General features: G+C 33.4%; 16 protein-coding genes across 18 annotated transcripts; 10 read left to right on the top strand and 6 right to left on the bottom strand.

Moving 5' to 3' along the window:
• The first annotated feature begins 3,011 nt into the window (after nt 1-3,011).
• On the top strand, nt 3,012-5,745 carry LOC112421222 (uncharacterized). The gene is made up of 3 exons (XM_039832952.1): nt 3,012-3,276; nt 4,024-4,105; nt 4,498-5,745. Exon 3 carries the CDS (start codon nt 4,697-4,699, stop codon nt 5,318-5,320), a length of 624 nt encoding a protein of 207 aa, XP_039688886.1. The 5' UTR covers nt 3,012-3,276; nt 4,024-4,105; nt 4,498-4,696; the 3' UTR covers nt 5,321-5,745.
• A 9,020-nt stretch (nt 5,746-14,765) lies between these two features.
• LOC25491874 (PLAT domain-containing protein 3) lies at nt 14,766-15,554 on the top strand. The gene is made up of 2 exons (XM_013599919.1): nt 14,766-14,837; nt 15,129-15,554. Exons 1-2 carry the CDS (start codon nt 14,766-14,768, stop codon nt 15,552-15,554), a joined length of 498 nt encoding a protein of 165 aa, XP_013455373.1.
• Nucleotides 15,555-18,485: 2,931 nt separating this feature from the next.
• On the top strand, nt 18,486-19,290 carry LOC112420780 (uncharacterized). Its single transcript, XM_024780464.2, has 2 exons — nt 18,486-18,693; nt 18,802-19,290. The coding sequence occupies exons 1-2, from the start codon at nt 18,564-18,566 to the stop codon at nt 19,278-19,280; spliced, it is 609 nt and encodes a 202-aa protein (XP_024636232.2). The 5' UTR covers nt 18,486-18,563; the 3' UTR covers nt 19,281-19,290.
• Nucleotides 19,291-25,167: 5,877 nt separating this feature from the next.
• LOC25491876 (GDSL esterase/lipase At5g22810) lies at nt 25,168-27,361 on the top strand. Its single transcript, XM_013599921.3, has 5 exons — nt 25,168-25,492; nt 25,694-25,824; nt 25,924-26,130; nt 26,588-26,843; nt 26,955-27,361. Exons 1-5 carry the CDS (start codon nt 25,249-25,251, stop codon nt 27,149-27,151), a joined length of 1,035 nt encoding a protein of 344 aa, XP_013455375.2. The 5' UTR covers nt 25,168-25,248; the 3' UTR covers nt 27,152-27,361.
• A 12,932-nt stretch (nt 27,362-40,293) lies between these two features.
• LOC25491878 (splicing factor-like protein 1) lies at nt 40,294-44,548 on the top strand. The gene is made up of 2 exons (XM_013599923.3): nt 40,294-42,738; nt 44,110-44,548. The coding sequence occupies exon 1, from the start codon at nt 40,397-40,399 to the stop codon at nt 42,698-42,700; it is 2,304 nt and encodes a 767-aa protein (XP_013455377.1). The 5' UTR covers nt 40,294-40,396; the 3' UTR covers nt 42,701-42,738; nt 44,110-44,548.
• LOC112421039 (uncharacterized) lies at nt 44,184-48,563 on the bottom strand. Its single transcript, XM_039832637.1, has 3 exons — nt 47,762-48,563; nt 46,905-47,010; nt 44,184-44,262 (listed from the first exon to the last, which is right to left on the bottom strand). The coding sequence occupies exons 1-3, from the start codon at nt 48,561-48,563 to the stop codon at nt 44,184-44,186; spliced, it is 987 nt and encodes a 328-aa protein (XP_039688571.1).
• A 498-nt stretch (nt 48,564-49,061) lies between these two features.
• On the bottom strand, nt 49,062-49,421 carry LOC25491879 (uncharacterized). The gene has a single exon (XM_039832638.1). The coding sequence runs from the start codon at nt 49,419-49,421 to the stop codon at nt 49,062-49,064; it is 360 nt and encodes a 119-aa protein (XP_039688572.1).
• Nucleotides 49,422-49,457: 36 nt separating this feature from the next.
• On the bottom strand, nt 49,458-49,976 carry LOC120579895 (glutathione S-transferase T3-like). Its single transcript, XM_039832639.1, has one exon. The coding sequence runs from the start codon at nt 49,974-49,976 to the stop codon at nt 49,458-49,460; it is 519 nt and encodes a 172-aa protein (XP_039688573.1).
• A 2,102-nt stretch (nt 49,977-52,078) lies between these two features.
• Nucleotides 52,079-54,995, bottom strand: LOC25491880 (uncharacterized). The gene is made up of 3 exons (XM_013599925.3): nt 54,864-54,995; nt 54,028-54,655; nt 52,079-53,754 (listed from the first exon to the last, which is right to left on the bottom strand). The coding sequence occupies exons 2-3, from the start codon at nt 54,623-54,625 to the stop codon at nt 52,484-52,486; spliced, it is 1,869 nt and encodes a 622-aa protein (XP_013455379.1). The 5' UTR covers nt 54,626-54,655; nt 54,864-54,995; the 3' UTR covers nt 52,079-52,483.
• A 1,298-nt stretch (nt 54,996-56,293) lies between these two features.
• Nucleotides 56,294-60,251, top strand: LOC25491881 (uncharacterized). Its single transcript, XM_013599926.3, has 9 exons — nt 56,294-56,452; nt 56,543-56,589; nt 56,688-56,745; nt 58,056-58,095; nt 58,477-58,691; nt 58,779-58,839; nt 59,153-59,244; nt 59,339-59,566; nt 59,792-60,251. The coding sequence occupies exons 1-9, from the start codon at nt 56,417-56,419 to the stop codon at nt 59,945-59,947; spliced, it is 933 nt and encodes a 310-aa protein (XP_013455380.1). The 5' UTR covers nt 56,294-56,416; the 3' UTR covers nt 59,948-60,251.
• Nucleotides 60,252-60,440: 189 nt separating this feature from the next.
• On the bottom strand, nt 60,441-63,752 carry LOC25491882 (uncharacterized). Its single transcript, XM_013599927.3, has 4 exons — nt 63,319-63,752; nt 61,997-62,213; nt 61,148-61,241; nt 60,441-60,869 (listed from the first exon to the last, which is right to left on the bottom strand). The coding sequence occupies exons 1-4, from the start codon at nt 63,573-63,575 to the stop codon at nt 60,613-60,615; spliced, it is 825 nt and encodes a 274-aa protein (XP_013455381.1). The 5' UTR covers nt 63,576-63,752; the 3' UTR covers nt 60,441-60,612.
• Nucleotides 63,753-70,533: 6,781 nt separating this feature from the next.
• On the top strand, nt 70,534-72,054 carry LOC25491884 (probable BOI-related E3 ubiquitin-protein ligase 3). Its single transcript, XM_013599929.1, has 2 exons — nt 70,534-70,680; nt 71,563-72,054. Exons 1-2 carry the CDS (start codon nt 70,534-70,536, stop codon nt 72,052-72,054), a joined length of 639 nt encoding a protein of 212 aa, XP_013455383.1.
• Nucleotides 72,055-75,782: 3,728 nt separating this feature from the next.
• Nucleotides 75,783-81,456, top strand: LOC25491885 (uncharacterized). Of its 3 annotated transcripts, none has more exons than XM_039833857.1 (14): nt 75,783-76,084; nt 76,172-76,305; nt 77,166-77,315; nt 77,707-77,818; nt 77,949-78,252; nt 78,685-78,898; nt 79,059-79,148; nt 79,402-79,657; nt 79,818-79,936; nt 80,354-80,452; nt 80,539-80,583; nt 80,686-80,796; nt 80,915-81,005; nt 81,111-81,456. In XM_039833857.1, exons 1-14 carry the CDS (start codon nt 75,853-75,855, stop codon nt 81,185-81,187), a joined length of 2,034 nt encoding a protein of 677 aa, XP_039689791.1. In that variant the 5' UTR covers nt 75,783-75,852; the 3' UTR covers nt 81,188-81,456. The 3 variants fall into 3 exon arrangements, with proteins under 3 accessions (XP_039689791.1, XP_013455384.1, XP_024637274.1); XM_013599930.3 differs by having other exon boundaries at nt 75,784-76,084; nt 80,536-80,583; XM_024781506.2 differs by lacking the exon at nt 75,783-76,084 and having other exon boundaries at nt 77,156-77,315; nt 80,536-80,583.
• Nucleotides 81,457-82,605: 1,149 nt separating this feature from the next.
• LOC112421099 (leucine-rich repeat receptor-like protein kinase TDR) lies at nt 82,606-85,956 on the bottom strand. Its single transcript, XM_024781333.2, has 2 exons — nt 83,330-85,956; nt 82,606-83,042 (listed from the first exon to the last, which is right to left on the bottom strand). The coding sequence occupies exons 1-2, from the start codon at nt 85,929-85,931 to the stop codon at nt 82,606-82,608; spliced, it is 3,039 nt and encodes a 1,012-aa protein (XP_024637101.2). The 5' UTR covers nt 85,932-85,956.
• A 4,859-nt stretch (nt 85,957-90,815) lies between these two features.
• Nucleotides 90,816-92,464, top strand: LOC112420781 (uncharacterized). The gene is made up of 2 exons (XM_024780466.1): nt 90,816-91,982; nt 92,087-92,464. Exons 1-2 carry the CDS (start codon nt 90,816-90,818, stop codon nt 92,462-92,464), a joined length of 1,545 nt encoding a protein of 514 aa, XP_024636234.1.
• A 24,880-nt stretch (nt 92,465-117,344) lies between these two features.
• On the top strand, nt 117,345-129,745 carry LOC25491890 (protein RFT1 homolog). The gene is made up of 16 exons (XM_013599935.3): nt 117,345-117,891; nt 118,064-118,130; nt 118,752-118,831; nt 119,099-119,193; nt 120,789-120,949; nt 121,128-121,279; nt 122,179-122,297; nt 123,461-123,624; nt 123,787-123,861; nt 124,257-124,328; nt 125,294-125,431; nt 127,797-127,952; nt 128,878-128,930; nt 129,019-129,197; nt 129,304-129,388; nt 129,471-129,745. The coding sequence occupies exons 2-15, from the start codon at nt 118,082-118,084 to the stop codon at nt 129,362-129,364; spliced, it is 1,554 nt and encodes a 517-aa protein (XP_013455389.1). The 5' UTR covers nt 117,345-117,891; nt 118,064-118,081; the 3' UTR covers nt 129,365-129,388; nt 129,471-129,745.
• Nucleotides 129,746-144,179: the final 14,434 nt, after the last annotated feature.

Here is a 144,179-nt window from a genome sequence, read left to right on the forward strand (position 1 = left end):
CTAAATCGAGCTTCGATTTGACAGCTTCCCAACCTTCAGGAACTATGTTGTACAGCCTATTGAATCTTTCTTTTGAACTAAAACTTTGACCCAAGATCCTTCAAAAAAATATGTTTTCCTTCCATCTGCCGCTTGCTTACTCAGCCCACTAGAAAATCAATTTCTGGGACTGCTTTCATATCCACTTTCAAATTTCAATACCACATATATTTGCACCAATTTGACTTACGTCTCCCGCTCCCACCTCTAAACTCTTCCGAGTGTCTTTGTTTGAGGACTTGAGCACCTTCAACCATAAACCTTTTTTTTCAACTCTCTACCTCCATCACCACTTCTCCTCCAATGTGAGATATGTTGTGGCATGGTAAGTGTGAAGTTAGTTAAAAGTTCCACATTGCTTGAAAAAGTGAAAGTTGAACAAAGTATATGATATATCACGTAGAGTTCAAATATCATTGATTCTCTCTTATTAGATATGAATTCTTGCAACACAACCCACTTATTATAAATCAATAATTTGGCTAGCATTAGTTAATAATTTGGTACACGTTGAAACCTTGATGTTGAACGGTGGATTTGGATTCTCTCCATTGACAATTTTCTCAAGTTTTCTCCATTTTCAATTACACGGTTAAAATGAAACAACCACTTTTCTTTTATAATTTTTTTTTTGTCAGGTAGCCTAGTAGCTAGAATTCACCTTATAAGGTTAATAAGTGGGATGTCCGGGTTCGAACCCCGATCCCTACATATAATAATGCATTGTCATACCAATTGAGATAAGCTTAATAGACCTTTTCTTTTATAATTTAATGGTGATTAAATAGTTTTCAATCACCACCATTAAAAGGCACCTCACCATAAACTACCATTACTTTAACAATTTAAATTCTAACTTCTTAACTTTAAACATTCTAATTTAAGTAATTATTATTTTAAAAAATCAAACGGTTCAACTATCAATGCATTTAATACACATATTTTCATAAAAACATTCTATTTATAGGCTATAAAAAGTGTACTGAAACCAAGTTGTTTGGGCTCTAGTGGCAATGAGCTCCTTCCAAGGACGTACCTGGAGAATACCGAGTTCGATTCCCATGGGGAACAATGTTTGGCCAGTGCGCATACCTCTACGCATGAACCAGATTAGTCGTTTACCTTTGGTGGGTCGGAAACCGGTGCGAAACCCAAAAAAAAATAATTCCCGTTTTATTTTTATTCCTTTAATTAATTAACAAAATATAAACAAAAGTGTTCAAATTGATCTTCACAAAGTACACTGTTAATTAAATCTTGGCTAAAATATGGTTTTGGTCCCTGCAAATATGTCTCGTTTTGGTTTTAGTCCCTGTAAATGATTTTTTGTTGTTTTTGGTCCCTGCAAATATATCTCGTTTTGGTTTTCGTCTCTGGCCCCACTTTTGTGATGATTTGCACACGTGGTACATGATGACCGAACCCATTTATTAGAAAAATAGTCCCTGCAAAATCTTTTGATTTTTAAAAAGGTCCCTGCAAAATATTTTACTTTTGAAAATAGCCCCTCCAGGGACTATTTTCAAAAACAAAATATTTTGCAGGGATCAAAAACAACAAAAAAAAATTACAAGGACTAAAACCAAAACGAGGTATATTTGCAGGGACCAAAACCATATTTTAGCCTAAAATCTTATTACTTTAATTTAATCATTGTATCATTCTAATTTTTTTTTTTTGAAAATTAGGTGAGTAAGATCTTGTGCAAGAGCACAAAGAACAAGAACTTGTGCATGAACACAAGGAACAAATGATTTGATTTGCAGTTTAAAATTAATTAGACCCAACAATATTATTAATTAGTTCTTAATCAGTAGGATATCGAAAATCTCTCTTAAGATTTAAGATAGATTTCATAATCCCACTAACTAACAACAAATACAAAATATTCATTGGTGAAGATATTCCTATTCATATAAACACATATTCAAATAAATATTTGTCAAGTGTGGGACTGATAACACCAACCTTCATTTTTCAACCACACAAATCACTACCGGCTAAAATAGAGAACATGTTCTACAAGCCAGCCACTCATAATAGGAACAAAGTCTACATGAGATCTTATCAAAAAAACCATATCCATGCGATGACCGATAAATTTGACGATAAAAAATATAAGTAATTTATTTACTGACAATATAATATATTTCCAGTGCAAATATTACACACTACATATATACTTTATATTATTTGAAAATACAAACAAATTAATACAACTATAATATACACACACATTCAACAAAAACTACAGAATATTACTGATAAATTTATAGTTTAACTTTGTTGTCAAATAAAACTTTACATACTAAATTTACATTAAATTTATGCTGACTTATATGTCAAATTAGAAACTTAAATTTTCAATAACTTTGTGTGGAGTCCAAGTATGCTCCATTTACATCTTGCTCCATTTAGTCCATTTAGAATCTTGGGTGAGAGACATGTGGCAAAAAAAGATTCAAGGATTGAGATTTAAATCTCTCTCGTATCCCCACCCACTTCCTATCTCACTACTAGAAAAAGCTGAAATACCGACGGAATTTAGAGACGGAATTAGATTTGTCTCTATCAGAGACGGAATTGGAGACGGTAAAAAGGAGCAGGAGACGAAAATTATAATTTATTTTTTTGTTACGGTTTTAGAGACGGAAATTTCCGTCTCAACGATTTTCCGTCTTTAAATCCGTCTTTGTGTCAGTCTCCAAATGGTTAACTAGTCATTAAAATAGTCAAACTTTTAGCAGAGACGGAAATCTCGGAATATTTCCGTCTCTGAATTCCGTCTCTGACGAATTTTTCATTTTTCCAACCAAATTATTTCGATAGCCGCCCACTTTTTTTGAAGGAGCCCGCCCAGCATAACTTTGGTATGCTTTTTTTATTTTTTATTTAATATTTAATAATATAATATAATAATAATATAAGATAATAATAATTCACAAAAAAAAAAACTTCACTTCCTACTTTTACTTTCACGTTCTTCTCTGTTCTTCCCTTTTCTCTTTGATTGTTCTCACCTCCATGTTTCTTCCTTCCAACAGCTCACCCTCCATCAATTCTTCTTATTCTTAATTTCAAACCCTGTTATCAACAACCCCAATTCATCCTTCTCCTCAATTACCAATAGTTCACTTCCATCAATTTCTCTTATTCCCAATTTCAAACCCTAATTCCAATTTTGGGTTACAAAGACAAACCAAATACTAATTGGAGATTCTTTGTAAAAAATATTAGGTAATTTAATGTTTATCAATTTCAATTTTTTTTTTCTTCATGTTTTTTGTTGCTAAATTTCTTATGTGAATTAGAAAATACTGGTATCTAAATTGGAGTTGTGAAACCCAATTGCTAAATTAGTGTTGTGAAAATAATTGAGGTTTTTTTTTTGGTTAAAAAAAAAATTGGGTTTACACGTGAGTAAAAAATTGGTGAGAAAGTTTCTAAAATCTTAATTTTTTTTTCATGTGTATTTTGATTATTTTTAAGGTTTATTAATTGGATTTATATTGTTGAGTTCATTAGATGATACCCTAAGATTCTTCAACATTTTCTTTAAAGTTGTTTGAACGAAAGTATACTGTATGTACAAAATCTCAGAATGATTGCATTCAATTGTTTCATTTTCTCAAATTATTATTGATGTCAACGTGTTTTCTTAAATTATTATCGGCGTCAACGTGTTAGTGTTGTATCGTGTCTGTGTTGTACAGGGTAATGGTGTTATGGGATCAAGGCTTCTCCCCGTTTCATGTGTTTTATGTCATTTTAGTTTCTTAGATACTCTGTTCAAAAAAAGAATTGTAATGTTTTTCCTATGTGAATTTCAGTTTATTCATAATTCCTTTACTTTGTGGTAATTTTACAACTTCATGTTTTCATAGATTCTGTAAAAATCAACGAAGGTCTGTAAAAATTGTATTAGATATTTCTGTTTGGTTATGTTCATAGATTCTAAATACATGTTGTTTTCTTCTATTTCAGAGATTTGATTTCCAATTACACAAAATCTATAGAGGAGCTTGTCAGATCTGAGCCATCGGAGCCTGTCGTTCTTTTCAGACAGGTAATGAACCTTAAATGAGATTTTATTTGTTATTAGATTGCAACTTCCATGTTTTACTGGATGTGGATTACCTGATTTTCACCTTAAAATTAAGATGAAACCAAATGCTAATCATCTTAGACAGAACCATTGTTTTATGAAAGCTGGAAATTATCTACTAAGTATTATGATCCTATTTACTACCTCTTTTTTTTTTTTTTTGACAGTTTTATGTTTTTGATTTTTGTTATTAATTAGCACTAAATATTTTGTTCTGTTCGTATTGAACTTTTGAATGTGAATGCTTTTCTATTTTATTTTATTGTATCCCCTAGCTATTATCAATATGAGAAATAAAAACACATAAATCTATTAACTATTATAACTAACATGCTACCAATTTTTCAATATAGAATGGAGATTCCTGAACATCGCAAGTGGATGGATAATAGGATGCGTCCTGATAATAGTAGAGTTACAGATGAGTTTTTGGCCGGGGTTTGTGAGTTTGTTGAGTTTGCTTGTGCACAAGATGATTTCAAAAAAGTAGGAAAGTTGAGATGCCCATGTAAAATATGCAAGTGTAGAAAGCCTTAGTCAGTTGACGATGTCATGAAACATCTTTGTATGAAGGGGTTTAAGGAGGATTACTATTACTGGAGTAGCCACGGTGAACAAAGGCCTTCGGTTATGCCAGTGGTTTCAAACAACTCCTATTATGGAAGCATTGGGATACGGGAAGACTTCAATAACTTTGAGCAAATGGTAATGGATGCAGCGGGACCATCTCTTGGTTATTATCTTGAGCAAGAAGAGTTTGCTTGTCCAGAACAAATAAGGGAGGATCCTGACCCACAAGCAGAAAGTTTTTTTAAGATGTTGAAAGCTGCACAAGCTCCCTTGTATAACGGTTGTGAAAGTTATTCAGAACTGTCAGCTGCAATACAAGCATTAAGTATAAAGTCTGACTTCAATAACTCACATAATTGCTTTAATAAATGGGTAGAGTTTATGGGGAAAGCATTGCCAAATGACAATCGAATGCCTAAAAACTACTATCGTGCAAAGAAATCGATGGAAAAGCTTGGATTGGGTTGCATAAAGATTCATTGCTGCCCAAATGGTTGTATGATTTACTACTATCCGGAAGATAAGAATCTCCGTAATTGTAAAAATGCGGCGAAAACCGTTACAAAAGTGTCACTAGAAATGGTAAGATTAGAGATGTTCCTTTAAAAAAGATGTGGTATTTCCCTATTATCCCAAGGCTTCAAAGACTATATTCCTCAATGCAAACTGCAAGCCAAATGAGGTGGCATCATGATGTTACAAGAGACGATCAGAGACGGAAAATGAAATTCTGTCTCTACAGTGTTTAGAGACGACGAAAACAACGACAGACCCTGTTCCGTCTCTGATTCCGTCTCTAAGACGTATAGAGACAGATTTTTTTCATTTTAGAGACGGATATTGCCCGTCTCTATTCCCAATTTTTTTAGTAGTGTCTCCCGTATCCACTTCCTCTTATCTCTTGCTTCTCTCACCGTCGTCCAACACCTCCATAGCTCCCGTCCGTCCATCGCTCCCCACCGATCTCACTACCGTCACATACCACCATTGAAGTTCATCTAGTTGGTTTTTTCAATTGATTTCATCTCGTTGATTTTTATTTTCTTTTATCAAACAATAAAAAAATAAAGAATAAAGGAATTTTTTTCTATAATTGGTTGTTTGCATCTTTAAGTTGAAGCATGTTGTAGCAGTTGAGTCAATTGTTCTAAGTTTCTTTTTTCAGTTGAAACAATATCGGTGATTGACTGATTCAAAACCATATTATTGAGTCTTGAGTGAACGGCGGCGCACTTGAGATGGATGGCGACGCAATCGGTGGATTCGACGGTGATGAATTTAGAGAGGTAGAGTTTGTGACAATGGAAGCTGAGAAGAGAGAACACCTATATGAAGTTTAATTGGTTTTTTTATTAAAAATAAATGTTTTATTTATTTTTAAATCTGAACCATTGAATCTATTTTTGCCACATGTTTTTCATCCGAATTCTAAATGGACTAAATGGAGCAAGATGTAAATGGAGAATACATGGACTCCTTTTTGTGACATGTACTTCAAATTAATTAATTTTCAATTCAATTTAAAACAATATTTTTTATTAAATTTTTATAAGTATGTCAGGTATGTATCTCTTAAGATTGAGAGCTCTCTAAAAGATATTTCCCGTAACTATATGTGATTAATTAATAAATTTTTTTTATTTGATTGTTGGGTTTAGTGAATTTGAAATTAGTGATCATAGACTATTCTTGCTGCACACTCTTCTTGGCCATTTGCGCATCCTACCTTCCCGTGATAAGAGTGCGTCTTCAAGTTTCCCCAGTTCTTTAATTTGTAGTTTAAAATTCATTAGACCCAACAATAAAAAAATATATTATTCATTAGTTCTTAATCAATGAGATATCATAAATCTCTCTTGAGGTTTTAATGTCACGAGCATAATCTCTCTTATCTACATATTTCTTCGAGATAAGTACATATTTGACCATCACATACCACATTCATAAGACTATGTTATTATTAGAAATTTAGAAAATTATAGATTAGGAGTTAGTTAGTTAGCTACTGATTAGTCATCCTATATAAATGCAACATGGTATCATAACACACATGGAATGATTACTAATTTCTTTGAACAGATGAACTCTGATTTTGTGTTGGTTGAAAGCACACTTTCAGAAAAAACAACAAATTAAGAAAAACTAACTAATGGAAAAGCTTCATAACACTTCAAGTAACATAAATATGTCAAAAGCCACCTTGTTTAGGCTCTGAATTGGTCTCACCAATTCCAACTTTTTTCATGAAACTTTGACTTTGGAATTTACGATTTTGGGTGGTTTTTATTGAGTTTTTGAGTGTTTTTAGTTTGTTGGTAGTGTTTAGAAGCTTTGGGTTGAAGAAGAATGAAGTTTTATGGTGGTTTGAAGATTTTGGGTTTTTTTGTGAAAATGGTGATTTCTCTAACTCTCAAATTCGGCCCCCTCTCTACTGAGTTTGTTGGGTACTTATAGAGGAAGTAACTTGGTCACCAAGAGTGAAAAATTAGGTTACGTGGGGAGTAAGAAAGGGTAGTTTGAAATTTTTGCAAAAATTAGTTTTTTGTGACTTTTTTAGATGATTTTTGGTCATTAGTGTTGAGGTGTGTTAAAATGTTGAGGTGAAGATGGTTCTAGATGCCCAAAATGTGGACAAGGAATCAAATAAGAGTGAAATGTGCATTTTGGGTGAATTTGTCAAAGTTAGTTTTTATTTTTTATTTTTGAAATAGTTTGAATTTTGAGATATAGAAAACATAATTGGTGTAAAGTTGTGATTTTTGTGGTTGGGAATGATAGAGAAATGAAATGAATCAAAGTTGGAGTTTTGGGTTTGATGAAATTGAGTTTTCTTGAGAATGAAATAACAAAATAAAAATGTAAAAAAACTATAAAAAAAAAAAAAATGAAGTCAACTTGTAAAACAAGTAACTAAAAGGGAAAAATACTCATGGAAATGCATTTGGTGTAAAACAAATGTTTGCTGACTTTTTTTTGTAAAAATTTTGAAAAACAAGAAGAAAATTTTTAGGTCAAGTTGTGTGAATAACAAACTTTCAATACTCACTCACTCTCCAATCCATAACAAACCCTAAACCACCATAACCAACTTCATCTTCTTTATAGAAACCCTAAAACTGTGATTGCTTGTGTATGAAGAAATCTAAGTTGCGCTAATAGACCCAACAATAAAAAAATCTATCATTAATTAATTCTTAATTACAAAACTATCGGAAATATCTCTTAAATGAAAGGGGCTCAAGTTTAGTTTAAGAGAAACAAGTCAAACAACCAATATGTTTGTAATTAAAGAACAAACAAACAACATTAACTAGTGATGATTTTCCACATTTATAAACATATTTTCAAATGACATTTTATCCGATGTGGGACTCATAACATCAACCCTCATTTTTCTATCGCAACTATCTTATACATCCTATTGAATCTTTCTTCTGAACTAAACTTTAAAAAACAAATATGTTTTCCTCCCACCTGCTTGCTTAGCCCACTAGAAACAAATATGTTTTCTTCCACATTCTTAAGACTACGTTATAATTTGATGTAATCATTTTGTGTGACCTTTTCATATTTTGTATATGTACCATTGGCCTTCATTTTCTATTCCCATTTTCCTATTTCATCTGATTCTCTCAATTTATGCTCAGTTTCCATCAATGTTGTTATGCTCAGTTTCGATCAATGTTCTTATTCATCGGTTCGTTTTCATCATGCTCCATTTCCCCAAATTTCTTCTCGATTCTGAAAATATTGTGAAAGATGCTCCATGCTTGATTTTGCTTTATATGTTTTTCAAAATCCAAGGGTTAAACTGTTCAAGAGCAATTACTATTGATGATTTTGGATATTTGGCTCGATTTCAGTCCCGATCACCTATAATATTCAACTCTATGAAGCAGTGGTTCTTGAAGTCTACAATCATAATCGTTCTTCTGTTTTTTGTCCATGATGTGTTACTCGTATTCATCATACGAATCTTGATTTGCATCTGGTTTTGTTTTCCATGACTAATTCTTGTATTGCGTTGGATCCCATTCTGATCGGAATCACTTTGATTTGTCACAAATTTTTCATTATCGTCTTCGATATACGTACTTTGAGTTTTGGGTCATCTTCTTATTTGAGTAACTATCATTTTGATCCTGAAAAATAAAGAAAAGACCTTGCTAGTATGATAATAATTCATGAGTATCCTCCACTTTCAATAGTTGATCATTTGGGGTTTAGAGCATATTCAGAAGGTCTGCAACATTTGTTCAAGGTTCCTAGTCGAAACACGGTTAAAAGTGATATTATCAAAATCTATGAAAATGAAAAGTTGAAGACCATGGGACTCCTAGACAAGATTGAGAGTAAAATTGCTTTGACATCATATATGTTGACAGCTAGCAACCAAAAGAAAGGGTATATGGTCATTACAGCTCACTACATTAGTGATGATTGGAGTATGCAAAGTCGCATATTAAGGTATGATATTTACATGAAATTTGTTAACATTATCTTTAATATAGAATTTGCATTGTCTTCATATCTAATAAATATCTTGCATGATAGGTTTGTGTATGTAGAGTGTCCACATACGGCCGAAGTTATTTCAGAAAAGTTGTTTATATGCATGATAGATTAGAATATTGATAGAAAGTTGTTTATATGCATGATAGTATATGGAGTAAATTGTTTATTCTTTTGCATTTAAATTTAAAAAAATTACATATATAAGTGCCACCATAATCAGACAAAAAAAAAATAATTATGTAACAGTCCCTACCAAAATTGCAAACATGGTAGGCACCTGACTAGGTCTGGTTTTTCAAACTATAAAAAAAAAACAAGAGAAAAACAAATCAGCCATTGAGTCATGACTGAATGGCGTAAGAAGTGTTTTCCTTTCTACTCACAAAAGTGAATTGAAAATTTCCAGTGTTAGTTTGATTATATTAAAAACAACACAAAAGTGTAATATTGATTTTATATCAATCAATATAGAAAAAAACTGAAGTACGATGAAAAACAATATGAGAAAAAAACTGAAAGTATCAGAAAAGTGTAAATACTATTTTATAAAATAATTGGATTGAATTTGGTAAAACATTTGGAAAAGAGAGAACAAAACAACGGGAAATAAGATGTTACCTAGAAGTAGAAGAGAAGGATTAACAGAAAGCAACGAAAGGCACGCAGCAGCAGCAGAGAATCAACTCAAGAGGCTAGGTTTAGGTTACTGTAATCAACAATTTTTAGGTTTAGGTTTAAGCTTAAATAGTCAGGTAAATTAATTAATTAATTAATTAATATACATAAATTATTTATTATTATTATTTTTATTTTTTTGAATATATAAATACATATATGCGGGTTGCGGGGCTGGGTAGTATAGTGCTCATACCCGTACCCTTTTATGTTTGTGGGTAATTACCCAGACCCATAAAAGCGGGGTTTTACCCTACCCATTGCAGGTTTTTTTTGCGGGTATCCATCGGGCCTGGGTTCAATTGTCATCCCTAGATAGAAGAGTGAAAGAAAGAAGAAGAAGGATGTGACTTTAAGAGGCTGCAAAACATTCTAAAAAGATACATAGTCAAGATGCCTGTCAAGGAAATGGTGGAACAAAGGGTTTAGCCACCGTCAAAGAACTTGGAAATATGAAGATGCACTCTTATCATGGGAAGGTAGGATGCACAAATGGCCAAGAAGAGCGCGCAACAGGAATAAATAGTCTATAATGTCTAATTTCATATTCACTAAACCCAACAAAAAAAAAATTATTCTTAAGACTATGAACAGCAAAGTATGTACATATTTGACATACCACATTCTTAAGACTTTGTTATTATTAGAGATGTTAAAAATATATAGGCTTGATGTAATCAAAGATATTATATTAAAACAAAAGTTTTTCTTGCAACATTACCAATAACTAACATTTGACATAAATTGTATCAAATTTCATAAGTGAGTTTGTTTGTGTGGTGTCGTCGTGTTGATAATCAATTGATATACCACACCTCACATTGGTGGAGAAAGAGAGACGAAAATAAGGGTTTATAGTTGAAGGAAAGATCCATGGGGCATTGAAAGTGGATATTTCTAGTGGACCGAGTGGGAGGGAAACATATTTTTTTTATTTAAGATTTAATTCAAAAGAAAAATTCAATAGGTTTCATAACATAGCTGTTGTAGAAACATGAGGGTTGATGTTATGAGTCTCACATCGAATAAAATTTCATTTAAAAGTATGTTTATAAAAGGGGAAAAATCATCACCTATTAATAATGTGTATTTGCTCTTAATCACGATTTTATCGGATACCTCTCTTAAGAGATAAGATAAGAGATTTCTTCGATAATCATGTGATTAGAATAAATTAATAATATTTTTGTATTGATGGGTCTAGTGAATTCGAAACTAGACATGATTTGTTCTTCCTATTGTAATCAGATTTAATTAACAATGCGTTTTGTGACCACTTGACCATTTTATTTTTGGTGTTTAATTTTGAACAAATTGTGATATACCATTTTAGATATAACATTGTTACAAACTCATAAAAAGATGTTTCCCTTTATCAATGGTATAAAAGTTTGTTAATAAGAAGAAAGACAACGAACGAAAATTCATCATTCATGACTCAAAACTTGGTTGAAAATGATATTAAATCATTTCTTATTTTTTCTTTAGTGAACGAGATTAAATGAGAAAATTTGATTCTACAATATATGATTGATACATTTGATTTTATTTTGTAATTCGTTTCAAGGTATCCAAATTATCCTGAAAGGGATTAGCCACAATACTAGTTTACTTTCGCTTGACATAAATTAGTTGGGGCTGATCGAACCTAAAGCTTAGTGTGTCGTACGCTTTTGAATTTATGTGCAATCACCATCATCTACTTCTTTTTGTTCAAGTTTTGCAGAAGATTCCCCGCAACGCAGTTCAAACATTGGCAAATGATTGATTAAGAGTTAATTAAAAATATTGCTTGTAAATAGTTTTTAGTGAAGTGGTCTAGGTGTTGAAACAACAAATCACTTGTTCTTCAACGTATAATTGCTTGCGGCTATTTACTGCGCAAACATATGATGAAATATCTCATTTTCAAAGATTGGAGACCTACCTGAACTTCAGAAGGAGATTATCAATGTGTCTGACAACAGTTTGGTCTGCTAGGGTTTTGGCTTATATGATTTTTTTTTTTGAACAATGGTGTATATAAAAAATTAGAAATGAAATCATTCCTTCAAATAACTAATCTATACATAATTTAGTTGAGAAAAAGGGTTTATGGGTGAGGGTGCTCAAACAAAAACGTGTGGAAGATTTTGGAGAATTGGTGCAAAGATCTCAGATAGTTGGTATTGAAAGTGGATATGGATGTTGTCCCAGAAATTCATTTTATAGTAGTCTGAGTAAGTAAGCAAGTAGTAGGTTGATGGGAAACATAATTTTTAAAGATCGTTGTGTGGAGGATTTAGCTTTGAATATGTTAGTACAATAAAGCTATCGGCTAAAATAAGAAAGGAGAGTTGTCGATAGAAGTCTCACATTGAATACAATAAGCTATGAAAAATATATTTATAAATGAGAGTAATTCTTATGTAACAAGCAACATTATTTATACATATTTAATCATAATGCCGCACCGTCTATCTTCATAATGAAGTGGAAGATGACGGCAAGCAATATTGATTAAAAATTAATCAACAGTGTTGTTTTTTATTTTCTTTATCTGGAAATTCCATGCCTAATAGAATTCTTTGTATAAGTGGCTGTGGTGAAGTTGAAACAACAAATCACTTGTTCTTAATTTTAAATTTTATAAACAAAAATGTCTCGTATACAAACAAAATAAAAACCTCATATTAAATTATGCTTTAAACCTCACCAATTTTAAAGAACGGCCCTATTTGAGATTCTCATCAAGCATGAGTTTATTATGCAAAAGTGACGCAGCACGGAAGCAAGAGTTCGCAAGCGCTAAACCTAAAAGATAAACTGACAGGTTGCAAGCGACAAACCTATCAAAATAAGGGTTTTCGGAATCCACCAAAATTGAGAGAAAATCTCGAATAATTTTATTGAATAAAAAAGTGTCTCTTAGGCTGCATAATGTTCTGTTTAAATAGCAAAATAAATAACAAATTTGTGAGCCGAAATAAAACAAAACGAAATAATAATAGAAAGTTCTAGAATATTACTAAGATGTGGCTAAAATAAAATACTATAAAATTACTAAAAAAAACACCCTCCTACATCAGTCTCTTCCATCTCTGAAGAACTCGACCCCGAGTTCTCATCTTGATAAAGGACCTCATCTGCATGGTATTCATGAATGTCTGCGACATTCAAAGTGTTGGAAATGTTCATAGAATCTGGAAGTGCTACTACATATGCATTATCATTGATCTTGCGAGTCAATTTGAATTGACCATACTTGGCGGGTTGTAGCTTACTGTAGGTACCAACAGAAAATTTCTCTTTTCGCAAAAACACCATCACATCATCACCCCACATATTAAAAACCTTGACTCTTGGCCGTTATCTGCGGCATCTTTATTTTTCAACCTAGTAGCTTCTAACTTGGCCTTGAGAGAATCTTTCACAGTCATAATTGTTGCGTGGGTCCTTCCTCTAGTGGGGCCATACATTTATTTTAGAAAAAAGAAAAAAAAATGTGTGTGTTGTGTTTGGGCTCATTAGCCACGTGATGTGTTTGTGTGTGAATGGGTAATAAAAACCCATGTCACGTGTTATTATAAAAGGGAATTTATTTCCCTAGCATCAAAAAACATTAAGTGCGTGAAAAACAAATAAGGGTTAACAAGCGTTAAACCTAAAAGATAAAGAGAAATGATATTTGATCATTCATTTTGTGACAACTTTTGTAACAACTTTCTCTCTCATACTCACATTACTTTTTATTTTATCTCTCTATTGCTTTGATTTTCGTGCAAATACCAACTTTTTCTTTGTAAATTATGGTTGTCCCAAAAGTTATTAATCAAACGGTTGTTCAAATAACACTCCTCAAAGATAAATTGATAGGTTGTAAGCGACAAACCTATCAAAATAAGAGTTTTCAGAATCCATTAGAATTGAGAGAAAATCTCGAATAATTTTATTGAATTAAAAAGTGCCCCTTAGGCCGCATAATGTTCTGTTTAAACTTTATGCCTTATTTGTTTAAACTTAGTTGTTTCCCTCTGTTAACCCAATCATCAACAATTGACGGTAGGGACCAAATTCGCTAACGGCCAAAAACGTGGAGGACCAAAAATTTAATAAAATTTAAGTTGGGACTAATGTTGAAAATGCGCCTATTTATAGGAACCTTAAACATAATTAACCCTTTCTTTTTTAACAGAAACTTAACAGATGGACCAATACCAATATTTTTACAAAGTGCATGGATCAATGCCAAACAAAAAAAAAGTGCAGGGACCAATGCCAAAATCTGATAAAGTACAGGGACCAATGATACATTTAAACCAAAAATTAATAACGATTGAAGGTCTCGTTAGTTGTATATGGTAAAAAAAAAAAAAAAAACTATTTTTGGCACACGTAACTTTAACTTTTGTACATAAACTGTGAAAAAATGCAGGCCATTGCTATATATAGCGAAGAAATATCCAACGATTTTGTCCCGAACTGAGAAAAGCTGTTAAAAAGCACCCCACTAATCATACATGAGGGTGGTGTTATTAGTAAAATAATTACTTATTGTACATAACAATTTATCTCGTGAATCGTAACGCTTTTGGGATGCAATTTTTCGCGAGGAACAGCATTTTCCGTGAAAATAATTGAAAACACAATTTAGAGCGACAAAAAATCGAAATAATATTTTTTAAGGTCCAAGAAATATTTTAGAAAGCCTAAAACTAAAGTTGATAGTATATTTAGAAGTATTAAAAACATATTTAACTTATAAATAAATTAAAGTATTGACCTGGCTCATCTAAATGCCATTAAATGCGTAAATATGCTTGCTCCATCTTTCTTACGTTCCAAAATCTGCATCTAACTCAAATCACAAAGTAATTAGAAAATGAAGAATCACTCCTTAGAGTTCTTTCTTCTTCTAACTCTCTTCCTTCATGCAAATACAGGAGACTCCAATGTAAGTATTTTAATTACCCTCTTCACTTTATTTAATTACACTAATCTCATTTAATTTCCATTTGATCTTGTAACTCTAATGATCGGCATATGCATGAAGTAATAACCATTATCATTTGTTTGGATTAAACAATACTCACATTATTACATCCAAAAAACCTCACTCCATTTTGATAGGAGCCAGATCCAATACGACCTTATTGAAACGTATGATTTGTACTTTACATTATCGTAAGTTTTTAATTTTATATTCGTTTTTGTTGTTAATGATGATGAATATGAATGCAAATAGGAGTGCGTATACACAATATATGTAAAGACTGGATCAATCATCAAAGGTGGAACAGATTCGAAAATCAGCATTAGATTCGACGATGCAAAGAACCAATCAGTGTGGATCCCAAACCTAAAATCATGGGGTGCAATGGGAGAAGGTCATAACTACTTCGAGCGTGGAAATGTGGATGCCTTCACCGGACGTGGACCATGCATCAACTCACGTGTTTGCCGCCTCAACCTCGCCTCAGACGGATCTGGGTACCACCATGGGTGGTACTGCGACTACGTGGAGGTCACCTCCACTGGTCCCCACAAACCTTGTTCCCAAACCATCTTCTATGTTGATCAGTGGCTTGCCAAAGATGTTGCACCCTATAACCTCAGTGTTATCATTGATCGTTGTCGTCTCACTGCTCCCCATTCTTCATCCTCTGCATGATATTAGATTATATAATCTAATATACCATTTTTCTTAGTTTTTAGACTTATTCTTTTTTGGATTTCATTATTCTTCAATTTGGTTAATATTTGAATTGTGTTTTGTAATGGAGAATCGAATATTAAATTAAACTTAGAGATAATCTCTTAAGCTTTTTTTCCTGAGTTAATGTCACTAGGATTACTACCCACATTGCCAAACATTCTCCACATCATTTTGCAAAGAAAAATTAACTAACAGAGACCAACACTCAGCTAACACTTCCTCCAAAGTGAAAAAACCCCTTGTCTAACTCTAATTGTCTGTTTGGATAAGCTAATTAATTTTTTTTGAATAATTTAGAATTTTAGGCAATTCAAATGATTTAATTAAATTGTTTTTATTTCTAAATATTTTTATATGGGTGAAGTAATAAAATTTCATTGTCATCAATTTTGGGAATCTTTTATAATTTTTAATTTTTAATTTGAAAATTTTGAGGGATCAATTTATAATTTTTGAAAAAATGAAGGGTCAATTTGTAGTTTTAAAAAATATTCAGAGTCAAATTGCATTTTTTTGAAAATTTAAGAAAATTGTAGGAATGAAGAAATTTAAAATTCCTATCTTTTAGGTGTCATTTGAAATTCTCTAAATTTAATTTGAACAAAATACTTCATAAATTTTCATCATTTTGCTAAATTTAACTTGAACAAAATACTTTATAAATTTCCATCTTTTAGGTGAATTAAATGTGAAATATTTTGTTAAAGTATTAGTTTTGTTAAGCTTGAAAATATTAACTTTAGATAGTTGGATACATGTGTTTTTCAATACATAATCGACAAATTAGTCTTGTCGATTGAGAAATCCGTTTTATGGTAGTAGTAGCGCCCGCAAGCAAAAAAAATTATAATTTTGAAGTTAAATATGTCAACGAACATTGCATAATTTATGCAGGGGTCGGGGTTCGAATCTCGGACACCCCACTTTTCCACATTAAATTGTGTGAGCACTAGGCATTAGGCTACTAGACCAAAAAAATATATGTCAACGATATTGCAAACGTTTTAGTGGTGGAATTGTCTTACGACGATGATGTTGAAGATGATCGAGGGGAACAACTCCCGAATGAGAAAGCGCGGAGATTTTCCAATTGCTAAATGAAAGTAATACACCATTGTTTGAAGGGTTTTCGCACAATAAGTTATCTATGTGTGTGAGGCTTATAGCTCATAACTCCAATTATAATGTTCCTAATAATGGTGTGGATGATGTTACGAAGATGTTGTTGGACGCGATTCTGTTTAAATATATAATCTACCAGCAAGTTGTTATAATGCTTATAGGTTGGTCATGAAGTTGGGATTAGCGGTTAAAAAGATTGATTCTTACAAAAATGGATGCATGCTGTTTTATGAAAATGAATTTGGAAAATGATGGAGCATTGGAGGAATGTTGTTTTAATTAGTGCATGTGGCTGTAAAATTTAATGTTTAATAAATTAATAATTTTGTGTTTTTTGTAAATTAGATGAGGAAGCTTGGTAGAGGACCATTCATTAATGAGCTTCATAAGACTACATCTCTGGCCAAATGGTGATGATCGCCCAAAAAGATGCCAGATAATTGTAGCATATTGGCCCTACTTATTTTTCACTTCTCTTCTACTTCTAAGAAGAAGTGGGGTCAAACACAATTTTAACAAAGCTCTTAATAAAATAAGTGTCTTTTTTACAAAGAAGGAAATTCAATAAAAGTCAGTTTGAAAATAAGTTGTGAAAGGGAACTTTAGGACAACTTTTCGGAGGTGAAATTCACTTATGCAGGTTCGATTCCTGCCCAAGCCAACATATTCCTATTTTTTTATTAATTTTTGGTAAAATCCGCCAATCCATTTTTTCCCTTTTCATGAAACCGCGAAAACTGCATAAAACCTAGTCATATATATCTCTTCCATTTCAGTGCTTTCTGCCACACCTATGCTTGCTGCCGCCGTTGACCATTGGTGCAGGTACATTTTTATATTTTATTCTTTTCATTTAAATAGATCTTGTTTAATTTTTGTCCTTTTGTTGCTTACCTTTCCTTATGCCTTTTATATGATATATTACTATACATAATTTTTATACTTTGGTTGCTTTCTCCTGTCATCAACGGATTCAAATTATGTCATTTTGTTCTTTAATGGTAATCTTGTTAAAAAGCCCATATTAAATTCAGTATATGTTTTGTCTATTAGTACTAGCCTGCTTTTTGTTTATTATATTGTTTGATTATCTATGATCTCATATGGATCTTTATCTCGGTAAGTCTATTCAGTTTCTTACCTATTAGTTTTGTTAGATCTCTTTTTCTTCCATTTAGAATAAACGAATTGCAGCTATGGATACTAATGTCATTTTTTTGAAATTGTTTATAGATGTCTTCTAATCAGATTGATGAGCATTCAAGAAAAGTTAAAAAAAGAAAATGCATGTTTTATAAAATATGTTATGGGGCAGCGATGATTGCATATGAATATCATATGAAGTACTTGCTAAAGCAAGGTAATCGATTTCTTTATTCTCATGGATGGACTTGGGTTCGACAAACTCTTAACACCCCATGTGAAAGTTATAATATGTTTAGAATGGAAACTCATGCTGTATTGAAACTTGAAAAGTTATTAGTGAGTAAGGGTTACACCCATCAAATGAAATGACATCCTTGGAGGCACTTGTTATGTTTCTTTGGAGTTGTGCGCATAGCGAGACTAATAGAAATATTCAAAATAAATTTGGAAAATCAGGAGAGACCGTAAGTAGGAGGTTTAGTGAAGTTTTAGAAAGTTTATGTTTACTAGCAAAAGAAATTGTGAGGCCTCCTGATTTTAACTTCACAGAAATTCCGTCCAAAATCAAAGGATGATAAAAGGTATTGGCCTTATTTTGAAGGATGCATCAGTGATGGAACACATATTCCTTCCATTGTTCCCACTAAAGATCAAATTCGTTATATTGGCAGAAAAGGATATCCAACGTAAAATGTCATGTTAGTCTGTAACTTAGACATGTTAATCACTTTTGATGTTGTTGGTTGGCCTGGTACTGCGCATGACACACGTATTCTTACGTCAGTCCTTGAAGAAATGAAAAATGTGTTCCCTCATCCTCCTGAAGGTACGATTAATCTTTTTTTTTTTTATAAATAAAATTTGTAATTTATATAGTTCTCGCAATAATTTTTATGTAAACTAACAATGATATTTTTTTTATAAATATTTTTAGGAAAGTATTACTTGGTTGATGTAGGATATCCAAACATGAAAGGATATCTATCACCATACAAAGGTGAAAGATATCACATTCCTGATTTTAGAGATGGAAGTCAAGCACAAGGCATTCGTGAAGTATTCAATCATGCACATTCGTCACTTAGAAATGTCATTGAAAGAACAATTGGTGTTTGGAAGAAAAGGTGGCATATTTTATGTGATATGAGACCATTTCCACTAATCAAACAAGAAAAGATCATAGTTGCAACAACAGCACTTCATAACTTTATTCGAATATGTGGTGTTCAAGATGAGGAATTCAACAAATGGGACCAAATCACTGGATATATGTCCGAACGAGAAGAAGAAAGAAACATTAATGAAGATTCGAGTTCAAATAATTTAAGAGTACAAGATGGGAGCTACATGGATAGAGCTAGAAATCGAATAGCCACTAAGTTGTTGGAAAACAAAAATCGTTCAAGTTTATGATGTGTTATGTTTCTAATATTGGATTATTTTCAAACGCTTTCAATTTAATTTATGATAATGTTTTATATAATAATTTATAAATTTTAATTTGGTCTAAAAAAAATCAGGCCTTTACAAAATTTAATTTTTTTTAAAAAAAATGTCTTTTATTTTATTTATAATAATTTGTAATAAAATCTCAAAGCTCTTTTAAAAATATTTTGCCAAACAAATTTGAACTTAAAAGTACTAATTAAGTTGAAAAAAACAACAAATACCAAACAACTTTAACTTCAACTTCAAAATTTTAATTTTCAACTTTATTCTAAAAGTGACTTTTAGACCTAACAAAAGTAGGGCCAAACGAACCCTAAGTATATTTAAATTATTTTCAATTGAATTTTTTATGTTTTGGTGAACAATTGTTATTTGTGATTATATATGTAGGAGGAGTATGACAAACAACTTGCATAAGTTCAATTGACGAGGCTTTGTCCCTCCGAACCTATAATTTCTCTTTTAAGAAAAGTCATGTCTTTATATATAATCATTTATTTCTTTAAAACATATCTCTTATTGTATTAGTCATATCTTGAAAGATGAAAAGTAGAAGATTTTCGCATAAATAAGTAAGGGTATAAAGCTTACATACAAAAAGACACATTAAACACATTTTCATCTATGGAGTGAAATTAGTTTGTGGATATCACTTCAAAATTTACGTATGTGTCTAATTTATATTAATTTATATTAGTTATTGGTTTAATAATTGAAATGTTAGTAGAAAATTACACATGAATGAAAGATAGGCAGAAAAAGAAAAAAGAAAAAAAAAAAAAAAGACATTGTCGCTAACCCTTTTTGTGTAGCAAAACCTATCTTATTAAAAACTATATTCACAAATTTATTAGACACAACGTTGATAATAATCCATTATATTATTATATTTTTTGAACAAGTCGAAATCAATATGTTACTTTACTAGTAAATGAAGGGTAAAATTGATCAATAAAAATTCAACCCGTAAAAAGGTGTGCTCTCTTTATATATTGGTATGGAGATTACAATTTTGTTTGTTTCTTCCTTTTTTTAAGAGAACCGTTGCAATTTTATTACGCTTTTTATAGATCAACATTTTAATTTAATAGTAAATAGAGAATAAAATTGACCAATAAAAATTTTTAAAAAAAAGTGCATAACCCCTTATATATTGGCATGTATACTCTTTTTAAATTAAATAAGACTAATTGTGAGGGTGAAAGACCTATAGCATCTTTTGGAGCTTATTAGTGTTGCATGCAACCACCATGAGAATAAATAAGGCACACAATACAAGGAAGTGGGCATCGATCAATAGCTTTGATATAATGAACTCTGAAGAATTGTGGACATAGTGCACAACAACTAATGAAAAATTAATTACATTACTTGGTCTTCGTTCCTAACTATAAGTTCTCTTTTTAAAAAAAAAAAAAAAAATCATGTCTCTAAATATAATCATTTATTTCTTTAAAACATATCCCTTATTGTATCATATCTTGAAAGATAAAAAATTGAAGATTTTCGCTTAAATAAGTAAGGGTATAAAAATTACATACAAAATGAACACATTAAATTCATTTTCACCATTTAATAGACAAGTCTAGAACCCAAAATAAAAAAATTGAATACATTTTTACCACCATTTAATTTTATATATATATATATATATATATATATATATATATATATATATATGTTTCAACATAAGACCATTTACAATGGCTTGTTGAATGCCATATTCAACATGTTGAGACCATTGGAGGAGGCTATTGAATATGAGGGAAGAGGAGAGAGGTGTTGAAAAGGTTCAACATGTTGAAAGTTTGGCCCGCAGTGACACGTGGCTTGTTACGATTGGCTGTTTGGATTTTTATTTTCTTAATAATTTGGATTCAATTATTTCATAGCAAATAAAAAAAAAAAAAATTTACCAAAATTCGTGATTTTTTTCTCTACAAATAGAAATTTGGATCATTTGATTTGGACACAGAAAAAAATCAAATTTTTCACTCTCTTAATCTTATTATTAGCATTTCTTTTGAAGTTTTAGTCTTTGTTTAGTAAAATGGATCCCAATAATAATCAATTCAACACCCAAAATTCTTTTGATTACTCATTTAGCTACCAAAATCCCTACAATTATCAACAGCCAAATCAATTTCCCAACCAACATCTTCAAAACCCAAATCAATTTTAAGTTATACTTAAATAATTACTTGTGTGTTGTATGCTTAGTTTGTTGTCTTCCATTTTAAGTTATTTGTGTGTCGCGTGTTTAGTTTGTTGTCTTGCATTTTAAGTTATTTGTGTGTCGCATTTTAAGTTAAGAAAATAAAAATAAATTATTTTACAAAATTTTGTTTTTCCAAAAAAAAAAACTAAAAAATAAATAGTTGATTGTATTATTTTAATTTAATTATAATCGATAATTTTAGTTAATTATAAAAACAAAAATATAAAATTAAATAAGAATAAGAAATAAAAGGTGGTGGGGTAGGGTGTTGAATGAAAAAACTATTGGAGAGATAAAAATTGAATGGGTGTTGAATTATGAGAGAGAAAATGATGTGGAGTGTTGGGAATTGAAAAAATGGGTGTTGAAGGGTATTGAAAATTTTTTCCCATTGTACATGGTCTTAATAAAATCTCGAAACTAGAGCCTTAATAGGCTATGGATACCGGTATTAAAAAGGACAACACTAATGTTCAACTACCACTTCTCATTTCACTTCTCTCTATAAATTTGTAAATTTGTTGCATGAAAAAATTTCTTCCACATAGAAGAAACTAATAAATATGGAGTACTTAAGTTCTTTGTTGACTTTCATATAATTTTAATAGTAAGCGGAAGTTAAAATTAACCAACAAAAGTTCAGCCCTAAAGAAATATGTATTCTCTTTAAATATTGGTATAGATATGCAATAATTCATTATAATTTGTGTTTTGTTTCTTCTTTTCTTTTTAAGAGTACTGTTACATTTTTATTACGCATTTTTTGATTAATATGTTATTATATTTTTTGCACAAGCGAAAATAATAAATATGTTAGTTTAGTAGTAAACTAAGGGTAAAATTGATCAATAAAAATTCAACCCGCAAAAAGGTGTATTCTCTTCATATATTGGTATAGAGATTATATTTTTGTTTGTTTCTTCCTTTTTTTTTTTTAAGAGAATTGTTACAATTTTATTATGCTTTTCATAAATCAGTTATTTTAATTTAATAGTAAATAGAGGATAAAATTGACCAATAAAAATTCAAAAAATAGTGTATAATCCCTTATATATTGGTATGTATACTATATATTAAAAAAGACAAATTATGAGGGTGGGGGACCAATAGCGAGTTTAATGCAACCACCAACTGAATAAATAAGGCACGCAATACAAGTAAGTGGGCATCAATCAAAGATATTGTTGTAATGAACTTTTAAAAATTGTGGACTTTGTACACAATAATTAATGAAAAATTAATTACATTACTTGACATTCGTTCCTAACTACTCCCTCCATTCTTAGTTATACTCCCTCCGTCCCACAATATATGACGTTTTGGAAAAAAAAAATTGTCCCAAATTATAAGTCATTTTGCAATATCGATGTAAAATTATTCATATTCTTCCTAATTTGCCCTTGTCTATTCTCTTTTTCCAAAACTTTTTATTCAAGGTTCTCATAATCCATAATTAACTTTTTATTCACGGTTCCCATGTATTTATTGTTATTCACGGTTCCCATACTAATCCACATTAAATTAAATTAGAGACTGAACTTAACTATTGACTCTCTCCACAAATTGTTAAAACAGAAAACTAGAAATTAATTGACCAAGTTTGTAGTTTGAGAAAATAAGACAAAGTTTACTCCTAACTACAATCATAAGATAGAGGCGTGAAGAAGCAATAAACAGGTGTTTAGTTACTTACCAATATACTCTTGGATATCTTCACTCAAACATGTATCAAATGGTTGCACATTCAAGTCAAATGAAAATTGCAGTGGAGAATTTGGAATGATATTAAGATCAATATTTTGTGCTACATTGATGTTTAAATCGGGGAGATGATGCATTTCATTTGAATTTTGTTGTTGGACATCTCCATTATCAATTTCTTGATTAAAAATTTCAGCATTAAAATCTATATTAAAAAGAGAAGATTCATGATTTGAAGTCATATTGGTATGTTTTGTTTTGTTCAATAATCTTAATTTATAGAAAAAAAAAGAACAGCCACATACTAATTTGTTGGAGGGAAACTTGAAATATTTTCATGAACAAATTGGAGGTTTTTTTTAAATCAAATGGATTTTTTCAAGTTTTTACATGGGAGAAAGAGAGAAAGAGGTATCATTGCCTTGGTACTGCAATTGAAGAGAGAGAAGGAACCGTGTGAATTCAATTCCTTAGAGTTGGAGGAATTTGGACGGTGGCAATCAAGTTGGGGTAATTGTGTTGCCAAGGGTAAAAGAGGAAAAAACATATTTAATTTTAACAAAGTTCACAAAAGTTAAATATTTCTTAATATGCGTAAAAGTGTCAAAGCGACATACAATTTGGGACGGAGGGGGTATTTATTTTTATCCCTAAATGCAAACCCCTTTTCAAATTACTAGATACATTTATTATTATTTTTCCTAAACATACCCTTAATTAATACTAGTAACTTGTCTTAAAATATGAAAAGTTAATTTTTATGCACATAGAAACAAATGACAATTTGGTAATATTAACACACAACACAGACACATTAATTACACTAACAACTTTTCTTAAAAATGTGAAAAAAGTAAAGGGAGTTTAAATACAGGGACGGAGGGAGTATAATTTCTCTTTTAGAAAAGTCATTTCTCTATATAAAATCATTTATTTCTTTAAAACATATCCCTTATTGTATTAGTCAAATCTTGAAAGATGAAAAGTTGAAGATTTTTGCATAAATAAGTAAGGGTATGAAATTTACATATAAAATGAACACATTAAATTAATTATCATCTATAGGTATGAAATTAGTTTGAAAATTTACGCATGTGTCTAATTTTTATTAGTTATTGGTTTAATAATTGAAATGTTGGTAGAAAATTACACATGAATGAAAGACAGGCGATAAAATATTTGATAATTGAAATGTTTGTAGAAAATTACACTTGAAATGTTTAATAATTGATGTAATGAACTCAACAATAACTCTGGTACACTTAAAAAAAAAAAATGAGAAAATAGGCAATTACCCCTCACCTCCTAAAATTGTAAGTTTTGTCAATCACCCCTCTAACATTAACAAAACTTCAATTAACCCCCTTAAATTGCATAATGTTAATCAATTTATCCCCTCCATCAAATTTCTCTGTTAGTTAACATGACGTGGTATTTGACTGTTTACGTGGCACTGCCACATGTCATGCAACGTCACATGTGGTAATTTGTCTTAAAGAAAAAAAAAATCAGGATTTTCTTTATGGTTATGAGCAAATACCCTCCCTCAAAATTTTTCAATATGTCCTATGAACTTGAAAATTTATATATTTTTTTCTTATCCTTAACTCAAAATATATTAAAGGCAAACAATTTCTGATATATGCAATTGAAAGTAAATTGAAACTTGGCAAATAATATCAGGCCATTGTTTATCATTCTCTGATTATGATTATTCCATTTAAAACAATAAACAAATTACTTTGTTGATTCTTTTAATTTAGTTCATTGAAATCTATATATAATAGACAAATCTAGAAACCCAAAATCTAAAATTAAATTACTTTTGTACACAATTTAATTTTGTATATAAGTTTGAACATAATAAAATCTCGAAACTTGTGCCTTAACAAGCTATGGATACCACTACTTTAAAAGGACAACATTAATGTTCAACCATCACTTCTCATTTCATTTCTCTCTTAGCATTTGTTGCATAAAAAAATTTCTCTCACATAGAAGAAACTAAAAACTATGGGGTACTTAAGTTCTTTGTTGACTTTCATTTTTATTTTTGCTGATGTGGTGTTCTATATGACAAAAGATGAACCACTAGTTCCAGCATTGTTCATCTTTGGAGACTCCATTGTAGATGTCGGCAACAACAATTACATATATGCTTCTGTTAAAGCAAATTTCTTTCCTTATGGAAGAGACTTTGTGACTCGCACTCCAACGGGAAGAATGTCGAATGGAAAGCTTAGTGTAGACTATGCTTGTGTGTTTTCGCCCCCCTCAAATTATACAATTTTTCTTCAAAATGAATATTTACAGTAGACTTTAAATTATTTGCGTATTGTATGCCAAGAAGATTAAAATAGTTAAATGATCTGCAAGGGATTGTACCATAAAGTCAGTTGCAAGGATCCAAATATTTTTTTTGTTTGGTATTTGATATATATAGATTAATTCATTGCAGCTGAATACGCTGGATTTAGCTCCTACCAACCAGCTTACCTAAGCTTAAATACCAAAGGAGACAACCTCTTGAACGGTGCCAACTTCGCGTCATCTGCTTCTGGTTACCATTTTTCCATAGCTGCACTATATGTAAATATCCAAATTTATGTTACATGACATGAATATATTAATTGGTGCGTATTTTATTTATTAGAAAAAAAAAATCATTATGATGTTTCATGTGTGTAGCATGCAGTTCCATTAATGCAGCAGTTGGAACTTTATAAGGATTGTCAAAAGGAATTGGTTAAAATAGCAGGGAAAACAAATGCAACTTCAATTATATCTGGTGCAGCATATATTCTTGTTGCTGGGGCTGGTGATTTTGCAGAAAATTACTACATATATCATTCAGGCATGGCCTCTCGACCTTGTCATTTTAACTTAGAAAACCTTTAAATTATGATTGGTTAGAAAAGAATGGAGCGGATAAGGGAGGGATTATTTTAAACCTAATTTTTGGGAGGCAAGAATTAAAATATCTCTTGGTTTAACTATATAGCTATCCTCTAAAGGTATATATGACTCGGTCTAACTATATAGCTCTTCTCTAAGGTATATATAAATTTGGAGAGAAGATAATATCAATGTTATAAATCGTGAATAATAATTGTTTGATTAATTCTATTATGCAACAATGTTATAGCAACTCTATTTAACAATAACTTGCACTGAATAATGTATCACATACGATTTAATATTAGAAATGAATAATAGAAATGTGAATAACAACGTTGAATATTATAATGTTAAAAAATTAAAAAAATTCACTCCATTAGAATATTGTACTCATCGCAAAAATTATATAAATTTTCTTAGTTGATTTTGTTTTGAATTTACATGTTTATGATAGGACTTGTATGCACTAGGAGCAAGGAAGATTGGTGTAACAATGTTACCTCCAATTGGTTGCATACCTATAATCATCACTCTTTATGGCTCCGGTAACAACAAGTGTGTGGAGGAAATAAATGACGTGGCTTTAAACTTTAATAAAAAACTCAATTTCACCACAGAGAACCTTGTAAAAATGCTTTCTGGCCTCAATTTGGTCTTCTTTGACCTCTATCAACCTCTTTATGAACTTGTTACCAAACCTTCTAATTATGGTACAAAATCTAATTATGCATTACCTATAAAGCTATATTATGTATGATTTATGAACAACAAAGATTATTAATTTGTTTGTTTCTATGCGTGAAATTACTTCACTTTCTCAGGGTTTTTTGAAGCAAGAAAGGGTTGTTGTGCATCAGGCTTGGTTGAGGTTGGTTTTACGTGTAATCGAAAGTCCATCGGAACATGTGCAAATGCATCTGAGTATGTATTTTGGGATAGTTTGCATCCCACACAAGCTACAAACAAGTTTTTGATAGATCGTTTGATTCCTGCTATCATCTCCCTTGTATATAATTAGTTTATGATTGAAATATATGTATTTACCAAAAGAAAAGTCTCTTTTGGTAAATACATATATCTATCCAGTGTTATTTTAGAGGTCGACTTTTAAGTTATTTAATTATAATAAGTTGGTTTTTAAGTTTTTTCCCGTAGAACTTATATTCTTGAAGTTATTTAATTGTGAATTCATGAATCCAGAAGGTTAATAATACCAGCTTTTATTATATGTATGCCAATTTTTGTTTGTTACAATTATATGCATGCCAATTGATATACTGTCTAAACTCTAAAATGTTACATAAAGCTTTTTCACAAAATGCACTATAAACAAAAGTGCCTATGTTAGGGGTGGATTTTATTAACATTAGTATTTTCACCATTCATGATCATACACAGCTTTTGTTTTCCAATGCAGGAATGTAGCTCTCTTAACAAATAAATTAAGCAGACAATAGATTAATAAATTGTTCTCACATTTCTCATAAGAGGTATATTAATAATGAATTCATAACAAAATTAACAATTATATTAATATATAGCTTGATTGGCACAAAGAAAACAGAAAAGAATATAACAAAAATTCTTTGTGAAATGCAAAATACTCAACCACGTAAGGATTGCATTGTGTTATTCATGAAAAACAGAAAACGGAAAGAACAGAAACACCACAATGGAAATTACATCAAAGCTTAGTACAAAATGTCTTAGATCAAACTGGTAACTTAAACTCAACGACGAATCATACAGAAGTAGAGGGTTAAATTCATGCTAACCGCAGGAGCACCAACCACCACACGTGCACCCTCCGTGAACCTTCTAGCCTTGACCATAAGCTCCCAACCTCCTCCAATCTTGAAGTTTGGAGCAGGATTCATCAAAAAATTGAGGGTGTAGTTCCATATGTTTCCATTTTCGTCCACCATATCTACTATCGAAGTTTCTCTATCCAAAGCCATTTGAGCAAAACCAACTGTCATACCCCAAATTTTGACCTAAGGCCCCACTGACACACGTCTCCGAACTCAGATCAGACTCACATTTCAGTGAAAAAATTCGGCAGGGAGGTATTTTGAAATACCTCATAAAGTTCCGAATCGGGCCCTCTTCTCTCAGTCTTTAATTATTTATTTCCATCTTTTATTTTTTTTATTTATTTATTTTATTTTAGAATTCTAATTTTAATTTTAGTCCAAGATTAGATTAAATTTTTCTTTTTTATTTATTTTATTTAAAACCAAAAAATATAGATATTATCCTTTTATTATTAATTTTTCTTTTTTATTAAATCCCAAAATTGTCCAAAGTCCCAAAAATGTCCATGAGTCCCAAGAACAGTCCAGGTTCATGCGTAACAAATCACAAACCATCATCCTCATCCTCATCCAGTCTGTTACGCGCCTATCTCCGTCTCAATCTCCTAAAATCTGCAATTTTTGTAACAAATCCTTGTCCCCAAACAGCACTATAAATACATAACCTGCATAACAAAGAAAAAGACAACAGAATACGGGAACAACAAAAAAACAGAGGCATCGCACAGAACTGCAGTACGCCAACACAACAGAACAACAGAGCCGAAATTCATCACAGAAACCCTCGGCCGAAAAGACACAAGTATTCCAAAACACTAGCCAACAACACAATCTTCACAAGCACACCGCTGCTGCTTATTTTACTTTGAGAATCCATCAAAATTGACCGGTGGCTGCTGTGGCTTGTTCTGTTTCATTCCAATCGGAAGGTTGTGGCTGCGCTCCAAAGTTAAAGAGGTTTCATCGTAAAGAGAACTGGTGGCCCCTTCGTATTTAATCTCTCTTGCATTTTTATCGCATATTTATTTTTCATTTAGAATGTATATTAGGTTAATGTAAAATCATTCATGCATTTTTAGTTTAGGTTTATTATCATGCATGTTTACTTTTCCGTCATTTATTTTATTACGCAGACCTTAGAATGTAAATAGGCTTTGATGTAATAGTCGTAGGTGCATGTGTGCGTGCGTGTGTGTATGCCTCTTATCTGCTTTGTAGTTTAGGTCAAAGGTCCTCGTGGTGGTCCACCGCCACCATGAGGTACCTACGCTTTATTTTTTATGCTCCGTTAGTTTATATATTTATTCAAAAATCATAAAAACATGCAAATAACCAAAAATCACCAAAAACGTTTTCATAAACAAACCTTGATCCAAATCAAGTGATCGTCTTTATTTTATTTCTTTCATAAATCAAAATTGCAATCAACTTTAAATCTACTTTAAGTCATTTTCTTTTAACAAAAATACAAACCAATTCTTATTTTGCCACTTGGCTTTTCCTTTTAAATTTTTTTCAAAACTAATAAAAAACACAAAACCAATCAAACGTTGTTTTCTACCCCGAACTACGAGGTTTTGATCCTTTACGGGTACGTAGGCAGAGGACCATGTCCTTCCAAACAATAAAAAAAATGTAGATAAATTAGATCTCACTTTCTTTTTCTTTTAATCATCACATTACTTCTTTCTTTTCAAAAGCAGGCAAGTTATAGCGCATTAAATTAAATAAAACCAAGAGGTTCCCGTAGAGTACTACGGACGTAAAGGGTGCTAATACCTTCCCTTTATGTAACTAACCCCCGAACCCTAAATCTTTTCAATATGGGGTGTTTTGAACTTTTTTCCCCTTTTCCTTAAAAATTAAATGTTCGGTCGTGAAATAAATTAGTGAGTCAAAAGCTAATCAAATAGCCTTGATCTCCGAAAAATGACGCGACAGAAATGGCGACTTCACTGGGGACGCCCCCTAAAGAGGGTTGAGCCTAACTTGGCCTTATTTAATTCTCTATGCTATAACTTGCTTAAAACAAAAAAACAAAAAAACAAAAAGATGGAAATAGTTGTACATACTTTCTCTTTTCGTTCTCCTCTTTTCTCTTAACATGAGTGGTGAGATAAGTCCTACACCCGGGCTTGAGAGAAACATAAGATAGGACGGTGGTATAACCAAAGTGCCTTTCCGAGAGTCAAGTCTCGTGTTTGGGTTCATGTGGTACAACCCCACTCAATGGAGGAATCTTGGAAGTAATTTTATATTGACATGAGTAGTCGTGTTGGCATTGTATTTTCAAGTGACCGTCGAAGTTGAGGACCTTTAGTTACCTTAAACCCATCTTGGCCTTTTAGGACGTAGTGCGGTGGCTAATCAAGAGTAGTCTTGAACTAGTTGATACGCGATACTACACTCAAACGAAACTTTCCTACGAATCTTATTGGATCAAGAGTAGTCTTGTAACTCGATAATATTCGGAAGTGGTTAATGACTTTGGGAACTTGGTAGAACCCGTGATACAGGTACATTTGAAACCATAGTCCCTACCAAATGGCGTTGTTACCCTTAAGCTCCGACATTGTGGACCTAACATCACCACGTTTTCACCGTTTGTGTAGCATAATCATGCATACATGCATTCATTCATAAAAACTTTTTCTCACTAATATCGAAGGACTTAGATAAGTTCTTGTAAACATCAAAGATAGGGTCCTTATAAGAAGGAACACCAAGAAATCCAAACTTCAAAAATCTTAACTAAGCTTTAGCTTTTGTTAAGAACTTTTTCCTTGGTTTCGTTCTTACTTTTGAAAGGGAACCAATTGCAACGTCTTTACAATTTTTAAATAAAACAATGTTCCTTATCAAGTTTACAATTACTTTGACAAGTCCTTCAAAAAAGAAACGTGTCTGTTTTTGCATAAGCATGCATCATTTGCATTCATAGTTTCAAGTCAGAGTCTTACACTGTGTCTTTTCTACTAAAGGTCAGTCCATCTCAAAAGAGTCATGGCATCGTCATCTGGAACCCACTCGCATTTACAACACTCGAACAATCATGAGGAAAAGATGGAGTTCCTCGAACAAGAAAATCAACTGCTTCGTGAGGAAGTGGCAGTCATGCGAACTAAGATGGATGAAATGACTGAATTGATGAAAGCATTGACGGCTGCACATAATCAACCACCACCTCCTCCTCCTATCAGCACTCAGGCCGAAGCAACCGTCTCTATTGCCCCCGAATGGGCGATACCTGTCAGTATTCCACCAAATTCTATGCCAGAAGGTCGTCCTTGGGGTGTCCCTATTTGTCTCAATGAAGTATTCCACCCTATTGCTTGTGAATCTCAGATGCCTACTCATCAATATGCAGCTCATGTTCCTCCGCTTCCTGCAAAAGCTCCTCCAGTTGTCATGACTTACTCAACACCTATGATGCATACCATTCCACAAAATGAAGAACCCATCTTCCATTCAGGGAACATGGAGCTCGATGATAGAATGAATGACTTGCGGGAAAAATATGATGAAATGCATCGAGAAATGAGGGCTCTCCGTGGGAAAGAAAAATTTGGAAAGACCGCTTATGATCTCTGTTTGGTGCCGAATGTCCAGATACCTCACAAGTTCAAGATCCCAGATTTTGAGAAGTATAAAGGGAACTCCTGCCCCGAGGAACATTTGAAAATGTATGTAAGAAGGATGTATGCATATGCTCGAGACGATCAGGTCCTCATTTGCTACTTTCAAGAAAGTTTGGCTGGTCCCGCCTCAAAATGGTACACGAATCTAGAGAAAACGAGAATCCAAACTTTTCGTGATCTATGTGAAGCTTTTGTGGAGCAATACAGTTATAACATGGATATGGCGCCGGACCGAAGTGATCTTCAGGCTATGACTCAAGAGAGCAAGGAAACGTTCAAGGAGTATGCCCAGCGATGGAGGGATACCGCTGCCCAAGTCAGCCCGCGTGTAGAAGAGAAAGAAATGACCAAGCTCTTCTTAAAAACTCTCAATCAGTTCTACTACAAGAAGATGGTCGGAAGCACGCCCAAGAACTTTGCTGAGATGGTTGGTATGGGTGTACAATTGGAAGAAGGAGTCCGAGAAGGACGATTGGTCAACAATACCCAAGAAATTGCCGACTAGGTGGAGACAGGATCTCTCTTGCACCTTCCATCAAGGGGCACAAGGTCCTGACGTTGAGCACTGTTTCTCCTAGGAAATTGAAGTCCAGAAGCTGATCGACGACAATGGGTTGCATTTCGAGAAATTGAATCCGAGTGTGTAGCTGCAATTGGGTCGACGTTTTACCTTCTGCTATTCAATTTGTTTCCAGTGATGTGTTTGTTCGTCTATTATCTTTTCAAAAAAAACATCCTTTCATCCCGCCCAGGATGAGAGTGAACTAGTGTAGGGCTTTTTGCTTTAAGATTTGTCATCATTAATAAAAAGGTCGTTTTGATCCCGACTTTACTTTCATTTTGTGCTTTTTCTTGGAAAAATGGTAATACAAAAAACCCAAAAAATAATTAATCATTCACAAATATCTGCATAATCATAACTTTTGTTTACTTGTCAAAATCAACAATAAATCATGCATTAATAAACCCGTTGAACACATTTACCATGTACTCTCTTCCAACTTTGAGTTCCTTGTATCCGAAGCTGAAAGAGGCATGAATGAAGAGACTCATGACAAGATCTCTCGCCTACTGGGGCATCTAGCCATCAAAGCTACCAAACAAAAATCATGAAGATAATCCAGAAGATGGCACTCACTTACAAAGACTAGTTCGAGGTGCTACCATTCGCTTTGCTCGGATATCGTGCTTCAGTACACATTTCAACAGGGGCATCCCCCCTCTTTCCCTCAAGTATACAACAGGGAGGTGATGCTTCCCGCACGATCAAAGTTCACAACAATAGGAGTTATGTCAAAGTCCAAGCTTGAACAAACTTAAAATGCATGACGACCTTGTACAATCATGTCAAAAAAGTTTGAAAACAAACTTTCAACAAGAAGGTTCGTCCCCGTGAAATTCAAGAATGAGACTTTGTGCTCAAAAGGATACTATATTTCCAATCAGACTCCAGGGGCAAGTGGACGCCTAACTATGAAGGATCGCGTGCAATAACTTCTCCAACTATGGATGACAAACTCGCACTTCCTATGAATGCCGGTGCGGTCAAGAAATACTTTGTAAAAAACAAAATAATAAAGCTCGATAAGTCGCAAACCTTAAAGTACGGCTTAGGCAAAAATGAGCGTCTCGGTGGACTGAAAACCCAAAAGGGCGGTCCAGGCAAAAGTTAGAGACATGAACAAAAATGGTCATCCTGATAGATTGAAAACCCCAAAGGGCGATCTATGCAAAAGTTAAGGATCAAAAGACAAAGTAACTGCATCCGGTCGGGCACAATCCACTTGGGGCATCCAGCTATCAAAAGACCTCCGACTCGAAGCATCTGCAGATCAAAGACTCGGAACAGGGGCATTCAAAGTTGTTAGGGAGAATAATGGTTACAGTGTTCAATGTACCCTCCCCATTACATTTACCATTTTTCCAAAATTTTCAAAAAAAATCCGTGGAGCCATGCCCTTGGCAGGTCACCACTCAATTCATCAAACTTGAGTCTGTGCCCATTTATTTGGAACTCTCATTTATTCTATTTGTATAATTTCTTCTTAAAGCAAAAAATTTCAAAATACAAAACTTTTTTTACATCTCTTGAAAAGTGTGAACAACAAACACATTCTCTTTGAACTCGTGAGTAGGTGAAGTATACATCAGCATCCGCCTCGATAACGGTTACACTCCGGAAGAGAAACATGACTAAGTACTATGGAGAGGTCCTATACTTTGAACAAAATGCTGTCACAGTCAAAAAATACAAAAAAATAATACAAAGAAGTTCGCTAAGTTGAAAACCTGAAAAGGCGACTTAGGCAACAGAGAGCGTCCCGGTGGACTGAAAACCCGAAAGGGCGGTCCAGGCAAAAATTAGGGGCAAAACAAAAAATATTCCCGGTGGACTGAAAACCCGAAAGGGCGGTCCAGGCAAAAATTAGGGATTTTTCAATAAAACAAAAGGCATGACTGCTGAAGCATACCAATGGAAGGACACACTGTGCCGGTTTACAAATGGCGACTTCTTCAGACTTCTTTCATCGACAATGGGCTCACCCCCCAGGAGGCACCAGTGGCTACCTAGTGCCAGGTTCTTACACCATCAACGGCTCGATTTGTTCACAATAGTATCATCTCCAAGGAGATTTGCCGAGTGTTTGTATTGCGATGTCAGTCCCCTTCACATTTTACCTGTCTTGTCTCGAGTCATCGAGTCACCTATCACATAAAGTCTATACAATCATACATTCATTCACACATTCATACATACATGCATTCATGCATCAATATTTTCACATATTCATACGTTCATGCGTATACAACATATGCGCAACATCAATTCGCACATAATTGCATCAATCATCCAGAATTTCGTTTTGGTCGTGTCTCTTCAGTTCGGTCTTAACTTATCGTTTTGTGAACCCGCAAGTTTCTAACAAATGAACGTCTTGTTTTACTTTCTTTATCAAAAGTGTCATCCCCAGCGTAGCTGTTCCAGAGATGTCACCAATCAAACATTTCAAGTGGCAAGTCCCAACCAACGGACAGCTTGCATCTCACTTTTACCTTATTTCAAGTGGCAAGTCCCAACCAACGAACAGCTTGCATTTATCTCTTTACTTTATGACAAGTGACAAGTCCCAACCAACGAGCAGCTTGCATTTATCTCTTTACCTTATAACAAGTCACCAAGTCCACCAGCGGATGCTTGAGTTCACCCTTTTATCTCGTTTCAAACTATCAAAGTCCACCAACGGACCGCTTGAGGTTACCCTTTTATCTTGTTTTTTCCATTTGTCTTCATACGACTATCTTACGGATAGTAGACAACGTCTGGTTTCGTCTTACCATTTTACGACTACCATACGAGTAGTAGGTAATCTATGTCATTTGTCTTCCTACGACTATCTTACGGATAGTAGACAATGTCTTGTTTCGTCTTACCTTCATACGACTACCATACGGGTAGTAGGTAATCTATGTCATTTGTCTTCATACGACTATGTTACGGATAGTAGACAATGTCCTCTGTGTCTTACCTTCATACGACTATCTTACGGGTGGTAGGTAATCTCATTTATTCGTCTTTATACGGCTATCTTACAGATAGTGGACAATGTTTTCTTTCATCTTGCCTTCATACAACTATCATACGGGTAGTAAGGTAATACAACTCTTGTCTTCTTACATCTACCATACAGATAGTAGACAACCTTTTTCCCCCAGTAAAACTACAATATTCCCCTAGCAGAGTCGGATCCCTTTCTCAAAGAATTTGGATATCCGTTATCATTTCTCATTCGAGTCAAATCATCTTGCATTCATCACATCAACGCTTCCATGCACTCATACAACCACAAACTCATAACAATCATGCATTTACTGATAATCATGCATTCGTGCGTACACAACATGTGCACGACATCAATTCATACATAAACTCATCAATCGATTCGGTCATGTCACTTCGGTTCAGTCTTAGTTTACCATGGCATCAAGCCGCAAGTTTCTACGAGTAAAGCATCTTCCATTTCAAATTTCAAAGGTGTCATGCCCGGTGAAAAACCGTGCTAGGTCATGTCACTAATCAACGTCAATTTCAACTTTAGTTTCGAAGTGTCATCCCCGGCGGAAAGCCGTACTAGTCATGGCGCTAGTTAATCTCGATGTCAACTGCAACTTTAAGTATCATCCCCAGCATAGCTGTTCCAGAGATGTCACCAATCCAACTTTTCGAGCAACTAGTTCCAACAAACGAACAACTCATGTCAATCTTTTATCTTTATGCCCAGCGATCGATTCCAACAAACGAATAGCCTATGTTTTTTCTTTCGAGCAACTAGTTCCAACAAACGAACAACTCGTGTCAATCTTTTATCTTTATGACCAGCGACCAGTTCCAACTAACGAACAGCCTGCAACAAGTGGCCAATTTCAACCAACAAATAACTTGTATCCTTCTATTATTTCATTTTCAAAACCAAGTCCACAAATGGACATTGGAGTCCGAACCATTGCACTTTGTTTCGAGATATCGAGACGATGAGGAACAACCATTTTCCCCAGTGAAACCAGATTCCCCAGTAAAGTCGGATCCCTTTCTTCGAAGAATTTGGGTATCCCAGTGTCTTTTCATTCCAGTCGAGCCGTCTTTGTCATCATGCATTCATAATTAAATCATGAGCATTCATAAACATCTTAGGTCAAAATTGGTGCACTTTTTGTATTTAAGTCTCTTCGGCTCGTCGAGTCAAAGATTTTACCTTCAAATCTCTGAGCGAAGAAACTTAAATAGGGGCATCTGTCATACCCCAAATTTTGACCTAAGGCCCCACTGACACACGTCTCCGAACTCAGATCAGACTCACATTTCAGTGAAAAAATTCGGCAGGGAGGTATTTTGAAATACCTCATAAAGTTCCGAATCGGGCCCTCTTCTCTCAGTCTTTAATTATTTATTTCCATCTTTTATTTTTTTTATTTATTTATTTTATTTTAGAATTCTAATTTTAATTTTAGTCCAAGATTAGATTAAATTTTTCTTTTTTATTTATTTTATTTAAAACCAAAAAATATAGATATTATCCTTTTATTATTAATTTTTCTTTTTTATTAAATCCCAAAATTGTCCAAAGTCCCAAAAATGTCCATGAGTCCCAAGAACAGTCCAGGTTCATGCGTAACAAATCACAAACCATCATCCTCATCCTCATCCAGTATGTTACGCGCCTATCTCCGTCTCAATCTCCTAAAATCTGCAATTTTTGTAACAAATCCTTGTCCCCAAACAGCACTATAAATACATAACCTGCATAACAAAGAAAAAGACAACAGAATACGGGAACAACAAAAAAACAGAGGCATCGCACAGAACTGCAGTACGCCAACACAACAGAACAACAGAGCCGAAATTCATCACAGAAACCCTCGGCCGAAAAGACACAAGTATTCCAAAACACTAGCCAACAACACAATCTTCACAAGCACACCGCTGCTGCTTATTTTACTTTGAGAATCCATCAAAATTGACCGGTGGCTGCTGTGGCTTGTTCTGTTTCATTCCAATCGGAAGGTTGTGGCTGCGCTCCAAAGTTAAAGAGGTTTCATCGTAAAGAGAACTGGTGGCCCCTTCGTATTTAATCTCTCTTGCATTTTTATCGCATATTTATTTTTCATTTAGAATGTATATTAGGTTAATGTAAAATCATTCATGCATTTTTAGTTTAGGTTTATTATCATGCATGTTTACTTTTCCGTCATTTATTTTATTACGCAGACCTTAGAATGTAAATAGGCTTTGATGTAATAGTCGTAGGTGCATGTGTGCGTGCGTGTGTGTATGCCTCTTATCTGCTTTGTAGTTTAGGTCAAAGGTCCTCGTGGTGGTCCACCGCCACCATGAGGTACCTACGCTTTATTTTTTATGCTCCGTTAGTTTATATATTTATTCAAAAATCATAAAAACATGCAAATAACCAAAAATCACCAAAAACGTTTTCATAAACAAACCTTGATCCAAATCAAGTGATCGTCTTTATTTTATTTCTTTCATAAATCAAAATTGCAATCAACTTTAAATCTACTTTAAGTCATTTTCTTTTAACAAAAATACAAACCAATTCTTATTTTGCCACTTGGCTTTTCCTTTTAAATTTTTTTCAAAACTAATAAAAAACACAAAACCAATCAAACGTTGTTTTCTACCCCGAACTACGAGGTTTTGATCCTTTACGGGTACGTAGGCAGAGGACCATGTCCTTCCAAACAATAAAAAAAATGTAGATAAATTAGATCTCACTTTCTTTTTCTTTTAATCATCACATTACTTCTTTCTTTTCAAAAGCAAGCAAGTTATAGCGCATTAAATTAAATAAAACCAAGAGGTTCCCGTAGAGTACTACGGACGTAAAGGGTGCTAATACCTTCCCTTTATGTAACTAACCCCCGAACCCTAAATCTTTTCAATATGGGGTGTTTTGAACTTTTTTCCCCTTTTCCTTAAAAATTAAATGTTCGGTCGTGAAATAAATTAGTGAGTCAAAAGCTAATCAAATAGCCTTGATCTCCGAAAAATGACGCGACACCAACTTCAGCAATTTCCTGAAAAAACATAAAAAATGTTTCAGCCTTATTCAAAAATATACGACAAATATGTGTAATTGTTTAACACGATGATGCTTAACGTGTACCAAAAATCCACTTTTAACATCAGCAACATCAAGCTTCTTCTCATAAGTGAACTGAAAGTTCATCTCGTCGTGCATGAATGGCCTTGGAACAAACCAGTCAACGGTGACTGGAACATCATTGTGCTCAGCCCTAAAATTCATTGGTGGGTTAAAGGTTGGGTAACGAATTCTCTTACCAAACCTGTTCTTGATTCTAATATTAAACCTTCCATTTCCCATAAACACAATTGTAACCCAGGAACCAAACTGCACTTTATAGAAATCACGGATAGCGTGTCAACCCTTTGTTAAATAAATCCCCTGGTTATTCCTTTCAACCAGCACTTCAAACTGATTGCGTTTTGGATCTACCAGAGTAGCATATTGTTGGATCTGGTCTCCAAAATCATGGGAAAACATCATCGGCAGCATAATAGCACCCTGTGGAAACAAAAAACGTTGTTAGGGTTTTAAAAAAGAATAACAGATGGAAGGAGAACAGACCATAACAAAACCACACACATATTCAACGTCAACTTCAACCATGTATGTCCTATACTTAAGGCATGACTCGTTGATCCTCCTATCCATTTCGGTCACTGGATTGGGATCAAGTTGTGCTACAAAAAAACGACATACCAAATATCATGCTTCAAACCGTAAAAATAAGGAAATTTTTAAGAAAAGTTTGTGCATACAAACCAATCAACATGTTGTAAGAGAGCATCGCCACGTTGTTATGGTGGAAAGCCATGTCTGTGCAGCAGGGTTTGGAGATGGTGGAATGACAAATCTTGATATGCTGTTTATAAAGGAGAGCAAAATGGTAACGACAAAGAATTCATTGCAGAATGGAGAAAACCAAAAGATTGTGGCTGTGTGCATTTCAATCATAATTATCCACTACAATTAAATTTGTAATTTAAAAATCAGAATTAAATAGATTAGGGTGAAGGAATTGCCGCTCAGGGATTTAGGTGTTAGGCAAATGGAGCATGCATTGTGAACCTTAGTATTATATATTAAGATGAAGATATAATATACTTACATTAATAATACACTTCACTAGTTGTCAGAAGCATGTGGGTTGCTGCAGCGGTCTAGTTTTCATTTATTCGTTTTGGTCTGCATGGTTCGATTCCTGGGACTTCCAAATTTTGATATTTTTTCCAAATCAAAAGTCAAAGCATTGAAGCATAAAGAACAACGCATTTAATTGGTATAAACGTACATAATAGTGCATTAATGAGTATTAATCGTGTATAATCATTTAATTAATGACTATAATTAAAAAAATATAAAATAAAAAACCGGTTTGATCTGAAAACCGATCGAGCAACCAATTTTGACCGGTTTTCAACGAGTTTAACCGATTTGCACCGGTCTAATTACATGACCGATCTGAAAAGTAGCTCGACCCAGTATGCTCACTGGTTCCCGGTCGAACCGATCCGAGCCGGGTTTTAAAACTATGATTGGAACCAAAAAAGTTAAATTTTATAATGATATAGCTATTTTTGTGAGAACGATTAAATAGTGAATAAAAGCACGTTGTGTTTAAAACTTGTATGATTACCTCTGTTTTAGTCTACCGCTCATAATAAAATTATCATTTTATTTTTACTTAATCACAATACTCTTTCCGATTGCAATTAAAAAAACCTCTAATCGAAAAAAAAAAATTGTTTTAGAATAAGCTCTACCGAAAAATCTCTAATATTTAATTAAAAAAAAGAGGAATGATATTTGAACAACCATTTGATTGACAACTTACATGACAACCATAATTTACAAAGAAAAAGTAGATATTTGCACAAACACCAAAGCAATAGAAAGATAAATAAAAAGTAGCGTGAGTATGAGAGAGTTATCACAAAATGGATGTTCAAATATCATTTCACTAAAAAAAAAAAAAAAAAACTAATCTAAAAAATAAAAAGTATCCAAGTGGAGTACGTGTACGTTTCTGATTGGCATTACAGTTTGTGTTTCACATATAAGTGTAACCGAACAGATAGGTTACGTCACGCGTGTTACTTCATAAATAGATTGCATTCACAATTTCACAAACCAATTTTCTTCTTCAAACCCCTAACCCTCTCTCTCTCTCTCTCTCTCTCTCTCTCTCTCTCTCTCTCTCTCTCTCGATTCATCCATGGAGGCTCTCGATTCCAATCCACCACCGCTCAACGATAATCCACAACACCAATCCGAAACCCTAATCCCCCAAAATGGCATCAACGGCACCACCACCACCGATAACAACGATTCACGTCCACTGATTCCAAATCAACTTCTCTCCGAAAACGGTTTAACCGGCGGCAACACCCGAAGCGGAACCGACAAAGATCAATCAGGCGGAGAAGAAGAAACAACAAGCAAACGCCGCCGTAGAAGTCGATGGGACCCACAGCCAGATTCAAACGATCAGAACGGCGAAGCCGCCACCGGGACGAAGAAAAGGAAATCCAGATGGGCGGATGACGAACCGAAACCGGTAATTCAACTTCCTGATTTCATGGGTGGTATTGAATTTGATCCTGAAATTCAAACATTGAATAGTAGATTGCTTGAGATTAGTAGAATGTTGCAATCTGGTTTGCCATTAGATGATCGTCCTGAAGGGGCTAGATCTCCTTCGCCTGAACCTATATATGATAATATGGGGATTAGGATTAATACTAGAGAGTATCGTGCTCGTGAGAGGTTTCAGAAAGAGAGACAAGAGATTATTTCTCAGATTATTAAGAAAAATCCTGCTTTTAAGCCACCTGCTGATTATAGACCACCAAAGCTTCAGAAGAAGCTTTACATACCGATGAAAGAGTATCCGGGTTATAATTTTATTGGGCTTATAATTGGGCCAAGGGGGAATACTCAGAAGAGGATGGAGAAGGAGACTGGTGCTAAGATTGTGATTCGGGGTAAAGGGTCGGTGAAAGAAGGGAGGTTGCAGCAGAAGAGGGATTTGAAACCGGATCCGTCGGAGAATGAGGATTTGCATGTTTTGGTTGAGGCGGATACGGCTGATGCACTTGAGGCTGCGGCTGGTATGGTGGAGAAGCTATTGCAGCCTGTGGATGAGGTTTTGAATGAGCATAAGAGGCAGCAACTTAGGGAGCTTGCAGCTTTGAATGGGACAATTAGGGATGAAGAGTATTGTAGGTTGTGCGGTGAGCCTGGGCATCGTCAGTATGCTTGTCCTACAAGGACTTCGACGTTTAAGAGTGAGGTTGTTTGTAAGCATTGTGGGGATGGTGGTCATCCTAGTATTGATTGTCCGGTGAAGGGTGCTACTGGAAAGAAGATGGATGATGAGTATCAGAATTTCTTGGCTGAGTTGGGTGGTACAGTTCCTGAATCTGCGATTAAGACAACTAGTACTTTGGCAATTGGTTCGGGCAGTTCTGGAAGCAATCCTCCTTGGGCTAACAATTCTGGTTCTGGTGGTAGTACACCACAAGCTGGATTAGGGGCTGGTGCAGTTAAAAAGGAAATTGATGATACAAATTTGTACATTGGGTATTTGCCACCCACTCTTGAGGATGATGGTTTGATCCAATTGTTTCAACAATTTGGTGAGATTGTTATGGCAAAAGTTATTAAGGATCGAATAACAGGTTTGAGTAAAGGATACGGGTTTGTGAAGTATGCTGATATCACAATGGCAAACAATGCAATTGTTGCCATGAATGGTTATCGCCTTGAGGGTCGAACTATTGCAGTGAGAGTTGCTGGTAAGCCTCCTCAGCCTGTTGTACCTCCAGGCCCACCTGCATCGGCTGTGCCCACTTATCCTGTTCAAAGCCAGCCAATTGGTGCCTATCCATCCCAACAATATACTGGTGGTGGTCCCATTGGGAATGCTCCTCCTGGGAGTTATGGAGGTACTCCTGTCCCATGGGGACCTCCTATTCCTCCTCCCTACAATCCTTATGCTCCTCCCCCGCCTGGATCAACTATGTATCCTCCTATGCATAGTCAACCTATGCCTCCATATGGTGTTCAATACCCACCCATGCCGACAGGTCCCCCTGGTGCCACTCCCCCACCCCCGGCTTCTGGTGAAATGCAGCAGAATTATCCTCCTGGGGTGCAGTCTGATAATAATTCATCTACTCAGTCTGTACCGACCAACATGTATGGTAACACAATGCCTTCAATGCCACCAGCAGCTCCACCAACATATCCTGCCTCTTATGGATATCCTCCTCCACCTTACTATAATGCAGTTCCTCCACCACCTCCCCCTCCTGCCCCTACTTCAGACCAATCACACAGCATTGCAAATGCGCCTTGGGCCAGTAATCATTCCGCCCCACCTCCTCTTTCGTCTGCAGATCAATCCCAGAGCATTGGAAATGTGCCTCCACCTATGCCTCCTCCTAACTCATCGGCAGAAAAGACGTCATATGGAGCTGATTCTGAGTATGAGAAATTCATGGCAGAGATGAAATGATTTCGGTTCATTTTCGTCATTCTTCGATGTTCCAAAAGGTATGGTTTTGGTCTGTCTCTCTCACTTTTGATTCATTTGTCATAGACATTAGAATTGAATTCCTGACTTGTTTTGACATATATACGAAGATTATTTTACTAACCTTTTACCATAGACATTAGAATTGAATTCCTGACTTGTTTTGACATTTATATGAAGATTATTTACTAACCTTTTACAATTGTCGGAATTGCATATTTTAAGGAACAAGCTCTTGATAAAGTTACTATATCCATGCACATAAGTGCCAATTTAAGACATTTTTTTAGCCCATGAGCATCCATGAAGACCATGTGTTGTATCTCATTTTGTTTTTCTAACCTTTTACAATTGTCGGAATTGCATATTTTTAAGAGACAAGCTGTTGATAAAGTTACTATCCATGCGCATAAGTGCCAATTTTAGACATTTTTTTTAGCCCATGAGCATCCATGAAGACCATGTGTTGTATCTCATTTTGTTCTGACTGAAACCCTCTGGGACCAAGAGTTTTTAGCTTTTAATCAATACTAATATGTTATTGCTATTAAACTTGCCTTTTGTGTGTTAACATGGATGCAACATGGATGATTTTTTGTTTTTCTAATATATGTTAATGTTCATTGGTACATTGTTAAATTTATGGCTTATTCTTGAAGCAATTTTGGAATTTGGATGTTATTTTGCATCCCAAGTTTTTTTTTTTTTATCAACTATATCAATATGTTTGCTTGCCTGTGAGTTTATTTTTCTGCAAATAGGAAGCAATATTGGCTGTAGTGATCTCTTTACCACCTAAATTAAGCTATTTTAGTTATATGAAAAATATACAATTTTCTCTATCAACTTTCTTTCACTTGAATTTCACCTGGTCTTTTGTACAACTGAAGGAACTCTTACAGAAGAGAGGGCAAACTTTTATGACTGTGAGTATGTTCAATATTGGCACTAACTGTTTCTTAATTTATTATCCCTCACACTGTGTTGGTTTCCCGTCTCCTTCCTAATTTTATGGTGTCCCGTCTCCTTCCTAATTTTATGGTGTCCATTGAAGCCGAAATTAGTTACAGTTTTATGGCTCGGATGTAAAATCCCCCTGATGACTTAAAAAAAAAAAAAAGAAGAGGAAGATCTAGGTTTTTTGTTGTTCGACTTAATGTTATCCATATTATATAGGTATATGTATATTTGAATGCAACGTTTTGCAGATTACATCCATGAATTTCATATCTAATTCGAATATCTGTCTGTGTTTCTTCACTCAACGGTGTCTATTCTCATGCTGTCATTCTGCATAAAATCAGCACTGGCCTTCTGTATGTTTACTGTATATTTCATCATAGTTTTACCTCCTCTTAACGCTTCATTGGTATTATCTAACGTTGTGACAGGCCTGATGTTTCTTGGAGCTCTTGTGAACCTGATTTCCTAACCGTTTGCCATGTCTTTCTTGGAAGTTTGGGACTCACTTCTTTAACCTTGCTGTACTGTTATGAAATTTGCAGAGAATTCGGGCTGGAAGCTGAGAAACAATCTTCATACAGCTGGAGACAACATCAAAAACTTATTATTGTTATGATAATTATTAATCTTTTTTAATGTGTAGGACTTAATAGTTTGCAATATTTTCTGTGGCATTTTTGTTGATTCACACAATGTCTGGTTGCTAATGTTTCTTTTTGAAAGCTTGTTTGAACTATTATGGCAGCTGGGACCTGGTGTTTTTTGTTTATGCTCTTCTATTGTCACTTTCAGTTGATTTTGTTCATCTAGAACTGACTCTAACTTATAGTTTTGGTGATGAGCTTAAATATTTTTGTTTGTTGACTATTTCTCTTAATTGCTTGGTGCTGAAGCTGCCTTTAATCACACATCTCACCCCGAAGGTAATTGTGCCTTGCTATTTATTTTAGGCATTTCGGGTTGGTATAGGAGATTTGGTTTTTAACAATTCGTGTGTGACAGGTAAAAATGATTTGAAACGAATTTTTGTTTCTGACATGATAAATGTCAGATTTTGGTGGCGTTTTTTACATTTTACCTCTAATTAAATTTTTGAGCTGACACGGTGTTATGAGCACCAAGTTCTTGTGTCATGGTACAGGCATTATCAAGTTTCTCATGTTTCTGAAGTGATCATGGGGTCCTGTTGACACCATCGATGTTTTGGGCATTAGATGAAGGCTGAGGTGAAAATTGTTGTTGGTAGTGTTTGTTGTCTTCGTATGCTTCGTTTAGTTGTGTTGCTAATGCTGGGTGAAGATAGAAATAGATGATCAAAGAATTTGAATTGTAGAAATTTGCTACGTTTACAGCTCCTTTTTTAATTAAAACAAACAGTTCTGTTGTATCGTGGTTGGGGAAATATCTTTTCTAATGGAACAATGCAATATTAGATTGTGGTAAATAAAATACTGGAGCCTTGCTAGTTTGCTAAGTCTGCATATAAGCGATAAGGGAATGGTATTGGTAGGAACACACTTTTTAACACACTTCATTGAACACTTTCTTTCAACAGTCTTATTGGTTATAGTGCTAGAGTGTCATTAAATTTATGTGGGGATTTGAGTTAATGAGTTTCATTTGAATTTCTCTAAATAAGATAGTGGATGTTAAAAAATAATGTATTAGAGATGTTTTGATGATATCAATCCTATATTGTCTTTAGATGCGAAGTAATCTTTGTCATGGTTTGATAACAGGTAGGAAGTTCATAATTCTTCATGATTTTTTTTCTTCTTCTTGAAATGTAGCTAGGACAGATCCTTGAAATGTTCTCTATTCCCAGATTCCCAATTTGAACTCGATCTTAAACTAATTAAGTCTTTGCAAGAGTTTATTTGGGTCTCTCAATATACGTATTTGATGTTTATAATATGTCCATAAGACGTTTTCACTTGCAATAGAATTTGTTTACCAACTTAGGTTGGTCGTAGTGGTAAGGCTTCATTTGGGTGGAGATCGAGTATAATACAAATTTTTTTTTTAACATACATTATGTATCTTATATACAGTTTTGTTTTAAGTATTAAAACATAACATTTATCTTAAATACCCAAGGAATTGTTGATCTTGTCCAGGTTTTCTGATCTGATTTGACGAGTTCCTTCTTGATATGAATACACTCCAGGAGAGTGTTAGGAATACTCTATTATCTCTAACACTCACTTATTGAGTGAAATTGTACACTTAAGGTGTTTGGTTTGCAAAACAGTAAGTAGTGGATAAAACAATACAAGATAGAACAACATAGCACAAGGTAGAACAACGCAGAACAAATTTTTATGGCATTGCATAATTTTTGTTTTGTATGATTTTTGGGGGACGAAATGCTATTTTGGATTTTTAGACAAATTTTACGTGGGACAAACAGTTGTGTTGTGGTTTTAGTGAAGGACAAAAATATGAGTTTTGTCATGTCCTTTGCATCCAGTTTTACAAATCAAACACTGGACAACTGAAATTTTTCTGTCATGTCTTTCATTTTTTAGCAAATCAAACACACCCTTAGACCATTTACAATGGTCACAAATATTCAACAACGCTTAACACCCACTTTTTCAATTCCCAACACTCCACAACATTTTTTCTCTCTTAATTCAACACCCATTCAATTTTTACCTCTCCAATGGTTTTTTCATTCAACACCCTAACCCACCACCTTTTATTTCTTATTCTTATTTAATTTTATATTTTTGTTTTTATAATTACATAAAATTACATTTATCGATTATAATTAAATTAAAATGAAGAAACACTTAACAATTTTTTTTTTGTAAAAACAAAATTTATTTAAATAATTTATTTTTATTTTCTTAACATAAATAAAATGCAATACAACAAACTAAGTACGAGTCACACAAATAGCTTAAAATGCAAGACAACAAACAAGCACACAACACACAAGTAATTTACTTAGTACGATACAAATCATTTTCAATTGCGAAACATTCCAAACTTTGTCCATATGTGCTTCACTAGATCTGCTTGCAATTCGTGATGAACATTTGGATCACGCAACTTGGATCTAGCACGCACATGATTTGCAAAAGTGGGTAACACCTCGGTCGAGTATGGTTGCGGTGTACTAGATCCATTTCCCTCAAATTGCTCAAAATCGGTCCAATGTTGAGCATATGTATCTCGTTCATCCTTAACAATCATATTATGCAATATGATGCATGACCTCATGATGATACCCAAATCGGTTATGTCCCATAAGCGAGCTGGTTCACGGATGATTTTAAATCGAGCTTGAAGCACTCCAAAAGCACGTTCGATGTCTTTCCGACCTGATGTTTTGCAAATAACTTATCAGGTTCACTTTGAGGAAGTCTAATTGATTTGACGAAAGTTGGATAAGAAGGGTAGATACCATCAGCTAGATAGTATGCCATATTATAGGGACTAGGGGTGTTCGCGGTCCGGTTTGGATCGGTTTTGAGAGGAAAAGTGAACCGATCCAAAATAAAAATCATGCGCGGTTCGGTTCGGTTTGGATGATTATTCAAAAAAAATCTGATCCGATCCGATCCAAATATATACTGTTTATTTTGGATCGGTTTTTGGACATCCAAAGTACAACATTTAATTTTTTTTATTTTAAGTAATATGACACATGCATAGAAAAATAATAAGTTTGATACAAAATATAACAAAAATGTATTAAAAAAGTTTTTTTTGACAAGAAATGTATTAAAAAATTAACTTTACACAATGAAAATGATTGATTATATTTGAAATAGATGAAGTAGTAATAATCTAGATTAAATTAATGCAATATATGTTTCTTCAAAAAAAATTAATGCAATATATAATACTAATAAAATAATAAATAAGAATTAAAATCTACTTTTGCGGTTCGGTTCGGTTTGGTTCGGTTTTGAAAAGGTGATCCGAAATCCGAACCAATCATAGTGGTTTTGCCAAAACAACATCCAAACACATCCAAAAATATTCGGTTTTTTGCAGTTTTTGGTTTTTTTGGATCGGTTTGCGGTTTTATTTTGGATCGGTTTGAATTTGAACACCCCTAATAGGGACGTTGATTCACAAAGAAATTCACCCGTGGAGCCTTTCCCTGTTCCACATCATCAAACACCGGTGACTGGTCTAGAACATTGATATCGTTCAACGTTCCTGGACATCCAAAAAAGGCATGCCAGATCCATAGATCATGAGATGCAACTGCTTCAAGAATAACTGTGGTGGTTCCGTTATCCCCCCTGGTGAATTGACCTTCCCATGCTTTACGACAATTTTTCCACTCCCAGTGCATGCAGTCAATACTCCCGATCATCCCTGGGAACCCCTGCATTTCACTAACATGTAGTATTCTTTGAAGGTCATCTTGGTTTGGTGCTCTCAGGTACACTTCCTCATACAATCGTATGATTCCTTTACAGAATCTACGTAAGCACTCCAATGCTGTAGTACCTCCTATTTTGATGTATTCATCGACCGCATCTGCTGCCACACCATATGCTAACATTCGCATTGCTGTGGTACATTTTGCTAACAGTGATATACCTTCTTTGTTGGCGGCATCAACTCGCTGGGTGAAGTAGTTATCAGTAATTGAAAGGTCTCCAACGATTCGAAGGAAAACATGTTTTTGCATCTGGTACTGACGACGAAACATTGCATCGTCATATGTAGGCTCATTGGCAAAGTAGTCGTCAATGAGTCTTTGGTTTGCCGCTGCATGATCTCTATTTAAATATTTTCTACTACGAGATCCACTACCTTCCTCTAATTTTTTTCGACGCTGAATAAATCGGTTGACGATATAAGTGTCTTCAATATCACGTTTTTGTTTGTAGGCTTCGATATCAAAAGGATCCATTGATAGTCTTTGGTGATATTGGAAGTAGATAGGAATGAGATTTGTGATATTGGAAATAGATATGAATGAGATTTGTGATATTGGAAGTAGATATGAGTCCCTATATATAAGTACATTCTGTGGTGGACACTAACGGATTCGAAATAAGTTATTGTATTGTATTAAAGCAAACATTGGTAATTATTAAAGCAAACAGTGGGGACTAGACAACACTGATAATTATTAAAGCAAACAGTGGGGACTAGACAACACTGATAATTATTAAAGCAAACAGTCGGGATAATTATTAAAGTCACGGATAGTATCATTTTATTAAACAGTAGGCACACATTCCAACAAATGGAGGAACACTTTCAAATAGTGTTTGAAATAAAAGTCACGGATAATTGGTAAAGCAAACACTAGGGACTACACAACACTAGCAAATATTAAAGAAAACAGTCGGGACTAGACAACACTGATAATTTTGACTGAATACAAACAAATATTTGATTAAAATTATTTTTCTAACAGCTCACGCTCCAACTTCCCCAACAGCTCTATCTTCCGGTCATCGAGATGCTCTTCGGAACTTAACTTTAGATACATTTTCATTTTCTTAGCTTCAGTCTTTTCTTGCAGCAACTTGTTTTTCTGTTGTTTCACCAAGGTTAACTCTTTCAATTGTTCAATCTCTTGCTCCTTTAATTCTTTGAATTGAACCCACTCCTTTTCCACCTTCTCCAATGTCTCGTCCTTGCTTTTCTTTTTACCTTTTTTTTTAGCTGTCTCCCTACCCATTGGATGAGCACTAGATCCTACAGAGTCCTCGTAAGATCTCTTAGATCCACTACTTCCTGAGTCAACATTTCCTCCCATTTGACTACCATACCGTGGTTGATCTCGAAGAGCGCGTCATTCTTCCTTTAAAGTAAATTGAACATTCTTCCCACATGCATATAATTCCTGGGCTTTTGTCAAAACATCATCTTCCGACCAACCGCTTCCTTGCATACGCTTAGCGCTATCATAAGCACCAACCCATTTATTTATTAATTTGTTCATATAATTAAAACGGTTTCGGCATGCAACTACATCGCGCGGAGAATCGAATGAGCAATGCTCGTTACAATACTCAGCAATTTTACCCCAATATGCTTCACTGGTCTGGTTTCTCCCGACAACACTGCATGTTCCATATTTTATCCACCCATTAATTAACACCAAATTTTGTTCAGTGTTCCATGATGGTTGCTGGTTTCTCTTGCTATTAGGAGTTGTATCCTCTGGAGTTGGAGCAACTTCATTATCTCGTGTCATTCCACCACGATTTATTTGCGATGAAAATTTAGGATATTCACCAACACTCTGAAAATTTTCATTCACCATTGGCATATAACCATTGAATGGGGGTGTTTGAGATGGATATCCCATCATAGATCTAAAATATGGATTAAAGTTGTTTGGAACAGAGGAAGTTGTTTGGAACAGAGGATGGGTGATTGAAATTTGAGGCAAAACCAAAATTAGACATGTTTTGAGGATTTTGGTTGGGGAATTGATTTGGGTTTTGAGGATGTTGGTTGGGAAATTGATTTGAGTGTTGATAATTGTTGGGATTTTGGTAGCTAAAATGGTAATCATAAGAATTTTGGGTGTTGAATTGATTGTTAGTGGGATCCATTTCACTAAATAAACACTAAAACTTCAAAAGAAAGACTAATACAAAGCTAATAATAATATTAAGAGAGTGAAATACTTGATTTTTTTCTGTGTCCAAATCAAATGATCCAAGTCTCTATTTATAGAGAGAAAAAAATTACAAATTTTGGTAAAAAAAAATAAATTATTTGCAATGAAATAATTGGGTCCAAATTATTAAGATAAAAATCCAAGCAGCCAATCAAAACATGCCATGTGTCTTCACATTATCCATTGACAAATCTGAGTGCGCCACGCGTCTCTGTGGGCCAGGCTTTCAACATGTTGAATTGATTCAACACTTCTCTCCTCCAACGTTTTTTCCCATTTCAACACCCCCCCTCCCCCGTTGAATGGCAAATTCAACATGCCATTGCACTTGGTCTTAGGAAATAGATTTCATACAGTGGGACTTGAATTTCACCAAATAAATAAGTGTGTTGAAATGAGTGTTTTTCTATAACCCATGAATACAATATGGTCTATACAAACCAAGTATCAAATATGATTGTCTAATGTCTAGTAAGCTTGGTTAGATCTATCGATTTGGTTTTTAGTACGTTGTTACACACTAGTTTATATAATACATGTGAGACACCGTCTCAAAGTCTGAATTAAGTCTCGGACTTGAACTTCTTTGAAAATCATGTGAAATGAAAGTGATATTTCTTTTGAAATGTTATTTTACAAGTTCCTTCATCATCAAAGATTCTTTTTAAATGTTATTTCATAAGTTCCTTCCTCAAAGATTCATTGCCCAAAGTGCAATTTCATTTTTCAAATACAAAGAAACACTCAAATCAAGTTACGAAATGCTCTAACATTCTTTTCTATCTGAAGAACATCTTTTGATGACAAATTGAAACTCCCTTTAAAATTTACTTTTTCTCTCAAACAACACTCATTAATTCAAAACCTCTTCTAAAATTTACTTGCAACATGTTTAGAATATGTTTAGAATAAACAAAAGATAGTGCATACTTAACACCACTTCAAATCTTTCATAATGAATGATGAAACTTTTTCATAACAATCGAAAGCATCTTTCACTTCTTCAACAATTTTCCACACAGTATCATCTTCATATCATCACCAAGCTTAACGTCAAAATTATACCAAGCTATCTATCAGTTTCAATTAACACAAGAATTTTCAATTAACAAGAACTAAATTTCACGTATCACACAGAGCATCCATAGCTATTAAACTCGCTTAAATAGTCCTCTTTACATTTTCTTCCCTCGAAGATATTCACTTTTTTGTCAGTCATCAATTCAATCGTCTTAAACCTTCAACTTGGATGTTTTCAAACTACACAATCATTGGAAAAATGAATAGAAACACCCACATTAGGTTCGGCCGCCTAAGGTGTTGAGGTGGATCCTCTCCTTTCATTTTCTTTCCTAACTCCCTATATCTCTCTGAATCTCACTCTCTCAAGAGAAATATAGAGGGTTAGGAAAGAGAATGAGAAAAAAAATAGAATGAGAGGATCCAATTTATAGATTGTGTTAAAAAAAATCTTGGAACAAACCAATGTTGGAACAAGTACAAGAGGTCGAGTTGAAACAAATCCGTTAAAATTTGCAAGTGGATGATGAGACATGTGTTTAAGAACAAGATAAATGTTATAAACACTCTTTCTAACTTCACTCTTTTATTGAATGAAATTAATGTGAGTCACATACTTTGGAAATGGATCCCACACAAACCAAAGTATCAAACATGAGTGTTTTCCAATAAAAGAGTGTTAGATAAAGTTTTAAAAAAAATGTTGCTAACCTTCCTCTCAAGAGAAATTAAGTTATAGATAGTGTTTATCGCATAGATTACCGTTTATTAGAAAATTCCTTTATTAAAAAGAAAGATAAGAATATTTCATGGACCATCATGTATAAGATTAGCATAATAAAAGTAATAGATTAATAACTGGACTAACCAACTATGTTCGTAGAAATTCGTTTAGCCTTTCACCTTGTAACCAGCTTTCCTAACTCAGCACAGTCCTAGGAGTATAAATACTCATTTTGTTGAGAACTGTAACCAATTTTCTCATTTCAACAGAATATGAAACTAAAGTTGGATACACCATTACTTTCATTTTAAAGCAGCCTTGCCATGATAATTGGATCTTTAATCATGTTTTTTGCTAGCTTTGAACACTGCACTTGGAGTTTAATTAAGCTGGTAATCTACGAGTACCGAGCCAAATATTTTGAACTTTTTAGCACTACTGAGAGCTACCTCTGCATTCCAGAAATTGTTTTTTTCCCAATTTGCATTTCAAAGTCATCATCAAAGTGATCCATGGCACTCCTTCTCTTGGAATGTTCAGGTGAAACCAGTTGATTTGGAGTCCAACAATCACGGTCTCGAGAATCTGGAGTCACATTCATTGGGTCTGACATCCTTTTTTCCTTCTTTGCCGGATGCATAGTATCCTTGAAATTACATTTACGCTTTTGATGGGTGCTGCTTTGATTTTTTAAATTCCTAGGACCAGCTTGATCCTCAGTATTAACTACAAGAGTTGCATGCTCAATAACCTCGCACAAATCTTGTTCATCGTCAACAAAAAGTAAATTGTCCTTGTCAACGCCTCCACAACGCTGTATTTCTGGCAAGCAAGAGAAACTCTTAAACCGATTAAATGCAAGCAGCTGAGCCTTAGCAATCACAAGCTCCAATCGATCCAAGCCACTAGTAGGCAACTTAGATTGTGTTTTCACATATTCTATAAGTTTCATCGGTGAAAATGAGTCAACATTTTGAGATTCATCCACCCCACGTGTGATGCTTATTTCTTGTCGAATCCCAGTGTTGTCTACAGTCTGGCTTTTGATCATGTCATAGGTGTCTTTAGGTATACAAGAACATGCTAGCCCATATTCGACTCGTCTTGAGACTTCATCCAAAGCACAATCTATAGCATTCTGGAATGATTTTGAACGGCTCCTCTGCTTTTCCATTGTGGAGAAATGTGCCCTAAAATCCTTCAGCTTAGATGCTTCATTCCATGCAAATGATCTGTCACCAAAATATGCAACGAAATAGCAATCTTTTTTATAATGCTTCATTGCCCGCTCAGATGCATCCGAGGGATCAAATATCTGTCCAGGCCACCATGGGTAGGTTTTCACTTTGCCCCAAACCATATCAGAGAAAGAAAACTCGCCTTCTTTTTTTACAGTTGGCAGCAAATACCGTGACTGATGAACTGTTTCTGAACTACCAGGCTTCACCAGTGCATGTTTTACAGCTTTTCCATTAGTTGGTTTTCTCTTCCCAGCTTCATTAAATTCTTCTTCAATTTCCTGACCACCATCTGAACCAATCTGTTTCGAAACACATTCTTTCTCTACAACCTTTTGCATCATATTTGACTCCTCGCCGAGTTTTTCCTTTCCATCATGCAACGGCACATGGCTCCATTGCTCGGAAATTTGAGTGTCTTTTTCAACAATTGCATTAACATCAAAAATTTCCTCACTACCAATAGCTGCCGACAAACCTGCACCAACAGAACTACAAGCATCACTATCTAGAAACCTATGAAGCATGGACAAGGACACAGACACCTGACACGACACCAATAAAATTTGGAGAAAATGACAAAATTCAATGTAATCACAAGTGTCGGTGTCGGACACTGGGACACGTCTTCGATCAAAAGTATCGCTGCAACAAAGCTAGAAACTAAACAACATTCTCATTTACGACAATTACAGTTTCAACCACTAGTTAAGCCGGAAAAAAACACCAATAAAATCAGCAGATATCTTACCTTTAACCTTTGCGGTCTGTTCCATTGTTTTACTTCTTTCTGTTCCTTGTTGATCTTCAACATCTATTAGCATCCTCTTAAGTAAATCAGATTGTTCAGCATTCAAAGCAGAAACACCACTCGTATCCTTTTCAGCTATTATTTGCTCCTTTGCATTGCACTTTTCAACTTCAGTTCCACAAACAACTTCATCTACAATATTGGCTTTGCCATCAACTTTATCGTTCCCAATCGGCATGTTCAATATCAAATCTATCGTTTCCATGATATCAACAATATTAGACTTCATGTCAAATTTATCATTCTCAAAATTTGACATTTCCTCAATATCATCAATGTTATCATTCCGCCCAATCGGCATGTACAATATTGAATCAATCGTTTCCAACATTTCAGATAAGAGTGAAGTAACCGGGCGAGCTACGGTTACGTCCCCAGCACCTTTAACAGAATCACCACAAATCACTTCATCATGAACCTTACCCCCAAATTCCACAGACCCATCTAGGGTTTCACCAACAACAACGTTAACATCATGGGCCACAATGATTTCTGAAGTTGCAGAAGTAAACAATAAACCCTTTTCTGTTTCTTCCATGGATATATACCTCTAAAACTTTCTTTATATCTAACAAAAATCAAAACTTCAATTTTTCAATAAAACATTCAATAAAATCCCTCTATTTTACTAAGAAATTCAGTAAAATATAAAAGAAACACATGGAAACAAAATAGATTTTGCAGAAAAAGCCATTAAAGAAAACAGAAGAAATGTTGAATCAATGAGACCCATGAAATAGAAAAGAACAATAAAAGGGTGAGAAAGGGTGCATTACCATTCCAACGTTTGGTTTTTGTTTTGGTGTGAGAGAGGACAAAGGCTAGGGTTCACCAGGAAAATATATTTCGTACAGTGCGAGAGCTTCAACAGAGATAAAATTAGAAGAAAATATAAATGGGTAAATTGTCACTTAACTCGCTGACTTTGCACATCGTTGTCGTAATTTTCAAATAAAATACAAAATAGTTGTTTAATCTTTGACGTTAAATCTTTGACGTTAAAAACGTTCGTTAACGGATGAGGTGACAATTGTATAAAAATGGTATAAGTCACAATTAGTTATTGTATAAAAATGACAATGACAAGAAATATAAGTTATGGTGTAGCACATTATGTAATTCCGCTACGGGATGAGTTTGCACCAACCCTCACTATCATGTTATTAGAAAGATTTGATTTTGATATTCAAAAGAGTTTGATATTTGATCGGAACAAAAGAGAGAATTAGATGAGATTTAGGAATTTAGTTTTTGTTTTTAGCTCTGATTTTGTTTGGGTTACTTTCAATTTGCTTCCAATGCCACATCATTCATCTTTGTCCGTCTAAAACAATTGTCACGTCATCTATTAACGAACGTTTTTAACGTCAAAGACTAAACTGCTAATGGAGGTACACATTCAAGGACTATACCGAGTCAGTACAGAGTCATGGACCAAAGTAACCATTTACCCAATATAAAGTTAAAGGAAAAAAATATTGAGTAAACCATCAAATTAGTCTCTGTCTTTGTAAGTGAATCTCAAATTAGTTCTTCACGCATTTAATATTTCAAAATAGTCGCTGTCTTTGTCAAAAGTTTCTCAATTAAGTCCATCGTCGTGGGAAAAAAAAACATAGAAACATGGACCGTCAAGTTTCTCAATTAGATCCATGTTTCTATGTTTTTTTTCCCACGACGAGGGACTTAATTGAGAAACTTTTAACAAAGACAGGGACTATTTTGAAATATTAATAGAGTCATAAACTAATTTGATAATCATTTACAAAGACACCTTGAATATGTCTAAGTATGTGCGTAAATGAATCGTACCTTGAGAGTGACGTTGAGTCACCCTTATATAGGTGAAGGAGGCGTTAACGGCTTCCGTAAAATGCGTGTTTCAGAGCGGTGATCCATAACGGAACTAGCATCCTCCCTCAGGACGTTATTCCTTGTTTCGAGGGATTAATCCACGTGGCTTTACGAGATTAATCCACGTGACATTATGGGATTGGACTTACAACTCACTTTTAATCAGAATCAACTCATTCAAATTAACTATTATTAAAACAAAACATACACTAAATCAAATCATAACAAAAATTGTATTTTTACTCCAAAAAGAAACATAGTTTAAAATTGATGCTCACTTTTTATACCTCAATTAACGTTTATATATATTTAACTCGAAACCCTAGACAACAATCCATTATAAGCCAGTTGGTAAACACCCCCAATTTCATTTTCCAGGTCGCGAGTTCGAATCTCACAGTTTCCTTTTTTTTTTTCTTCATTTTTTTTCCTTCAACTTTTACATTTCTTCTTCATCGTCTTCTTCAGCAAAGCCATGGATAAGAAAGATCCAAACAGAATTCCACGAAAGGTACCAAACTATTTTCTCCCTTATTCATTGTGTTTCTCAGAAAAGTGCTTTTCTTTTAAAATCGATTTTTTGTTTTTATTTTCTTCACAGCTCAAGTTTACTCCAAAGGGAAAACCCAAATCTCAAACAACGAAAATGTAAGTCAAAAACACATAAATATCACTTCCATTTTTGAAATAATCGGTTTGAAACGGTTTTCTCGTGTTGAAAAGTTGTTTTTTTTTTATTGTTACAGTGAAGCTGGTGTTGAAGATGAACAGAAGAATTCTGAAGTTCGTGTACGTAGCTTATTGGTAAGTCTCTAATTATTACTATTACTATTTTTTGTTGTTAATTAAATGTTATTAGATAAATTGATGTTAATTTATGATTAATTTTTATCTTAATTCGTGTTTCGCTTGTCAGAAAGAATAAGAATAAATTGCAGTGAAATATCATTTCGAAAAGTGTTGAATAAAAATCGGAGATCTTTGTATGAATGAATACTCAACATAAATATATAATTTTTTTAAAAAAAAGTACAAATTATTTTATTGTGGACGCTATTTTTTTAATATAATTTGTTTTTCTTGGGTGTTTGTAATGCTACTTTTTTTATTTATTTTAGTTTTATTCTTGGTTAATTTAGAAGAATTTTTTTTATATGGTAAAAATTGGATGTGTGTTGGTATAAAAAGTTAATCTAGTAACTAATTTTTAACCAAGATATAAAGATTTTACTTTTGGATTTGTGAACAGGTAATTGAAAATTCTTATGTGAAGTTTGTACATTGTTTTTTTGTTTCAAGTTTGTACGTTGTTTTGTCAAAAAAAAGAGGTTTTTTTTTTTTTCGGTACAAAAAAAAAAAAAAGAGGTTTTGTAAAAGTAATCTAGCACTGATTATTTTTACCTATTTGTGGTAAATTTTTAAGTAATTTTAGTTAGCATTTTCTTTTAAGTAAAAACATGATAGATTTTGAAAGAGGCATTTATTCACATAGTTAATAGAAAATGTTATAGTAGGTGTTTGGTTTTTCATTATCTCACTAACTTTCTCAGGTTAGAAATTTTTAGTATCAGTACAATAAGTTCACATGTTAAATATTAGTTTAGTGAATATCGCGATTTCGATTTCGATTTCACTTAATGGTTTGTTTGGTTGAATAGTGGACAACAATAACATCGAATTTGAAGCTCTTACACCGTGATTTTTTAGAAGCTACATTGTATAGGTCTTTTTTTTCCCTGAATATATTTGTACAGTGTGCAAAAATCACTTATTTTAACTCTATATTTTTTTTATTATATTCTATTTTTGTAATGTATCAGACATATCACATGTGACATGTTCTGTTCTAATTCCAACCTGTCCTACCAAATGCTATCATAGTATTATATATCAAAGCTACTAAAATATATCTAAAAGTGGCAATTATTCTGTTTATAAAGATATGCTAATGATGCTTTTTCTTTCTTTTACTTTCCGGTATTCCTAAACTGACACGGTCCTCGTGAGCTTAGCTTAGTTGGTAGGGACAATGCATAATATATGCAAGGTCTGAAGTTCAAACCCCGGCTACCAAAAAAAAAACTGACACAATTTGTTTTATCTATATATTGCAGGAGAGGGTTGGAAAACGCCAGCCTAAAGTTGCAAAACAATGTAAATTCTCCTTACATTTGCAAAACATTATTTGTCATCTGTTTTTACCACTTTATATGTCAAAAGACATTGCATAACATTAATATTCACACTCTATTTCATAGTTGTGATGTTGGGAAGGAAAGATAATATTTTGGAATAAGAGAGAATTGTTTACTTTCAAATGCATATTTGAATGTTCCATTTTCTTTACAAAGAAGTTCCATTTTTGTATTTAGACATTAGTCAAAATCATTTGATCTTGGAAAAAATTACTTTGACTAGCATGAGAATATCTTAGATTCCATGACTACTTGATTCTATGTGGCCTGCTCTGGTCACAATGATAAATTATTATCACATTCTAAAACACTTTTTCCTTCTGGTGTTTAAAACTTGCAGCCAGTGCGCGAGATGCATTTCCTAGAGATTCATCACTTTCACTGAGATCATTTGGCAGTGGTAACGGTGAAAGCAGTGGCTCAGAATCCAAATTTTCTGCCGATGAGAAATATGGTTCAACGCATTCTTCAACTGCTATGGACTATCAGAGTTATACTTCTGTGATAGATGTTATGGATGATACCACTGATGACGAAGACTACGTGGAACCATGGGTGAGAAATTCTTATCCCTCAGATGTTCACTTCCTATCTGTATTTTTCTCATCCATATAAGCATCTGAACCTTTGATTTAACTACAGGGTCCTGACACAAACTATCCTACTACTCTTCCTCTAAGGAAGCCCAATTCTGGAGATCCAGGTTTGATGAACTAAACAAATAAAGCCTTTAAGAATATGTAAAGTGCTAGCATTGCACAATCTAACACGCTCTTTCCGTCAAACTATCACCTATTGGATGAATTTCATGCAAGTCCCGCCACTTTATGTGGGACCCATTCCCAAAATGGCGGGACATACACGAGTTTCACCAAATAGAATAGAGAATGTCGGAAAAAGTGTGTTTGAGTGATTGTTTCTAACACTTTTCTCTAAGGATATTATTAGCAATAGCCAGTTCTATATAATATTTGGTTTTGCCACTAACAGTTATTTGTTGATTTTTAATATGGTAGCAATTCTTGATGAGATAGAATTTGGGGAGGCTGCTACTGATGTGAAATATGATGGTGATAATCTTAATTCCGCAGAAGAACTTGGGCTCTCGGTTAGTAGTCACAATGATATAATATTAAACTAATCCTACCATCATCATGCAGCTGAAATTTCGATATAATAATACATAGGAAATTTTTCTTCAGGACAAAAGTGAGCAACCTCAGTTGATTTTCTTTAAGCTTCCTACTGTTCTGCCTTGTGTCAAGCAACCAGTGAACAGTAAAGGGAAGGAGAAAATTGGTACCTCGAAAGTATCAGCAAAGGCGAAAAAGGCGAGTAACTTGTTGGAGCTTCCGAGTGGATATATGGGCAAAATGCAGGTGTATAAGAGTGGAGCAGTCAAATTAAAAATAGGAGAAACTCTGTATGATGTAAGTTCTATCCATGTTTCAAAATTGACAATAAGCATAACAAGCCATCCCATTTACCATATATTTACTGAATGAAGTACCAAGTTAGTTTAATTTTGATTCAGTCTAATTGTAAAATACGCAACAATGAATTGAAGATCCCAAAAAAGTTATCCCATGTTTTGGTTATTATACCATTTTTAACTGACTATTGAAGTTGATAACAAATTATTGTTTCTCATACAGGTGTCTCCAGGTACCAAAACTATACTTGATCAAGATGTTGTAGCAATTAACACTGCAAAGAAAAACTACAGTGTTGTTGGGAAGGTTACGGTTGACGCAAAGGCTGTTGTAACTCCTGATATTGATGCCATTGATCTTGAATCCATTGGACTATAAAAGACTTGAGCTAAGCACATGATTCGTCGCCATTACAAGGGGATAGTACAGATATCTATGTGGCTTATGTGAATATGGATGTTTTGTGAATACATCTGATTCTGACTAGAGATATCCTGATGATTGGAAGTACAAACCAGGTAGTAAAACTAGTATGACATTGATGGAATATCAAGTGGAAAATCGAATTTATTTTAATTGCTCTGTAGGAATAGTTAGCTTTCTTTATGTTGAACTAAAATCATTGAGCAATGTCTGATAATATTTCATTTACTTCAATGTTTATGGTCCTTGAATTGTATGCATTTGTATATGATTTATCTACAAGAGAACCTTCGAAAATCTCTAACCTCCAATACAATAGAACAAATTATGTGCGACTAATTTCTCTAAATTATTCTTCACATTGGTTTTGAGGAATGAAAACGAAATTGATTTTGACTATAAGCAAATAAAGCCATCAAAATTAAGTTCAATAAAATAAAATGTACCATTCAATAACTATATGATAATTTAATCAGATATCTGATATAAATAAACAAAAGTATCAGTAGCATAAGATCACATTTGGAAAGTTTTGCATGTGTAAAATAGAGTGCTCATAGCACTCTTCTAACCCAAAAATCCAAAAAAATTGTTTGTAATGTAGACAAATTATGTTGCGCCTAACTTTGGTTCCGACACACCACCACAATCAACAAGACCATGATCGAAAGCATGAAAGAAGCTCTCAGCTTCTCAATAAAGGGTTGAGAATCTTTTGTAAGTGCAATTGTCTTTTTATATGAATGTTGAAAAAAATTGATCACAATCTTGGTAATTTTCTTGATTACTTCGATGAGTTTGGCTCTGGCAGTACTTAATAGCCAAATCAAAACATTTGTTGTATTGTCAGGGTCATCATCAGCAATCCCATCTTGATCTGCAAATTACATGCCCAGATTAGTCTTATAATGATTCCTATGCCCACGGGCCAGTAGGTCATACTTCTATAATATCAACAGTGCTAAACTACAAATGAAATTGAACCATAAAGCTAAGTGCAAATATATACACTGAAAATTGAATAATGTAAAATGAATCAATTTCACCATACGTTCCCTCACCACTAATTCACCGAGTGTGAGAGCGAACCACACCTTAACAAAGCTATCAACATAAAATCCAAATATTAAACAAAATGAAAACTTAAACTCTAACCTGAAGATATTGACCCTCTTAGTTGCTGAACAACTTCATTATTCATAACAGCCTCCCAAACAGCTTCATCGGTGGATAATGATTTTACTAATCTCTGCAGCAACAAGACCTTAGTTATCAAATATCTTGGCTTGACACTCACCCAAGAACCTCTCCACAAACACAGTATACTTTACATTACTAAACAGGAAAAGATAACCGCAATCAGCAATATATGTCAAAGAATTATTACATTTTTGCTTCAAAACAATTGTTATTAAATTTGTTTCCCATAATTCAAAACAACGGAATGTATATCATTTTAAAAAGCTTACATTTCGACAAAACTAACAAAAAATAATGCTATTAAATAGATTCGTTATGAACCGGAACTTATCAAACAATCAAACAGAAGCAGTTTTACCTCTCAGAAATGTATAGAAAAATAAGTAGCAACTTTGAGAAACTTTTGTTTTTCTTTTGTGTGGGGTTTACAATTGTAAGACCTTGCAAAGAGATGAGACAATATATTAACCATAGTGATTACCAGCACTTAATCCAGTACAGTGTTGTCAATTGCTGATCCTGGAAAATAGCGTTCTGTTCAAAGTTTGTGCATAACAGTGCTATAGCATCACTATAGCTGTTATTTGACAATATTTTGTACTAATAGCAAACTGAAAAACTTCGGCAAATTGTTCAAATTCCGCTATGCAATAGCGCTATAGCTGTGCTATTTAACAACAGTGATCCAGTATGACGTGCTTCCCAAATTCAAATATTCGAAAGATATAATTACTAAAGATAAGTAAAGTGATTTTTTTTATAAACACTTATCATAAAAATAGAGTCAGAGACCATAGACTGCACCTGAACAGATGGATCAGTCTGCAATAAGTGAATTGCATAATAAACTCTATCAAATCCATCATCTTGTAGCATTCTCGGATTATATGGAAACAAAGATGGTTCCAGCCAGTCTATATTCTCATCTTCAGAAACTAGGCCAAGACTGCCTAGCTCAATTTCTAGTCTGTTGAAATACCTGTCCCTAAGGAGCTCGGCACGTGAAGCAGGCCCTAACACCCTGCACATATGCTGAGATTTATCACATATCCAAATCTGATAAAACACACTGAGCAAATTTTAGATGAAAATTGAACTCATCACATTCAAACTTCAGCAATTGAATACAAAACACAAAATCAAAGAGTTAAGCGAGCAAATTTTAAATGAAGATTAGACTCCTCACATCCCGACTTCAGAAAATCAAATTCAAAACACAAACTGCAACATTGCAGTGAGCAAACTTTAGATGAAAATAGTACTATTCATATTCAGAGTTTAACACATCGAATTCAAAACACAAATTAAGACACCACAATGAAAAAAAATTAATTTTAAAATTAGACTTTTCAAATTCCAAATTTGACAAATTGAATTCAATATACTACACTAAGACAGCACAACGAAAATAATTTATTTGTAAAAATTAGACTCCTAAAATTCCAACATCAGCTAATCAAATTCAAAATACAAACTTAGAAAATAAACACATGATCTTCAGCCAAAGTTTCTACTCAGTCAAATAGAATACCTAGATCATTTTTTTTAACTCTAACAAACAATACGAGACTAATATAGCATATATGTTTTGTGAGAATAATGCATTCATGCAGACCCATTATTACCAATATATTTCTAAATAACCACAACTGCAACCTTAATATAAAGGTTTTAGAAGTCTCGAAAGCAGCAACTGTGGGTCTGTTTGGATTGGCTTATTTTAGCTTACCTACTAACATAAGTTTTGTGAGACTGTTTGGAAGAACTTATAAAAACAGCTTATGACATTTATCATAAGCTTTTTTCAGCTTATTTTCATAAGTTCTCGAAGATAGCTTCAGCTTATTTTCATAAGTTCACCAACATAGCTTATGAAAATACCTTATAGCATAACAAAAACAACTAAACTCTATTTTATCCTTCCTATAAAAATAGCTTACGTAAGCTTATATGCAAGCGCTTATGATAACAAGCACTTGCACTATAAGCTGAAAATAAGATGTTAATCCAAACAGAGCCTTATACCATGATTACCAACATCACTTGAACAATAAAAATCACAAAACAAAAAAAAAAAAACAGACAATTTTAAGGTTAAAAAACACAAACCAATAGTATATTTTTACCGTTGAAGAGAAGAGAGAGCATCATGAACCTCAGTTTGAGAAGGAGGAGGACCAATGAAGGGTGCAGCACCATCATCATAATCATGGATAGCATCGCCAGTAGTAGTAGTAGTATTATTGGGGGTGTTAATAGTAAAAGAGTTTAAAATAGAAAAATGATTATCTTGATGAGAAGAATAAGAAGATAATGGAAAAGGGGTTGATAAAGATTTAGGTTTGCAGGTTCGTGTAGAAGACGAAATGCCGCGAAACTTCATTGTAATGGTGAATGTGTAAATGTGAAAGTGGAACAAAGGTATTTATGTTAGAATTTAGAATCCAAAAAGTCAAAATTTACACTTTCAATGACATTTTTCGAAGTGGAACGATGCAACTACGTATTTTACCCCAATTATCCCAACATCAGATTGTGTGGGTCTCTTCCACTGTCAGATTTACCAAAAGGAGAAGTTTCAATCATAAGGGTGGATAATGAGATTTGAAAATATTTTAATATATACATTTTTTAGGGGTATTCTATATAAAATTTAAAAAACGACTTTTTTCTATAGAAATTATTGTTAATTAAGTTTTGGATTAATAGCCTTTACCTCTGTAATATAGCCCACTTTTGATTTTTCTCCTGTAAATTTTTTTTGTATTTCGTCCATGTAATTTTTTATTTTGTGTTAGAATACGCCCCTAGACCAGCAGACTGTGCATGTTCGCTGATGTGGCATCATGCGTCACCTTTTTCTGATGATGTGGCACGCTGACTGTATAATTATTTTTATTTGGTACACGTGGCATTTGTGTTTTTTTTTTAATAAAAATTTTAAAAAAGAAAAAAAATCTTAAAAAATTAATAGAATGAAAAAATACCGAAAAAAATTAAAAATTCTGGAAAAATTAATAAAAAAATGAAAAAAATCTGGTAAAATGAAAAATATTAAAAAAATAATAAAAATGTGAAAATATTTAAAAAAATTGTGAAAAAGATTCATATATATTGAAATTTTCGAAATTCTTTTTCGAGAATATCATATTTAAAAAATTTAAAAGATTAATCATTTTTAAAAAAAATGAAATTTTTGATAAAATATTAATCATATTTACAAAAACTAAATTTTCGAAAAAAATTGTGGAAAAGATTAAAATAAAACTTCTTGCTTTTGAAAAAGAATATATGAATTTTTTCTAGATTTTTTAAATTTTTCCGTTATTGAAAAAATTCTGGAAATATGATTTTTTTTCTAAATTTATTAACTTTTAGAAAACTTCGATATATATTAATCTTTGCCAGATTTTTTTATTTAATTTTTCCAGAATTTAAAAAAAAATTCCGCATTTTTTAATTATTTTCTTACTTTTCCAGATTTTTTTTTATCTTTATACAAATGCCACGTGTACCAAATAAAAAAATAATTATACAGTCAGTGCGCCACGTCAGCGAAAATGCACAATCAGCTGGTCTAAGGGGTATTCTAAAACAAACAAAAAATTACAAGGACGAAATCTGACAAAAAAATTTACAGGGGAAAACCAAAAGTGACCTATATTATAGAGGGTAAATGCCTATTAACCCTTAAGTTTTTAGTCCCTATAAATATTCACAGTTTTGTTTTTAGTCCCTACAAAATGAAATCACACTTTTTAATCCCTGTGACATTTTCCTTAAGCATTTTAGGGACTAAAAATGCTGATGAAAAATTTTATAAAGACTAAAAATGTTGATGGAAAATTTTATAGGGACTAAAAAGTGTGATTTTATTTTGTAGGGACTAAAAACAAAAATCACAATTATTGACAAGTAAGCTTACTCTGTTCCAAACAAATAAAAACAAAAATCACAATGTTCGAAGAATGCTAACGCTGCTTACTTTTCTGCAACCGAAAAACAGGCAAACTTACTCTGTTCCAAACAAATAAAAATTGCAACTCTCTAACCCTTATCTTTTATTATATGGTCAACTAAAAAAATAAGTAACGCGAGTTGTTTGGACGAAACGACAATCCCTATGGATACAATACTCTACTTATCATTTTATTACTTGGTAAACGATTTGGTACACTTGCCTAATTCGAACATCAAGTTTTTAGCGCCGTTGTCGGGGATTGTGGATATATTTGACTAAGCGATTCAAATTACTTATTTTTATCATTTATTTTTCTGTCATATATATATATATATATATATATAAAAGGGTATTGTAATCATAATAATTATAACAATAATTATTATTTCCTTCAAAAAAAAAAACAATAATTATTATTATTTATAGTCACTCCCAGAACAGGGCTGCTTGAGTATTTTTGTTTATGATTGTTTGAGGAAACAATTCATGGAGAATTTTGCAATAACCAAGTTCAATCATTACAACAATACATACCCTATGGAGTCACCGTATGCTAATGGGTACGAACGGAGCAACCCGATCAGTTCTTATAAACTATTGGATGCGATGCATTTCTCTCTAGGAAACTCTTTTGTTACTTTTATGAAAACCATTAAACAAACTCTTTCTTCGATTACTAATAAACTTAGAGAGGTTGAACGTGAACATCAAAGAAGAGTTTCACACTTAAGCATGTTGCTTAACATAGCTCAAGACTGGTTAAATACCAAGAGGGATATTCGTCACACTTGAATGACAGTAGAGTTAAGAAGCAAAAAGGTGTTGGCTCCTTTAGAGGTTAAGAAGAATATAATAGAGGAAAAGCAATGCATAGTTCAACTCGAGGAAAGAGAGCAAGATCCCGATGTAGGATAGAGTTGGAAGGAAACAAGGGTCGAAGCCGAACCCAAAGGAAGACGGTGAAGAATTTCAAGAATTCATTGAATTGCTGAAGAATTTATAACTAAACATCTCCTTTGCTGAAGCATTGAATAAAATACTCATCTACGCAAATTTTATGAATGAGCTCCTATCAAGGAAGAAAGGGTTACCAAAGAAAAAATCGATAATACTAACCAGAAGTTGTAATGAAATATTTCAAGGACGGTTACCTCAAAAGAAGCATGACCTAGAAAGTCTCAACTCTATTGGGAAGCTGCCCATAAAAGAAGCTCGATATGGTCTTGGTGAAAGCATTAACTCTACCCCATCACTGTTGATAAGAAAGATCGAAGAAATTCAGGTAAAACCATCAAATTTCACTCTAACACTTACATATAGATCAATCAATAAACCATTAGAAGTAGTGGAGGATGCAATGGTGGAAGCAGACAAGACCTTAGAGACACAAAAGAAGACTCACTTGCTGCAAGAGTCTTGGTGTTCCGTAAGGAGGACAAGCACATACCCTGAAATCCTTATGATGGGAGCATGTGAACACTTACTTCTCCTTGCCAAATTCATGGAGTTCCTTTTGAACAAGAGAAAGATGAAGGATGATGTGTTCTTTCTTTCATACAAGCCACCCTAAGAGGATCGAGGCGTCGAGCTAATAAACGTAAAATGAAGTGTTGCATGGGAGGCAATCCATGGGAACCGTCGGGCTCAAGACGTAAAAGAAGTGTTGGGTAGGAGGTAACCTATTGATCGTCGGGGACTCAGACGTTAAACAAACGCTGAATGGGAGGTGACCCATTATCTTTATTTTTCTGCATTTTTATTTTTGTTAAGCTGAGATGATCTGACTAATCAATTTCTTTTCTTTTTCTGTTGCTAATCCTCCAAGTATTATCTAATATATTTTTATTTCTTTTGCATTTACATGTACAACCTTCCCTTTTATGCTTAAATTTGTTTTAGTCTTAAGTATTCATTTCAAAGAATTTACAGCGGAGGCTGGTTTATCCTTACATTCAAGAGCATGATACTTTATGCGGCTTGCTCGTGAAGGTACTTAAAAGATCACCATCTCTTTTCCGAATATCATAACCGGTGAGATTTAGAGCCCAATATTTCCATATCCATTCTAGGTTGTTAGATACTTAAATATTTTCAATTATGTGTGTTCCAAATGAATGCTATTTTTGCTTGAATTTGCGGCCGTTCTTTACGGACGATCGGTTAGGTTATATTACACACGTGGCAATTTTTCTTTGGTACCTTGAGCCTTTCAAGCCACCCTTATATTCTTATCATCTTTTGTGAAACCACTTTGAGCCTCCAGATGATAATTTCTTTCTTATTTTGTGACGAATTATGTCACAGTCCTACACTTTAAAATGCACCATGTTTGATTTCACTTGGACTTAGATAGGTATTATTATGACTGCACATATTTTGAAACTAAGTTTTGAGGTTGCTCTTTGGAATTAGCAACATCTTAAGTTTGAGGTGAGGTAATAGTAGAACACATCTGTCAGAAATAGAAAAAATGTAGATAACTATGAATCTACACAAAGAAAAAATAGAAAGAAAAAAAAATATCAAGAGCCAAAAAATGATCGCTTAAGAAAAAATGTTTATCTCTCTGTCAAAAATAAAAAAACAAATAGTTCTATTGTTTTACCCATCGTGTTTGATTCAAGGAAGGAAGGATGGCAGTCCATTAAAGTTTAGTAGGAATCCCTAGCTTAGTGAACTAAGTCCAAGTTCTTTTGTTAGCTTACTTTCCCAAAATATATCAACCCTTAACCTAAGCCAAGTTATAACCCTCTAAGTCCTCAAAGTGTGTGAATAACTTTAACTTGACTGTCTGTTTAGAATTGTTTCAAATTTATAACAAGGTACATTCATGTGACGACTGGAGTAGGCTAATGTCGTAACCAACCCTATTAACTTTAGGAAATACATACATGTATTATAGAAAAGAGTATGATTTGCGTCTTTCACTGGTGTTTTTCAATCTTATATGAAGTGTGAAGAGCAATTTTCCTCTGGTTAAGGCCTCCTGCTTAGGTCAAAGTTGAATGTCATCACCATAAACTACATTCTTTTTATTCTTTTTGCTATTCAGGCCTCCATGCCACCCACACGTGTTGCTTTCTTTTAAATTGCTTTTCGTATACTTCTGGATGTTACTCAAGTCTTCTTTTAATTGTTGGTCATGTAGCCATTGATCAATGTGATAATAGCTGATGATTTACTATTGGCTAAATACCTCTTTTCGTCCTTGTAATATTAACGAATTTCTGTTTTAGTCCCTGTAAAAAAAAAAGATTTAGATTATGTTCATGTAATTTCAGATTCTTCCACTTTTGATCCCTCATTTCACCACGTCAGCAGAATCTGCATACATGACACGTAAAATGAGGGGCTAAAAGTGGAGTAATCTGAAATTACATGGACCAAAAGTGGGAGAAATATGAAATTACAAGGACGTAATTTATGCAGATTCTGCTGATTTGATGAAAGAAGGGACCAAAAGTGGAAGAATATGAAATTACAGGGACAGAATCTAAATCTTTTTTTTACAGGACTAAAATCGAAATTCGCTAATATTACAGGGACGAAAATAGGTATTTACCCTATACTATTTGATTCAATAAATCAAAAATGATAATTTATTTAAAATGACTATATAGTAAATACTAAACTAATAGAAATAAAGTAAAAATTTAATTAAAAAGACTTTAAATAATATGATATGACACAGTGTCATCAACAGCTCATGTGTTCGACCTTCTCCTTCTCCTTTATACTTTGTAGTTGTGCTACGTGTATGTGTGTTATTTGCTTGTACATTTGTTATGTTTCTTTCTTTCTTTGCCTCCAATCTCATATTCAGAGTAAGCTTCTATAAAAAAAATATGTCATTAAATGATTCTAATTTTTATTTTATTATATAATATTTAACATTTTATTAATATAGAATCTACCAAAAAAAATATTATTTACATAGAATCAGTTTAGATTTTACAATTATATACCAAATATCAAAAACAAATATTTTTTTATATAGAAAGAATAGAAAGTGGTTTAAAATCCTTTTATTTTTCTAATTTAGTCATTTTATTTTCAATTTTTAATTTTTTCTATACTAATTTTTTTTTTGTGGTCTTTCTAAATTTAAATTTCCTAATATATATTTTTGACAAAACCCTGATATATATATTTGAGGAAATATATTATTTAATTATTACCCAATGAGAGTATATAAAAAAAAATTCAAAAAAAACATAACAAATATATCAAGTTATAATTGCACATACATTTAATATAAATGTTTCTAACATATTTATCTTTATTTTGTGATCAATATTTTCTCAATCAAATTTGACGGATAAATAATAATATCATTATATCATTTGAATATTTATTTAATTTTCGTAATATAATATATTAAATTTGTTTATATTAGACAATTTCGAACTAATTAACAATTTGTCTACTAAATTCCCTCAAAAAAAATTGTATACTAAATAATATGATCTTTTAAAAAATTAATAATGATTTAAAAAAATAATAATGATAGAAAGTGATATAAAAAACATAGCTTTTTTATTTTAATTTTTTATTTTAATTTTTTAATGCTTTCTAAAGTGGAATATCCTAAAATATTTATATGGATAGGAATGAATATATATAATTTTTAAATAAATGATTTATAATTTTTTTTAAAAACATAAAAATATATATAGAAACTTCCATATATAGCAAATATATATTAAATTTTTAAGTAAATGATTTATAAAAAATTAAAAAAAATCTCAAAAATATATATAGAAACTTCCATATATAGCAAACTTTGAACGGATAGCTTCTAAGGTAAGAAAATGCCCTTGATTCTCCATATATTTATATGGAAGGTGGCATATATCTTGGAATAATTGAAGAATTTCTTTTCCTTAATAAAAAAGGATGAATTTCTTTGATTAACTTATGAGGAAAATAATCAAGGAATATGTCGGTGGAAAAGTTTGGAAATCCTATAATAACAAAAAATATTCATTGTCAAAAAAAAAAAACAAAGATTCATTTATATTCAGAAAATCAATTATTTCCATTTTCAAATAAAAAAAAATTAAATATAATAATATCTTACAGCTTTTTCCACACTCATCTTTAATGCCTACACTAAACATGTAATATAAATCAGTTAAGAAAGAAGAGGAAGAAAGTTATAATACACCACACGGATTCCTATTTTCTCTCTTTATTTCCATTTCAAATTTTTTCAGTTACTATTTTTTTCCAGTCAAAATCTATGCATTAATTCATTTCCAATAGTACTTTTTTTCCAATTAATTGATTAATTAATGTGTGAAAAGTCACGTTCATTCAAATACTATATATACCTATACACTAACGCTGCCAGCCACAAACAAAAACTCTTGTTCAAAACATGCCAAATCTTGATCCCAATCTCCTTAATTCTGATTCAAATTCTAATGTCTATGCCACAACTATGTATAACAACAATCAACCTCTAACACTGCCAAATGAGTTTCAACAACAGATGGACGAGGTTAATCACTTTATCACATCACAGGTTAGTTAGTTTTCCTTTTTCAATTTTCATACATATGTAACATATCACACTCTTTTGCATGTTATGTTGGTCTAGTCCATAGCTATGTCTTAATAGTGGATGGTGAGATATCCCCTATGAAGCACGGATACAAACACGTACTCCAAACACGTCATGGACCTGGCACGCCGACACTGCTTATAATTTAAGAAAATCACATAATTTAGTGTAATTATATGTGTCGATGTCGTGTCGACGTCGAACACAACACGTTCCTCTAATCCGAAGAGTGTCTGTGTTTCAACATAGGATATCCCAGACTAGGCCGTACTTAGGTTTTCAAGAAAATTATTTGTTTTATGTGTTTGTGGAATATGTTTAATCCGATATTCTAAAAAATAGTTTGTTACCGTGAAAACGATCGTTATAGGTAGTGTTTTATACCATTTTTCTTCGTACAAAATAATGTTAAGCCGCGACAAAACGTGCCGCAACAAACGGTAGGGAACACATTTCTTGTCTCATTTTGTTTATGTTCTTGTATATTTTAAAAACATTAAAATTTGAATTTAATAGTGGTTAATTTAGCTTTTAGAAGTAATAAATTCATTATAAGGTTATAAAAATAATTACAGTTATTAAATTATGAAAACACAATGAGAATGAGTTATCATGGATTATATGATAAAATAAATAACTTATTAAGATGTAACCGAAAAATAAATAAATAACTTAATACGATTTGCACAATTATATGATTCATTGACACTACAACACACATGATACATAGGTTACGCATCACAACATTCGCAACAATCAAAATCGCAAAATTTTTAACGCGACTATGCTTGATATTTAAGACTTTGATATAATCTAATTAATTGGTAATTTTTGTGGTGACAGAGCGAGAAATTGAGAATATTGGTGCAAGAGCAAAGAAGGCAGCAAGTGGGGACATTATTGAAGAAGGTAGAATCGGATATGTGTCATATACTAAGACAAAAGGATGAACAAATAGCACAAGCGACAAAGAAAAGGTTGGAGCTGGAACAATTCTTGATCAGACTAGAAACAGATAATCAAATGTGGCGGAGAGCTTCTCGGGAAAATGAAGCTATGGTGTTGTCCCTCAATAACGCCTTAGAACAAATCAAAGAAAGAACATTGGCTATAGAAGAAGTAGAGTCATGTTGTGACATGAAAAATCATGAAGAAGAAACATGGGAAAACACAAGTCTAAACACAATTTGCAAATGTTGTTATTCACAAGAGTCATCTTTTATGTTCCTTCCTTGCAGGCACCTATGTTCATGTAAATCATGTGAACCTTCTCTCCAAACATGTCCTGTGTGCTTAATGCCAAAGAGATCTATTATAGAGACTCTCCCTTTCTAGGATCATGTTCATATAACTATGTAAATGCTACAACATCTTGTTATTTTTATAAGAGAATATGGATCACTACAAAAGTTTATGTATTTGATTTATATTTTTAATTAAATACATCAATTTTTGTTTTGTTGATTCATATGTCTTTTATAAAAAATCATCGGAGGTATTATTAGATTTACTTATATATGCTTAGGAGAAGGAGAGAATGACTCATTTCAATTACATTGTCTAGACTTTTTTGTTTCTTATTTGTATTTTGAGATTTATTTGACAGCCTCATATTTTTACTAGCTAGTTATTTGGGTAATGCATTAGTGTTTTTGAACTAATTTTTATACTTTTCATTTCTAGTTAAAAATAGTTTTATTATACGGTATTATTTGTTTTTGTTTTGATCCTCTGATTTTTGGGGGAAAAGGTTTCAACAATTGTAAATTCAGTTGAGTGATGATTATTTCAGTCAGATTTTTGAATCTGCATTTTTCCAAACAATTTATTCTAGTCTCTTTAATGAGTTGAGTTCAATCACAAAATTTATAATATAGTATTGCTTGTTGATTGACTCGCGTTCTTTTATTTTTACTGAATTGAATTGGTTGATTCATGTCTTATCAAGAGAAAATTTTTTTGCTGATAAGTACAACAACTGACAATGAATCGAGCTAACTTTCTTCATATATAATATTTTTTGTGGCATGAACCGGTTAGTTATATACTTTTTTTGTATAAATATGAAAAATAATGAATTAACCAAAAAATATATGCAATTCTTTGGTTGTGGAAGAGACGAATAGTCCGTTACATCAAAACTTTGTTGGTTAAACTAGAAGGTCAGTGGAAGAAGGCATGCATAGGAAAATTAAGAACACGGTCGGCCTAAAGGCCAAGCCACCCAAATAAGGGCTTTAGGCCTCCAAATGTTGAGTTAAAAAAAGGCCCCAAAATAAGTCAATTTAACTATAAATATATAATATGACATAGTAATAATCAATATTTATCTAGCTTAGTTGGTCAATTTTAAGGCCTCAAATCCTTTTAGTCTTAAGTTCAAATATTGAATTCAAAAGAACTTGATTTCTTATGCTTTTAATAAGCATTGTGTTATTTTTTTTTTAATTCCAAATGACCTAATTATAAATTTTGCTTTAGGTCTCATGACATGTTGGGCCGACCCTGATTAAGAATACCCTCATTTATTTTTACATTGTAATCTTTTTGGCTCTGTTTGGAACCACATATTACAGTGGCTTGGTGTTTCTGCGGGTTTGCCTTTTGATGTAGCAGGTCATTTTAACCAAATCTGTTCTTTTGTTGGTGCTGCTAAGTCGAGGCGTTCGATATCAGAGGTTATTTGGTTTGCAAGAGTGTGGGAAATATGAAAAGAAAGAAATAACAGAATTTTTAACGCAAAAGAATGCTCAATTATGCAGACGGTGGACAAGATTAAGTCGTTAACTTACAGGTGGTTGAAGGTGAAATTTGCTACTCTTTTCTTCAATTATCATGGTTGGTGGCTTAGTCCGTTTACCTTACTAGGCATAGGCTAATTACTATTGCTTTCTGGTTTGGTTATTTTGGTTCAGGCTATTGCCTTATAATTTTTGTTTATACCTTGTTTTGTCTTTGGTGTTTCTTCCTCGGCACATCTTGTGCTAGGAAGACCTTTTGTTGTGGTAATATAATTCATTTTAGCCTATTAAAAAAAAAATATTCATCTTAAAAATAAAATAAAAAAGTATTCATGTGTTTTTTTTTTTTTTTAACTTTCTTTATTTACTTAGGTGTAGTTCTTTACGTCTTTTCTTTATTTTTCTTTAGTTAAGCGTTTTACTAAGTGTAGAAAAAATCTTGTGTCATGTTAAAAATTCTCCTTAGTTGATTTTTTGAGTATTATGTACTTTTTCAACTCCTTGAAAATGGTTTTTGTGTATTTGAATCGATTCAAAAATCATAACTCTCTGAATCAATTCATACTAAACATGAAATTTTAGATTCGTTTTGAATCAATTCACCCTTGCATAGAAGGATCAATGAATGGATTCAATCTTCACAGAGTTCATCCAAATCAATTCAATCTTCATTTGAATCGAATCAATCTTCATACGCTGCCCAGATTCAGATCTAGTTATCTGAATCAATTAAGCTCATTCGTAAATTGTTTCAAACTATGCATTTTGAAATATTTCAACAAAATTTTATACTATACACTTACACCACACCTATAAATAAAACCTAACCACCCTTCTCATTGAATTCATTAATTACTTTTCTCTCTACTCTCCTTTAAAAGAAAATAAAAATATACTTTCTTCATCAAGATCTAGAACTTTATCCATGATACATAACTTAATCTTGATAAAAACCCTTCTCATTATATATGTCACATAACTTCATCAAGGTATTGAACTTTGACCAAAGTCAAATTTACTATTTTAATCCTGATGCTAAATTCATTTGTTTAACCTTATTGAATTTTCCCCCTTCTCAATTTCTCGATACATCTTCTTATATATTAAAGTTAACACAGAAGCATATTTTAGCCCTAATTTTAACCTAAACCTATTGCATAAATTTACTATTTTAATGCTGATGCTAAATTCCCTTCTTATATATCTTCTTATCTTCTTATATATCTTCTTATATATTAAAGTTAACCCGTAAGCCCTAATTTTAACCTAAACCCTATTGAATAATTTTACTGCCTTGACTTATTTCAGATGCACAACTTTTCATATACTTCAATTACACTTAAACACATATTACAATATCCTAATCATCTCAGACATGCTTTATACATGCCCTGTTATCATCAAAATATATTGGCTTCGTTATTTAACCAATTTTGCTGTAACAAAATATCGAATGGATACATATATCATATTTAACACATTGTCCAAATTATTTGTTGATTTTATAATACCAATATAACATTTATTATTCTTTTCCATTAACATACATTTATTTATTGCATTTCAATCATCTAACTACTCCATTAACTGCTATCTTCGTCCCTAATTATAAGAATTTTTTGAGATTTTTTCCCCCTTTTTTATAAGACTCATTTGTTATTTTCAACTACATTAATTATTTCTTTACTAACATACCCTTATTTATTTTACATATTTTTCTTCAATTAACGATAAATATTATGTTAAAATATAAACCAACTCTATCTCGTAAAAGATATAATTGAAAAAACAATAATAATTACAAACATATTTAATACTACAATTAACTTTCTTAATTGTTGTGTTTTCGTCAAAAGAGTTATTTATGGATGGAGATAGTATAATTAATAAATATATTTGAGTAAATTAAACATATTTTACCATTAAAATTAATACAACTAAATTGTGTTTTGGGAAGAATATTTTTTTAATGATTGTGTAAAACTTAAAAATCACATCTAATTATTTTGAGAAATGATATTTGAACATCCATTTTATGATAATTTTTATGACAACTTTCTCTCTCATACTCACATTACCTTTTAATTTATCTCTCTATTTTTTTGGTTTTCGTGCAAATACCAACTTTTTCTTTGTAAATTATAGTTGTCCAAAAATTATCAACCAAATGGTTGTTCAAATAACACTCCTTAATTATTTTGGGTTCGAATAACATTCATCTTTTTCAAATGCAAATAGTGAAGTAGTGTCGTGGATTATTTTGGTGAACAAAATTTGTATTCAATTTTCTCCGCCACAAATATTACATTCCTCAAAAATCCACCACTTCCTTCCCTTTACCAAACCCAAACATTTGTACCCATATCTTCGTGTTACTGCCTCACCGCTTTCCATGACGACTCTCCTCACTTTCCCGCATTTTCCTTCCAATTTTCCTACACTTTCCCGCTTCCCTAACAACCGTTTCTCTCCACCTCGCCGTCTCTGTTCAACCGCAACTGACACTGCCATTGTATGGTTCAAACACGATCTCCGAACTGACGATCACCCTGGACTCCTCACTGCTGCTTCCAATTTTCAATCGTTAGTTCCAATTTATGTATTCGATCACCGCATTCTTTCGAGTAAGTTCAAATTCAAACTTCATCATCACTCATCGAATTGAAATGTTAGAAACTGACTCTATTGATGCTGTTTTGCTTGCTCCGCAGGGTTTTCCGATGAAATGCTGGAACTCGTTGTGTTCGCTGTTCGAGATTTGAGGAAGTCGTTGAAAGGTCGTGGTTCTAATCTCATGATTAAGTTTGGTAATGCTGAGAATGTGATACACCAGCTTGCAACTCAGGTACTTTGTTTTATGGCAATGTTTGGATGAATAGCTTAGTTAAGTGTTAATGCATAAGCTATTTCCATAAAAAAATATTCAAAAAAAAAAGTTAAACTGTTTTGAGTTTTGACATAAGTTATAAGCTGTTTTTATAAGCTATATTGAAGAGCCTGTGGAAATAGATTCAAAACAGCTTATGGATGTGTCATAAGCTGTTTTCATAAAGAGGAGTGATATTTGTACAACCAATTTTGTACAACTCTTGTGACAACTACTTTTCTCCTCTTTCTATTGAACAGAAACAATGGAGAGAGAAAGAAGAAGAGAGAGAATAAAAACACATGTGAGTATGAGAGAGAGTTGTTTCAAAAGTTGTCAAAAAATAGATGTACAAATATCATTTGTTTTTCATAAATTCTCTTAGATAGTCTAAGTGGTTAGGCCAATAGTTAAGTTCAAATTAGTCAATTCAAACGTACCATAAGTATTAGTTCCTTCAGCAATTTTTTGTTACTATTTATCTCATATTTAAAAATTCAAAGTGACATTGGCCGTTTTTTTTGTCAATAATATCTAAAACTGTTAAATATAGTCAGAGAAATATGTAAAATGGGATAAATATAATTAAAAGTGTCATAGGAAAAAGAAAAAAATTCATAAGAAAAATACTGATTTCTTTAATATGTTTAAAAAACTTTAAACCGTCATTGAGAAGGAAAGGCGGTAGTAGTTTCTTGGTTAGTTATAACTTAGCTTACTGAATGCATTGCAATCCATTGGTGCGTGAGGATGAGAGGATATTTCATGTTTTTTCTAGCACTTGTTCCTTTTACTTTTATCTTAAACAAATTCAATTCATCGCTCTCAGGATGGAACAGGTCAAAGCTACTTGTGTATTTGCGGAACAAGAGGTGGAGTATGAGCTCTGTGTTATCATGGATGTTGTCAACCATCGTTTGAAATCGATCAAGGTTCCACAAGGCACTCCAAGGATTGAAATGTGGAAGACTCCCTTTTATGATGAAAATGTAGGTAGCTCGTTGGTAATTGATTGTGTTTGCTAATTCTAACATTTTTATTGGAGTGAACCACCAATTTAGTATCTGAAATTGTAGGATTTGGTCTATTTGATTGTTAAAATTAATGAAACTCCAAACTAATTCGTTAAATAAAATCTTCAATCAAATTAATCTTTTTGGTTGGGAGAATTTCAAGTTATCAACTTGCGTGATCATTTGAAATTTCGTTAATTTTTAGATCAAATTGACCAACCTGTATAATTTCAAGGACAAAATTAGTGATTCTCATTTTCATTTGCTTGGTTGAGTTGATTAGGTAAGAATGTCAAACTTGTGTCATGGTGGTGGTTCGTTTGAGTACTTCAGTTATGTTTGATTGATTATTATCATTATCACACAGGTGCTGCAAAATCTGGCTGCATCATATGATGACTTTGAGAAACTACGGCTCCATGTGACTACACCACTTCAGCTTTCAACATTACCTGGTGCAGAAATGGAACTAGATTGGGGTTAGTTTATGGACAGCTTTTCTTATCAGGATTCATCTTCTATTTTTTTTTCTCTCTACAAGATTATTGGATATGTTGATGCACTTTATGGTGTTTCCAAAAGTCACGTGATAATTGTTCACTGAATTAGGTGATATTCCTGTGTATGATGATATAATGGGATTTATGGCTAAGAACCGACATAAATCAAGAGATGACTGGAATTTGATCAAGGAGACATCAGCTGAAACCTTGTTAGGCAGAAAAAGGCTGAAATCTAGTGAGAACAACGCGAGAAGTTATAGCTTCAGACAGATTCAGTCAAGTGAACCAAATGAGTCTGTGTTTGTTACACAAAAAGGAAATGTTGTTGGAGGTGGAACATATAATGTACTAAATGCATTGGCTGCATATTTGAGGTATTTGGAGGGAACAGCTCGTGATGATTGGCAAGAGTATGTAGTGATAACCCTCTTCCTAAGATTCTGTTACTTTTTTGGCAAATTTCAGGTGTTTGTTTTAAAGAAAACTATTTTCAATTATGAGAAAGCTTCATTATATATCCCTTCTTTGTTTTCTGCTTCTTGTTTGTGAAATTTTGCTTCTATTTTTCTTTATTACATTTATACATTCTGTTTCTCCGTATCATTAGAAGGGCATACATTTCTGCTTCAATAAAAAGTGTCATGCATTAGTTTTGTTTAACGAGAACGGTGATATGTTTGTATTTTACTCACCTACTCTCTGTTCTTTTTCTTATTGCTTTTTATAACACATTCAACATATGTTTCATTTGCTGTGTTTCTAAATATACTTCCTATGAAGTCATTAAGTTACATAAAAAAAGTACACATAATAAAATTTTGCCTTGCCTTAAATTTGTGCAGGGTACACGAAAAACTTCGTGCTTCAGAAAGTCGAAATGGAGCATCATTTATTGCACTATTTGGTCCTGCGCTATCTTTGGGAATTATATCTAGAAGAAGAGTACACTATGAAGCTATCAAATATGAGAAAGAACGAAATGCAGGGTTCTTATCTCCCTTTGGATATTCAGCTGCCACCATTGCAGCAGCAGTTGAGGCTGTGTGTTCGAAGGAGGTAATAACTATACCGGTTATGCTGTGTTACGAGTACAAATTGATACGTGTCTAATTGGTTTGGTTTTGTCTTATCTGTTATACATGGGCAGTTTCCTTGATCTTTATTTATTGTTCTCTTTTTTTATCAAGGAAGTTAATTTAATTTTTTGGTTGGCTAGTGGTATTGGCTTTTGGCTTTGAGAAATCAGATAAATAATGATGGAAAACAGTCAACACGGGTATGGAGCTGGAATGGTTTTCTTGTTCAGGTATTAAATTGATTGGCTCATAGTCAAAACTTGATTTACTATTAAGAGAAATGCTAGGGACACATTCTCTAATTCACTCTTTTGAACACACTTCTAGTAGTTGAAATTCACATTTGTCCCACCAAATTTACGTGGGAGCCAAATGTATGATCAACATAATTTAGTGGACCCAATTGAAATAACTTAAGAACTTGATATAATTTTTACAAGCTAAACAAATGTGATACTTTATTGGCTAAACTGCTTTTCTCAGTATACAATTGCTGGTGAAGATGGTCCTGCTGTTCTTCTTGTGCATGGTTTTGGTGCATTTGGGGAGCATTACCGTGACAACATACACGGTTTGGCTAGAGCTGGAAATCGAGTCTGGGCTATTACATTGTTGGGATTTGGCAAATCAGAAAAGCCAAACATTGTATATACTGAGCTCTTGTGGGCTGAGCTTTTGAGAGACTTCATTATTGATGTTGTGCGGGACCCGGTCCACCTTGTTGGCAACTCAATTGGTGGTATGATATATAAACTTAAATTTGGTACACCTTTCTACAAAATAAATATCTTCTTCACAAACATGCAGCAACTTTGGCTCCAGCGCACAATTTTCTCACCAGCTTGTTCCTGCTTCTGTTGATGTTTTGATCATGTACTAAATATTTTTCCCTGCTCCAGGTTATATTGTTGCTATTGTTGCTCGAGTTTGGAGTGTTCTGATCAAATCCATTGTCTTGATAAACAGTGCTGGGAATGTTATCTCGAGAAATTCATCAATACCATTGTCTAAGCCAAGTGTAAGTGACAACTGACGTTCATACTACACTTGCAAGGCTTGATTTTTTCTTCTCCTCTTCTTTTTTTGCCTGTCTGAAAAACAACAATTTGCTTTTTCTTGCTGTTTTAAAATCTCCCCCTCCATTTTCTAATATTGTAAAATCTGCAATAGAAGTTGGATTTCTAGAGTTTAAAACCTTAATATTTACCCTAAGTGTATCATGACTGTATACTTTTTTGAGTTGAAAGAACCACCCAAAAGTGCATAATATGCTGGTAAATGGATTTAAAAGTTGGAATTATGTAAATTTCTCCTGACATTTAATTAGACAATATTTATTGCTTAGTATGAGTACAACAATTAGATTTTTATTTGATAAACATAATTAAATTATTTTGTCTAAAATTTTATTTTCTATTTACTTGTTAACTTTCAGGATAGACAAACGTCAGTGGCTTCATGGTTGGGCTCTCGAATTCTTCTGTTTTACTTGAGGCTAAGAATTCAAGACATTGTTAGGAAATGTTATCCAACTGTAAGTGTAATTTTTGTCGCTGGTTTTTAATCTTTTTGCATTGACATTGACAGTGCTTGATTCTGTGGCATTGTGCTTGGCAGAAGATCGAAAGGGCAGATGATTGGCTCATAAATGAAATGCTAAGAGCTGTATCCTCTAGTTTACCTCTATAATCTAAATTATTTGTATTGCACCAGGCTTCACATTCTAATATATATAACTCTTTTTTGACATCTCCTTTACATATTAAGTCTTATGATCCTGGTGTGCCTGTGGTCCTGGAAAGCATCTTTAGCTTTAATCTTTCCATATCTCTTAACTATCTTCTTGAAGATGTCAAGGGAAAGATTCTAATTATACAGGTATTGTAACATGGATTTGAAATGTTGTGGGAAAACCAGAAAGATAGAATTAATTGATACTGTATGATAATCCTCTGGTTTAGCTTTATATATGCAGTTTTTTATTTCATTTTGTTAGGGAATGAAAGATCCAATTTCTGACTCCAATGCCACAGTGGCTATGCTTAAAGAGAATTGTGATGGTGTTATAATTAAGGAATTAGATGCTGGTAACTAATATTTTATATATACGTTCTATTATTTTTATTTTAATAATAAAAAAGTGCCTTAGCCTTTGTATTAAATTGATCTTTTTCTTTTGCTTAACATTACAGGCCATTGTCCCCATGATGAAGTGCCAGAATCAGTGAATACTATCCTTTGTGATTGGATACAAAGGGTTGAGACTTGAGAGTAACATTTTAGCAGGGTTCCAAGTATAACTTTTTTTTGACGTCCGGCAACTGTACATAATGATTATAGCAGCAGGGTAAATTATCCAGACTCCACTACTATGCCTTCTTTACAGTTTGTTGATAAATGGATGCTGCACTAATCCTCAACTAAACTGAAAACTAGACATGGTACCTGGGCTTGTCCATACTGTGCTATAAAATTGTAGAATTAGCCTTCCAGTACTTTAAAAAATATTCTATTGGCTTGTGCCTCAACTTTTCTTCATGTTTTACATCTTCTGTTGTTTCCTCCTCAAAACCTCTCTTTAACGGAAAGACAGAAACTATCATGCACTAATACATCAATGATAGATGCTTAAATTATGATGGGTTTCGTGTTGAGACCTGATCTAAGGGAAGTAGACTCAAGGGTCAGTATAGAGATGGCTTGAGACATAAGTTTGGGGTTTATAGATTTTACACTGAGGGTGTCTATGCTGGTGAATGGTTGAACAGACAGAGTCGTAGTTCACTTTCGGTGTTCATACTTGTGATAATGGTAGTAGATTTGATGGAGAGTTCAGTGGGGGTGAGCATGGACTTAGCCACTATCATTTTAGGTATATTTTTCGAATCATTGAATTATATATCTGCATTCATTCATAGAACTGTTTTTACGGTCAAGATGTTTGCAATTTGTTTATTACATTTCTCTATAGTGTTGTATAATGTATTCATTGGTTGTGTGGCGTTTAGGAAGAGGGACCAATAAAAAAGGAGAATATAAAACACAGTTTCCTTTACCAAATGATTTATTTTTTTTTTAAATTTTTTCTTTGTTGCCTTGGGCGTTTAGGAAGAGGGATCAATTTTTTCTATGTTTGTTGATTTGAGTAGTTGGCTCAGCTTGGCCCTATGTTAGGTTGAATGTATATGGATGCATAAAGGGAAATGATAAACATGAACTCAGTGAATCATTTTTTGGATTGTAAGATGTTTCACCAATTCCCAGCTGGCTGGTGGGTTTTGACAACATGTTGAAGGCTTGTATGTGTTGTTTGTTAAGAATATAGCATATACAGATGAATTACTAAGTTGTATAGAGAAACGGAAATATTCTTCAAAAGTGTATATAGCATAATATTGTAGAGCAATATGGTCCTAAGGATGGGTTAGTTAGATTCAAAGGTACTTTATGCCTTTTTAATGTGCCTTGATAAATAATAGAAGTTTCTGTTTCTGAATTGATATGGTTCAGTTTGATAAGATCTTTAAAGCTACAAATACAAATTATGGTTATTATATTTGAAAAATCCAAATATCTAAATGAGGATGATTTGGCAAAAAGTTCTCATAGAAGACATGATTATGTGTGAATTTCGTTTATAATTTTCTTCAACAAATATACAGCTTTTACAATAATTTTTAACTAAAATTAAAATGTGTTCACCCCCTTAATCCGGGTCTTAGTTACACTAAGACAAACATCAAAATATTTGTTAGCACCACCTTCACCAACATCAAAACTAAAAATATCAGGTAATTCCCCCTTCGATTTAATCCCTTCAAGGATCGACACAGCTTTTCTCATTGAAGGTCTATCAGCTGGATTTCTGCTTGTGCAAAGCAATGCAATTCTGAGCATTTGTACCATTTCTTCTCTCACAGAACTACACTCTGCTCCTTCATTCTTGTACAATATGCCTTCAATTCCATCTTTGCCCTTCATTTTTGACTTAACCCATTCCACAATGTTTTCCCCTTCATCAAATTCTTGATCTAGAACGCGTTTTCCACTTAAAATTTCCATTAAAACCACTCCATAGCTGTAAATATCAATCTTCTCATTAACTTGGAGGGTATCAACATATTCTGTAAAAAAAAAAAAAATATTATAGTTGTAGTATTTTGATACATATCTTTATTCTTTTTTACTTCTTTATCTTTTACAACTTATACACATCGCATTACCGTGCGATAACGAAATAAAAACAAACACAAACTACTAACATTAAAAATTATTTCACTCATTTTACTTTAATGGATATTAACTATAATTCAAACTAAAGTACTCCCTCACTGATCCTAATCCTAGACATCTATATGCAACAGAAAAATATAATAAAGAATAAAAATAAAAACAAGTATGTGATGCTGACTTGGAGCAATGTAACCATACGTTCCGGCAAGATCAGACATAGGTTCATCGGATCGAATCAACTTAGCAAGTTCAAAATCAGCCACTCTAACTTTCATGTCACCATCCAATAAAATATTATTGGGTTTAAGATCTCGATGCACAATTGGTGGAGCACAATCATGATGTAAATAACATATAGCTTGTGCCACACCAAGTGCTATCTTATACCTAGTGGACCAATCAAACACATTTACCGTATTGTCCTTTGGATGCAAAAATTCATCAAGGTTCCCATTTGGCATATACTCATAAAGCAACATCGTACTTTCCTTTTTAGTGCAACAACCCAACAATCTCAAAATGTTTCTATGTCTTACGTCCCTCAATACCTCTAATTCAGCTAAAACTCCTCCTCTCCGTCGGATTGACGCGTTCGGTTTCGAAGATAGCTTTTTAATGGCTATGATTTCTCCACTTTCGTTTTCCGCTTTATACACCGTTCCACCAGATCCACTTCCGATTTTGTTACCAGAAATCGACGCGAAATTTAAAATTTCCTCCGCAGTGAAATTTAACTCCCGCCAAAACCACGTTAACTCCCGCCGTTCGATTTTACGGTCAGCTTCGTTATCGTGAAATGGATGAAAACGATGAATCAATTGAATAACGATGAAAATGACGAGTGCAGTTCCGAACGCGCCTATCCAAATGATGAATCCAATATCAGCTTTGTTTTCATCGGCGGCGGTGTTGGCGGTGCAGAGTTTGGATAAGGGGAGGCCGCAGAGGTTTTGGTTGCCGGTGTAGGATGATTGATCAAGGTGAGGGAATATACCGGAGGACGGAATCGGACCAGTGAGGTTGTTGTAGCTGACATTCAAATTCTCGAGATTGATGCAATTGCTTATGGTTGAAGGAATTGGACCGATGAGATCGTTCTGTGAGAGATCAACTTCGGAGATTGAAGGAATCTTCGTGATTTCATGAGGTATGGTTCCTGTCAGATAGTTTTTACTGATATTCAACTGAATTAGTTTTTCACAATCACCGATGTTCCTTGGAATGGTTCCGTTGATTGAATTTCCTTGTAATTCGATCCGGTAAATATTTTGGCAACCAATGAAATTGGGAATTCTACCGGTGATTTTGGAAAATGAAGCTGAGAAAAATTGTAGGTTAGTTGAATTCCAAATGCTGTTTGGTAAATTGCTTTCAAATGAGTTTCCTGAGATGTTTAGGTATTGTAGGTTTTCTAATTTTAGTGGAATTTTGCCATTGAAATTGTTGTTGCTTAAATCTAGGTAGGTTAAATTTGGAACCAGTGTAAGGGTTTGTGGAATTGACCCGTTGAGTTTGTTGTTTTGGATTCGAACCCTAGTGAGTGAGGTACAGTTGTTGAGTGACGATGGAAGACTATTGGTGAAATTGTTGTCGAAGAGAATGAACCAAACCAAATTGTTTCCTTTGCAAATGTTGATGGGGATCGAACCTTGAAGTGAGTTTGTGGAAACATCAAGTAATTTTAGTAACCCATTGGAACCGAGTTTTGGTGGTAGTGTACCTCTGAGTGAGTTGTTGAAAACTTGGAAAGTGTTAAGTTTTGAGAGTTCACTAATTTCTTGTGGAATTTCACCTCTTAGTTTGTTATCCATCAGATGCAAAATTGTTAGTTCCTTTAACATTGTTATTTCTGATGGAATTGAACCCGTGAGTTTATTTTCTGATAAATCAATAGCTTTTAGGGATTTCAACTTGCCTATGCTTGATGGGATTTCACCACTTAAGTGATTCTTGAAAAGAAGCAGTGTTTCAAGCATGGTTAAGTTTCCTAGTTCAGGAATCACTAGACCAGAAATGTTGGCTTGTGAGATGTCTAAGTATTTTAGACTACACAACATTGTTAGTTCAACTGGTAGTGTTCCTGAATATGTGTTGTATCCAATTTCTAAATGTTGTAGCTCTGATAATAAGCCTAGTTCAGGTGGTAGTGTGCCTTCCAATGCATTACCAGCTAAATCTAGGAACTTGAGTCTTTTGAAATTTCCATAGCTTGGTGGGATTCTTCCATTGAAGTAGCTTCCACCAAGGCTGAGCTTTTCTAGAAATGGAAGCCTGATTAGTTCTTCAGGAAGAGGGCCAGTGAAACTGTTGCTGTATGCATTAAAGGTTCTTAAAAATATTAACTTCGAAATTCCAGGTGGAAAAGTTGAGTTGAAAGAGTTATGGCTAATGTCTAGTGTTCTAAGTTCACCGAGTTGGAAAATTGCTGTTTGGAAAGTTCCATTGAAGTCATTTCCACTTATGTTCAAGTGGGTTAAGGTTGTTAAGTAACGGATTTGGGGTGAGATTATGCCTGAAAATTTGAGGTTAGAGAGGTTTAGTGAAATGATTTGTGTTGTTTTTGGGTGGCAAGTGATGCCTCTCCAAGAACACCAAACTGGGTCTTGGTGGTTATCGGAAGGATTTTCCCAGTCAGCGAGTTGATTTAGAGGGTCAATTAGGGAGGATTTTATTGAGAGGAGGGTGATGAGTTGAAAGCGAAGAGTTGTGACAGTGGGAACTAATGGTAGTGTTTGGGAAAAAATTGACAATGTGATTAGAAAGAAAAGAAAAGGTTTCATTGTTTTGGAGTAATGATTTTGTTGTTGAATCAGTCTTGATCAATGCATCTCAGGATGAACAGTGTGTTTCAGTTTCAGAGGAGGATTGGTGTGCAGATTGAGCAATTTCTTGGCAGAACAGGGTTCACTTGTTACAGTAGCATTATCTGTGCAGAGTTGTGTTGTCTGGTGTCTTTTGTTATTTAATCATCAGTGTCAGTAGGCTTGCGATAATTGTTTTGCAGGTGGCTTTTAGGTGATCAGGCTTTCATATGTTGAAGGACCTGATTGTTTCATATATTGAATTGTGGTGGTGCTAGCATTTGCTTGTACTTGAATTTTAGGTTTTGTAGCTTTGGTGTTGCTTGGTTTTGGATGTAGTTGTGTTATATCTTCAGTGTTTTTTGAAGAAGGTTGAGAAATATCTTCAGTGTTGCTTGGTTAATGCAGCACAAGTTTTATAAAGAAGGTTGATAAATAAACAAGGAGTTTGATCATATTTATAACTAGCATAAAGTTACATTAATTTTTCTTTGCAAAAATGAGTACTATTTTTTCCCAGGTAGCATAATCTTTCTTCACTCACAAGTAAGTGTGTTAATAAGGAAGGTGAATAAATTCCCTTAAAAAGAAAGGGAGTTAAATTAAAATATCTGATTAAAGGCTTCGTTTGAGTCAGTTTTGTAAAAATGTCAAAATGCCTCCCATTTTTTCTCCAGGAAGCACAATTTTTCTTCACTCAAATAAGTGTGCTAATAAGGAAGGTGAATAAATTCCCTTAAAAAGAAAAAAAAAAAAAAAAAAAAAGGAAGGTGTATAAACTAACATCTGATTTTTAAATAGAGCAATGCTATATGTTACGATTAATTTCACGTATGAAAACTGACGAATGCACAAATGTCTAGTTTTAAAGGAATAAAAAATCAGATTTAGTATGCTGGAACACAAATCATGGGGCAGTGGCAATTAAAGCTTGACAATCATCACTTGAATAATACTAAAAATACTTACTTTACAGAATACATGGTGGTACGACATTCAAAGTGTAAGCAATTAACAGAATTCGTAGCTTTTCGTAGTTACCATCTCGTACCATCCATCATTACCCTTTTAAATAAGAGGTGCAAAAATTCTTTTAAAAAAAAAAAAGAGGTGCATAAATATTTCATCTTTTTTTTCTTTTTTCTTTTTTAGAAATGTCACCATTGTTTTATACCTCTTACTATGCATTCATTGTTATTTTTAAAATAAAAGATGTTTTTTTTAAGCCAAAATTTAAAATAAAAGATGTTTTTTTTTTGACAAAAATAAAAGATGTTACGACACATGAAATGACGATTGAATGCATAGTAACCGTTAGATCAAATCTTTTTTTATTTATTTATGCAAATACAAAAACACTGCACCGGTTATAAGTCGTGGGTTACATTTGTTGTACTACACAGCAATCATCTTTTAAAAATAACCCACCATTTCCTTTCCTTTAATATATATTTAGTTTTTATATTCTTATGTTTTATTTTTCATCTTTTTTCGTTTATGATGATATTTTAGGGATTCGACTCTATCTTTATTCTTTCAATAGTCCTTTGGTACAAAATGGAGATTGCCCTGTCTACCAATGTGTACAAAATTCCATTCATCGAATGCCGTGTACAAATCATTGACGTCTTACCAGGGGAGGCTAATGCAAAAAACATTAGAGCATAAGGTTATTGTACTTTTCCCTAAATTATATTCATTTTGTAAACATAAAAAGTTGTTTTTATCCTCTTGTAAAAATAATTTCATTCATCCTCTATACTACATATGAATAATGGTCCGGATAGTCTTTGAACTACTCTTGAAAATGATCCTATGTAGTTACGTAGATGATGATGGTGACATTCTTCCCTCTAGGTTAACACTTTGACGAGGTAATGATCGATAAAGATCATCTGATCAATTTTTCTTAAAACAATTGAATGACTTGCCTACCTCTGATATAATGTTCACTTAAAATGACACTTATCTTTCCTTTGAAAACAAATCACAGAAAATACTTCGAAAATATTTACATATGCTACAAATTTTCTTGTTAAGTAATTTCCCAGGAAGAAAAGGAAGGGTTAGCGATGTCCAGAGAGCGAGAGAGAGAGAGCGTGGTGGTTATCCTCATCATCACCGAGGACAACCACGTCGGTATTCACCTTCACCAGAAACAAGGTACCATAGGGGGGGGGGGGGGGGGGGGGGGTCGGGGGCCAAGCAGGGTGCCACAGGGGGGGGGGGCATAGGGGAGAGTGGTCTGACGTGAGATTGCGAAAGGGGAAAGCGCAGGAACAGGTCGATGGACAACGGGACAGGCTTCGGGAGGATCAACGATATGGTGGATCAAGGGAACGACGATTTGGATAGTCTAGGGTTAGGGTGCGACATGATTCGGCATTCCGGTACGATTCTGAGGAGGAGTCAGAGTATGGTTATCAAGAGTTATCACATGATGGGAAGGCTACAGTCCATTATCAACATATTGAGAGAACTAGGGCACGTGATTGTTTGTCTTATGATGTTGCACATGTTTTGGAACCGCGACGTTTTCCTACCAGCAGCCATGGGAAAGTCGCGACTGTTTATCCAGATGAGGGGGACGATCAGTACTATCAACAACCTCATCGACACTCCTCGCGTCATGTTGCCACAGTTCATCGTGCCCAAACAACAGGTCAGCGGGGAAAGTCTGACACGGTTAATCAGCATTTTGTTTCCTTTTATTTTACTAATATCCCGCATGATATTTCATATGTTTCTCTAAGAAAAGGTTTCGAGGTGTGGTATTATGGAGGATGTTTATTTGGCCCAGAAACGTAATGTTAACGGGGGTGCTTTTGGTTTTGTGCGTTTTAGAAAGGTGAAGGATGTGGAGAAACTATTGATGGCGTTGAACAACGTGTATTTTGGTGATTGGAGGGTGGTTGCTAAAGTAGCAAGTTTTGATCGTTTCGGAAATAGTAAGGGTGAAGGTAGGGAGCGGGGAGAGGGGGACAAAAGAAGAGATGGAGGTAACAATTTTGAGGGAGAAAAAAGAAAGGCGGATGGAGGGAAGGTTAATGAGGGAGAAAAAAGGAAGGACGGTGGGAATGATCTCGTTGTAGGTGGAGAGGTGTTATGTGGAGAGACTGGGAAGCGTAGAGTTGTTGCTGCCATAGAAGAGGTGGTGGAAGCGGATAAGGTACATGTTCCGAAGTATACTTCAACGGAACAAGATGTAGCATGGGCTGGTAAAGGTATGGTGGTCACGGTTTTGAATGGTGTGGCGATTCCATTGTTACAACGTCAGATTTATGATGCGGGGTTTGAAAATTTGGTCATTATTCCTTTGGGCGCTGACAAGGTTTTGTTGAGGTTAGAGGATGAAGGGGATGTTAGTATCTTTTGTCGGAAGCTGCTAATTTTTTTGACAATTTTTTCTCAAATCCTATGAAATGGAAGAAGGAGTTAGTGGTTCGGGAAAGAGGAGCTTGGGTGAGAATTTATGGGGTACCTTTGCATGCATGGAACCTTGATTTTTTTTCAAATTATGTGTATACGATTGTGGTCGACTTTTGCGAGTGGATGATTATACCTTGGAAAAATTACGTTTTTATTATGTGAGGGTATTAATTTCTACTTCATCGTTGGATCTTATTATTACCGGTGCAAAGGTTTTGGTGGATGGAGAACTTCTTGACTTTAAAATTGTTGAGGAGGGGGGGGGGGGGGGGGGGGGGGTTCTTTAGGGGAGGATGCTTGTTTGGAGGGTGATGATGAGTACCTAGATGACGACGACTCGGGTAAAGAGGGAGTTCATGAAGAGGTGGCTGCTAGCGGGGATGTTGATAACTTATTGCAACATTTATCAGAGGAATGGAAGAAGGAGCAAGATGTTTTACAAACTCGGTTTTCTCCTCTCTCACAAGGAGCAGATACGGGTCTGAAGCAAGCAGAGACCGTTCCACAAGAAGATATGGTGGCACAAGGGCACTCGGCCTCCATTGAGCAGATGGGAAACGCTTCAGGCACGGCACCTTCAGTTGTGCCTGGTTTGTGCGCCACAGGTGCTATGAAGCACAATGAAACCATTGTTTTGGATACCGAAGGTGATAATGGTCATACTGGTGAAACTCATCAGTCACGTGGTATTGTTAAGCCTATAGTGAAGCGTACTTCTTCTTGTCCTCCAGGAAGAGATCATTTGGTGTCGGCGGGTCCTTGGAGTTTGAAGTGGGTCAAAACTCGTAAGAAAGGAGCATCTAGCGAAACTACTTTACCAAAGGCTAATGTTAACAACAAATCTCAATCAGGTGAGCGTAGAGTTACAAAGAGGAAGGGTGGTGGTTACCTCCGTCATTGTGCTCAGAATTTGAAGAGAATAGCGAGACTCTTTGATGAAGACCGAATGGCAGTTTTGTGTGCTTTGCGTAAACCTCATAGACGCCGTCAGGGGGTTGAAGGGGCAGCAAAGGATAAGGTAAATTCTAATGATAATTCTTCTCTTAGTGGGTCACGGGCTTCTGTTAATAATGATTGGATGAATTGGTTGATTTTACATGGTAACAAAAAGGTGATGTCAGACGATGTCCGGGATATAGGAAATGTGGTGGGGGTGAAATTTCAAGGGGACAAGAATAATAAATTTGATGTGTTGTCAGGGGTGGGAAGAAAAAATAAAGAGGGAGATGGGAAAGGGAAGTAGGCCAAGGGTTGGTGTGAGGTGGGAGGGGGGTTGCTGGTGCGGAGGTGTGAGTGGTTGTTATGAAGATAATTTCCTGAAATGTTAGGGGGTTAGGAGGGGCAGAAAAAAGAAGGGAGGTGAGGCAGTTGGTGAGGGAGAAAAATCTATTTATTTTGTGTATTCAAGAAACAAAGTTGCATGTTTTTACTGACATGATTTGTAATGCTATATGGAATGACCCAAATGTTGATTTTTCTTATCTGCTGTCGATTGGTGCGTCAGGAGGGTTAATTACTCTTTGGGACCGTAAAGAAGTTGATGTGTGGATGTCTTTTTCTTTTGGGCATGTTTTAGGCATTCAAGGATGTTTTGTGAAGACTGGTGAACATTTTACTTTATTTAATGTTTATGCTCCGTGTGATCATAATCGTCAACAGGTTCTCTGGCAAAATATTTTTGTTCGTTTGGCTTGCTTGAATGATCTTAATATCTGTCTTTGTGGGGATTTTAACGCGGTCCGGTGTATGGAGGAAAGACGTAGTGTGGGAAGTGTCGGTATCAGTGGTGGTAGCGCCCTCTTTAATCAGTTGATTAATGATAATTTTCTGGTTGACTTACCTCTCCGGGGTCGCAGCTTCACGTGGTACCGAGGGGATGGGAGGTCTATGAGTCGTCTTGATCGCTTTTTATTATCAGATAGGTGGTGTCAGACGTGGCCTAATTGTTTTCAGCTGGCTTCGACTCGGGGACTATCAGATCATTGTCCTATTCATCTTTGTATTGATATTGAAAATTGGGGACCCCGACCGGTTCGCATGTTAAAATGTTGGGAGAACTTTCAAGGTTATCAGTCTTTTGTTTGCGAAAAATGGAATTATATTCAAGTGGAAGGCTGGGGTGGCTATGTTTTGAAAGAAAAACTAAAGTTAATTAAGTTCGCTTTAAAGGAATGGCATCAGCGTCACTCAAAGAATTTACCTGCTAGAATGTCTTCCTTAAAGGATCAAATTACTGCTCTTGTATTGAAGGGTGAGGAATCGGTTTTGGTGGACGATGAGATAGAGGAGTTGCATGGTGTTTCCGAGGAGTTGTTTTCGTTGTCTCAGATAAATTCTAGTATTTGTTGGCAACAGTCTCGGATGCAATGGTTACGTGAAGGGGATGCGAATACTAAGTTCTTTCACAACATTATGTCTAGCAGGAGCCGTCAAAATGCTATTCCGTTCTTCTTGGTGGACAGTGTGTTGGTGGAAGGTGTAGCTAATGTCCGGTCAGCAGTGTATAATCATATTTTTCATATCACTTTCAACAACATAATGCAAATCGGCCTTCTATGGATGCGTTACAGTTTCGTTCCTTATCTTGTCAAGACGGGGCAGGTTTGATCAAACCCTTTGCGTTGCAGGAGGTAAAGGCAACGGTTTGGGATTGTGAGGATTTTAAAAGTCAGGGTTCAGACGATATTACTTTTGGTTTTATCAAGGACTTTTGGGATTTATTGAAGGATGAGGTGATGCGTTTTTTGGTGGATTTTCATAGAAATGGAAAGTTGGCTAAAGGGATAAATAGTACGTTCGTTGCTCTTATTCCTAAGGTTGACAATCCTCAGCGCCTGAATGATTTTAGGACTATTTCATTGGTGGGAAGTTTGTATAAAATATTGGCGAAGGTTCTTGCGAATAAACTTCGATTGATTATTGATTTTGTCATTTCTGATTCACAGTCGGCTTTTGTGAAAGGTCGTCAGATTCTTGATGGGATTTTGGTGGCTAATGAGATAGTTGATGAAGCTCGAAAACGTAAGAGGGAGTTGTTACTTTTCAAAGTAGATTTTGAGAAGGCTTATGACTCCATTGATTGAAATTATTTGAATGAAGTTATGGTCAAGATGGGGTTTCCGACTCTTTGGCGTAAGTGGATTAAGGAATGTGTAGGGACAACCACAACCTCAGTTTTAGTTAACGGGTCTCCAACGGATGAGTTCTCTCTTGGAAGGGGATTGAGGCAAGGGGATCCTCTTTCGCCTTTTTTTGTTTCTCTGCCTGTTTATACCCTTTCTTTTTTCAAAGCTCCGTCAGGTATCGTCTCCTCTTTTTTTTGGGGGGGGGGGGGGGGGTGTAGACCACAGGAAAATTATTTAGGTTGATTGGCATACTATATGTCGGAGTCAGGAGGTTGGAGGTTTGGGGGTATGGTGAATAAAAGAATTTAATCTAGCTTTATTAGGGAAGTGGTGTTGGTGGACAGAAATAGTTTGTGGTTTAAGGTGTTGTCGACGAGGTACGGAGTGGAGGGTGGCCGAGTGAGCAATGGTGGGCGTGATGTGTCAGCATGGTGGAGGGATATCTCTGCCATGCGTGCGACTATTTGGTTTAGTAGCCATGTCACTCGTACTTTGGGAGATGGTTCAAATTCGTTGTTTTGGACGGATGTTTGGGTGGCAACCACAGGAAAATCATTTAGGTTGATTGGCATACTATATGTCGGAGTCAGGAGGTTGGAGGTTTGGGGTATGGTGAATAAAAGAATTTAATCTAGCTTTATTAGGGAAGTGGTGTTGGTGGACAGAAATAGTTTGTGGTTTAAGGTGCTGTCGACGAGGTACGGAGTGGAGGGTGGCCGAGTGAGCAATGGTGGGCGTGATGTGTCAGCATGGTGGAGGGATATCTCTGCCATGCGTACGACTGTTTGGTTTAGTAGCCATGTCACTCGTACTTTGGGAGATGGTTCAAATTCGTTGTTTTGGACGGACGTTTGGGTGGGTGAAGTGTCATTGCGGAAAAGATTTACTAGGTTGTATGATTTGTCTTTGTTAAAAGGGGAGTCAGTCTTTTTGATGTTCACATTAGGGTGGGGAGTGGATGGAGCGGTGTGGAGTTGGAGGCGTAGGTTGTTCGCCTGGGAGGAGGAGTTGGTGGGGGCACTTATGCTTTTACTTCTGAATGTTACTTTGCAGGTAGACAGGGTCGATAGATGGATTTGGCGGCTGGATACTTCATCTACTTATTCAGTCCGTAGCGCTTACAACTATTTGAATGTTCAGGCTCTCGTTGATCTTGTTGTGCCTGTGTCTTCTCTTTGGCACAAGGATGTTCCCTTGAAGGTGGTGTTGTTTGCGTGGCGTCTGTTTCGCGATCGGCTTCCTTCCAAGGATAACCTGTTTCGCCGTTGTGTTATTGACATTAATGCTCAAAATTGTGTGGGTGGGTGCAACCTTCAAGAAACATCGGCTCATTTATTTTTACATTGTAATCTATTCGGTTCGGAATCACATTTTTCAGTGGCTTGGTGTCTCTGCTGTTTTACCTTTTGATTTAGCAGGTTTCTTTCACCAATTCAGTTATTTTGGTGCGGCTGCTAAGTCTAGGCGTTCGATATTACAGGTCATTTGGTTTGCAACAGTGTGGGAAATATGGAAAGAAAGAAACAACAAGATTTTTAATGCAAAAGAAAGCTCAATTATGCAGGTGGTGGACAAAATGAAGTCATTAACTTACAGGTGGTTGAGGGAGAAATTCTTTAATCTTCCTTTCAACTATCATGGATAGTGGCTTTGTCCGTTTACCGTACTAGGCATAGGCTAATTTTCCACCGTTGTCTGTTTTTGGTTCTTTGGTTGTAGCTTTTTCGCCTTGTAATTATTGAAGTTACTTTGGTTTGACATTGGTTCGACACTTTTTTCCTAGCAGAAGTTGTGCTAGGAGCGTTTTTTGGCAGTGTTTATATATTTCATTTTAGCCTCTTCAAAAAAATAAATATATTCCCAGGAACTATTTTATACTTTCCTAGCAAAATCAATAGAACTTGGTTTGCTTAGAAAAATCTTTAGGATATTGTTTCTTCAGAAACTTTTTTAATCATTTTTATTAAAATACTTCCAAAAAAAAAGAATTTAATTGATTTAAAAAAATTGTTGAAGTGTGCTTCATTTCATGTTCTCAAATATTTTAAGTTGATGTGGAACCAATGGCTTTGATGATTGACATTTGTCAAAAATTTCCTTCAAACTGTGCACTTTGTGTATTTTATAACTTAAATTAAGATTTATGTATCATGATTTGTTATTTCTAATGGATACAATTTATGATTTTTTATCTTATGAATGTTGAATGGTTATTCTTTTTGACAGAAAATTACTTGAATTGCCATACACGTTGTAGAGGTTCCATGAGTGGGGATAAAAGAGGGATAAAGGGTGAGGAAATAGTTTCAAGTTTGTAGGCTCCATCAGGTATAATCTCTTCCACGGAATAATGTTTGTTTACAAAAGGAGTATGGAGGGTTGGGGTTTAAACAGTTGAAGGAATTTAATTTGTCTTTACTAGGTAAATGGTGTTGGAGGAGGTTTTTGGTATAGGGTTTTAGTCACCCGTTATGGCGAAGCAGGTGGGAGGTTGGAGGTGGGGGCTAGAGTTGTTCTTCTTGGTGGAGGGAGGTGGGAAGGTTGAGGGATGGGGCGGTGGTGTGGATGTTGTTTGGTTTGACGAGTGCGTATCTAGAATGGTGGGGGATGGAGTTGACACGCTATTTTGGTATGGTTTGGGTCGGTTCCGTTTTGTGTGCAGTTTGGAGGTTGTTTGAGTTAGCTGAGAACAAATCAATTACGATGGCAAAATTGTTCTCTCTTGGTGTGGAGCGGGGGGATGCGTGGAGGTGGAGGCGTAGGTTGTGGGCGTGGGAGTAAGAGATGTTAGAGAAGTGGAGGACTTTGCTTCTTGATGTTTTTGCGCAAACTAATGTTTCAGATCAGTGGGTGTGGCTTCCGGACCCGTCCGAGGGTTATTCCGTTCGAGGTGTGTATTCCATGCTTACTACACCGGATGTCTCGCATGTGGCTTCGGCAGCGGAATTAGTTTGGCATCAGTAGGTACCTTTGAAGGTCTCCGTTTTTGCGTGGAGGCTGCTACGTGATAGATTACCCACCAAATCAAATTTGGTGGCTATAGGTGTCATTACATCTGCTGATTGTTTGTGTGTGACTGGTTGCGGTTATGTTGAAACGGCGGGGCATATATTTTTATCGTGCACTACTTTTGCATCATATGGTCGTTGGTGCAGAACTGGATTGGTTTCTCGGGAGTGGACTCTAATATTATTTCTGATCATTTTATTCAGTTTATTCATGCAATAGGTGGTGGAAAAGCTAGGTGCTCATTTCTTCAGCTCATATGGCTTCTTTTTGCCTGGGTTGTGTAGAATGAGCGAAATAATCGAATGTTTAATAATTCTGTTAGCTCCATTCCCAAGTTGTTGGATAAGGTTATAGCGTTGTCCCTTGGGTGGCTGAAAGCTAAAAAGTCACGTTTGTTTTTGGGACTACTAGTTGGTGGTCGAGCCTTTTTACTTGTTTGGATATCAGCTAATTGTTTTGTTGTTTTTGGCTTTGACAGTCTGACTTTGTGTATCTTTGGTAGTTTCTTTGGCATACCTTGTGCTATTGGGACTGCATGTTTGTGGTAATATATATATATATATATATATATATATATATATATATATATATATATATATATATATATATATATATATATATATTCCATTTTTGCTTGTTTAAAAAAAAAGTTTGTAGGCCAAGATTATATTTCATAGACATACGAGGGCAATGCATATTTAAACTATATTAAAGTAGAAAATATCTCATTATATATTATGATTCACATTGATTCTTGTATCTTTGAGTTTCATTGAGTCCTATGTATGCATATCATACGTATATTAATCTTTGTTTTTGAACAAATCAAAATGGAATATATTGCTCAAACGAAAAGTGATTCACCCCGCACAAAGTGTGCTAAAAGTGGTGAATCACAAAATATATGTTACAAATACAAAGCACCTAACAATAGGTTGCCACCACCAAAAATAATCAAATAAATAAAGTTACATGACATCCAAACAAAGTAATGGATGTCTCCACCAATCATGAAAATCAAACGCTAACGGAATACGGTTCGAAGATAGCCATAAAAATGAATCCCACTTCACCTTTTCAAGAATAATTTGAGGATCTAACACCGCATTTTTGAATATATAGTTATTACGGTCCTTCCAAATTGCCCATATAGAAGCGAGCCAAATCACCTTAAAATAAGTATGAGAAGATCTCGGCATGCCCGCCAAATTACTAAACTGTAAAAAGTGGTCAGTAAGCAGTCTTGAAGGAACATAAGAAATACCAAGCCAACTACAAATTAAGTACCAAACACTTCCAAAAAGGTTGCAACCAAGGAAAAGATGATCCGCCGTCTCCATGTTTCCACACCCACCAATACACAGGTTACCGTTAGGTTGGAGAGCATGTCTTCACACCAAATTTGCTCTAGTTGGAATTTTGTCTTGAAGTAGCCGCCATGTGAAGAGAGCTACTTTAGAAGTAACCAGCTTATGCCAAACATTTTTATAAACACCCTCCACCACCGGTTCAGCATCACATGTTAGGAAACGATATGCCCCACGAGCCGAGTAACCATGGATAGGATCAAGGAGCCACCTCCAATAGTCCGTTAAATGATCTTGCAAAACAACATTACTCAACAAAGCATTGCACTCCCGAACACTATCTTCCTCCCAAGCCAATAAACGTCTCCGCCACCCCACGCCTCACCACCTTCCTCCCACCCCAAATTAGCCACATCCGCCATCGAATACTCCTTATGCACTGATAAATCAAATAAGCGACTGAACTGGAGCCTTAAGAGAGACCCACCCAACCAATTATCAGTCCAAAAGAACGTATTCCTACCATCACCTACTACCCACCTAGTATTGTCATCAAACCAACTACCGACTCCCATCCCAACACCCTCCCTCGCGTGACACACCATCCGCCACCAAATGGAAGTATTAATCTTAAGAGACATGACCCTTCTCTAATTGGGATAATTGTTGCTATTAATTTTGCATATCTTATCAACATATTTGTCTCTTGAAACTCATTGACTTTATCTCACCCTTATTCTTAATTTTTCACTTAGGATGAATATATTTGAAATTGACATGAACGTTAAAAGAGATAGCTCACTATTTAGAAGTCAATTATAGTTGTTGTCATGTGCAGTGACGGAGCCAGAAAAAAAAAATCTTGGGTAAATTTAATCTATAATATATAAACCTAAAATTTAAGTAATAATATACATGTAGCACAATGGTTTTTTTTTTATTTTATTTTATAGCGATTAAACATACATTTGATCATAAAAAAAATAAACTGCATATTTAGAAAAAAAAATCTACGCATTCTCAGTAACTTAAAATCATCAATAATAGACTTAGAACAATTCACGACGTAAAAAAAAAAATTATAATCAAGTACTACCCCAATGAAATATAAAGATAGTTAAGAGGTCAATGTACGTGGTTAAAAATTTAGTCTACGAACATCAACTTTTCAACTATCATGAAAATCCCACAAATACCTTTCCACTATTAAATTCAGTTGTTCTCTTGTATACCACCCACCACCATACTCAACTTCCTCCTTTGGTTTACCTATAATACTGTTTGACCATGATAGTCATCGATTCCATTGAGAGAGAGAGAGAGAGAGAGAGAGAGAGAGAGAGAGAGCAAAGGATAGGACAACCATTTTATAGTGAGTGTGTATGTATATATCTTAATGAGATGTCTTAACCTTAATGAAACAATTAAAGCTATCCCTTTTCTATCATAGTAAGCCCACACATAGCCTTAAAAATAACACAATATAAAAGAGTCATACAACAATTATCACAATAAGCCTTATGTGACAATATCTCACAATTAAGTCTAATAAAAAATAATCCCATGAACTTAGCTCAGTTGGTTGGGATATTACATATTTTATGCAGGGGTCGGGGTTCGAACCCCAGACACACCACTTCTCACATTTAAAATTTGTGAGCTCTAGCCACTAGGCTACTGGACAAAAAAAAAAGTCTATTAAAAAATATAATCCAATATTATCTTAGAAAATTAATCACATATTTTTTAGAATAAAGTTGACTATCGTAATCAATATTAAAATAATATGACAATTTTATTTTATTTTGTAAGATTTTCAAAAAAAATATGATCCAATAACCTTCAATAATTATTATTTTATAAGTTATTCTCATCCAAACACAATGATTATTTTCCAATATTCCATTACTCATTACTCAGTTTGTAATTGAGTGTGTTGGTCTAAGAATTTTATTGATGGATGCTGATATCGATCAATTAAAACAATCACATCTGTCAACTCTACAATAAGGAACTTTTGGAGGTGGGCAATAAAAATGAATTTTTACACAATCTTCATCTGAGTGACAACTTTTGTATGGATCATGATCCACTCTCCATGCTTGTGATTCCATGTGCAAATCTACATTGATAAACAATATTTAGATTAAAGAATTATAATGTATCCATAATATGTAATAATAGATGTTTAAACTAGATTAAGTGAAAAATCAAAATATAATAGATCAAAACTCCTATAAACATCTATTGCTTTTACACCTGATGCCAAGATAAAGAAAGCCAAAATGAATGCCACTACTGATGAAAATTTTCTTGTAGAATCCATCTTGCTCATACAATATGTTATTTGGATGCATGTTTATATTGACATTGTTGAGTGCACCTTTAACATAATTTTTCTTTTATTTGATTCATAAAATATAAGTATGATAGGAATATAATAAATGCATTAAATGAAAATACAATTATAATAATATATATAGTTGACTACACTTTAAATAATTGATATATCTATATATGGTAAACTTTATTTGAATTATTAAATTAAATATTTGCATGAGGCAATGCAAAATTTATAAACTTTGTTGTAGATTATCATAGTTGGTGGTTGTTCCATTTTGTTTGTTTGGAAATTGGTTGATTTTTCATTGTTGGTGTTTTTTCTAGATTGTTTTTTGTTTTATTGTAAACTTTGGGGTGTCTTTATGTTCGTCTTGTGTTAAGGAGAACAATTGTTTGGTGTTAATATATTCCATTTTGTTTTATTAAAAAAAAAAGATTCTTTTATCTACAATAAATCTTTGAAGAAGGCAAATAAATAAATTCCAACAAGTAAATTCATTTTGGTAGGGACATTGTGATATGCAGGAGTCAGTGTTCGAATCTAAGATTATCCACGTATTTACCTTCAGAGTGAAACTCTGACTACTAGACTACTCGATCCAAATAATCAAACAATGTAGACATTCGTTGGTCTACGTTCTAATAATAAATATTAATGATTTATTCACCTTAAGAGTGAATTTTCAGCTATTAGACCAATTGAAAAAAATAATGCAAATTTTTATCCTAATATGAATAGATTTGGAATGAGAAACTATTATGTGAAATCTATACAAATTGATAAATACATTTAACTTTGTTGACTAACTTAATGCATATCAATTTTATTTACCTTTGCAAGAAAATATGCCCCTTTGAAATTTATAGAAATTGATAAATACATTTAACTTTGTTGACTAACTTAATGCATATCAATTTTATTTACCTTTGCAAGAAAATCTGCCCCTTATTTAATAACTTCTTTCAAATAATTAAAACAACATCGCAATGGAAATATTTATTCATCTTACAAAACTTGGCACTAAAGGCCTCAACATCATCAACATAATTAATTCCATCTAAAAATGGTTCAACAATAAATTCATAAAAGAATATGTAACAATGGAAAATAAAATACAATTAATCCCCATCCCGTTACGTATCAGAGTGACTCCTAAGACGACACGAGGAATCAACTCACATCAGCGGTTACTCTTGGTTATCTGCACGTTACCCACGTAGAGGCAACATTCAAACAGAATGGGTGAGATTTCACATTCAATAATAATAAGCAATAATTCTATAAAAGAATTTAACAACATAAAACAACAACAATTTATCATCAACAATACTAATAAACAATGAGTCAAGTAAGAGAATTTAACAACACAAAACAGCATCAATTCATCATCAACAATGCTTCACATAACTTCAACAAAAATTCATCAAGCAAAACTTCGTTCAACAACACGACAACAATGACTTGACAATGCAATAACGACGACTCGACAATACAACAACAACGACTCGACAATGCAACAACAACGACTCAACAAATGCAATATGCATGTGGTACCATGAGAGCATCAAGCTCTCTTCGCTAATGTCGTAATTCGACTTTGCAGGCTAGTACCCCCTTCGCTTAAAATTAACAGAGCATAAAGCTTCTTTCGCTAATGTCATAATTCGACCTGTCAGGCTACAACCCCCTTCGCTTAAAATTAACAGAGCATCAAGCTGTCTTCGCTAATGTCATAGTTCGACATGTCAGGCTACAACCCCCTTCGCTTAAAATGATTATGTATTGACACAACCAATGCAACAACAACGACGACAACGACTTCGCATTATGACTTCATAATTCATCAATCATGATCAACATCATATAACATCATATTCATCAACATATACATTCATATAATAATTCATCAATCATGAACAACGTCATATGACATCATATTCATCAATACATTCATATAATAATTCATCAATCATGAACAATATCATATTTAACAACAATAATTCATTCATACATCTTCGTAAAAACATGTTAAATTATCCACAAAATATTTTCATGTCAAACCAAGACTACTACTGGAAAGATAACACAATTATCAACAACTTTCATGTTTACACCAAAGGTCAAATCAAAGCAGAAATGTGTGAAAAAGACGCAAGAACGCAAAACAGGGGAAGCTATCACTGAGTAACTCGCTATAAGCGAGTTTTTAGCCATAGGCGAGTTGCTTCCAGAGAGAACTCGCCATAAGCGAGCTTCAAGCGAGTTTCCTCCTGTTCTTACGTGTTTTTCACCGTTGTTCACCCAAAAACCCCAATCTCAACCACCCAAATCCCAAATTTGGCAGAGAACATTACCTATTGTTATTCTACAACCTGGACATCAATTTTCATGTTAATTCATTGGATTTCCTACACTTTCAACAATCAAATTTCAATTAAAATCTAACTTCTATAACATCAAAACTATTAACAACTATAAAATTAACCCCTTTTTCACAATCCTATACTCATGATTAAAGAAGGTTAGTCCCACCCTTACCTTAGATTGGTTGAATTTGGACTCTACAAGTTTGCTCCTCTTCTCTTCTCTGACTTCTCAATTTCTTCCCTTTTCTCCCAAAAACAGTTTCTATGTATTCTGTATTCTGTATTCTGACTTTCTAATTTGTTGTAACCCTAATTCTCTAATGGTTTCATCTATTTATAATCACTAACTGAGTTTGTTTCTCACTTAATCTCTCTCACACGGCTACTATCCGCACCTCTATTTTGGTTATTGTTTTTATTGTAACTACGTTGTATTGCTATTCACACCTCCCTCTACTTAAATCATTAAAACACTACTCTATTTTGGCTTATTAGATCGTTTGGTCCATTATTTAATTTCATGTTTTCATTTTGGTCCCTAATTAATAAAAATGGCGTTTTCGTCCTTCATCTTTTCCTCCGTTTGTCAAATAAATCCTTGACTGTTAAGTTTAACTTCAAATTTCTATGGTGGACCAACCTTAAGAGTGGTCCACCATAGACTTCATTAATTATTTTAATTTAAACCGTTTGATCTTTTTTTTAAAAGAATAGTCATTGGATTACGCAGATGTATTTTATCTTACTGTGTACCACTACCACCTAATTTTCTTCTTCTTCTTCTTCCTCTTCTTCATCTTCATCAATCATATTCCTACATTCATCACAACAACCCAGATTTTTTTTAATTTTTTTCAACAACTTTATATATAACAACAACAACATACACTTTAATTAAAGGGTAAACAAATCATTTAGAGACTTAGAATCATTTTTATGGCCCATTTCCACGACCCAAAATCTTCCTCTCTACCATCTCTCTTCAGGTTGCCATTGAAAACTTAAAAACAATTTCCAGAAAAGAGAGAAAGGGAAAGAGTGCTAAAGAGAGAAGAGGGAAATGGATCTCCCACAGGAGCAGCACCACCCACCGCACCTCTCCTTCTCCGACCACAACACCACCATTGCCCATCTCCATATCTGAACGAACAACGAGGGTCACCGTCCCATCGCCGCCAGGAGGACGATAACGACGTGGGGTTGTGCGCGGCGGAGGAAGAGCCCCGCCGAAGAGATGAACAGAGAGGGGCAGCGCTATGTCTCGGATGATGGTGCTGCTATGCTCACTTTTGAAGCGCTTTCTGAGACATCTAAATCTATCTCGGGATGAATTTTTTTAAACTTTCTCTGCTTCTAGCTTTTCCTTGTTGTTGTTAGTTGGAAAATAATATGGTGGTTGTCTTTAAGAACAACATGATGAATATGGATATGGGTTGTTGTCTCATGTTAGCTGTTCTATTTTCATGAATGTTGGTGAAGATAATTCTGGGTTGTTGTGATGAAGGTATGAATATGATGATTGATGAAGATGAAGAGTGAGGAAGTAGATGAAGAAAGGGAGAAATTCTGAGTTTTATTAATATATATATATATATATATATATATAAACATGATTCATTTAATCCAAGGGTAGCCTTCATAATCTAATGGTAGCTTTAAAAAAAATATCAAACGGTTAAAATTTAAAATATTAATGAATTCTATGGTGGATCACTCTTACGGTTGGTCCATCATAGACATTTGAAGTTAAACTTAACAGTCAAGGATTTATTTGGCAAACGGATGAAAAAGTGAGGGACTAAAGAATTCATTGTTTTGCCCATTTGTTAGATATTTTAAAACTATTTTATAGTGAGTGTGTATGTATATGGCTTAATGAGATGTCTTAGCGTGTGTTTGGTAACGCGTTTGAGCACTGAAAACGCGATTTTTTTTCTTTTTAAGATGTTTGGGTTGGTTGAGTGAAAATTGATTTTACTCCCAAAACGTGGTTTCAGTTGAAGCTACAATATGGAGCTTTTGCGGTGGGATTGAATCGATTTTGAATTTTAAAGATGTGTGACATGTTTATCTACCTATATCACCCTTGCCTTCTCTGTAACTTGCTTCCTGATTTTCCAAGATCTGCCGCTTTACTGTTGTTGTGCAAAATGACGATAGGTTGAAGAAGATGCTATTGGGCTCTTTGTTAGGTTTAACTCGCTGGCCCATTAAATTTCTACATAGGCTTTTTATTATTTTTTTATTTTAATTTTTTGGTGAGAGGATTTTTTTATTGTTAAAAAAAGTTAAAATAATTTAATGAAAAAAGAAATCGGTTTATAAACATATAATTTTTTTACGTATTACTTAATATATAGTTTTTAGTTTAAACGTTTTACTTAATAAATTATTTTGAAGGAAAATAATCATAGTTATATATAAAAGTAATGTAATTTAAGTTGGGACCTATTTTGGTAATTATGCATTTAAAAGCAATTTTGATTCAATCTATCCAAACATCATTAATACATAAGAATCACTTTTAAATGGGTGTATCCAAATATAAATCAATTCACATTCAACTCACTTTTAACCAAAATCAATTCTCTCAAACTCAATTATATCAAAATCAATTTTTCCTACCGCCATACCAAACACACACTTAAACCCATAAGATTAATGAAAAAAATTAAAGCTATCCATTTTCTATCATAGTAAGCCCACACATATCCTTAGAAATAACACAATATAAAAGAGTCATACGATAATAATCCCAATAAGACTTATGTGATAATATTTCACAATTAAGTCTAATGAAAAATATTGACCAAAAGAAAAAAAGTCTAATGAAAAATATAACACTATAAAATAAAAGAGTCATACGATAATAATCACAATAAGGCTTATGTGATAATATTTCACAATTAAGTCTAATGAAAATTAATCACGATATTTTTGGAGAATAATGTTGACTATTATAATCAAAATTAAAATAATCTGAAAATTTTATTTTATTTTTGTAAGATTTTCATAAAAACACTCTCCAATAACCCTTTGTAATTATTATTTTATAAATTATTCTCATCCAAACACAATGATTATTTTCCAAAATTCCATTACTCATTACTCAGCTTGTAATTGAGGATGTTGGACTAAGAATTTTATTGATGGGTGTCAATATTGATCAATTACCACAACCACATCTATCAACTTGACAATAAGGAACTTTTGAAGGTGGGCAATAATAATGAATTTTTGTACAATCTTCATCTGAGTGACAACTTTTGTAGGGATCATGATCCACTCTCCATGCTTGTGATTCCATGTGCAAATCTACATTGACAAACAATATTTGGATTAAAAAAATTATAATATGTAATAATAGATGTTTAGACTAAAAGAAATGAAAAATCAAAATATAATAGATTAAAACTCCAAAAATTATATATTGCTTTTACACCTGATGCCAAGATAAAGAAAGCCAAAATGAATGTCACTCCTAATGAAAGTTTTCTTGTAGAATCCATCTTGCTCATACAATATGTTATTTTGATGTATGTTATATAGACATTGTTGAGTGCATCTTTAACATATCTTTTTTATTTGATGCATAAAATATAAATATAATAGGAATACAATAAATGTATTAAATGAAAATACAATTATAAATAATATATATAGTTGACTACACTTTAATTAATTTATATATCTATATTACGTAAACTTTATTTGAATTATTAAACTTTATTTTATTTACCTTTGCAAGAAAATTTGCCCCTTGTTTTAATTAAGGGTTAATAGTGTTTTTCACCCCTGTAATATATGCTATTTTCGGTTTTCGCCCTTATAAAATTTTCGGTTTGATTTGCACCCTCGTAAAAAATTTATTTTCCGGAAAACACCCTTAATAGGCCATTTTCAGAATTTTTTCAAGAAATTTTGGTTTTTGAATGGCCTATTAAGGGTGTTTTCCGGAAAATAAATTTTTTACGAGGGTGTAAATCAAACCGAAAATTTTATAGGGGTGAAAAGCACTATTAACCCTTTAATTAATTTGTGATTGACCAAATTTAATGTTTATTTTAACTTACCATGCTTTTTCTATCAAGTGTACCACAAACAAAAATAAACGATATTCAATAATTCAAATTGATAAAGTACATCAATACAATATAAATTTAAAGTTTGTAAAAACAAAAAGGAAGAAACTACGAACAAACCCACAATAACTATGTTAGTAGAAACAGCATAGTACATATGGCGACAAACCTAACTATATTTCAGTCTCTGGAATATTCATGTTTCTGAATCTGCAACGTTGATGATGCCACAGTCGTTGATTGAATTTGCACTTGATCAAAACTAATCTTTCAATCTGAATCAAATAAACACAAAAGTAAGTCGGGAAATAAAAAACACGAATCACATAGACGAGAAATCAAAACAAACAAAGTCGTGTTAAAGATAACGGAATCACAAAACAAACGATAGAAGACTAAATGTATGTCGACATCAGATAGTTAACTAAAAGTGAAGGAAAAATAATTTGGAGTGGGTGATTCCAGGACAAAATTGACATTAAATCACCTATCTTCAGTAGATCAATAATAAAAATGATGACAACTAGAGTTTAGGAAGGAGAAAATAAATAGAAAGAGAGGAAAAAAATTGAGTTTTACAAACATAATTACAATATTTCATTTTAATACCTCCTTTTTGAAAATTGAGTTTTACGAACATAATTACAATATGTTTTTAGGCAACAATAGAGTCCCAAAACATCACATTATTTTTTCCGATAAACCAGAGTGAGTTTAAATACTAAAAAGAGATTGAGAAATCCCAACACTGTTGTCATATCAAGAAACCCTTACACTACCACTCACTCATAATATATTAAAAAAAAGGAAAATCTATACAGGGGGACCAAATCCCTCTAAATTAAAAAATTGATAGCAAGATAAAAATTAAAAGAAATCTGCCTTAACAGAGTTGTCTATACCAGGTGAAGCAATCATGCTTCATCAATAATTCAGTCTACCTTACTATGTTTTGGTGAAATGATGGTAATGTAGGCGAGCTATGTGTAACAACATGATCGATATTAGACACAACATGTTCTAGATTGGATGAAATAGGTTCTTTGTTAGTAATAACAGGCACTTAAAATGCTTTGGAGGACCCAACACCATCTGTATTTTGTTTTCCAACATATTTTTTGGGTTGGACATGTTTGGACAAAATTAGGTTTTCTTACCACGATCGAGCAGTAACATCGTGACCAATGATTTGACAATGTGAACAATAAGTAGGGAGCCATTCATAAAAAACTTCTAACTTGCAAGCAAATTCCTCACACTCAACCATAATTTCATCAAATACACGGTGTGAAAAATAAATGCCAACTAAACACGAGCGTCATGACAAAAAATTCATTCTTTTTGTAGCAGAATCAATAATCAGAAGTGTACCTATTGCGCTAGCAAATTCAGTAATCAATAGTTTTTTGTTTTTGCGTGTGTGTGCATGCGTATGTTTGTGCATGGACATAAATACTGATAATGAATTGTTATTTGAAAATGCTAATGTGAACAACACCAATTGTCATTCAAATCCTACAAATACCTAACCACAATATTAAATTCATCTGTTCTATTGTATGTCACCCACCACCTAATTCAGCTTCCTAATGGTTTACCTAAAAGACTGTTTGGCCATGACAGTCACCTCGATACAAAGAGGTGATAGTGATAGGGAATCACGAGATATAGGCGAGATGTTTGTGGGGAGAGAGAGAGAGAGAGAGAGAGAGAGAGAGGGAGAGAGAGAGAGAGTCGATAAAATAACGATGGCAAGACACAACAATGACTATGACAACCATTACAAGTGGAAACAACAAATATAGTAACGACGATAACAACTATGAGATGCAACAACATCAACAAAAGTGTTTAGACAACGGTGGCAGTAGAAACCAATACCATCAATAGATAATGGAAGGTAACCTGTCTGGTGAGGAGATGAGAGGCAACAGTGGCAGAAAGTTCTTCGGTGTAGCGGTGATGGTTTCCAGAACGAAAGGTGCTTGCAGGCACGTTAGCACTCCAACTCTCAAGTCAGTAATGGAACTGAGCAAGAGTGTAGAAAGTGAATCATACCGTGAGGGTGAATCAATGTCACCCTTATTTTACAACAATATTGTATTTATTGGAGTAAATACAAAATTGGTCTCCAATTTATATGTTCAATTCTTGACAACGGAAAAGGGTCCTGCTAACATGTGTCTTTTGGGCAAATGTTAGCATTTCCCAACGGAAAATATCAATTTAGTTGTTTTTTTTAATCTAAATCAATTTTTATTTATTTAGAAATTAAGATGTCTAATATTCATCTTCAAATGTCAGTTTTAGTTTTTTGCAAAAGGAGGGGTAAAACTTCAATCTTCCTATCACTTGACTCATTAACTCTTTCATTGGAGTAAAAAAACCATCTTTATTCATTGTTCGTTAAATTAGGTATTTAAGATAATTTTAGTCCATTTCAAAGACTAATTTGACTCAATAATAGGGAACAAATTTGTATCTAACTTACATTTTTCATAAATTAAATATGTAATCATTTTTTTTGTTATCTATATATACTAATAAGAAAATAAATGTCCCTTGAATTTACCATTTTGCCCCTATAAGGGGCAATTTGGTAATCTACTTATTGGTTGAGTTTTTTTTTTAACAATCGCCTATGAATTTCCATTTTTGCCCCTAACCAATTTTTTTCTAATTTTTATATTTTTAATAACTTTTAATTATTTTCCAATTTTTATATTTTTAACTTTTTCAATTTTTTATCCCAAATTCAGTTGTTTCTACATTGCCGTTGTGGGAGATTAAGGTATCGTTTGACCCGACATTTTTCAAACTTCTCTACATTTTTAAGGAGAAGTTAGGTCAAACACAATATCAATTAAGTACTTACTAAAAAAAGTACTTTTTTTGAACGCATAAAATTGAATGAAATGAGCTTTGACCAGAAAATGTTGAATGTTACTTTAAAAAACTACTTCTCGACAATTTTTCACAAACACCTCTTTTCAACTTACGCCGAGAACATTTTCTTTATTTTTTAATTTTTTTTTTTTAACAATGGCCTATGAATTTCGATTTTTGCCCCTAACCAATTTTTTTTAATTATTTTCTAATTTTTATATTTTTAACCTTTTCAATTTTTTCTCTCAAATTCAGTTGCTTCTACATTGCTGCTGTGGAAGATTAAGGTATCGTTTGACCCGACATTTTTCAAATTTCTCTACATTTTTAAGGAGAAGTTAGGTCAAACACAATATCAATTAAGTACTTACTAAAAAAAGTACTTTTAGAACAAATAGGTTAAATCTAGGGTTAATATTGCATCACCGGTTAACATTTAGAAATAAGAGATGATATTTTGCATAAATTAAATCTATGCTTAATATAGTAAAGTCACACGAAAAATTAGGTTAAATTTAGGGCTAATATTGCGTCACGGGTTAACATTTAGAAATAAGAGATGTCATTTTGCATAAATTAAATCTAGGGTTAATATAATTTGTTTAGTAAAATTAAAGAGAAAAATTAGGAGCGATTTGTTTATTTTGATTTCCCTAACAATTAACGTTAACATTTTGATCAAATTAAACATGGTTAATTAAATAGGGTTAATACAGTAAAATTAAACAAAGAAGTTAGGTTAATTCTAGGGCAAAATTTTGCATCCGGGTTAACTTTAAAAAATAAAATAAAATAGGTTAAGTATATTAGCATTTATAAGTAAGAGATTAAGTTAAGTATAGCTAGACGGGTTATCGGTTATTCCTTTCCAAAAAAACAGCATATAATTGGGAACATACTTTTATTTTACTTTAGATAAACATTAAATGCAAAAGTGTGGAGGGAAAAATTAGGTTAAAATTAGATATGACATTTTGCATAAATTAAATCTAGGGTTAATATAGTAAAGTCACGCGAAAAAATAGGTTAAATCTAGGGTTAATATTGCATCACGGGTTAACATTTTGAAATAAGAGATTACATTTTGCATAAATTAAATCTAGGGTTAATATAGTAAAGTCACGCGAAAAAATTAGGTTAAATCTAGGGTTAATATTGCGTCACGGGTTAACATTTAAAAATAAGAGATGACATTTTGCATAAATTAAATCTAGGGTTAATATAGTAAAGTCACACGAAAAAATTAGGTTAAATCTAGGGTTAATATTGCATCACGGGTTAACGTTTATAAATAAGAGATGACATTTTGCATAAATTAAATCTAGGGTTAGTATAATTTGTTTAGTAAAATTAAGGAGAAAAATTAGAAGCGATTTGTTTATTTTGATTTCCCTAACAATTAACGTTAACATTTTGATTAAATTAAATAGGGTTAATACAGTAAAATTAAGCAAAGAAGTTAGGTTAAATCTTGGGCAAAATTTTGCGTTCGGGTTAACTTTAAGGAATAAGATATTATAATAGTTGTTATGTTATTTTTTATGTAATGTTTTAGGCTCTGTGTTGCAAAATTTTGGTTTACGCAATTTTGATTTTCAAATTTATAAATGACAACAATTTTCCGTAATTTATAAGATTTCTCCTTCGAAACTAAATTTTAAAAAAATACGTTATTCACACGGGTTTGTAATTAGTTAATCCGTAAAAAAAACATATACCTATTCCTTTTAGGCTCCTTTTAAGCGCGTGTAATTAATATTTGATGATAAGTTATTCAAAATGTAAGACTTTGAACAAATTAATGTTTAATTTGTTCTATTACAAAAAATAAAATAGAAAATGAATTTTGGAGACAAATTTAACCAATCAATGTGATTATATATGGAGAATTGATGTTCCCACATATAGTATGGCTGTGCCACACGAGTAAAATACCAAAATGCCCTTCGACAGTTAACTGCCGAAGTTTTGATTAAACCGGCGGCAGCAAACTACCGAGGATTTCCTCGGTAGTAAACTGCCGAGGATATGTTTCATCTGATGAAACAGCCACCTGCTCCCCCTACATTCTATTTTCTTCATCAACTTCATTTTTCATCTCCATTCCAATCCAAAAATCCATTTTTTTCATCAATCCTTGATCCAAAATCATTCAAGCATCAAGCATAGGAGGTATCAACACACATTTGACGTAAAAAAACAGGTATTGTGCATTTTAATTGATTGATTTTTGTATTATTTTATGGGTATCTACGTGAGTTACGTAGAACCCTGTCATGGGAATCCTCGGCAGTTAACTGCCGAGGGAAACTTCGGTAGTATAGTGCCGAGGAAAACCTCGGTAGCAAGGTGCCGAGGAACTCTTGTGAAAAATTTTCACAACGAAAAAATGGCAGCTACTGCCAAATTTTCAAATTTTTTTTCTTTTGTTTTTTTTCTTTTTTTTTGTTTTAATTCATCATGGCATTGATGTTTATACATTATGTAGTTGTTAATTCATATTTATATGTTGTATAATTATAGTAATGGTAGAGAATGCAAAAGATGTTCCGGGAGAGACAAAACAAAATTTTGTCGAAAATTCCGGAGATGTCAAACCGCCTAATGTTGAGATGGAGCTTCCGTCCATGTTGAAGCTTCAAAGTATGTTGGCGGCTCCGGTGTACTCCCACATCAACCCCACGAGGTCGACACGGCTAGGTTTTTTTTCAGACGACGTTAAGTCGAAAAATAGAGATGAATTGCTTGAGTGGGTGCGTCGACAAGCAAATAAGGCGGGATTTACAATTGTCATACAAAGATCAAGCTTGATCAATCCAATGTTCCGGCTAGTGTGTGAAAGGAGTGGAAGTCACATAGTTCCGAAAAAAAAACCGAAGCATGCGGGAACGGGGTCAAGAAAATGCGGTTGCTTATTCATGATTAGTGGATATCAAAGTAAGCAAACAAAAGAATGAGGATTGAACATTCTTAATGGAGTTCACAACCATCCCATGGAGCCGGCTTTAGAAGGGCACATTCTTGCCGGTAGATTAAAGGAGGATGACAAGAAGATTGTACGTGACTTGACAAAAAGCAAGATGCTTCCAAGAAATATTTTGATACATTTGAAGAACCAAAAACCACATTGCATGACAAATGTGAAGCAAGTGTACAATGAACGTCAACAAATATGGAAGGCAAATAGGGGTGACAAGAAGCCGTTGCAATATCTAATCTCGAAGTTGGAGGAGCACAAATATACTTATTACTCAAGAACACAACTTGAAAGTAATACTATTGAAGATATTTTTTGGGCTCATCCAACATCCATTAAGTTGTTTAACAATTTTCCAACGGTTTTGGTTATGGACTCGACGTACAAAACCAACATGTATAGGATGCCAATGTTTGAGGTAGTTGGGGTGACTTCAACCGATTTGACATATTCGGTTGGGTTTGGATTTATGACACATGAGAAAGAAGAAAACTTTGTTTGGGTTTTAAAGATGTTGCGTAAACTTCTTTCGTCAAAGATGAATATGCCTAAGGTGATTGTTACCGATAGGGATATGTCTTTGACGAAAGCGGTTGCACATGTTTTTCCGGAAAGTTATGCAATGAATTGTTATTTTCATGTGCAAGCTAATGTTAAACAAATGTGTGTCTTGGATTGTAAATATCCTTTGGGCTTTAAAAAGGATGGGATAGAGGTGAGCAATCGCGATGTGGTGAAGAAGATAATGAAGACATGGAAAGCTATGGTTGAATCGCCCACTCAACAGTTATATGCAAATGCATTAGTGGAGTTCAAAGATTCATGTAGTGATTTCCCAATTTTTGTAGATTATGCCATGACCACCTTGAATGAAGTGAAGGACAAAATTGTGAGGGCATGGACAGACCATGTGTTGCATCTTGGTTGTAGGACCACAAACAGAGTCGAATCGGCCCATGCTTTGTTGAAGAAATACTTGGACAATAGTGTGGGTGATTTGGGTACTTGTTGGGAGAAAATACATGACATGTTTTTGCTTCAATTCACCGCTATACAAACATCCTTTGGTCACAGTGTTTACGTGTTGGAACATAGATTCAAAGATGTCAGCTTGTACTCGGGGTTAGGTGGTCATGTGTCTAGATATGCCTTCGACAACATTGCTTTGGAAGAGACACGTTGTAGGGAAACATTGTGCATGGACAATGACATTTGTGGTTGTGTGCAAAGGACATCTTACGGGCTACCATGTGCATGCGAAATTGCTACTAAACTCCTTCAAGAGAAGCCAATTTTATTGGATGAGATATACCACCATTGGCTTAGGTTATCTATGGGTGAAGAAAGTAATGAAGTAGCTTTTTGTGTCGAGGTTGAGTTGAAGGCTATTGTTGAACGTCTAAAGAAACTCCCTTTCCAAATGAAGCTTGAGGTCAAAGAGGGTTTGCGGCAGTTGGCATTTCCTGAAACCACCTTGATGTCTCCACCACCACGAAAAGTACCAACCAAGGGAGCAAAGAAAAAAGTCGACATTGCGAGGTCTAAAGGAAAAATTACATCGACTAGTCGGATCCCTTCTTCTTGGGAGGTTGTTGATTCCCAAAATCCGGATAGCCAACCGTCACCATCACCAACAACATCATCGTATAAAAGGAAAAAAGGTGCTCGTCTTGGTAAAACATCACTTTCCCCACTTCCACCACCTACTCGGTATCCAAAGCCTAAGGCTATCCCGGTTATGCGTCCTATTGATTATATCCCACGCTTCATGCTTCCATTTATTGAAAAAGCGGTGGATGTTATCGGCGACGGACATTGCGGATTCCGGGCTATAGCCGAGTTCATGGGCTTGACCGAAAAAAATCATCTCATGATCCGTACACATCTTATTCAAGAGTTGATGGATCATATAGATGATTATGTTGAAGTATTTGCGGGTGAGGATCGTTATAACTACATTTTAAACGGATTACATCCTCCCGCAAATACAAAAACTTGTGCACATCTTGTTGATAAGTGGTTGACTTTTCCGGACATGGGACACCTTGTTGCTAATTATTACAAAATGTGTGTGGTGGTGTTGACAAATCTTGAAGTTGGAAAGTCGGAATCGTTTTTCCCACTAAGAGGGCCACCACCGCCGGGTAATCAAAAAACTCCCATCTTGTGCCTTGGGGCAATTCCAAATCATTTTGTGCTTATTTCCTTGAAGAATGGTTGTCCACTACCTCCATCATCTACGGAGTGGCACAATCACAAGAAAGAAGATGCGGTGACTTGGGAAGATGAGTATTTGGATCAACATGAGTTGTTCCGAAAGCTCATGGCTATTGAAAGTGGAAACAAACCGTCCAAACCACAAAAGGAGTCAAACAACGCGGCACCTATTTTGTTGGACACTCCCGAAAAACCAAAACAACAATTTCAAGTTATTGCGGAAGATGAGGAAGATTCTATGTCACTTGACCTTCTCCAATCACTTGGCCTTTAATGAGTGATTTTTTTGTCGGTGTTAGTTCTTTTTTTTGGTAGAAATTACACCGATGTATTTTTTGGGGTCGAAATTGTAACGCCAATTTTTTGGTGCCCAATATATAACTAACATTATGTAATTTATATTGATATATATATATATATATATATATATATATATATATATATATGATAATATGACTTTTATGTGGTGAAAATAATGCAATACTTATTTATAGCTTTTTAATGTTTACGCATTTCATTTATTCGTTATTACATTCCATTTAATTTTGTTCTAATATATGATTCTTTTGTTACAAAAATTTTCAAGTGAGACATGTCTGAGGTTGCACAAATTGAAGGTCGGGTTAGGTACTCCGTGTTTAAAAAGACGGTTAAGGTTATGATAACGCCGACGGACTCTCTTGACAATTTGAAGGCACAACTTAACACTTATTTTGAGCATCTTGGTGAAAATCAATATACACGTCACTTGTTTGGTCAAATGCCTTGCATAGACCTAGGAGAAGATAGAGATGAATACGCATGGAAAACGGCAAGCATATGCCTTTGCTTATTCGCGACGACGGCGACGTCGGATTTATGTTTCGGAATATGGTGGAAGATAAGCATCTTGAACGATGGTATTCAAGTGTCAAAAGAATGAGGTGCATTCCTTGACACTTGAATACCATTGTCCAAGATGCTCATCGAATACTGGAGTCCTGCCGATTAACAAGTTTGAATTGCCCCATCCAGGGTAAGGCAATTGTTGCAGTTGGAATGTGCATTCCAACCACAACAATTGTGTTACCTTTGAATGAGATAAATTCAAACCTGCAAAACAACAGGACTCAAGCATTTCACCCGGCATTCATGTTTTCCTTTGAAAAGAATAAATTTTTGTTAGGCGTGCTTTAGACGCTGGTATTCAAGTGCCAACGAAATGAGGTTCATTCCTTCACACTTAATACCTACATCTAAACCAGCCTAACAAGAATTTAATCTTTTCAAAGGAAAAACATGAATGCCGAGCGAAATGCTCGAGTCCTATTGTTTGGCAGGTTTGAATTTATCTCATTCAAAGGAAGACAATTGTTGTGGTTGGAATGCACCTTACCCTAACTAATGACGATCTTCTGGCGGAATCAAACTTTCGATGATATCTTCAGTTGATCTAACCAACTTCACCCGCATATCGATCCACTAGAACATGCTGTGCTCCCAAAACATGGTCATGACGTTTTCGTCGTTCGTTAATTCCACCCAAGTGAATGATACTCTCCCCTCGTCGAGCGTTGGACGTTTATACCAAACGTGTTCCACCATCCTTGTGTCTTTGGGGTTGACTCCTTGGTTGAATTCAGTCAGTTTATCCTTGAGACCTCTTAACGTTACACCAAGGCACCGAACCTTCAACCTCTGAGGTTCTCCGCCGTTGAATTGCGCATGAACGTCGATCCATCCGGCCATTGTTTTTAATCTACACAATAAGAAACTAAAAACAATGAATCAAAAACTCATTAAAACATTTCATCAAACACTTGATGTGCACATTATACCCTAAAATTCATAAAAATAACCCTAAAATTATAAATCATATACTCTTACTAAAATAAAAAAATTAATCATATAACATAAACATCATGCAAATATTTTAACAACATTAATCAACTAACATATACCCTACAAATTAATTATAACATGTAAATCTACTAACAAATAATAAATGTACTCAAAAACTAAAAAATCAAAACATTTATAACAACTAAAATGTAAGTTAATAGCATTATAATTACTTACTTGTGATTTTGTTGAAAAAAGTTGGTTGGATTTGGGTGTCTTTTTTAGAGAGTTTGAGAGAAATTTGAAGAAATTATTGAGATAATGTATGAGAGGAGAGGAGATTCTGCCAGATTTTGTAGGGCAGGATTTCCCGAGGAAATCCTCGGTAGTTTGCTGCCGCCGGTTTACTCAAAACTTCGACAGTTAACTGCCGAAAGGCATTTTGGTATTTTACTCGTGTGGCACAGCCATACTATATGTGGGAACAACAATTCTCTTATATATGACCCTCTCTTTCAACATGTCTCATTTAATTAGGTAAGTTGTTCTTTTTTCTTCTCGCCTATGTCACATGAATTTTGATATTTTTCGAGAAATGATATTTTATATAACTATTTTATGATAACTTTTGAACTATTTTCTCTCTCATATGCACATGATATTCTTATCATCTCTCTCACTTTTTCTCTCTATTGTTTTTAACCAATAAAAAAAGAGAAAAACAAGATTATCATCAAAGTTGTCATCAATTTGATGTACAAATATCATTACTCTATTTTTCTTTCTTTACAGCCTAGTGCATAGTTGTTGTTTATAGTTTTTTGATAAGCAAGTTGATAAGACTGTGATTGGACTGTTTAAGTTTCAAGCACCGTTTATTACAATCTACACAGTTTGTTTTTGAGAATCATGAAATAAATGCAACCAGATTTTACATGAATGAAATTAATTTGGAGTTTAAGACTTTTTTTCTCAACATTTTATCATTGGATGTATCTAATGGTTTATTTATTAGATTGAGAGGCTGCTGTAGAGACATAGGCTTTGACAAAATTGGACATAAATATGTATATAATCTTTTTGTGCAAAAAGAGTTTTGATAAGAGTTGTGAACCATATAAATTTGAAAGATTATGCTTCCTGAAAGAGAAAAAAATAGGACACAATAATAGTAGTGAGTCTTTTTAGAAAAGATTAATTATGCAAGTTTTAAAAAAATTATCAAGACTCTTTGGTTTCTTTCTCTATGCTACTACATTGATTAATTATGTGTTTGGTATGACGGTGACGATAATTGATTTTGATAAAATTGAGTCTGAGATAATTGATTTTGGTTAAAAGCAAGTTTAAGGTGAATTGATTTATGTTTGGATACACTTATTTAAAAATGATTTTTATAAGTTGATGTTTTTTGGATAATTTAAATCAAAATTGATTTTGAATGTAAAATGACCAAACTATCCTTTAAATTGTATTTAAAAGTAAATATCTTATTCTTAACTTATCCAAAATCATAAATGAATTTTTATTGACTCAGAAATTCATTTTAAAATATTTGTAAAAAAAAAAAACATTTTAAAATAATATTAATTTATAAAGTTTTTTAAAAAAAAAAAGAGTTTTTTTAAAAAAAAAAGAGTTTTTTTAATATATTTCTATCAACTGAATTTATTATTGCTACTTTCTTTGGTAGAATCAATTGAATTATATTTAATATTCATTTTAAAATAATATTAATAAAAATAATTTTGAAAGAAAACTAATTAAGAATTCTCTAATTAATAAAAATATATTGTAGGTAATTGAAGTCATTTCATGAACTCATTCATTCAGTGTCTCTTTCTTCTCTTTAATTCTGTTTTTATTTGTCAAATTTTATAATTTTCACCGTGTTCTCCATTGATGCTTCTATGAATATTGCACAGCTTCCTCACTCTTCCTACCCCATTTTCGTTTTTCTCCAATTCTGAAAATTTAATGGAAAAGCGCAGACTATAAAAAATTGCAGCTTGAGAAAGAAAATAAACATCGGGGCTTGAATTGAAGCATGGGTAATTTGGGAAAATAGATTTGTCACCAAAAAAGAAATCCAAAATCGATTTTGTGCTGCCGCAGAAGCTACGATTGGTGGCTTCTAGTGGACTCGCGTTTTGGTGGTTGAATCACTTTTTCAGATCCGCGTTTGATTCTGGCCAAACATCTTATGAAATTGAAAAACTGCGTTTGAAGAGTGAAACATGCGTTTGGACTGCGATTCAGCCAGAATCGAGAGATGCAATTGTTGCATTCAGCTACAAATGCAAAATCAGTAACTGAAATTCAATTGCAGGAAAACTGATTTGAAATCGCTTCTGTATCATCTAATCTAACAATAAGGTATTTGATTCAATCTCTCTCTTAGGTATTTGGTTTATCTAATAATAACTTACGACCACCAAGTTTGAAGTGATTATTTCTGGAATTGATTTTTTCAACAAGTGATTATTATTTCTGGAATCGTTTCACATCAACAAAAGCATCTAATCCAAGCATTTTTCGTTTTCTGCAGTTTACAATTTCTTCCATTATGTCCAAGGATCCTACCAATTTGTCTCGCACCTTCAAATACCTTTTAGGTACCTTTCCTTCTTTACATTTACATCACACTCACTCACTCATTCTAAAATCATCATCTATGCTTCAAATTTAGACTTTAATTTGTATCAAATAAACCATTTAAAAGTTCTTATGAGTAAAGTCATGCGTTTTAAATGATTTCATTGATTGACAATGTATACAAATTAAATCCTGCAATGTATTTACGAGTTTAATAGATATGCACTGACAGTGTAAAGTACTTTTATGACTTTAAAAGCATATTGCCACATATGCTTATTTTATAACTACCAAATGCTTCATTCTTATTGGTTCTCAGTGTAAACTGTGTACTGAATAATGAGTTTAACCGGGATGCATAAGTTAGTTTTACAATGGACTATCCAATGAGAGCTCATTATATTGCCACCACTTTGTAACTGTATTTTAAAAACAACTGCAAAATGCCGAATTCTTATTGGACATCATTGTAAAACTAGTTTACACTGACAATGCATGTTCCCTCTTCTCTTGAATTATTTTATTTTATTTTTATTTTTAAATACAATGGGTGTGTGTGTGTGTCGGGCTTGCATGTTTTACATAGTAAAGCTTTATGTGGTTGGCTGATGATGATATTTTTTGGAATAACATGAATCCAGCTACTCAATTCTTGTCAAGAGGAATTCCATTTATATTCAATACATGGATCGTAAGGCATCTCACAGAAGCGGACTATGCGGTAAACTTTTTTTCCGATCCAATTTTGGTTCTGTTATCACCTTCTAAGTGTGTGATTGTAACATACACCTTAAAATGGAATCTGGTTCACTTTGTCGTCTAAAGTGAGTTTCTCATTTTGGATGAGCCGGATCCCTTTAAATGAGGTGTTTTCCCCTTAAAATGAGGTCATTTTTGGTTGTATGTGCTTTATTGTCATTCTGAGTTGCATTGTTAACTTATTTGATAAAAAAAATGATTTACCATGATGTTACCTTTTTTCATGCAGATGTATGCAGTGCAGTTTCATCTGTTTGTCACATGTGTTTTATTTCTTAGCCGGGAGGGTTTCCGCCGAGCATGCATGCGAATGGATATGAAAAGGTGATCCTTTATACTTTGCTAATTCTATTGCATATGAATAATTAATTGTTTAGGAAATTATGTTCTACACTGCTTTGTCAAGTTAGTTTGGTTGGCTATTAGGAATATAAATGTTAGTGTGCTCTCATTGTTCGTTAGGACATATGCCTTCTATATTATATGTAGATGTAGTTTACCCTATTATATTGGGCATTAGTTTCTTTTGAGCCCGCATTCAGCTTGCGCGCTTCTACAGAATAGCTAATTTTATTAGAGTTGGTTTTAGGGGTGTTCATGGTTTGGTTCAGGAAGAAAACTGAACCAAACCGAACAGAACGATATCTACAGTTTGTGAAAACTGAACCGAACCATTAATGATTTAGACTGAACCAAACCGAAATGATGTTATGGTTCGGTGAACCAGTTCTTTATTTACAAACTGAAACTAAATTTTATGGGTGCAGTTGCAAAAAGTAAGGAACCCAGAAATGCAAAACAGAACAAATTAAACATAGAAACCAAATCGGTGGCAAAAACGCGATTCTAGAATTAATCGATTATGTAGTTTAGTGCAGTAGCAAAAATGAACACATATGGTTCCGTTGCAAATTTCTGAAATGAGTTTGTGAGGAAGGAAAAAAAAAAACAGCAGTCAAATGAATTCTTGTCAATTCAATATAAGTTAATTCAAGCAATTTAAATATACAATTTATGTGTTATTGGGTCAACAACTGAATTCAAGCAATTTAAAAATAACAAACATGGTTAAGTCAAGCTACAATATCGAATAATTCAAGCTACAATATCGATTAATTCAAGCTACATGGTTAAATGCGATTCGGAATTCAAGCATTTTAAAAATAATAAGCATGGTCAAGTCAGTTTAATTCTAGAATTTTTCTGTTTAGTATATTTAGATTTCGATATTGGAATTCAGCTGAAATGATTATTGTTTTAGTTTTCATTTTAAGTGTGATTTGTTCATTATTTTTAAATTGCTTGAATTTAAAGTAAAATGTATAATTGGCTTAATCGATTCTTGGGCTGACAACTGAATTCAAGCAATTTAAAAATAATAAACGCAATTCTAGAATTAAGTGATTTGGGAACATGATTTGGGGTTTAAGCTTCAATTCACGAACTTATGTGATTCTGCTTGTTAGTTGTAAATCGTGATGACTGATGAATGAGTGGATGAGATTTTGGGAAAACAAGTTATTGTGTTAAGCATACAACTATAAAACGAGTATAGTGTTAGGCATACAACTATAACATCATAGGTGAGTAATTATTATATTTATATTATGATGCTATAGATAAACTGTCATTGTTCAATTTGATTGAAAGAGCTACTGAAATCTGAATCGAGTCTCTCAATTGTTGTTTATATCTATATCTATATCTACATCAATATTGAAAGGGCCAGTGAAAATGTTAATTAAATCCCTCAATCATTGGTTATGTCTGTAATTCTTTGATTGCTTAGAATATTATGTATTCCAAAATATCAGATTATTGGGATTGAAGGTTTATAACTTGTTACATTATAGTTTTAAATTGAATTTTCCTGTGCTCTTGCCTGAGCTCCATTAAAAAATATATTTTTTATATTGTAGTGATGGTACGTCTATGGAAGAAGGTGTCGTGAAGCTATTGAAAGTAGCATGGATGAGTGTCCCGCTTGGAATACTTGTTACCATTGTAGCATGCCTTTTTGTCTTTTGGTGGCAACAAATAAGTTATTTTAGTCCATATGGGCAGGCTGTCTTGATCAATGGTAATCAAATGAAGCTTATTGTCATCCGTTTTCCTTTTTTTCTACCTTAGTGGGTAATTAGTGGTATTTTCTTTGGTAAAAAAATGGTATTTTCTATAATATTGCCCCTGTTAAAATCATAAATCTACCAAGCTACATAATGTGATCTTTTATAAATAAAGTTCACTTATTATGCCAGGTTGTGCCTGCATTTTGGAGCTCTTGGCTGAGCCTTTGTATATTCTTTCACAGAACTTGGTCTTGCTGGAATTACGGTTGATGGTTGAGACAGTCGCTACATTCTCACGGTGCTTGACAATGTACTTTTTAATTGTCAATCTAACTGGACTGGTGAGCTAAGCATATATTTTAGTCTTTTCTTTCCTTATGATTAACCAGGCAGTCAATGCTTTCTCTATTGTTCTTGTGAAATGCTAATGACTGGTTCATTATTGGACCAGTTTCTAATTTACCAGTTACTCATGGTTACAGATTACTGTTTTTTTTTTCTTTGTTTATGATCATTTGTTTTAATTTATTAAAAGTGAGAAGATGAATTATATTAATCATTACGTCCGTAAAAATATTTGAATTGTTAAACTCTTTCCTTTGTTAAATTCTTGATGAACTGAAGGGTGGTCAGATGAATTAGAAATGCAATCCAACGACCAAGAGCAATTACAGAAAGTGAAAGTTTTAGAAAATAGAGAAAAAAAACTAAAATTAAAAAGTAGATTATTTACTAATGACTTAATCTAAGGGATAAAAAAGTCTTGCTGAAAGATTTTTGCCGAGGATTCTTCTAGTACTATTACATAGTCGTTGAAACCCATGAATTCTAGCCCTTTGACCCTTGAATTTTCAAATTTTGCCTCTTTCAAGTAATTTATTTCATCAATTTTTGGAAAACATGTCGCATTTTGTTAAAATTAAGTATCTTTAGATATTCCTTTAATTGTACAACTTCCTAGGCTAGTGCTTACTCATTAACCATTCAATGAAATTATTATAAAACTACTATAAATACAATGTGACTCATTATTTACACAGATTACTGAATTCTTACAAATTTAAATAAAATTGTACTTGTTTGTTTCATTTCCCTATCCTGCATTTTATAAGAACTAGTTTATCAAAGTGCATTGGATTTTTATGTACTTATAATCCATAGTCTCCCCAATAGAGTTTGCTGGACTATGGTAATTTCCATGTAAATGGAACTAATTTTGGAGGTGAATGACAATTTCCAGGAAAAATCAATCATATTTGCGCTGTCACAGGCTGCTTATGGAGCTTGCTTATTTCTTGGTTACTGGGGCTATCTGCTTCTTTATCGGAAATTTAGATACTCTTACCTTTTCCCATTCAGGTACAGTTTTTTTCTTTTCACAGAAATATCTGTACATGGTTGATGTCTGTTTCTTCTATAACTTTCTCATTCAGAAGAAGATGAAGGGAATTTAAAAAAATCAGACTGTTCATAAATTTAGAACTAGGCAGCAGTAGCTTAAAGAAAGGGTGTGTATTTTAGGTATTATTTTAGCATATCTCTAGTTAACTTTCAAGCAGTGGTCTGACAAGCTTGTTAAAGGACGGACTATAATAGGCTAGATCTTCTCAGGTCATTACAGAGGGATCATATTTGGCAGAAGCTACTCCTTTAGTTTGCAGTCGGTTGAACCACGTAAAATTCCATGTCTATTTATCTTCTCCTTGTTCTTGTTTTGCATGGTAGGCCCACTAAGCATATGAAAATGGGTCCAATGAACCAGGCCTGCAACCATATGAAAATGGGGAAAAGCGTGTGACAAATGTAGGAATGTAGAGAAAAGAGTGAGTGATAATAGAAAAGGGACATGCAGAAGAAAGAGATTGAAGGGGAGAATCTGAGTGAATCTTGAGAGGGGGAATTAGAGAGGGTATGAGTGACCGCAGTGGCCAGTTTTTGAGACATTGGGTATGGTTTTGGTGTAGAGTGTAAGGTGCCGATCCTTCTCTCCGGGCAGATTTCAGTTTCCTTTTCTTTTGATGTTAAACCCATCTAGAAAGGAGTAGTACTCTACTCTACTCCATTCCATTTTCCCCTTTCATTACCGATTTCCTTCATTTCATAACCATTATAAGAGGAAGTTTCTTCTGTTCCAGTTCAATGTAGCAATCATCATTTTTTGAGCTCAATCCTAAGAAAACACTAACCTGTATTAGTCTATTGTTATATCAGAATGATGTCAGTAGTAAAAATTATATTTTTTAATTTCAATAGATAATTGCTCTTTTAAAAAAATTATATTTTTTATTTTAGTAGGGGCCTATTTTTACATGAGAGCCGAGCCTCCAATTACCTAGGGACGGCCCTGGTCAGTACATATCTTGTCTTCTGATTGATTACACATGATTTTCTCATAATTTAATTTCTGATGTGTTGAATATGCTTGGCAAGGAAATGGTGGAAGCTTGATAACATTTCATTTTGTTTGATATTTGCTTATTTATATCATCAGTGTGCAGTTTATAACTAACAAATTTTTGCAGAGAGGGAAGAGTTTTTGGATTTGACCAGCAACTATCGAAGATGTGTATACTGTTCACCTTTCAATCGTTTCGAAAGTTGATCCTTCAGGAAGGAGAGAAAATAGTGCTCGTGTGGTTTGATACACCATATAATCAAGCTGTATATGGCCTCGTGGATAAATTAGGTCAGTATATGGTTTGCATAGTTTGTGCTAGAATTTAACTATTGTGTTTCTTCTAATCTTCTAATTGCATCAAGAGTACTTTTTTTGTTGAAAAATGTGATAGATGTTTGTTTTCTAAACATGATTGTCTTTTTTTTTAAAAAAAAAAAACCACCTTTTCAGGTAGCTTAGTGGTGAGACTTGTCTTTTTACCATTTGAAGAAAGTTCATACACAACATTTGCAAGGTCTGCTTCAGGTTCTATTTCTCTCTTGTTATATTTATGTTGAACAGTAAACCTGAATGTATTGCTCTCTTTTCAATTATTATTTACTTCTACTACACTCTTCTTCTTTTCTCTCTTTCTTCAGAAACTATAATGCATGTTACTTTTGGTGTGCACATATCTCTTGTTTTTATTTCTATCTTCCTCACTCACCCGAATGTGTTAGGTTTAATTGAGTACTAGTTCTGTCAATTATTGTTATTAACTTATTATTGTTTCTGTTGTTGTGGTTGTTGTTCACTTTCCATTCTAGCTCTAAATGCTTAGTTCTTTCATGTTTAATCATAAAGCTTACTGTTTTGGCCGCGGCCATGGTGAGATTGTTTTCAATTTCACAAACTGAATAATGATTTGGCATGCCTGACAGGAGAATATCAGGGTAAACACAAGACATTAGGAAGCTGCCTGACAGAATCCCTCAAGTTAGTTTTGTTGATTGGTATGTCTTTTCATTTAATTCTATTTTTTGTGCTGGATACGTATATATTAGTTTTCCTATTGTTCAGTACCAATTATTTAACCTTGTTCCTTATTTGAATTAGATGTAAAGTTACTTGTATTTTAGTTTGTATGAATGTTCATGGTTCTGTTAGATTGTAAAGTCACATAAACAGATCCAGTTAATGTAAATTACTGACTGTATAACCATCTAGCATGCTGCCTGATGTTATATTGGCTGTATATTACTATTCTCTTATCTTTTGTAGTAAGCAAACTTAAGTTATGTAATTATTTTCCATATTAATGTCTTTTAAGGGGCAAAAAAAAAAAAAAGAAAAGAAACTTGAATCTTACTGTTTATGAGACTGCGACTTTTTCTGTAGGGAAAATATATAGGATAGAAAAATATGGATGTAACCCTGAGTGAACTTTCCTGACAGATTGACCTCATTTACTTAGGGCTAGTATTACATGCCCCAAGGAACAACATTTTTATGAAAAAACAATGAATATGTTGTCTGCTTGGCACATTTCTATAGAGACAATATCAATGGTGTTAAATGACTCCTCAATGAGGATGCTGTCTAAGGCATTGATAAGCCTTTTGAGACCATAAAATTATTGGTATAAAATTGTAAGACTGTTTTGTAGTTTTATTTTTGAAGATCTGGTTTGTGATTTTTTTTTTAAGAGTCGGTATCATATTTATATTAAAGATGATAACACAGTCTTTCTTGTCATACGTCACAATTACTCTGTTGTTGTTGCTCTATCCAAGCCAGATGCCTGCCTAAATTGTTCACTCTTATACGCAAATTTAGTCACTTGTGCTGCTGTGATTAAGAGTTGTGTGAATATAGCCTTATTTATTTTCCACATAGGAGGGAATTTGGACATACTTTGCATTAAATTGTATATTCTATTGTCCTTCTGCGGTATAATATCTAGCTATTTGCTTTGCAGGTGTTGTTTTCATGGCATTTGGTCCAAGTTATTCTTATTCCCTCATTAGATTGTTGTATGGAAAAAAATGGAGTGATGGAGAAGCATCAACTGTCCTCCGCTATTATTGCTTTTATGTCATTGTTTTGGCTATGAATGGTAATTCGCCTTGTTTTTGGTTGCTCATTTTTTAATTCTTTGATGACATTAATCATGGGTTAAAACAAGACCATAACATCTCAGTTTTTATTCTGCATATAATCTTTTTTATTGGACACGATGGTTCTTGGGGATTTATTTTGCAGATGAAATAGGAAGTAGTAAATTGAATGTTAGATATATTGTCATGACTCTATTGCTCAGGAACAATAGAAGACTAGTCAACAAAACACGATAATTTTTAAGCATATTCCATCTATTATTAGTAACTACCAATAGAATGAAGGAAGCTGGATAGGTAAATTTGGAATGTCTGGGGTATGTTTGGAAACCTAGATAATTTTATACTGTTAGAGTAAAGTGTATGTGTGGACGGGTAGAATAGGAAATGCTTTTGTAAGTTGTAACAGAAATAACTAACAAGGGGCATATAAGAAGCGTTACAAGTAATAGTTTGTACGAGGACTGGTGATTTTGATTGGGAATGCAGGTGCTTGAAAACCTGAGGAATGTTAAACCCATCAGTGGATTATTCTTGGCTAAGGATGATGGACTCAATACGAAAGTCATTCTTTTTGAGTATTTTTTATCTTCATTGTTCTAATTCCTCTGTCAGTGCTCTCACTAGTATCAGAGCTCAAGATGTGGTGTTGAACTTGAAGTTCATATTGTGCATACAAGTGGAGGGATGTTTGGAAAGCTTGGAAAAAGGGTTTGAAGTTTGCATGTGAGAAATAGGGAAGAGGATTGACAGTACCTTTCCCTTTGGACTGTGTTTGGGACCCATTTTCTGAGGTAAATGTTGGTAAATAACCGGAAGTAGAAAAAGGTTGAGAATAAGGATTTGTTACCGAAGAGGAATTGGTTGCACCTGAATCCAACAACATATATTTTGGAGTTATCAGTATGCACAACAAAGGCACTAGAACATGAGATTTGATGTTGCTGAGATCACTTTAAAATATCAGCAATAAACAGCGGAGGGGTATGGTACATAAAATTCCTCTAAGTTTTTACATGAACATTGTACAATTTGAGTATATTATGAAGAGTGTTGGAACTAGGATGACCTAGTGCTAGGATCCCTTTTTTGGTTAGGAAATCATTCCCAGAAAAAAACAGTATTGAGTGAGTAATCAAAAGAATGAGGATTGCAAAAGAAATACTAGAATTCCTTATTCAACAACACAAGGGGAAGGAAAGTATAAAATTCAACTATTCAGATGTATCTCCCCTCTACACGTTGAGGACTATTTAAAGACTTGCTAGCAACAACTGAAATAAAAACAGAGTAGCACACCACTAATATAAAGCTGAACAACCACATAACAACCTAATTAACTAACTTACTAATTACTCTAATTCCCCTTTATTCTATATACCGTAACACCTAGTCTATTTTGTTACGCCACAAAAATCACAGTGGAGGAGTATGTGGTTACAATGCTAGTGGCATTTAAAAAAGTTACAAATGATTCAAAAAACTGTAGAATACAGAATTATTGGAGAAACCAGAATCGAGATTTGAATGCTCGACTAAATTGTTTGACAGCAGGTGGGAAAACGTATGTAGTCCATCTGGTCAAATATAGTCTTGTAGCAGTACTTTGTGATCACCCTGAGATTTGACTGCATAATTAGATGGATCGAATTGAGATTTAATACATTTATACTTGGCAAGTTGACCTACAGTATTAAGAATCTTAGTAATGGAAGGAACACATTACAATTTTTTTTACATCTAACTTAACATTAGGAGGCTGAACCAATGGGTTTAATTAGCAGACCTTGTTCATTGCCTAGAAAAACATGCTCCTGGTTGCTAAGTGGGGCCTCATTTACCAGATTCTGAGGTTTGACGGCAATGTGATGTGAGGCACGCGAATCAACAGACCAATGTTGAGAGTGTTGAACTGGTTCCGTATTGGCAACAAAGGCTTGGGGTTGCAGCTCAGGAACTGAATAAACTACATTAACCATCTGATAACTTGAACTGGAATTGTGCTATTGCAAAACCTTTGTGTTTTGTCGGGGAGCTGAAGATTGTGGTGGAAAAATCTTTGGTATTATTTAACTAGACAGCGGATAGCCAATTATTCAACATAATCCATGTTGTGTATTATTTTGATATTCCAAGTTGAATTTTTCCACTAGTACAATTGCTGCTCATAGATTTGATTTACTCGAATGCCTAATGCATATTGATGTATTAGCAAAGCTAGGCATAAATCATTAGAATGACTGGAAAAGTTTTCATCCAACAATCATTATGCACTTCCATATTTCCCTTTTTTATAACTAGCTACCCTGGTGGATTAAATTCTTCATCTGTTTTATAATGTTTATGTTCCTCTCCTCATTTCAGGAACATCTGAAGCCTTTATGCATGCAGTTGCAACAGAGAGCCAACTCAAGCGTTCAAATGATTCACTACTTGTATTCTCTTTGATCTCTGTAGTTCTGAATGTCCTACTAATAAAGCTTTCTGGGTCAGTTGGCCTGATCATGGCAAATTCTCTTAGTATCCTTTATACCGTCTGGTTGCCTGTGCAACAATCACAGTTGGTTATTTTACGCTATTGAGCATTCACTTTTTCATTCCTTATGGCAACCGTGTCGATGCTCAAACATATTAGTTATTGTTTATAACTCAGTGTTCAAATGAAGGTTAAAGGAAAAGTAAGATATAAATGCAAATTAGATCATGATGGGGAATATATAAAGAAATGCCCTTGATCAAAGGAAAGAAAATGAAAATAAAGCGAAGGAAGGGAAATACTTTATCTCTTCTCTGTTAGTGTATTTTACTTCCATAGTTATTACTTTAAAATCCTTATCAACATGCTGAATTAAATTTTTATGTTCTTTTTCACGTTATTTCTTGCATCTACGTGCATGTTTATATCAATAAAACTCAACTGGCACCCTCCCTCATATACCAAAAAATTAAAGAAATAAAAAAAGTCCATCATTATGGTGATTTTGTTCCTCTCTGGAGCAATGTGTAAGAAGTTGTGTATAAATCTTAATTATGGTGTTGAACCAACTACTATCCCAGTTTATGAGAAAATTTCCCATTCCTAACTATTTGTATCATCTCTCTGGTCTGTAATAGAGAGAGACACATTAACTTAAATGGCCGCGTGATTGGCTAATGGCATGATTGGCTAATGGCATGATCTGCTGCCCCCCTTGATATCATACCAATTTTTTATATCAGAGGTAACAGTGCCTAGACAAGTAACATTACTAGCATTTAATTTGTTACCTCCGCAGAGTCCTAACCTTAGATACTTCTCTCTAAACAGCTGAAATCTAATGTGGTTATTAGTTCAACCATAATTACCTTATTAATAGATACTGTTAGCTCAACCTTTGATTTCTCATATTTAATTTACATAATTTGTTAGTGCAAAGTTTTCTTTGGATCCTTCACTTGACTAAAGATATGACATTGAGGATTTTATATTCTGCAATGTTCATAAAGGAATACTTCAAGGTATGACAATTGGCATTGATTTGGTTTACCATAATTTGATGCAAATATTGAGAATGGTTTTCATATTTAAAGGTTGTTATTTCCACAGGGATCTTCCTCCTTTTCTTTTCGTGGCTGCTTGCCTTCTGGATGGATTATTCTGTTACTTTCAGGTGTAATCACTCTCGTTTCTGAGAATGTATTTTTGGACCAAGATAATTTCTGGCCAACATTTATGATCCATTTCTCTGTTGGACTGGCTTGCTTCTGTGTGTCGTCATATGTGATGTATATATTCTTTCCAGTTATTTCAACTTCTATGATTTTTTGTTGATTAAAATTGTTTATTATCACTTCCTTGTTTGTTAACATACTTTTGTTTTTGGTATTTTAGTTACTGCCGGGAAAAACCTTTCATCAAAAAAATTATTCGCTTTCGAGATCACTCGGACTGATGAGTTCTGCAAGTTAACTGTGAGGTGAGTTTTGTTCTTTTCAAGCCAGCTAATTTCTAAGATTTATCCTTAGATATGATAAATTAGCAATTTTTTTTTTTTGCAGACAATGGAAGATGATGGATTAACACTTAGTTTTGTAGGGAGGATTCAAAATTTTGTAACATGCATAATACTGCATTCATGTTTTTGTAAATTAAATCTTACTCCACCAAATACAAAATGACAGTGCATTCTTCTTAATTTCTGTCGTGTCTATTTTTTTCTGAAAGTTGAGCACTGTAAATGCTGAGCTGTACACTTGATGTGTACAAGTGCAGAAAATATTGTTTTCTGATTTTTTTTTTCCTTCCATTAATACAACAGCTCTTTTATTCTTTAGCTAGCAATGTTTTCATATTTCCATCTTCAAAGGAAATTTTGTACATTTGTTATACATTTTATTTTTTAAAGAAGCTGCACATTACATTTCATGCGTCATGTTTTAAAGTTGAGACTGCCACTGAATTTTCCACATTTTGCATTTTGTTTCAACCCCGGATCTTCTTTTTGAAGAGGCTATTCACCCCGGATCTTAAATCAACTTATGTTGGTTTAAGTGGTAAGAAGTTTGATTCTTATACAAAATCTTGAATTCTAAGCCTTTTAAATTATAAAAATAAGTATAGGAACAGGTTTAACTCCTTGTATGAGTCTTAACTCAATTTGTTCAGGTAAGAAAAATACTCTGATCATAAGTTCAGTTTAATTTTGGACAGAAGCACTGTACCCCTTTATTTTGGGTTCAACTGGAGTGGTTTTCCTAAAGCATGTATTCCCTATGACAATATAATGACACAAAATTAGGGTATCAGAAAATTCTAAGAGCTTTACTGTTTACTTGTTTTATAAATTTCAAATTTTGGAAATTCAATTGGTAATGAAGATGATAAGAGGTGGGGAGAATTAGAGATTTGGATATTCTGTACAATGATTGTAGAAAATGCCTCTGAACTGGAAATTGTGCATTGGTACAAATTAGCAAATTGTCTGGATATAATTGGGAAAAATTGTGTTGTTTATATTACAAATTTGGCATAATGTGATTTGACACTAGAAACAATGTTTTAATAATTGAAATGAATTTGACATAATGAGCAGTTTGATTGCGGTTTCGTCTTGAGTTGATTGATTAGTCCTGAGTTTAACATAATGAGCAGTTTGATTGCGGTTTCGTCTTGGTTTGAAAATATATTAAGAAGAATGTTATTTGAACAACTATTTGTTGGGACAACTTTTTGTAAAATCAAAATATATAAAGAAATTTAAGTATTGGAACAAAAATCAAAGTAATCGATAGAGAAAGTAAAAACAAAATGTGAGTATGAGAGATAAAATTGTTAAAACGGTTAAACTATGACTTTGAGGTCCATCCGGTTAGATGTTTGATTTTTATTTATAAAACATTGGTTAGAAGGGATAAAATAGATTACAAATAAGCAAACATTTATAAAATAATAATAATCTTGCAATTCAATAGATATAATGCATGAAAAATATGGCGAGGTTACTAATTCCTCAAAATGATGATGAAAAATTTGAAAAAAAAAAATCTGGAAAATGTTAAGATTTGTAAAGAACTTTTTTTGAAAGAAGATTTGTAAAGAACTTATTTTGTTAATGAACCTGTCTAATGGATGAGACAGAAATGTCAAAAGTCAAAACCAATTCACAAAAAGCAATAACAGTGATGGAAAATGGGAAGAAAGCAGCAAAGGTTATGATTCATATTGCCACGAGTATGTTGGTTGGCCTCCAATATCACTAGAAATGCCAAGAATGGTAATTATAATCTTTGAAAACTTATAAAAAGTTGAAAAAAGTAGAAAAGAAGAAAAAATAGGAAGCTTATGATTAAAATGTAGACTATGATTTTAGACGAGTATCCAATTAAGAGTGTGCATAAAGTGTACTCCATCTTCTAAAACCAAATAATTTCATTTGCTGAGTTTTGCTTAAGAGGTTGGATTCCTTGATGGATTTTTACAACTTTTTGGTACATGTTCAAGGAAGAAACAAACATGATTCAAATCAAGCATAGAAAAAGATAACTAAACTTTTGATTCTAATTGATGAACTTTATCATGAGAATATATATATATTTATATTTATGTCATTGATTAAATTTATTTTTATGCATCATATCAGAATTAATTTCATATCATGTCAAAGGTGATTTTGGTGAAAAACAAGGGTGTTTGGTTTCTGTCAAGCAAAATCAGTTGTCTCTAATATTTATTTACTTGACAAGAAGTGATAAAAAAAAGAAGCAGATTTTGCGTTGTGTTGAAAAATGCACTCATACTATTTCAGACTTGCAGTTAGAATTGGAAGTTCAAATATTTGCTGAAATAGTTATTGACAAAGTTTTAATTAACATACAAGATCGCGGTCGCGTATAGGATTTCACGATTTCGGCATGTATGGGTGTTGCGTTAAGGATTGTGATTGTCGCGGTGTGAATTAATCACAACATTGCACAACTCTTAAACAATGATCGTAACTTTGATAACTTAAACTAGACAAAGATTTGGAGTTCTAAATTAGATAAGGAGATAACTTATGTAATTTATGATCAAATATGCACTAAGAATATGATTTTCATGTATCTCAATTGAAAAAATATCCGGATTCTATGTCTTTTGTTACAAACGGCATTTTTTTTTACCGTAATCGTGTTTCGTCATGATTTTTGTTCACTCTGGGCAAACAGTGAAAAACGGCAATGTCGGCTGTCTATACCATTTTGTTGTGATCTTTTTCTCAGTATCGGATCGTTTTTTTAAAACTTTGGTTATTGGTAAGAAATTTTGTCAAAACATTGAGATGTAATTTAGTTCCATGTTAGTGCTATTCAATTTTGTCATTGTGTTATAATAAAAATTGAAACCAATTTATGGCTCGTTAGCTTAGACATAATTGACCAAATATATTATCAACATTATGAAACTTGAAAAGATGATACTTTTTTTTTGTTTAATTGCACTTTTCTCCTTTATCTTTTGCCAATTGTGCGATTTTGCACCCCCTCTTTTTTTTTTGAGCGATTTTGCACCCCATCTTTTTGCCCCCTTTCTGATTTTGCACCTCATCTTTGTGTTCAATTGCACTTTTGTCCCTTATCTTTTTTCTAATTGTGCGATTTTGCACCCTCACTTATATTTTTTGAGCGATTTTGCACCCTATCTTTTGCCCATTTTCCCCTCTTTTAATGATGACTTTGAACAAAACACGGTTGGCAAAAGATAGGGTGCAAAATCGCTCAAAACAAAAGAGGGGGTGCAAAATCGCACAATTAACAAAAGATAGGGGGGAAAAGTGCAATTAAGCCTTTTTTTTTTTAGGTTTAAATGTGTCATTGGTCCCTGCACTTTCATCAGATTTTGGCATTGGTCCCTGCACTTTTTTTTATTTGGCATTGGTCCCTGCACTTTTTAAAAATATTGGTATTGGTCCCTCTGTTAACTTTCTGTTAAAAAAAAAACATAAAACCAACGGAGTGCCACGTGGCCCAATCATTTCACGCCACGTGGCACCAATATCAATATTTTTACAAAGTGCAGGGACCAATACCAATATTTTTACAAAATGCAGGGACCAATACCAATAGTTTTGTATTTTTTTTTAACAGAAAGTTAATAAAGGGACCAATACCAATATTTTTACAAAGTGCAGGGATCAATTCCAAACAAAAATAAGTGTAGGGACCAATGCCAAAATCTGATGAAAGTGCAAGGATTAAAGGTATATTTAAACTTTTTTTTTTTAACTTCATTGAGAGATGACAATTTTCAAATTCCACACAAACTCTTTGATTCCTTTACAATTATTCTATGTCCTATTACTTTAGAAGGTCTAAATTATTTGATTGTCTATCTCTTCCTATTCTAGCAAAGAACTAACTATGCACTCTCTCATTTCATGTCTTGTGTGTTAAAGTATCTTTTTTGCAACCAACAGCATATGAATATGATAAAACATGACATGTAATGATTATTTTTGGGACCCTATAATCTTAAATTCTCTTGATTACCTTGCTTTTAATTAAATTCTCTTAAGATCTCATAAAGAATCACCAACAACCAAAGCTTAAAGGTTTCAAATTCCTCATCAGTTCACTGAGTCTTTGATCACATGGATCTATAAATCCATTCTTTTAGTAACATTTTTTTTTCTAAGAATTTAACAGACATATATTTTTTTTTTTCGAATCTCAGATGTTGTATATATTTGGCATTGTCCTTGCCAATTGAGCTAAGTTTATAGGGACATACATTGTCAAAGTAAAATAATTTTTATTTTATTTTTAAAGATCAAGGTAAAATAATTTTACTCAGACATTCAATACGAGTCAACAATTTCTCCATGCTACACAATCAATTTTTAAAATATCATAACAAAAGTGGTGTGATGTGATAAAATAATAACTTTTCATTGGATATTGGCATAAGAAAAGTTTAATTTTACATGATATACTACAAATTTGTCGCTGATTAGCAAGTGAAATGATTTTTTTTTTTTCCCTTTCCTTTTTGAGAATTCGTGATAATTAGTTAAGTAGGATGTTGCTTCCATCCTTTTCAATGTGACCCTTCTTTTTGTTTCTCTTGTTTTAGTTTTTTACAATGCTTTTTATATTATTTCGAGGTGAGTTGGTGGTGGCTAAGGAAGCTCATAGGTATGGCTGTATCAAAGCCTTTAGTTCAAATTTTCGTGCTAAGTTAAATTTACTTCTCTTTTAAGTAGTAGTAATAATATCTTCACATAGGGTCCTTCAGGTCAGGTTCACTTACCTTCAAACATAGACCCTCAAATTCATGATGGTCAGAATACGGACATCATGTACAGTAACGTTCGATAGAGGAAACCAAGAAGTGGTAGACTTAAATGCAATGTTGATGCATTCTTTTTACATCCAGTAATAAAGTAGGTATATACATGTGTATTCACGATTCAACAGGAAACCATGTTCGTTCAAAGACCATGTGGTTTTCACCACTGTGTCCAGTTGACATTGGAGAAGCTTTGGGACTTTATCATGCAATTCGGTGGATCAATGAACTTCAGCGTTGATTTTGAGATAGATTCGAAAACAGTAGTTGATTATTTTAACAAAAGCAGAGGAGACATCACCGAATTTAGATGCATTATGGATAATAACATTCAGTTTTGTAATATCTTTTTAACAAACTCTCATGTCGAGTTCATTAGGAGGCAAGCAAATGAGGTTGCTCATGAGTTAGCTAAGGCAACCATATTATTTTCTAGCTTCCACATTTTTGATGAAAGTCCAACATGTATCACTGATTTAATTTTTAATGAAATGATATAAGTTATTTTCCCTATAAAAAAAAATACTACCTTTGTCACTAATATAAAGCCGCATTTAAAAGTTGATGTAAAAATTTAGTCCATATACATCAATTTTTCAGCTACTTTTTTGCTTATATTTTTTATTTCAGAGGGAGTATGTCGCTTTTTAAAATGCTAAATCTTTGTCTAATGATAAAATATTTAGAAGAATCAGAGTTCAAAACCCGAGTGCAACAATTATTAGTATATTTTACTTACCTCATGAACATTGAATTATTGATCTATTAATTTATTTTATATAAAAATATCCTTACTAATATATTATATAAGAACTAAACATCCTTATTAATATATGCAAAATTTTAAATGATACTAAGTACTATCTATGTACATAGATTAAATCAAATCAAATATTTAACAGTCTAAGGTAAAAAGACTAGAACCCTTCACAAGTCCATCCTAATTGTTGAGGAAACCTATATTCCAAACTAAAGTCCATGCTAAAAAGAGGTTGTTGCTTGGGAGGTTTACAGCTTCCATGTTGTGCAAACATCTAAAATTTATAAAACTTTTACAAACAACACTAGTGGTTGAATATTTACTGATTACTATATAAGATAAATGATATAGTTTACTATAACTAGTCATAATAATAATAATAGACCTTTAACACTATATAACAAGAACCATCTTTTTTCAATAATTGACTTAATTATATTTATACTCCCAGTAACAACTCAGTAACATTTTTTTCACTCTTCAATTTTAGTCCTTTTAAAAGATCTTACCATTTTTAATGTCTACCAATCCATTTAACACAAATAATATGTTGATCATTTTAATTTTATTTTATAGAATATGACTGACATAATTTTATCGTAGACTTTATAGTATTAGCCCATTACAGTTTTTTTAATCGATGAGGACTAAATGTAATTATTTAATTTATTCTAAGAATTAAAGATGGCAAGAAAATTGAAACTAAAACGTGGAACAGTGCATGTTACATAGACTAAAAATCAATTAATTCTTACTAATATTTTTAGTATTAAAAGTTTTTGCCAACCATAAGTAAAATTATCACTTGTGCCGTATTTTTGTTATGAACTTAAATGTTGTAAGTTTGTTCACAATTTCATCCTTTTTTATTTTAGTGAGGTTGATATTTGTATTACTTCCAAAAAAGAAAAAAATAAGTAAAATTATAAGAGAAATTAAAAATTTCATGTGATTAGTGGTATGATCATAGTTATGCATGCATAATTGAAATTGTAGAGTGGAAACACACTTTCCCTAAGGGGTATATATAACAATTAAAAACTTAAGTTAAATTAATTGATTTGTTTGATAAAATCTTGACTTAGAGGAAAAGTGTCACATGCTCTCACTTCACTCTTCTTCAATCCCTCATAATTCTGTTCTCCACTTTCATTACAAATAAAAAATACTACTATTAAAAACTATAATGCAAACTCAAATCAAAACAGACAAAATGTGAGAAAGTGAAGGGATAAAACAACTATTTTAAGTCAAAGACTAATAAATATATTTTAGGTTTGAAATGCATAATATTCTCTGCAAAAAGAATGTAAGTGGGACTGTGGATGGACCCCAAACCCCATCAAGTCTTTGCTTTTACCACCCACCTCATATTCCTTTCAACTATACTTTTTCATCATTCCCTTGTAGACCTCTATATTCATTTTATTTTATTTTATTTTAACTATTTTCATAACACACTCCATTTTGTTACTTTTTGCATATGTTTGTCTTGTCCTTATGCAGCTTTGGGTATTCTTTGTTGCCTCTCATAGGTAACCTTAACTTTCCCTTCCTCTCTACCTATTGGGCATGGGTTTCTTATGTTAGAATTAAGGGTTAATTAAGTTTTTGGTCTCTATAAATATCTGTAATTTTGATTTTAGTCCCTATAAAAATAAATCATACTTTTTAGTCCCTACAAAATTTTCCGTTAGTATTTTTAGTCCCTATAAAATTTTCCGTCAGCATTTTTAGTCCATATAAAAAATTTCCATCAACATTTTTAGTCACTAAAATGCTTAAGGAAAATGTCACAGGGACTAAAAAGTGTGATTTTATTTTGTAGGGACTAAAAACAAAACTGTGAATATTTATAGGACTAAAAACTTAATTAACCCTAGAATTAATTACTCTTTTGGTTCTATATTAAATATAGTTGATTTTGTCGCATATATCAATATTTACTTTTATTTTTAATATTTTTAATTATTTATTAGAAAAATTATGAAAATTTGATATTTTAAAAATATTCATCAAGACGAATCCAACATCTTGTATGATATTATTTATCTTTGTACATTGATAGAAAAATATAATCAAAATATGTTAGATAAATATTTTATATTGTCAAATAAGGTCATCTAATATGTAAGGAGCGAGTATAATTTTACACACTCATGGGTTAGTAAATTTTATCAGACGGTTCACTTTTGGTCAAGTCATTCATCTATACAATAGTGTTATTACGTGATTTCACACAATAATTTTTCTATATACCAAGAGAATCATGTAATTGTTGAGACAAAGACAACATAGATAATTTTGTATTGAAAATAACATTTTTTTTTATATTCTTAAAAGTTTAACTACGCATATTTTAAGATAGTTTTACCATATTTATTTCCTTAACTACCCGTAAGACACTAGTGAGCATTTTCCAATTCAAAATACCAAATCAAATTGTCAATATTGTTCGATTTTGATGAATCGTTCATTTATACAATAGTGTTACAAACAATCATTTTCCTACCTATTAAGAGAATCACACAATTGTTGAGACAACACATAAATACAATTCAAAATACGTTAGACTTGAACCTATTAAAAGAATGTTCAAAAATCGAATTGTACAAATTGTTTGGCCACATGTTTTCCTAATGTCGAGAATTCAAATTGCACATTAAATCTTACTCCTTTTGGACTTGAATATAAGTTTTTTTTTTGAAGGATGGACTTGAATATAAGTTAAAAATTTCCTAAAAATTGCTCATATTTAGCGATTTAAATATAAATCAATTTAACTATTGGGCATCTTTATGCACTTTCTATATGAAATTTTGACTTTGATTAAAAGTAAAAATATAAATGTTTGTTGTTTCAAGTTATAACAATCAAACTAACCATGATTATTTATTTCAATGACACAAAAAATATAACGAAAAAAAAATCTATTTTTTTTTAAATGAAACCAACAACGATCTTTATTATAAAAAAAGTTGTTTAAGGGTATAATTGAGATAATAAAAAAGTAAATATAAATTTACTCATCTAGTTTTTTATATTTTTTAAATGATAAGGAAAAAAAAACACACACACACACATATATATATATATTCATATCGTGTTTGTTACATTTTTTTTAGGAGAAAACTTAGATACAATTACTTAGGTACTTTTTGTATGGTTCTTAACTAAAAATACATATTTTTTGGATATAACAAACTTTGTGAAAATTATGGATTTGAGGAAATCATGGTGAATTTAGTTAAAAACCATACGAAAAGTACATAAGGAATTGTACCTAAGTTTTCTCCTTTTTTTTTAATATTTTATATTTATTCTTATCTATTTGTTACATGTGTTATTTGTATTAAAATTGAGGGTATTTTTGAAAAGGAAAAATTGAGCCCAAAAATGATGAAAGAAGTAGTTTTCTTTATATATAGTATAGATAAGTTAGTCATAGAATATTTACCGTCCTTGAGTTAGATGGTTATAATAAGTTAGTCATAGAATATTTACACTTTTATCCATTTTTCAATAACTTCCTTAAAAATGTTTATGGATCATTTAACATTGAAGTAGTAGGTTCATAAGTGTTTATGACATCAAACATAATTACTTACATGCATTTTCTTCTTCTTGTTTTTGAATTCAAGCCTAATATTTCATCAACAACATTATAAATCAAGTAATGGATCAATTTTCTTTCAAATTAAAATTGAATAATACACCTATGAACTCTAGTTTTAAGAGGTGAATTTAGACATACTAATTTAACATTGAACGTCCATATAAACACTTTTTTTTTTTTTTTTGAGTTTGATGAAAATATGATAATTGTGCATATATTTTACGACGTAATGGATTAATTTATAACAAAAAAAACTTTAAAAACTAACTTATTATAAACATTTAACTTAAATAACACATATTGTATTTCACCTAATCTTTTTAACATTCTCTTTCTTTTTGGGTTTTTTGAACATAGGAATGCGCATGATTCTCTATACATTCAATACACTTGTTGGTGAAAATCTCATTTTAAATTGTGCCTAACTATAGATAATAATTAATCGAGATTCATTATTGAAGACATCTTAACCCCCAATATAAGGATTTTTTATTTTATTTTTAATTCTTATAAATATTGATGATGATTTTTCTTAAGGGATATCGATGATGATGTATTTTTACTATTAATCAATAACTTAGACCATCCACAACATAGCATCTTAAATTAAGTGTTTAAATGAGTCTTATGTATCCCCATCATTAATTTTACGGTAATCCTTACTAAGCATTAATTTTCTCCAACCCAACACCTCAAAAGAAATTATTAAATAAGTCCCACAAATAATTTGATATTATTACATTTCAACAAAATTTATTTAATTTATTAAAATTTAATTAATAGGATCCGGGGAAAATGAAGAGAGATGGTGCTTTCATAGACACCCATATATTTTACTTCACAATGGAGATGTCTATTTAATGTGGTACTAAATAGGTTAAGCACCCACCATTGTGGATGGTCTTAATTAGTATTTTTTTTCCTAAAAAATAAAAACTTAGTATTTTTTTTCAAGTGGTATAAAATTTATTTACTTGTTGCCTCATTTATAGGCAAGGATATTGGAAAGCAGGGATGGCCCTGATGGTGTGCTGACGTGTGACCACATATAGTCCTATTAATATTGTCTCAAGATTTAAGTTCTTTATAACTTGGAACACCAATCCCAATTGTGAGGATTTGATAGCTTCTAGTTGGAACATCTCAATTTCTATTTCTCTTATGCATAAGCTTCACAAAAAGCTCAAGATCTTAAAGCCTTTTCTAAAATCTTGGAACAAGATGTTTTTGGCAACACACATAGTAGAGTAGATTTAGCTTAGGAAAAACTTGAGAATATCCAAATAACATCTTGATCAAAATGGTTATAACAATTTACTTTGTAGAAAAAGAAATCAACTGTCGAATTTACTTCTTCTCTCAATGTTGAAAATTCTTTTAGGAGAGAAAAAACTAAATCCTCTAGCTTCATTGATGGGATAGGAATACAACTTATTTTCATAGAGTAATAGAATAAAAAATTCTCATAATCACATAAATATTCTCAAATACGAAGATGGAACATTTACTAACTCTTAAGATACTTTTTCTTATGTTCTCAACTATTTCAAAGCTATTTTTCCCATAGCCATGCGCCTATAGGGGTGCATGAGGCGGAAACTTGGTCGAAAATTCCGTTTTTTTTTTTTTTTTTTCATTCTTTGAGTGATCCTTTTCCATGCTTTCATATTGGGACTTGGCAGATTATTTTCTCACATTGTATCGCATTTAAAAACCTTCTTAAACTCCTTTGTTCTTCATTCTCTTGCTGCTATAACTTCATGTGATGTTCTGATTTGCCGATTTACATGATTTCTCACTAAAATGACTCAAAACACCTATGAAATTGACAGTTTTGAAAAGAAATATAATTACATGGACTCAAATGAAAACAATACAAAATGTCCCTTAAACCATATGCAACTCCTCTAAAACATCTCCAAAATGACTTATAACTTTACTACAATGACTATAAAACATAGCTAAAATATCATCAAAATTTATTGTCATCATTAAACCAAAGTGTAGGGGCGTAACAGATCGGTTTGGATTGGTTTTTGATTAAACATATGTTTGAACCAGTGAAATCTTCATTGGTTCGGTTTGGATCGGTTTTTACTGTTTTTTAAAATAGAAACCAAACCAAATTAACCAGATTGGTTCGGTTGATCGGTTTGTTTGAAAATACAATTACAAAATCTTTATTTTCACATATTTGTATTTCATGCATACAACATACTTAAATATTTCATGGAGCTTTGTTTTCCACGTTCCCTATTTTTCAAACAACTTTGTATAACTAACATGAAAAACTAACAAAGAGATGGACGATCACAGCAGCGGTGAAATACGATGGGCTAGGTGTGGTTGGTGGCTTGTGTTGTTTTTTAATAGAAATGAAATAGAGTCTGAGTGATGAGATGAGATGATGATAGAAGAAAGTGAATGGATTAATGAGTATTTTATGTTGGGCTTTAATTTTTGAGCTTAATCATAAGTGAGCATGATGAAGGATAATATTAGTAAAACAGGGAGTAGATTAACATCGGATCAGTTCTTTGGATCTCAAAATAAAAAATCGATAACCAAACTAGATTGGATTAGGTTGGTTCAGATCGACTTTGAACCGAACCAAACAAGATCAGATACTTTTTCGGTTTGGATTTTCGATTTCATCGGTTTTGTCCGAACCGCTTACACTCATACCAAAGTGGAAGTTAATGGAATTATAAGAGAGCGAGACCAACATTCATATGACAATACATCTTTGTTGTTCTTCATAGATGATGGACGAGTAAAACTCCTCCACCATATCTTCGTTGTAACTGCTTTGGTGTGTTAACACACTTCTAGAGGATCATCTAAATTGTAAGGGAATGGAACACTAAGGTCCAACCTTTCCTCAAGATAAAAGTTCCTTATTTCTATGTTCTCAAGGAATTTCGAATTGGTTTATTCGTTTTGAAATTTGTCTTTGGTTTTGATATGGAGAGGTTGTTCATCAGAGTGAGAAGATGCATCTCTAGGTTATAATGATTCAAGAGAAAGGTATGGTTAGTTTTGTTGGTAGAATTTGTGAATTTCATCTTTTCTAGGTGAAAGAAAAAAAGAGAGAATTAATTTTGGAAGTATTGGGTGAAAAGGGAGTGAAAATGAAAGTTGTTGGAAAAGTTGAGAGTTTCGTAGAGAGATCGTACGAGGTAGTGTTGTTTGTAATTGTTTGAATTATAGCGGTTTTGGGAAATGAGAACTTATAAAATTTCAAATTCTCAAAATTGAAAAGGTTGGAGGTTATTGGGAGACTGTGGTAATAGTCAAGAGTATAACGACGAAGGAAGTACAATCCTTAGGTCGTGGGTAAGGGTGGCGTGCGAAAATAGAAAATCTTAGGGTTGCAACCTCTCTCTTCCACATAAGACTTTCTCCCCACTTGGAATTCTCTTTTCTGAATCTTTAACATCATGTCATTTCTTAACTTTGGACTTTTAAATTTGTGCATTCTCCTAAGTAATAAGTCTATGCTCTTCTAACTCATGGAGTTGCATCATTCTACAAGAACCAACTTTTTGCAAGTCCAATTTAAGTTTCTTTATAACCTAAAAGGCTTTGTGCTGCAATTCATTTGATAGATGACCGATGACATGTCATCTTACGTTATTTTAAACATGCTTTTCAGACATTTTAGTAGTGATTTGAGTCAATAAAGAGGAATTTTAGAGAAGTTCCTCATGGTTTAAAGGACATTTTATAATTTTTCATATCGAGTCATTTAATTCTAGTTCTTCCCCGAGCCAAGCAATTCATATCTATTTTCAAAAAATTGTATTAAAAATTCATGTAATTCAGCAAAGCAAGACACCTCATGAAGATATGGAAGACATGGAGTGAAGATTTACGTGGTCTTTGAAGACATTACAAGTCAGAGAAATTCTCTACCAAGTCCTAAGATCAATTTGGAGGAAGAAAACACTCAAAAACACGATGAAAAAGACAAAAACGACATTGAAGGTTGAAGCCATGTGCGAGGCGTGTGCCCCAAGCACATGGATTAGAGAGCAAAAGCTATTTGTTTATATACCATACACGTCGCATTTCCCCTCATGGGTGGGGTGTGTTGGGTTCCGTGAAAAACATAGCTTTCAGTTGCATTTTATCTGCAGGTTTGGGGAAAAGCGTGGTTTTTCAAACCAAACTTAGCTGAAAATTTGCCTATAAATACAAGAGTGCTCTCATTCACAATATTCATTCAGAACTTGGCGGTTCAAGAGGAAGACAAGCATAGAGAGAATCAACAAAGGAGTCTCCCGTAAACCTTTGTTTTTAATGTATGTTTTATTTCTTTTGTAATTTGTCTAGCTTCCATGAATAACTAAACACCTTTTGATTAAGGTTCTAAGACGAACCTCTATTTTTTGATTTTTTTTTGATTTCATTAATACATGTCTTTTATTCATTTATGTTTTATAATTTGTTTAGTTTTTTTTATGTATCAGGCTTAATGCTTTCACAACCCTAGGAAATGTGGAATACCTAGGAAATGTGACCGAACTTAAAAATAGGTTACAAAGATATATCTAGTTTATATTATCTATCGTTTCATATGAACTTTATCCTTTCCCCTTATCAATAACCAATCCTAACTAATTAAAATACAAAACAACCCCCTATGTATTGGATCTTTGGCAGTTTTGGTCCCAAGACCACTTTTGACTTAGTCTTCGCTGACATGACACCCACAATGGTCGACACCTGGCACCTCAATTAAGAGATGTGGGTGCCACGTCAGCGAAGATTAAGTCAAAAGTGGCCTTGGGGCCAAAAGTGCCAAAGATCCAATACATAGGGGACTGTTTTGTATTTTAATTAGTTATGGAGTCAAAATCGCAACTTTTGGAAAGTTAGAGGGCCAAAAGTGCAATTAAGCCTATTATAATCCGTAAATATAAGAAAATTACAAAGATAAAGGGTCTTTTGACAATTATTTCCATCTTCAGACGTGTTTTTGATCAGTTAATTTAATTTTCAAATGTGTTTTTCGTTAAGTAAACTATTTTTGATGTTAATTTTCGCATCTAATAATATATATACCCTTTTTAAAACCAGTTTCACACACCACAAACCATCCAGTTTTTCATTTTTGTTTTTTTATTGGATAATTTAGGATCTCTGACGAATATATATATATATATATTCAAAATAAAATCTAGAATTTGTTCATATTGGAGTAATTTTTCAAAGTAAAATCTAGAATCCAATTAAAATTATAAAATCTCCTATATTTTTTTTTGTCAAATTGCGTAGTGGCTAGAGAAATTCACCTTAAAATGAATAAGTGAGGTGTCCGTACCCGGGGTTCGAACCCCGGCCCCTGCACATATTGTGCATTATCCCTGACCAAATGAGCTAAGCTCATAGGGACCCTATATTTATTATTTTTATAAGACTTATATTAAAAAAACAAAAATGAATTTAAAAAAAGGTATGTATATTATTGGATGCGAAAATTAACATCAATTGTACATTGGCTTAGTGGTAACACAGAATGGCAATGTCCCATATACGCCTGGTTCGACTCCCCGTGGGAGTAAA

Source organism: Medicago truncatula, chromosome 4 (assembly GCF_003473485.1).
Source record: "Medicago truncatula cultivar Jemalong A17 chromosome 4, MtrunA17r5.0-ANR, whole genome shotgun sequence".
NCBI classification, from domain to species: domain Eukaryota; kingdom Viridiplantae; phylum Streptophyta; class Magnoliopsida; order Fabales; family Fabaceae; genus Medicago; species Medicago truncatula.

Coding starts and splice junctions, on each gene's coding strand:
- LOC25491880 (XM_013599925.3), bottom strand. CDS start 54,625: ATGGAAGAAACAGAAAAGGGTTTATTGTTTACTTCTGCAACTTCAGAA. Junction 53,755..54,027: donor ACAGACCGCAAAGGTTAAAG/GTAAGATATCTG, acceptor CTGTTGGTGCAG/GTTTGTCGGCAGCTATTGGT.
- LOC25491878 (XM_013599923.3), top strand. CDS start 40,397: ATGGAGGCTCTCGATTCCAATCCACCACCGCTCAACGATAATCCACAA.
- LOC25491879 (XM_039832638.1), bottom strand. CDS start 49,421: ATGGGAGGAAATGTTGACTCAGGAAGTAGTGGATCTAAGAGATCTTAC.
- LOC25491882 (XM_013599927.3), bottom strand. CDS start 63,575: ATGAAGTTTCGCGGCATTTCGTCTTCTACACGAACCTGCAAACCTAAA. Junction 61,242..61,996: donor AGACTGATCCATCTGTTCAG/GTGCAGTCTATG, acceptor TTGTTGCTGCAG/AGATTAGTAAAATCATTATC. Junction 60,870..61,147: donor AAGAGGGTCAATATCTTCAG/GTTAGAGTTTAA, acceptor TGTAATTTGCAG/ATCAAGATGGGATTGCTGAT.
- LOC112421099 (XM_024781333.2), bottom strand. CDS start 85,931: ATGAAACCTTTTCTTTTCTTTCTAATCACATTGTCAATTTTTTCCCAA. Junction 83,043..83,329: donor GTATGGTTACATTGCTCCAA/GTCAGCATCACA, acceptor TTTTTTTTACAG/AATATGTTGATACCCTCCAA.
- LOC25491881 (XM_013599926.3), top strand. CDS start 56,417: ATGGATAAGAAAGATCCAAACAGAATTCCACGAAAG. Junction 56,590..56,687: donor AAATCTCAAACAACGAAAAT/GTAAGTCAAAAA, acceptor TTATTGTTACAG/TGAAGCTGGTGTTGAAGATG. Junction 58,840..59,152: donor GCCCAATTCTGGAGATCCAG/GTTTGATGAACT, acceptor TTAATATGGTAG/CAATTCTTGATGAGATAGAA.
- LOC25491890 (XM_013599935.3), top strand. CDS start 118,082: ATGTCCAAGGATCCTACCAATTTGTCTCGCACCTTCAAATACCTTTTA. Junction 118,832..119,098: donor TCACAGAAGCGGACTATGCG/GTAAACTTTTTT, acceptor TTTTTCATGCAG/ATGTATGCAGTGCAGTTTCA. Junction 123,862..124,256: donor ATTTGCAAGGTCTGCTTCAG/GTTCTATTTCTC, acceptor CATGCCTGACAG/GAGAATATCAGGGTAAACAC.
- LOC25491876 (XM_013599921.3), top strand. CDS start 25,249: ATGGGGTACTTAAGTTCTTTGTTGACTTTCATTTTTATTTTTGCTGAT. Junction 25,493..25,693: donor GCTTAGTGTAGACTATGCTT/GTGTGTTTTCGC, acceptor AATTCATTGCAG/CTGAATACGCTGGATTTAGC. Junction 26,844..26,954: donor TACCAAACCTTCTAATTATG/GTACAAAATCTA, acceptor TCACTTTCTCAG/GGTTTTTTGAAGCAAGAAAG.
- LOC112420780 (XM_024780464.2), top strand. CDS start 18,564: ATGTTAGTCTGTAACTTAGACATGTTAATCACTTTTGATGTTGTTGGT. Junction 18,694..18,801: donor GTTCCCTCATCCTCCTGAAG/GTACGATTAATC, acceptor AAATATTTTTAG/GAAAGTATTACTTGGTTGAT.
- LOC112421039 (XM_039832637.1), bottom strand. CDS start 48,563: ATGGATCCTTTTGATATCGAAGCCTACAAACAAAAACGTGATATTGAA. Junction 47,011..47,761: donor GAATTTCTTTGTGAATCAAC/GTCCCTATTAGG, acceptor GCAAAACATCAG/GTCGGAAAGACATCGAACGT. Junction 44,263..46,904: donor GATTTGGGTATCATCATGAG/GTCATGCATCAT, acceptor TGTTGTCTCCAG/CTGTATGAAGATTGTTTCTC.
- LOC25491885 (XM_013599930.3), top strand. CDS start 75,853: ATGACGACTCTCCTCACTTTCCCGCATTTTCCTTCCAATTTTCCTACA. Junction 78,899..79,058: donor AGGCTGTGTGTTCGAAGGAG/GTAATAACTATA, acceptor TTGGTTGGCTAG/TGGTATTGGCTTTTGGCTTT. Junction 81,006..81,110: donor AATTAAGGAATTAGATGCTG/GTAACTAATATT, acceptor TTAACATTACAG/GCCATTGTCCCCATGATGAA.
- LOC120579895 (XM_039832639.1), bottom strand. CDS start 49,976: ATGGGATATCCATCTCAAACACCCCCATTCAATGGTTATATGCCAATG.
- LOC25491874 (XM_013599919.1), top strand. CDS start 14,766: ATGAAGAATCACTCCTTAGAGTTCTTTCTTCTTCTAACTCTCTTCCTT. Junction 14,838..15,128: donor CAAATACAGGAGACTCCAAT/GTAAGTATTTTA, acceptor GAATGCAAATAG/GAGTGCGTATACACAATATA.
- LOC25491884 (XM_013599929.1), top strand. CDS start 70,534: ATGCCAAATCTTGATCCCAATCTCCTTAATTCTGATTCAAATTCTAAT. Junction 70,681..71,562: donor ATCACTTTATCACATCACAG/GTTAGTTAGTTT, acceptor TTGTGGTGACAG/AGCGAGAAATTGAGAATATT.
- LOC112421222 (XM_039832952.1), top strand. CDS start 4,697: ATGAAACATCTTTGTATGAAGGGGTTTAAGGAGGATTACTATTACTGG.
- LOC112420781 (XM_024780466.1), top strand. CDS start 90,816: ATGATTTGTAATGCTATATGGAATGACCCAAATGTTGATTTTTCTTAT. Junction 91,983..92,086: donor ATCTTGTCAAGACGGGGCAG/GTTTGATCAAAC, acceptor GGTTTTATCAAG/GACTTTTGGGATTTATTGAA.